At 36.3% G+C, this 129,901-nt stretch overlaps 8 protein-coding genes, 1 long non-coding RNA gene and 1 pseudogene across 9 annotated transcripts; 4 read left to right on the forward strand and 6 right to left on the reverse strand.

Annotated features, from left to right (window-relative positions):
- Nucleotides 1-15,459: 15,459 nt before the first annotated feature.
- Nucleotides 15,460-17,511, reverse strand: LOC124645445 (cilia- and flagella-associated protein 157-like). Its single transcript, XM_047185253.1, has one exon. It carries the CDS (start codon nucleotides 17,509-17,511, stop codon nucleotides 15,583-15,585), a length of 1,929 nt encoding a protein of 642 aa, XP_047041209.1. The 3' UTR covers nucleotides 15,460-15,582.
- A 7,433-nt stretch (nucleotides 17,512-24,944) lies between these two features.
- Nucleotides 24,945-38,829, reverse strand: LOC124644893 (probable citrate synthase 2, mitochondrial). Its single transcript, XM_047184554.1, has 9 exons — nucleotides 38,672-38,829; nucleotides 30,809-30,970; nucleotides 30,026-30,255; nucleotides 29,703-29,859; nucleotides 29,429-29,628; nucleotides 27,689-27,821; nucleotides 26,643-26,788; nucleotides 26,332-26,494; nucleotides 24,945-26,248 (listed from the first exon to the last, which is right to left on the reverse strand). The coding sequence occupies exons 1-9, from the start codon at nucleotides 38,714-38,716 to the stop codon at nucleotides 26,087-26,089; spliced, it is 1,398 nt and encodes a 465-aa protein (XP_047040510.1). The 5' UTR covers nucleotides 38,717-38,829; the 3' UTR covers nucleotides 24,945-26,086.
- Nucleotides 38,830-40,116: 1,287 nt separating this feature from the next.
- Nucleotides 40,117-44,667, forward strand: LOC124644936 (putative serine protease K12H4.7). Its single transcript, XM_047184628.1, has 9 exons — nucleotides 40,117-40,578; nucleotides 40,813-41,000; nucleotides 41,236-41,471; nucleotides 41,601-41,736; nucleotides 41,902-42,049; nucleotides 42,130-42,289; nucleotides 42,438-42,570; nucleotides 42,668-42,837; nucleotides 43,003-44,667. Exons 1-9 carry the CDS (start codon nucleotides 40,375-40,377, stop codon nucleotides 43,113-43,115), a joined length of 1,488 nt encoding a protein of 495 aa, XP_047040584.1. The 5' UTR covers nucleotides 40,117-40,374; the 3' UTR covers nucleotides 43,116-44,667.
- On the reverse strand, nucleotides 44,234-57,911 carry LOC124644937 (proton-coupled folate transporter). Its single transcript, XM_047184629.1, has 9 exons — nucleotides 57,693-57,911; nucleotides 56,278-56,469; nucleotides 55,540-55,714; nucleotides 52,623-52,808; nucleotides 50,311-50,601; nucleotides 46,960-47,114; nucleotides 46,307-46,475; nucleotides 45,025-45,184; nucleotides 44,234-44,772 (listed from the first exon to the last, which is right to left on the reverse strand). Exons 1-9 carry the CDS (start codon nucleotides 57,720-57,722, stop codon nucleotides 44,688-44,690), a joined length of 1,443 nt encoding a protein of 480 aa, XP_047040585.1. The 5' UTR covers nucleotides 57,723-57,911; the 3' UTR covers nucleotides 44,234-44,687.
- Nucleotides 57,912-60,167: 2,256 nt separating this feature from the next.
- LOC124645166 lies at nucleotides 60,168-60,868 on the forward strand. The gene has a single exon (XM_047184929.1). The coding sequence runs from the start codon at nucleotides 60,351-60,353 to the stop codon at nucleotides 60,846-60,848; it is 498 nt and encodes a 165-aa protein (XP_047040885.1). The 5' UTR covers nucleotides 60,168-60,350; the 3' UTR covers nucleotides 60,849-60,868.
- A 1,131-nt stretch (nucleotides 60,869-61,999) lies between these two features.
- Nucleotides 62,000-63,538, reverse strand: LOC124645048. Its single transcript, XR_006986145.1, has 2 exons — nucleotides 62,887-63,538; nucleotides 62,000-62,799 (listed from the first exon to the last, which is right to left on the reverse strand). It is a non-coding gene; the product is annotated as an uncharacterized LOC124645048 (long non-coding RNA).
- A 1,269-nt stretch (nucleotides 63,539-64,807) lies between these two features.
- LOC124645085 lies at nucleotides 64,808-70,500 on the reverse strand (annotated as a pseudogene).
- Nucleotides 70,501-76,747: 6,247 nt separating this feature from the next.
- On the reverse strand, nucleotides 76,748-95,034 carry LOC124644876. The gene is made up of 6 exons (XM_047184518.1): nucleotides 94,785-95,034; nucleotides 91,771-91,920; nucleotides 89,867-91,150; nucleotides 89,544-89,709; nucleotides 88,733-88,931; nucleotides 76,748-86,472 (listed from the first exon to the last, which is right to left on the reverse strand). Exons 1-6 carry the CDS (start codon nucleotides 94,908-94,910, stop codon nucleotides 86,355-86,357), a joined length of 2,043 nt encoding a protein of 680 aa, XP_047040474.1. The 5' UTR covers nucleotides 94,911-95,034; the 3' UTR covers nucleotides 76,748-86,354.
- Nucleotides 95,035-95,681: 647 nt separating this feature from the next.
- LOC124645372 (exosome complex component RRP41-like) lies at nucleotides 95,682-101,642 on the forward strand. Its single transcript, XM_047185175.1, has 7 exons — nucleotides 95,682-95,814; nucleotides 96,631-96,813; nucleotides 97,262-97,334; nucleotides 98,580-98,719; nucleotides 98,991-99,198; nucleotides 99,754-99,848; nucleotides 100,366-101,642. Exons 2-7 carry the CDS (start codon nucleotides 96,631-96,633, stop codon nucleotides 100,417-100,419), a joined length of 753 nt encoding a protein of 250 aa, XP_047041131.1. The 5' UTR covers nucleotides 95,682-95,814; the 3' UTR covers nucleotides 100,420-101,642.
- Nucleotides 101,643-108,622: 6,980 nt separating this feature from the next.
- On the forward strand, nucleotides 108,623-122,215 carry LOC124645211 (mediator of RNA polymerase II transcription subunit 23). Its single transcript, XM_047184993.1, has 18 exons — nucleotides 108,623-108,726; nucleotides 109,035-109,078; nucleotides 109,168-109,412; nucleotides 109,504-109,636; nucleotides 109,755-109,937; nucleotides 110,235-111,007; nucleotides 111,126-111,526; nucleotides 111,759-111,933; nucleotides 112,258-112,427; nucleotides 112,691-112,809; nucleotides 113,387-113,574; nucleotides 114,782-114,962; nucleotides 115,518-115,663; nucleotides 115,788-116,011; nucleotides 116,354-116,593; nucleotides 116,979-117,423; nucleotides 117,558-117,764; nucleotides 120,227-122,215. The coding sequence occupies exons 2-18, from the start codon at nucleotides 109,037-109,039 to the stop codon at nucleotides 120,363-120,365; spliced, it is 4,011 nt and encodes a 1,336-aa protein (XP_047040949.1). The 5' UTR covers nucleotides 108,623-108,726; nucleotides 109,035-109,036; the 3' UTR covers nucleotides 120,366-122,215.
- The last annotated feature ends 7,686 nt before the right edge of the window (nucleotides 122,216-129,901 follow it).

A 129,901-nucleotide genomic window follows, 5' to 3' on the forward strand; every position in this document is an offset into this window, starting at 1 on the left:
TGAGTGAGGTGCACGCAATCAAAAGCCTTGGACAAGTCGCAGAAAATACCGAGCGCATCCTGCGAATCCTCCCAGGCCTCGAATATATTTCTAAGCAATTCCACGCCCGCATCCGTAGTAGAACGACCCTTAGTAAATCCAAATTGTTTTGTGTGCAACAAGTTGTTTCTATTAAAATGGAAAATAGAGAGAAAGATAGTGTTTTGGGTGCATTCAGCCTCTTAATGTATTGTTCCGTTGTATTTCTGCCCGCGGCTTTACTTGCAGGTTTTTACTTATAGGTATATAAACTAACTGGTGTTTTTGTTGAATAAATATATTAGACTAAGGATATTACGTAATTTCATAATCTAACATTGAAGTTAAAACTGGAGTCTGCAGTCATGGTTGGTAGGTATAATGGTTATTTATATTTGACCCATAAAGTTGGTTTATATAATCCCATCCCGCTTTCTGCCTTAATTAAGACCGACAGAGAGCCTAAATCAACTAATTAAACGTAGTGTTCCAACCAAAATTTCAAAACCAAAGCAGGATTATTAAGCTGGCTGTTTCAATACTCTTGTTTCTTCACGAATACCACCTTCTTCCTTTTTTGCCATAGCTAATCTACCGTTAATGAATAATTTATTTGTAAATACCCTTGAGTTGGATCTTGATTTTCCATGGTAATTCTCGAGTGGTTTTGGTGATCTTTGTTCATATAGATCTTGTTTTTCTGTGTACCTTATATTATATTTTACTGCAGTTTTGTTCTAACGAGTAGTTAGACGTTGATTTTGTAAGCAAGAATTCCGATTTCCAGCATTTACTCTCCGCAATTATACTGGCCGGTTTGGTGCTCGTTTTACATTGTTGGCGTCGGCTGGCGCATTCGATATTATCGCAGTTTACTTCCAGGTATTAGCAAATTCACTACCTCCATTATATTTTCATCCGGGGTTTGCTCGATGCCTATGATTTTGATGTTGTGTTTACGAGTGAATTATTCATACATATCTCTGCATTTTTGTTCAAGAACACTCTTACATTTTTCATTGTAATAACACACACTTTTTATTGACACAAAAACTGGTTTCGAATTGACTAACCTTCTTTTAAGATTCCTCTTGTTCAGCATTCTACATGGATTCAAATTTTTAGAGCGAGTTGTCATACCAGTTAAGATGGAATTTAGTTGCTTCTTAAATTCCGAAAGAGAATTGATTTTCTTCAGTGCATGTTTAAGGAGTTTTTCATGTAAGACCGTCTTACATGTCTCCTGACAATCCTCTAACACAGTTCCCGTTCAGGCACTTTCAGAATTAGATTACAGCCTTTCCCTTGTTGTAGTTTATATTGAAAATATGGTTTACAATAGTTTTTGGAAGTGAATATTTCCAGTTAGGCGAATTCACGTCATATTAGGGAAAGTGCTTTTGCTCATTTTAAATTAGTAAATGTTATTTATTGTATCTTGGCTTAATATTGAAATCAGTTTTTTTACTGAATCTCTGATTCTGATTTTATTACATTAATGTTTTCTTTCATTGATAACGCATAATATACTTGCCTAAAATACTATACTTTGTGTTCTGTCTGTTGAATGCCATCTTCGTCATAGTTGAACAACTTTTGGTACCTTAGCCTTTACATTACTTGCGAAGTATGTACCAACAGATGGCGTTGCTTGAGCTTTATAAATAAATTTTCTGGAGATCAACAACACCATAATTTATTACTAGCTTCCGCCCGCGGCTTCACCTGCTTGGTGTGTTGATAAAAAGTAGCCTATATATTATGTCAATCCAGGGTATAACTTATCTACATACCAAATATCAAACAAATCGGTCCAGCCGCTTAGGCGTGAATAACAAACATACATCCATACATTCTCACAAACTTTCACGTTTATAATATTAGTAGGATATTACTTTTCTAGTGCCATAGTAGGACACAGGCCTCTTCTGCCACTGAGAACGCATGAGCATCAATGATCTTAGATGCTTGCTCAGCGCGGATTGACGATTTCAGATATTTTTCTTCACCTTAACGCAGTCGTTGGTGTCCAACATACTGGGGGTCTACTCTAATTCAACGAAAAACGAAGTTTCGTACGAAATTTCGCGAACCTCTTACCACGGTTCTATTTCGTCCCGAAATTTCGTACGAATGGTACGAACGAAGATTGTTTGACGTTTATTGTCTACAACCCTATTCTAATTCGAAATGTTACGAACGAATATTTGAGTTTGACAGACGCATAGACATAATATAAGTAAACAGGACAGCGCACTTATACCCAAAAAACGAGCCGAGTGAAATAGTTAGTACGGAGGCGAGGCCGTCTGTCCCTTTCTAAGGGTGACCATAAGATTAAGCTATGTGAGACAAATCCGAATTTGTTTAGATTATTTAACACAGATGGGTATTGAAGTTTTAACTTACGCAGTTTGTTACCTTAAGATACTAATATAGGCTTTTAATAATTAGCGGGAACTAGCAGTATAAAAGCAGGAAGATTCGAAGTGAAGACTGATTTTTTTTGTACTTTTGCTTCACATATAGACTGCTGAGCCATTTATGTCGCCTTTCTTAATTTTTTGGGAAGCTAGCTGTACAGCTAGAACAGTTTTAGAATCCATCACCCATATTTTGACTCATTACAAGAATTCATGGGCACCCTAGTTGTTTGATTTACGAAAATGTTATTATTAGCTAACCTGTGGAACGATATATTGCAACCACCATAGGATTCACTTTTACAAGTATAAACGCAACACTTTTTCACCATTTTAATAGTTTAAATTGATTTAATACAAAAACATATAAACAAAATTTTAAATGCTGATTACGCGCCAAGAATGTTCAGGGCAGGGTTACCGCTAGAAAATAAAAAAAGCAAAATAAAATTTTATGTTGTTTATGTTTTAAGAATAAATACGAATAAATTAATGCGATTGTTATTAATTTGTTAACTTACAATTGTTACAATAAGATAAACATATAAGTGATTCAATTGTTTTTTTGGAGAGACAAAACTGTTGATCACAACATATTTTTATGCTGGCAAGGTGTTAGAAAGAGACAAATGGCCTCCTTTCTAACTATCCCTCTCGGCTCGGATTTGCCTCTGTGTATTATGCAAGCAATTTAGTACCTTATTGCGTTGGAATAGAGTTAATTTTCGTAAATATATATTTTGAGAGTGCGCAATCTTGTTTAGTATATTACATCTATGGACAGACGAAACTTCGGAATTTTAAACTCAAATTCAACCGGCGCCGCTTGCGCAATCAATCTATACTAATATTATAAAGCTGAAGAGTTTGTTTGAACGCGCTAATCTCAGGAACTACTGGTCCGATTTAAAAAATTCTTTCAGTGTTAGATAGCCCATTTACCTAGGAAGGCTATAGGCTACTTTTTATCCGGGTTCGTGCAGAGGTTTCCACGGGATGCGGGTGAAACCGCTGGCAGAAGCTATTTAATAAAAAATATAAACCCGACGTTGAGTTTGTAGGAAATTACCGACTCAATCGGCAATTATTCGAGGAGTTGTGCCAGGAATTAGTACCTTTATAACCTCCAAAGGCAAGGCGTCATGGAATTGAGCCTACAATTAAGGTGATGATTTTTTTTATTACTATATGTTTCAATTAAAATGAGCATATCAATCTTCATAATCCTCGTCTTTTTCACATCCTTACAGCCTTGAATTTTTATACCCGAGGTTGTATATTTTTGTACCAAGGGTCAGTGGGACAAAACTTGACGGGCCCTTGGCACAACAGACTGTTTCTCGTTGTTTGAAAGAAGTCACAACTGCCCTAAATGCACTCCATATAGTAAGGAAGTACATCAAATTCCCGCAAAATATAAATGAAAGGAATCTTTTTAAGCGACAGTATGTACCATATCCAACATGATTATTTTATTATGTGTTTAGAATGAATGCTATATTATCATTAATATTGCAGATTTTATGACAAATATGGGCTTCCTGGTGTGTTTGGGTGCATTGATTGCACGCATATTGCAATTGTTAGACCTTCTGAGCATGAGGAACAATATTTTAATCGAAAACATTTTCATTCTCTTAACACCCAGGTGTAAGTATAATAACTAAACATTCATGATTTAATTGAGGCATTGACTGTTGTTTATATTATGATTCGATCCAGTGCCGGTTTTAACTCTACCAGCGCCCTGGGCGAGATTTCTACGGCGCCCTCCAACTGCAATTCAAACCCATACGAAAAACGGAGATATAATACATACGAATCCAATCATATACATATACGAAGTTTGTGTCGACTCTGGGTGTTTTTTAGCCATCACCAAATTGTATTAAACTGAAACCATTTTTTAATGAACCAAAGTTACAGTACTCTAGCTGGTACATAAAGTTTTGTTAGTAGTAAAAATCAGATATCTTACTACTAGGTATAGATTTGGCCATAAAAGAGTTATAAGGTAACGGTAGGTAAAATTGAGCCCTTAAGTTTCTGCTTTTTTTTAAACTCATTATTTCTTTCATGGCAATTAAAACGAACGAAGCTCCTTCAATTGTTCACAAAATAATAATTATTTATCACTCTCATAATTGAAAGGGATTAAACTCCCTAAAAAATGAGTATCCTTAATACTTATGAAAATAATGGCATATCACTAAATTACAAAAACCCAAATACTTATTTTAAAACTGAAACAGTAAAAAAATATTTGTACGCAACGAACATGCAAATTATTTTTCTACCCTCGGTAGTAGAATGAATATCGTTATAATTATATATCGAATATCGAAATAATAAGTAGATATATTATGTAATCGGCATTAGAGATTCAGGCTATAAGTTGTAATCGCCTCGGTAGGTTTAAAATTTTGAGAAAAATCTTTGTTGTGCGCTCGGTCAGGTTGAAAAGATCGCTTTTGATGATATTTGGAAATGATAGTTAACTTTGGAGAAGGGTAGGATACTGGCATTCTTTGTATCGAAATTTGAGAAAAATAATGTTTAAATTCAAATTCAATGAAATAATCGATCGAATGTGATAATCGCCTAAGAGCAACAAATTAATCAGTTAGGTAGGGTATTTTTTTATTTTCTCCAGTAGAACATCTGTTGGATAATCGAAAGATTTACAGGAATGAATTTTATTCAGTGCGTAAACTTTGTCGTATAAGGTGATTCTCACACTGCCCCGCATGATGCAGCGTAGCGCGTGGATGCGTGTTCTCCCGTTGTTTGTAAGTATCTCCGTTTGTATGGAAAACACGCACAGTCCAACACACTGAAAATGCATCCAGGCGCGTTCATGCGGATCACGCGCATACACTTGGAGAAACATGCACCCCCGCGCATAGGTGCGGGGCGAGACGCAAGGTATGGCACACCGAATCCCGCAGTGCCACGCGTGATTTTGAATGGGCGCGACGTGTGTGTTTGAAAATGGATCTCGATGAGAGCCGCCGTGCGTGAATCTACAAAACGCACCTACGCGCGTGAGTGCGCAAAAAACCCGCACGATGATGCAGATCTGCACTCTCGCAGGAACGCGCGTAGGTGCGTCGACACGCAAGATGCAGCTTGATGCGGGGCAGTGTGAAGATCACCGTAGGCAGGTTAATCGTGCAAGCGACATCTATTAGCCAAAATCGTTTTAATCAAGACAGTGACATCTAGAACTAAAATGAAGACATATTTTTACGAGCGCTGTCTGTCGGAGAATTGCTGATTTATTTGCAAAAGCGACATCTTTCAGCTAGTAGGCACATTAGTAGTATAAGCGACATCTATTATCCAAGGGGCGTATCATTGGCTACAGCGACACCTAGTAGTGAATAGTCGTTTTATTTGTTACCACGACATCTATAGGCGAACAGGTAAACTAATTTTCTATACTAACCGCTGCCGGCGGTTCCGCCTGTATTTTTATCTTTTTTTTAATATTTAAATAACTTGTATTAATAATGAATAGTCTTATGGTTTCCTTATATGTTCACCAAATTTCATCATTTGTCAATCCGATCGCAAAAATAAGAATGTTTTAAAAAAAAACTTATTTTTTATTTATTTATTTTTTCTCGATATGTTTGCATGTAACTCTGTTCGGTTGCAACAAATTTGCATGGCGTGAGCCTGATTATGGCGATTTATAATTTAATTTAAGAACATCTTGTATACTTACCCATATTCTGCAAATAAAGAATTTGAATTTGAATTTAAACATTATTTTTCTCAAATTTCGATACAAAGAATGCCAGTATCCTACCTTTCTCCAAAGTTAACTATCATTTCCAAATATCATCAAAAGCGATCTTTTCAACCTGACCGAGCGCACAAGATTAAACCTACCGAGGCGATTACAACTTATAGCCTGAATCGGCTGAATCTCTAATGCCGATTACATAATATATCTACTTATTATTTCGATATTCGATATATAATTATAACGATATTCATTCTACTACCGAGGGTAGCTAGAGTACTGTAACTTTGGTTCATTAAAAAATGGTTTCAGTTTAATACAATTTGGTGATGGCTAAAAAACACCCAGAGTCGACACAAACTTCGTATATATGATTGGATTCGTATGTATTATATCTCCGTTTTTCGTATGGGTTTGAATTGCAGTTGGAGGGCGCCGTAGAAATCTCGCCCAGGGCGCTGGTAGAGTTAAAACCGGCACTGGATCGAATCATAATATAAACAACAGTCAATGCCTCAATTAAATCATGAATGTTTAGTTATTATACTTACACCTGGGTGTTAAGAGAATGAAAATGTTTTCGATTAAAATATTGTTCCTTATGCTCAGAAGGTCTAACAATTGCAATATGCGTGCAATCAATGCACCCAATCACACCAGGAAGCCCATATTTGTCATAAAATCTGCAATATTAATGTTAATATAGCATTCATTCTAAACACATAATAAAATAATCATGTTGGATATGGTATATACTGTCGCTTAAAAAGATTCCTTTCATTTATATTTTGCGGGAATTTGATGTACTTCCTTACTATATGGGGTGCATTTAGGGCAGTTGTGACTTCTTTCAAACAACGAGAAACAGTCTGTTGTGCCAAGGGCCCGTCTAAGTTTTGTCCCACTGACCCTTCCTGATGACTGATTATCACACTGCCCCGCATGATGCAGCGTAGCGCGTGGATGCGTTTTTTTTCCGTTGCTTGTAAATATCTCCGTTTGTATGGAAAACACGCATAGTCCAACACACTGAAAATGCATGCACGCGCGTGGAAACGGAGATATTTACAAGCAACGGAAAAAAACGCATCCACGCGCTATCACGCACGCGCGGATCACGCGCATACACGCGGAGAAACATGCACCCCCGCGCGTAGGTGCGGGGCGAGACGCAAAGTATGGCACACCGAATCCCGCAGTGACGCGCGTGATTTTGAATGGGCGTGACGTGTATATTTGAAAATGGAACTCTATGAGAGCCGCTGTGCGTGAATTTACAAAACGCACCTACGCGCGTGAGTGCGCAAAAAACCCGCACGATAATGCAGATCTGCACTCCCACAGGAACGCGCGTAGGTGCGTCGACACGCAAGATGCAGCGTGATGCGGGGCAGTATGAAGATCACCTTATATGGCGGAGTTTTTGTCTGTCTTGCTCCTAAAAGTGAGTGATAAATTAGAGCCCGTCTTGTTTTTAATTCTCATACTTCTAATCTATTACATTTACCATAAAAATGTTTGTCACTCCAGTAAATACCTGTAATGCCATGTAGCTTTCCCCTCGTACTATCGTACAAGCCCTTGCTAAAATGCTCAATAGACTCAACAAAAATCAATATCAAACGCAAACTATTTAAAACTTCGCGCGCTGAATTCTCATCAAAACACAAAATGAATCTTCCTAACCGAACCTATTCCACGCCACCCACACAGTGACAACACACACGCGCGCATTTGTATCAATTGTATCATCTACATATAGCTATCTCGCTTACTCGCGCCGGCTTTCACCGGGCTTTCAAATACTATCTCCATCACTTTCGCACCTATAGTGATGTGCCGTATACGAGTTGGCGGCTGCGTGAGTCTACAAATCGCTCAGTATGGCAAATTATATAAAGCCGTGCATGCGTATGACGTTGGTGCGAGTCGTGAGCTTGTCAACGCTGCAGTGTTGTCGTTTAAGGCGACGAATTGGTAAACAATAATTCCATAACCGGTCATCTAAAGGGCCAAGAGGGGACGGAGCGTCTGAGCGGGGCGAGGATTACAATACGCGCGCTAGCTTATAACTAAAAGTCGTAAGCGACAAAATGGTTTTGAAATTTTATTATTTAGAAATGATAATTTGATAAAAATTCCTTTCACAATTTTAAAGAGTTTGTATATGTCGCAGGGATATGATAAAAACGGGGATTTGATCAATTCCCTAAGGGATTTGATTAAATCACGGAGGATGTTAAAATAACAACACGATTTTATCTTTTCTCTAAACAAATCTAGTGAATTGAACAAATCCCTAAATTGGTCGGACGAGGATTTGATCAATTCCCTAAGGGATTTGATCAAATCCTCGTTTTTATCATATCCCTGCGACATATATACTCAACTACTAAAAAAGTTAAGAGGCTTAAATTGGTCCCGTTTGCCCATAATATGTGAATCTTTTTTTAAAAAGAGGTATGTTTGATATATGTTTCTCTGTTATAAAAGTTACCTAATCATGTTTTGAAGTCTAACAAAATAAGGTTTATATCATGAACTTTCAGGTAACCAAGTTGTATTTAGATCCGTTTTGCATTTAGGTGAGAAAAATTGAGATCCTTGGCGCCAACGTTTCCAATTCGTCCTCAACTCTATTTTATATTTATTTGTGTGAGATCTGACAGATTCATTAGATTGTTTTTAGTCAAACAACCTATTAAATTAAAGTCTATTCAATATCGTAAAAATAAAAAAAATGCGATATCATTCTGGCTAGATTTTCAAAATTCGTAAATGACAACACTGCAATCTGGTTAAGTTTTTGAGCGCGATTCACTTCACTTTAGTTAGTTTCATTTGTTTGAGTGGGAAAAGTTGTTTGTGTTTACAATTTTTTGTGTATATTCTTAGATTTTCTCAGTGAAGTAGTTGTTTTAGTGTCTTACAATGGAGGCAACACGGGCTGTGCCGCTGCGCGGGACCGTCGGGGTGAGGGTCGCGGGAGTCGCGGTAGTAGCGGGCGCGTTAGCTGCGCGGCGCGAGATGTATGGCTTTCAAAAACCCCGCGCTACATTTATTTATTTATTTAATAAGTAGTACAGACAGTGACAGACTACAGGTTAAGACAATCAAGAAAAACAACAGTTAGCATACAGTACATAAATCTGAAGTCCAATTATTCCTGTACATAACATTCATTCTATTGTATTATAAATTTGAACTAGTCATGATTGTAGAAGTTTAAGCACTTTTTGGGGATTTTATTGTGATAATTGGGTATCTGACTTCTTACTAACCACACATAAAAAACAGTCAACATCTATCATAGCCTAGCAATTATAGTCAAGTCCAAATCAAACCATGAAATCTTATAAGAATTGTAAGTACGTTGTACGATCATTGGTTATTTTGCAAAGTCATTGATGTCCTTAAACTTTGCTCGCACGAGTAGGTACTTCACAGGGATATAAAATACATTTAACCTAAGAACTTCCTTTAACTAAAAGACAGTCCTATTTATATGTAATGTAGAATGTAGATATCATGGACTAGGAGTATTTGACAACGTAATAAACTAAGATTGGGATATTTTTTTATGAGGTAGGGAAACATATCACGAATATTGTACTTACTAGAAATATATTAATGCACCTATTTACTGAAACCACACAGAATTTCATAGGTTATAGGTTGATCATTTCGTATAAGTAAATATTATGTGTATTTTCAAAAAAAAAAATATTTAAGTTTATTTTAGAGTTTAGTTGCTGATGTGCAATATTTAGTGTTAAGTTAAGATATTTAATTGGTTTGTAACTTTAAATTATCAATCGAATTAAAAGACTTTATGTTGGAGATCGTAGTTTTATTTAATTATATCTATACATAACGACACACTCTTAGGCTTAAATATAAATAACAATCGATATCTTAAAGGACAATGGGCACAAATATATGGGACCTGGTATACCCCACCAATAGGAATGTCATATATACCATTGGATAGGTCTTTTTATGTAGAACAATATTTACTATGACAGCTTTGTTGAAATGTTTGTCCGTTCTGAGATATAGATCAAAAACTGTGCAAAAGTTAGAACTAAATAATCTATTGATAACTCAAGTTTTTAAAGGAAAATCTAAGTACTACCAAGTGTAAGTCTTGTAAGTGCTACCTGCTGTGCCCGTTAGGGTCCATAATTGTTACTATTAGGTATGTAGCATTTCAACCTTTTATAACGGACAAACAATAGAACAAAGCTGTCATTGTAAATATTGTTCCAATTAAAAAGACCTATCCAACGATATATATGACTTTGCTATTGGTGCGGTTTCTCATTACGCCCAAAATTCAGTTGATACAATAAAAGGTTGAAATGCTACATAATAGTAACAATTATGGACCCTAACGGGCACAGCAGGTAGCACTTACAAGACTTACACTTGGTAGTACTTAGATTTTCCTTTAAAAACTTGAGTTATCAATAGATTACTTAGTTCTAACTTTTGCACAGTTTTTGATCTATATCTCAGAACGGACAAACATTTCAGCAAAGCTGTCATAGTAAATGTTGTTCTACATAAAAAGGCCTATCCAATGATATATATGACATTGCTATTGGTGGGGTATACCAATCTGCCCATTGTCCTTTCAACTCACTTACAGCTATCACAACGACAAATTCAATATAACATTAAATAACGTGCAAGTGCATTTAAAATGCAACATTGTAAAAAAAATGGACAAGATTATCATAGCATTCATTCTATGAAACGAACATTATATCAAACGAAATGCTCACTATTTTCTAGATATTTTTTTAAAACAGACGTAGCTGTGAAGGCGTAGTGAGTGATAGCTAAATAATGTGAAGAAGGGTAATAGTATATTGTATTCATTCTATCGAAAGACTAGAAAAGAAAATGTTTACAAACCAAGCTTATTTTTACAGTCAGATTGACCCATTTTGATGAAATTTGGCGTAGTGGTTAGTAGTAGTTAACATTGTGGAGAATTTATTCTATAGTAATTCGAAAAAAAAATTACAATACAAACTTACTTTTGCGATTGACCGATTGTAATGAAAGGCGTCGTGGTAGATAATTGTGGAGAAGGGGAAGGTAAGGACATTGATTCTATCGGAATTAAAAAATATATATGCATAAATACAGGCGGAACCGCGGCCAGCAACTAGTGTAGAAAATTAGTTCACCTGCTCGCCAATAGAGGGCGTTGTATTAATAAATAAGTCTATTCACTAATAGATGGCGCTATCGGGAATCATTCGTCCTTTAGCCGATAGATGTCGCTTTAACACATAAACCAGAAGCTCGCCAATAGAGGGCGTTGTATTAATAAATAAGTCTATTCCCTAATAGATGGCGCTACCGGGAATCATTCGTACTTTAGCCGATAGATGTCGCTTTAATACATAAATCAGCCGCTCGCCAATAGAGGGCGTTATAACAAATAAGTCTATTCACTAATAGATGGCGCTACCGGGAATCGTACGTCCTTTAGCCCATAGATGTCGCTTTAACACATAAATCAGCTGCTCGCCAATAGAGGGCGCTGTATTAATAAATAAGTCTATTCACTAATAGATGGCGCTACCGGGAATTATTCCTCCTTTACCCGATAGATGTCGCTTTAATACATAAATCAGCTGCTTGCCAATAGAGGGCGTTGTATTAATAAATAAGTCTATTCACTAATAGATGGCTCTAACGGGAATCATTCGTCCTTTAGCCGATAGATGTCGCTTTAATACATAAATCAGCCGCTTGCCAATAGAGGGCGTTGTAACAAATAAGTCTATTCACTAATAGATGGCGCTACCGGGCATCGTTCGTCCTTTAGCCGATAGATGTCGCTTTAACACATAAATCAGCTGCTCGCCAATAGAGGGCGTTGTATTAATAAATAAGTCTATTCACTAATAGATGGCGCTACCGGGAATTATTCCTCCTTTACCCGATAGATGTCGCTTTAATACATAAATCAGCTGCTCGCCAATAGAGGGCGTTGTATTAATAAATAAGTCTATTCACTAATAGATGGCGCTACCGGCAATTATTCCTCCTTTGGCCGATAGATGTCGCTTTAATACATAAATCAGCCGCTCGCCAATAGAGGGCGTTGTCACAAATAAGTCTATTCACTAATAGATGGCGCTACCGGGAAGCATTCGTCCTTTAGCCGATAGATGTCGCTTTAATACATTTATTTTACAGTTATTGTGTTACCTAATGGGAGAAAAGAATGTCGGACACGACGAGCCCGGCTTGTAGTATGTTAGGGTGGTAGCCCGTAAAGAGTGGGGTTCACTAGCGCTGCCCGATGGACTTGTCGTTCTGAGTTCTGTGCAATTAAAACATACCTGTTTGTAGGTATTTATCTTACCTACTTATATTATCTTACTTACATTATAAATGTGAAAGTTTGTGAGAATGTATGGATGTATGTTTGTTATTCAATCACGCAAAAACGGCTGGACCGATTTGATTGAAATTTGGTATGTAGATAGGTGATACCCTGGATTAACATATAGGCTGCTTTTTATTAACACACCACGCAGGCGAAGCCGCTGGCGGAAGCTAGTATTATATAAATATGTAGTTAGTATGAATACGTCGTTGTGGCCTATTAGGTAAGGAAGAAAGAAAGAAAGAAACATTTATTTGCCAGAATATGGGTACAAATCAGTTGTTAGGTGTAGTTATCAGTTCTAACCATACTCTGCCATGATCAGGCGTACAAATTTTTATTGTTAACTCTAACAAGGTATATAACTATACTCGCTGCTTATACAATTACCTATTATATCACAGTTTTATCGTTAAATATTCTTTCACACTATAATAAAATTTTTCTATAACTAAAATAAATATTTTCCTTTTAAATAGGTTTAGACTATTAACTTCCTAGAACCAAACTCGCGAGTATGATTGTGTGGGTTCTATTCCAGGCCAGGCAAGTTTTGCAAGTTTTCTAAGTTTGTATTATGTACTTTCTAAGTTTATCTTTGACACCATTTACTGTACTTCGGACGGCACGTTAAACTGTATGACCCGGGGCCCGATTCTCCTAATTTTACTTAAGCAACTTACGATTCACGTTCGACTGCGATCCAATCCCGACTCGATTACGATTGAAACGTATGTGGCATTCCGCTATTTTTTCTTTGAAATAAACGTTTTTTTCTTTTTCTGTCATTCAATAATGAATCATTTTGTCTGCAAATGATTAACTATTGCAATATGATTGTAGAGCAAACTACCGTATATACCAAAATCACCAAAATAGCAGACCAATCGCAAACCAATCGAATGTCGTTGGAATACAATTGGTCTTATATAAGTAGCAGAATGCCCGATATGGTTAAAACTGCTATAGCGATCATATTGCGATTCGATTTCTATTCGATTTTGACATTATTAACTTAGGAGAATCGGGCCCCCGGCTATCAGTGAACATCTTCGGCACCTGTTACGGGGGTAGTCAGACAGAAGCCAGAAAACTGACCACCAGTGTTACCGATAAGTTCTGGGTACTGGTCTGCCCGGGTAACTGGGTTTGGGAAGACAGATAGGGCAGTCGCTCCTTGTAAACCTCGGGCACTCAGCTACATCCAGTGAGACTGGTAGCCGACCCCAACATAGTTGGGAAAATGCTCGGGAGATGATGAGTTAGTATGGTATATGTTTGCATTTGCCACTGTATTATCATCATCAATGGCCACAGAGCATCTAGGTCAAATGATTGTGCAGTGAACACTTTATTTTGTGGCTGAATAAACCAATAGCTGCGCGACATTTCTTGCCGCATTTGTCGCAGGTGAAGCATTATTAACCGACTTCCCGAAAAGGAGGAGGTTCTCAATTCGTCAGGGTCTTTTTAATCGAGGGCAACTTTCGAAAATTTTAGGCAGAAATAGGGTAACAACTTGACACCAATGCGTATGTTTGATAACACTATGCAATGGTGAAGGTTTGGAGCTGGGGCCCGATTCTCCTAAGTTAATAATGTCAAAATCGAGTAGAAATCGAATCGCAATAGCAGTTTTAACCATATCGGGCATTCTGCTACTAATAAAAGACCAATCGCATTCGATTGACATTTGATTGGTGTGCGATTGGTCTGCTATTTTGGTGATTTTGGTCCATACGGTAGTTTGCTGTACAATCATTTTGCAATCGTAAATCATTTGTAGACAAAATGATTCATTATTGAATGACAGAAAAGGATAAAAACGTTTATTTCAAAGAAAAAATAGCGGAATGCCACATACCCTTCAATCGTAATCGAGTCGGGATCGGATCTCAGTCGAATCGAGTCGAACGTGAATCGTATGACGCTTAAGTTTAATGTTTTAATGTTGAATTAGGTGTATTGTGTAATTTGTGAATGTTTAAAATGTGACTGTGTATATGGATTTTTGTATATGAGTCTATGTTACTCGAAATAAATAAATTATTATTATTAAGTAAAATTAGGAGAATCACGGCCCTGATGATGGAGACCAGAGAAGGTCGAAGGAACTCGACAGCTGAATATGTAAACTACCTCGTGTTTGGGCTTATATTATTCATCTTGATGAGAACTTTCCACTTATGCGGATAGTGACAGCTATGCTTGTCACTGAAAAGCTAAAAATAAAAACTTTTTACAAAAAATGATTTTTCGTCAAAAGTTTTTTATTTATACGAAGTCTTTTCTGCTTAATGCTGTCGAGCATTGTAGTCTTTGAGCCAGGCTTCGTCATATTTTTTGGGAGGGAGGAGACTCCACAGTGCCACCACTGCGAAGCCGCGATGGATACAACAGAGCACACACTCGAGATGTGCCCATCGTGGACTGAACCCCGCCACACCCTGGTGGCAGTAGTCGGGGACGACCTCTCGCTCCCCAGCGTGATTGCTGCCACCGCCTGCATCACAAGGATCACCCCCTGTGCTCCGGCCGTTATAAGGACCCCTCCCCACTGGGGGGAGGTATGAGGGGCCTGCCGTTAGGCGGGCAGTCGCCGGTGGGGGACTGGATGCCATAGATTCCCAGACCCCCTCCACTCAGGCGAGGTCGGAGTGCCGCTGGGCCTTTTTAGTGGGTACACCGGGAACGTCTTTACCGGGGAGTCCCACGTACCCCTCTCCCGTCCCCAGACGGGAAGGGGATGCGTAATAGCATTTTTAGCCATTTTAGTATTGCTGAACTTATAACTGAGTTCATTAAACATTTTAGTGATGTTGAGTAACTCGTATACCAGGAGTGATGTTGTTGAAAGTATAACAGGCATCACATACGAAACAAAAAAAGGAAAATAAGAATAAAATATAATGCATACTAAGCAAAATTAAAATAAACATTTTAAAAAATTATAAGCGAATAAAAAAGGTAAGAAAAACCTACAACATATCATCTCTTTGCTCATCTTTGGCTCTTTCAGACACTATGTCTGATAACTCTCTACTGACATCTTCCTCTTTTTGACCATCACTATAACCATCAACTCCATGAATGTCCTTATCATTAGCGTCATTATTGTCTTCATCAACATTATCATCTTGATTATACTCATCATTATCTACTTTTTCTTTTTCTTGCTCTGGTTCTTGTACGTCAATATCCTTCACATCAATATCTTTTATGATATCCTCGCCCGATTGATGTTTTACCTGAGTTTGAGACTTGGTTTGCAAATTATCTACAGACATCTGAGATAGCGCAAAAGGGATTTGGGAAGCCATTAAATCTTTCATTAGAGATTTTTGCATTTCAGCTTTACTCGTGGCTAATATTGTTTCAATATCATCCTCGATAATCTTTTCTTCGTCTTCAATTTCTTCGGATTGCACGGAAGCTACAAAAGACTCAATACTGTGCTTAACAAAAGATTCATTATTAAAAGTTGGAGGTAACACTTTTAAACTGGGCACTGTATTGATACTGCTTTGTACAGTAGAGCGGGATAGTGACTCATTAGAAGGGCTTCTAGCCTCACTCCGACTGACGTGGTCTCTCGAATTACGCGCCGCAGATTTAGTGACCGTTGCTACGACTGGAGTCTTCGGTACAATACCAAGATCACCTTTATCATACATTGTATTAAATGAACTTATTGTGCATACAGACTCTTTGTCTTCTATATTACGGAATTGTAATACAATCTCAAGTAATTGTGATAGCATAACTTGTTTATTGATATCTTCCTTTGAACCATGAGTTGATGCCCATTTATCCATTTTTGATGCAGCTTGAATAGCACATGTCGCTTCTTTAAGGATTGTTTTCAGTTTATCACGTTCATTGGATACTTTAGCCATTTCCACCACCGTTTTGTTTTGATCACTTATCCGAGCGTGCAAGTTCTGTTCCAATACACGTACTTGAAAACGAAAGTTATCATTTTCTTTAGTTAGTCGCTTTATTCTTTCGTGTAATAATTCGTAGTCGTAAACTCTTCTTTCACGTAAGGCTTTTTCTTTTTTTATTGATTCAAATTCAGCTGTAAGGCGCTCTATTACTTTCAGTTGTAAAATACTTCTATTAATAGCTGTGTCTCTTTCTTCTTTTGCCAACTCCTGCGCAACCAGTGCCTCTCTCATTTTCTCTTTTAAAATCTCATTTTGCTCAGCCAATCTTTCTTGAGTAGATAACATATTTTCCATCTCATTGTTCATTGCTATATTTTCCCTAATGACTCTGTGTGTAGATGCTGCAACCCTCAATTGTGTTACATCTTGGAAATCAAGAGCAAGTTGCAGAAGCTTAGATTCCATTTCCTTCTTAAGGTTATCCTTACTAATAACGAATTTCTTTTCATTGTCATATAACAGGCGTTTATATTTCATTTCTTGGTCTTTAAATTCTACTTCTTGGGTTTCAAATTTTTCCATCAAATCTTCCCTTATGGCTCTAAACTCTTCCAACATATTTAGTTTGCCTGTCAATAATTTATTATGCGATGTCAGCTCTGCTTTCATAAAAATAAACTCCTTTTCCAATCGATGAGTTGTTTCGTTGAATTGTGCGTTTTCGATTTCTCTGATTTCTTCCAACCCTTTGGCTCTTTCCTTCAGCTCACTGTTTTCATCGGTTTTCACAGCAAGCATGCGTTTAAGGTAAGTAATAACATCAGCTCTGTCTTCGTCCAATTTTTTGTATGCTCTCTGTAATTCTTCAATACGTATTTCATATTCTTCCGCAGCAGATCTAATATTAGCTAATTTTCGGTTACAATCTGCTAACTCAAGTTCCATAAGCTTTCTTTCCACTTCGTTAAACACTCCTCTATTCTCGTCATCTTTTTTTCCTTTACCCTTTTTAGGTGCCATCTTTATTTAAAATACAACGTATAAAATAAAATAATTATAAAAAAGAGAAACAATAGGTTAGGTGAATATTGTGAATGAATAATAAGTAGGTAATATTGGTTGCTATGGCATCAGTTGTCTGTAGTTGGTAATCGATGTCACAACGTGGTCACAACCTTATTGTAAAAAAAACTACATACAGTCTGACCGTAGATTTAAGGTCATGGTACATTATACCGGCACCGCAACAGCACCGCTCCACACCAGCATTTAACTTATCATTCAATTTAGAGCAATAAATCGTGTAGGTATAGTATAATATATTTCATAAAGTCAGCAGTATAAAGGGCAGTCAGCGCGCTTGCCGCTACCACGTAACTCGACTCGCAGCCCGCGTGCTGCAAGCGAGCGGACCTTATGCGTACACCGCGCCGACTCCGAGTCGGCAGCGAAGAAAGTCCTAGGCGTGTTCAATCATAACTGTCTTAAAACAACACCTTGCGGACAACGAGTAGTTAGCGCGCTGGCAGCTAGCCGTAGTCTAAATTCGAGGCGACGCCGTCCTGCAGCTGTGCTATTGCGGTGCCGGTATAGTGTGCCATGACCTTTATAATGTATTAAACAATATAGGTATAAAAACTTTTTATAAAAAAAATAAAACCGACTTCTGTTATAAAAATACTAAAATGCAACTAAAAACTTTGAAGTGCATCGGTCTAGAAATCGGCGTCTAGCTAGAGCAGTGGTTCTTAACCGGTGGTCCGCGGACCACTGGTGGTCCCTGGAGGCATTCCAAGTGGTCCGCGAAGCTTAGCTTCACGACGTTGCTATACGTTATCTAACTTTATTTTTATTGACTTACAATTGCGAGGGGGGGTTTTCGCATGGACGCATATCGGGTGTGTCGTACCTAGTTCCATTCATGAAAATGTATGTTTGGGCTACATTTTACGTAATTTTGGTTTTGGATCTTAAATAAAAAATAATTAAAATTTCGCGCTCGCTTCGCTCGCGTATTCAGAAACTATATTATGGCCCTTATTTTTGCATTTGTCAACAAAAAACGTTAAGTAAGTTTGGGCTAAATTTTACGTAATTTTTGTTTTAAGTCCGATAACTGAGCTGAAATTTTACTGACATACTACTGATCTATATAACTAATTATTGACATAACATTCAGTTCATATATCCAATCCAGTGGCCAAATAATACCGCGCGCATCAAGACCGTGCTCGTGAAGAACTGAATATCATCATAACTTGTTAAATACTTACAGGATGCTAATGAAACTTAACATACATTTGAAGGCAGTTACAAGCTTTAAAATAACGTTTAAAGTATGTCTTTAGACTTCTTATTGAGAGTGCTGGGACCAATTGAAATGTTTTTCCATTTAATGAAATAATCTTTAAGATATGCATTATTTTGGTTTTATTATTGCCGAATAAATTTAAACTAATTCCTAGGAAGTCATGTACAAAATATGATAAGAATCCGCTTAACCATTTCAAAGATCTAGCAAAACCAAAAACGTTACCCCAGCAAAATCTCGAATAACTTCGCAACCAATGAAAGAACAAATACAAAATATGGCACAACATTTACTTTATCTAGACAACTAATTTTATAGGTAATATTTATTTAAATATTCCCATTAGAAAGAAAAAGGTCTGGCTGGCGTAACGTTACACCAGCAGGAAATTTTTGTGAAATAACTAAAAAACTATAAGGGCAACAAATTTAAAAATGTGCGCAACAATTACAGAAGCCGCACAACTAATTATATTATCTGTAAGATTCAAATGACCATTTTCGACAACATCTGGCCTGGGTAACGTACACTGTCCAGTTGGTGAATCTCAAGTACTTTATCTTGAATTCGGGTAAAATGCTGTTGGAATATACGCATTATGTAAGTAGGTATATACCTACCTATACGTACCTACAAATATCCAAGTTTATCTACCTACTTCAATCGTACATTCTTTAGTTCGAAATATAACAGTCGTCAAGGATACGTCTTTTCTTTGTTTCACCTTGCACCCATATCCAATAAATAAATGCTAAAATGAGTCCAGTTGGCGAAATGATAAATGTACAAATTTTGAGTTTCCACAACTGGACACAATCGTGATGAGTCTAATGTGGCGAGATGACGAATAACCCACAAAAAATCACTACTTACGGTTGGGTTCTATAACGGTTGCTACGCCGACAGTCAATTCTGTATCTTCGGTGCTGGCTGTCAAGTGTAATGTTGGTCCTCGTGGTTCCCTGCAAAAGATTGTACCTACCTACTATTAACTCCAAGTAACATCCCTTTAGAAACTGATCTTTTTTACAAGTTTTTATCTGAACTTACAAAAAAAATCGCGCTCGCTCCGCTCGCGTTATACTACATACTTGTCCTTCTTTTTTGATGACATACAGGGGCCCGATTCTCCTAATTTTACTCACGTTCAACTCGATTCGACTGAGATCCGATCCCGACTCGATTTCGATTGAAGCGTATGCGGCATTCCGCTATTTTTTCTTTGAAATAAACGTTTTTATCCTTTTCTGTAATTCAATTATGAATCATTTTGTCTGCAAATGATTTACGATTGCAAAATGATTGTACAGCAAACTACCAGGGGCCCGATTCTCCTAAGTTAATATTGTCAAAATCGAATAGAAATCGAATAAGATCGCAATAGCAGTTTTAACCTTATCGGGCATTCTGCTACTAATAAAAGACCAATCGTATTCGATTGACATTTGATTGGTGTGCGATTGGTCTGCTATTTTGGTGATTTTGGTATATACGGTAGTTTGCTGTACAATCATTTTGCAATCGTTAATCATTTGCAGACAAAATTATTCATTATTGAATGACAGAAAAGGATAAAAACGTTTATTTCAAAGAAAAAATAGCGGAATGCCACATACGCTTCAATCGTAATCGAGTCGGGATTGGATATCAGTCGAATCGAGTCGAACGTGAATCGTATGACGCTTAAGTAAAATTAGGAGAATCGGGCCCCAGGTTCACGATACGGCCCTGGTGACAGACGGACAGCAAAGCCTCACTAATTGAGAGTACTAGTTCATCGGGAGTAGTATTTTTCCGTTTGAGTACGGAACCCTTAAAAAGTGATTTAGCAGTAAAAATGAAAAAATTGCATAACAATTTAGTCTGGGCTTTTTCTTACCAAAGCCAAATTGCTCAATATTGTGGTCAACTTGTGGTGGACACTCCATACGCAGCATGATCTTTGTCGGACAAGTTGACCACAATATTGAAAGTAACTTTATTAAACATATTTCAAAAAATTAAACTTATATGGACGATGTCATTGTGACGTCATATCGACAATTCCAGGAGTCAAGCATTCAAAAACGCAGCAGCGCCAAACTTTGCGGATTAGAAAAGTTTGTCGGACTCATCGTAAGAAAGGCACTCACAAAATCTATCAAAATTGCCCCACGTCCTATAACAATGTCACGTATCTCAAAAAAAAGATAAAAATGTTTAAAAAAATATGGCATACTCTCTAATTCATTTTTTTACACCTTCATACGAAAAAAATGCTTAAAAAAATTGTTCAGGCGCTGTTATGAAAACGTCGTTCATAGAACTATTAATGGACTATTTTATTAAATTGTTTTTTTGTTTGATAGAGTATACCTCACAGGTGGTCCCATAATCATCAGGTCAGGATCTGATGATGGAAACCCTGAGAAATTCAGGGCAACTTTTGAAAGTTGTAGGCATGCGCAGAATAAAAACTTGACTATAAGGTGTATGTCTTATAACAATATGCAACAGTGAAGATTTGGAGCTGACCTGATGGTGGAAACAAAAGAAGGTCGAGGGAACTCGACAACTGAATATGTGAACTACCTCATGTTTGGGCTTATATTATTTGTATTGAATAGACCTTTGCAACAGTGAAGGTTTGGAGCTGATCCGATGATGGAGACCAGAGAAGGGCGAGGGAACTCGACAACTGAATATGTGAACTACCTCGTATTTGGGCTTATATTATTCGTATTGATGAGAACTTTCCACTTATGCGGATAGTGACAACTGTACTTGTCACTGAAAAGCCAAAAATAAAAGAAAAAAAACTTTTTACAATAAAATAAAACAGACTCCCAAAAAAAACTATTCTTAGGAGCATCGGCCTAGAAGTCGGTGGGGATATAAACTTAGGTACATCCATTAGACACCGACTTCTGAGGTATAGTTTACATATTTTGTTGTCGAGTCCCCCCGACCTTCTCTGGTCTTCGTCATCGGATCAGCTCCAAACCTTCACTGTTGCAAAGGTGTATTCAATACAAATAATACAAGCCCAAACACAAGGTAGTTCACATATTCAGTTGTCGAGTTCCCTCGACCTTCTTTCGTCTCCATCATCAGGTTAGCTCCGAATCTTCACTGTCAAAGTCAAAGTCAAAGTCAAATCATTTATTTCATTTAGGCTTTCACAAGCACTTATGAACGTCAAAAAATATAAATAAAGTTGATTCTAGTTGCCCATTCCAAAAGTAGCTTCCTATGGAGAAGAACGGGCAAGAAACTCCATGGTTACTCTTTTTAAAAATAATAGGTATTACAGCTTGCATGTATTGATACATACTATAGTAACATGCGAAGATCATGTAGAATCACAATAGACAAAGAATATGAGAATAAATAATAAAAAAAAGATTAAAATGCTACATGGTGTTCACATTTACAAATCAGTTTATATTTTTGTACAAAGTTACAAACAAACAATCAAAAGAATAACACAATCTTACTAGCGGGTGTAATTTTAAATTCGCTAAAATTTGATACTGTCAGTGCGTCCTATGGAGCAGGACCAGCATGTTTCCAAGCATTTTTATCTTGAATATAATCTTCTAATTTATAATATGCGTTTTTACAAAGTGTGGCTTTTATATGAGCTTTAAACCGCATGTCATTTAGTTCTAGAATGTTGTCTGGTATTTTATTATAACATTTGACACAATATCCCATGAAAGATGTATGTACTTTAGATAGTCTAAACTGCGGGATAGCTATTTTATTTTTATTTCGAGTGTTATAATTATGTCTATCACATATTTTATCAAACAAATGTAGGTTTTTCCTAACATACATGATATTTTCATATATAAATTGGCAAGGCAAGGTCATAATATTAATGTTTTTAAACAGTTCCCTAAGAGATTCACGACCACGTAAGTTGTACATAGCTCTGACAGCTCGCTTTTGCAAGATAAATATGCATTCAATGTCAGCAGCTCGTCCCCACAGCAGAATGCCGTACGACATGATGCTGTGGAAGTAACTAAAATATACCAGTCTAGCTGTTTCTACGTCCGCTAGCTGCCTCATCTTTCTAATAGCATAGGCGGCCGAGCTAAGACGACCCGCAAGAGATGTTATGTGGGGTCCCCATTGTAGTTTTTTGTCAAGAGTGATTCCCAGGAAAACTGTCTGATTTATAAATTCTAGTTTTTGACTGTTGAGTATTATGTCACATTCACTACTTTTTACATTTGGCAATGAAAATCGAATGCATTTCGTTTTTTTTTCATTAAGAGCCAAGTTATTTGCGTTGAACCAATTTTGGACCTGGATAATGGACACTGTTGCATAGTGTTATAAGACATACATCTTATAGTCAAGTTTTTATCCTGCGCATGCCTACAACTTTCAAAAGTTGCCCTGAATTTCTCAGGGTTTCCATCATCAGATACCGACCTGATGATTATGGGACCACCTGTGAGATATACCCTATCAAACAAAAAAATAATTTAATAAAATAGTCCATTCATAGTTCTACGAACGATGTTTTCATAACAGCGCCTGAAAAATTTTTAAAGCATTTTTTTCGTATGAAGATGTAAAAAAAATGAATTAGAGAGTATGCCATATTTTTTTTAACATTTTTATCTTTTTTTTTGAGATACGTCACATTGTTATAGGACGTGGGGCAATTTTGTATGGATTGTGATCCGTCTTCTTTGTATTAAAATTTAACATACTCATAACGTTATTTACAAGTAATATATGTAACGTTATTTACAAGGACCGTACTCACATTCATTAAATTAAGCAATTAATGCGAACCCGTTTTCAGAAAAAACCTGGTAAATTTAATAAACGATAGCATACATACAATGCTTGATTAGTTTCGCACATCGGTCACAATAATTTGCCGAAGCGAAGCCCTAAGCTTACCTGGCCGAGGAGATTGTTTATTGTTTGACGTTAATGAATGAGACGGTGTAGAAGATTGTGGATTTTTAACAGACTTTTTGACGACAGCGTGTTAACATTAATTGTACAACACCAAAACTCAAGCGTCGACGCCATTGCTTACCTTGCACCAGTAAATCCCTCGGGACGCGCATAACAGCTAGTAGAGAATAATCGATTTTTTTAACTACAAGGAAAAACGCCTTAAAGGAAATCTTCATATTTTAATAGCAACGCAGCAAAATACTTTTTTACAAAATTCAACACATTACACTGTTATCTTTTCTTATAAAACACTTGTTATATGTCATCATATTACCTATTCATAGTAACACACCATTTGGTCCTTAAAATAAGCATGTGCCTTAAAGAGCCCGAGGTCATTACACATTGCAGATAACCCCCAACAATTAAATAATACCTATTTTTACGGAGAAGAAAAATTACTCTACAGATGTGGATGACTTCTGTAAGAGAAATCTTTTCAGTTCTGTTCAGATCAAATAATACGGAAGTTGTCAATTAATACTGTAACGGTTACCGTACCTCCACTGAAAACGGAATGTATCTAGACAAAAATGCCAAACACTGAAGTCGTATTAAAACTGTCAGAAATTTAATTCTTTCGCACATTTTGTATGATATCTCAACTCGGTGGCGTACGCGTTGCCCGGGCGCGTGACCACTCGCCTTGCTGTCTTAAAACACTGTCCGTCCTGTGACTGACAGTAACAGATCAGGAATAGAAGAAGGGTTAAGATCCCAGAGAAAGACACCCGAGGAACGCGTTCGCCTGATGTGGGGTCAGCCTTAAGCACTGTTTTGGAGAATATGTCTGATAGCACTAAATATGTCTGAAAAATCAAATGTTCAAATGTTCATTGCAGGCACAGTCAACAGTGAAAAATGTTTAACAGTTTTGCTCCTCCACTCATCTAGAACTTCGTCTTGAATCTTGAAAATCGAATTAATCTCTGATCAGTAGACCCACCACAGACCCAGTGCCGCTCTTGTTAACTGTAGGATAAAAAAAATGTATCCAATTTTACTCTCAACATAAAAATAAAAGTTATCAAAAAATTTCTTTAGACAAATAGTCATAATTGCCTTGTTATTAACTTTATGAAGGAAATGGGATTTGGAATGGAATTTACTTTATTTAGGAAATCGGACTGGGAGCAGTGTATTGAATAGATAAACAAATGAAAACGCAGTTCAATACTACACCATACCAGTTTATTTTAGTATTGTCAAATATTGGATCGTTCGTGTATACGTCGCATTATCAGCACTAGACAGTAAAGGTTCATAATGCGTGGAACGCGTATTGTTACTATTTAACATTGTTTGTTCAATTTATTACAACTAATTGCGACAACAATACTTTTAGAGCCGTTTGCGAGGTGTTGATGCGACTGATTGCTACATTATGTCTACATATTAGTTAATATTGCTTGTTTGCTTAGGCTGTGTATATCAATTAATTATTACCCCCCTTAAAGCATCTACATTACACACGTAAATACTTTGGTAAGTTGATAAAATTACAGTAAAACTAAAAGAATTGCTATAGAATGAAGAATAAAAGACTTAACTGCAGCACGAAACAATAGTTTACTCAGTACTTCCCTTAGAACCAGCAATTAACACACACCTAGTCCCTAGAATACCAACCATAAGTTCCAAAAAACCGTTCATAATTGACCTACCAATGAACTAAGTACAATAAACAATACTGAGTTAGCTGCAAATTTTGAAGTAATAATGCAAATGATTTATAAATATTACGATAAAATGAATATCGCATTTGAACTAAGAAAACAGTATGCACAGCATACTGCATATTCGTTATGAAAGTTTCTAAGTAAAATGACCTAAGTGACCAACTATCATTTTCTATTTACTTCTTGTTTCGGCAGCTACGTGGAATTATCAGTTGAGTCACACCACCACAAAGTCAATTTGTCAAATCCATTGTCCAATATACAAATAATTACAAATGTTAATCAAGTACTAAAAATACAGTAAAAATATGAAACAATATTTTCATCACAGAAATAAGTACACATTGGTATAATAATATAAATTATAATATTCTCAACAATAATTATAATAATAAAAACAACGCAAATAAAAATGCATCAATTACGCTTAATTCTACGATGACAATAAATAAGTTTAAGAATATTAATAATTTTGAAAGACTGTTTGGTACAAACTTTAAAATATCACTAAATTGACTATTGGTGTAATGTGTGAATCAAACCGTTGGTAGTTACGTTCAGGGATACAATGTTTACTACCTGAAGCACGTATTACAATCTAGCCTGAACGAATTAACTTATGTTGTTCGTGTTAGGGTTACTTGCCCAGCTGTTTGATCAGCAGTTCAGTGCTGAGGGACTTAGGTCGCTCGATGGGTAGGCCGAGAGCACGAGACCAGATCAGTTGAGCGAGCACTCCGAGAGCACGCGACACGCCGAACATCACAGTGTAGTAGTTCATCTCCTTCAATCCGTAGTACTGAAAAAAAGTAGTGTAAAAAGTAGTGTCAGGCTCAACGTCATTCAAAATATCAAACTAATTAATAAATGAGTAAATAATACCTGTAGAAGGACTCCAGAGTGAGAGTCTACGTTGGGCCACGGGTTCTTGACCTTGCCAAGCTCAGTTAGGATCGGGGGCACAACTTTGTAGACAGCGGCAACCAGTTTGAACAGAGGGTCGTTAGGCAAATGTTTCAAGGCGAACTCGCGCTGGCATGTGTACCTTTAACAACAATATTAGTTAAAAAAGTGTCTAAAACACAACGCCAATTAGGCCGAGGCAGCTTTTACAGAAGTGAACATTTTATTTTAGTTAGTTATCATTGGTTTCAATTTTGTTTAACGATTGCTAATCTGGTAGGTATCCTTACCTGGGGTCAGTCTTCCTGAGGACAGCGTGTCCGTAACCGGGAACAACCTGTCCGGACTTGAGGGTCTTCCAGATGAACTCCTTCAGGCCGTCCTCGGTGAAGTTGTCACCGACTTGCTTACGAAGCTTCTCCAACCAGATCAGCACCTGCGTTCATTATACGTAAGGATTAATTGCAACATTGTTTTGTTTGTTTGTAACTAAAAATTCCGAAACTACTGAACCTATTCGATTTTATTTCACTGTTGGATATAAGCCATATCCCTAAGTGACATAGGTTATATTTTGTCCGGGTACAGGTGGAACTTCCTTTATAACTATTTTTTTATAAAGAACACCATAATTCAAAAGGTTTTATCTATACTAATTTTGTAGAGACAAAACGTATTTGTATCCAAACATCTTTTTCTGGGAGAAAGCTACATTGTCCCAGAATGCTTTAGCTTTGCTTTACATTATATTTTGTTGCAAAAACATGATCAATCTGCAAAAATGTGGACAAAACAACCAGCTAATAGAAACACTGTAGTCGTCTCAACACTACCTTATTGGATGGTTTAATGAGTACTTATGGAGTAGGTTTTATATGTTTATGAGGATTTTGTATTTATGGCATTTGTTTTTTTCTTATGACCAATGAAACAAACAGATAGTACCTCTGACCACCGAATTGCCAGTTACGTTTATTAACAGAATACGAAGTAAGTAATTATTCTGTTGGTAATCGATGAATCAGCTCATCATCCTCTGCCTAGCCTTAGCAGAGTTTTACTAGGAGCTATTGCCTATCTGACCTCCTCAACCCAGAAACCCGGGCAACCTGTCAGGCTTTCTGTCCTGTCTGGCTTCTGACTACCCTTAACGACTGTCGAAGATGTTCTAATGGTAACCGGAATCCACCAGTTTATCTTGCCTCTCAAACAAGGAAGAACTCGTCATGACAATATGGTCAACCACCCTCTAACCGATTGCGCTATGCTTTGATTAACCTTATGATCGATGGATCGGCGCGGCTTTTCTCTGTGTATTAGATTGAAAGAGACATACCTCCTGATTGGCGAGACCATGGAGTGGTCCAGCCAGACCATTGAGGCCGGCGGCGAACGAGAGGTAAGGGTCACTCAGGGCAGAGCCTACCAAGTGTGTGGTATGGGCCGACACGTTGCCACCTTCGTGGTCACTGCACAAAGAAAAATAAATTTGAATAAAGATATTTCAAATACCTATGCTATAATTGTAATAAGAATAATACATGTTTAAATTACACCACCGATATTATTCTCGCATTACAAACGACGAATTTTAAATTTTATGTAGCTCAAGAAAGAATCAAGAATAGAATTGAAGACCGAACGATAATTTTCATAAGACCAGAACATCACAAATTGGTCACACAAAATTAATGTAAATTGCATGCTTTAATAATAAAAATAAGCAACAAACACTCAGGATAGTTATTTGCATATTTGTGTTAGCTGTATTTAGTTACTTTACTTTTCGCTTTGTTTTTTTGCTAACGCTCTTCACGCATGTTTTAATGTCCGTTTTTGATTCGAGTCTGTGAGGTTTCAGTAGAAACGTCAAGTGGTGCGAATAAGCGGGTTAAGACCACTTAACGCAGCCACGTGACCACTACAGGTTCACAATAGAGTTAAAACCGTGCTTTAGTGTCACATGTTATAAGGCACTTAAGATAACAAGGATATCGCGAAGTTACAATGTAAACTTCAATGTGGGCAGATAACACAAATTGAAGCAAAAGCAATTACTTTTGGGCACAAAACCATGATGGATTCCCCGACACGTCAATACTAGCGCAGCATAATTGAATATATTTGTAGAAACAATACAGTTATGAGGTAATGTCGCTAGGCTAAAGATATGACGACCAAGCGTCAAGGCCGTAAACATAAAGAGACATAATCTCGCTGAGCTACAGGTTATAAACCAACACGGTATTAACATTTAACACCACTTTGTAAATCTAGATAACTGATAAACAGTTTATGTTCATTTTTTTACTGGATAAGATATATCTTTCCATATAATAAATAACGTTTGACTACATGTAAGTTTCTGTTTGAATTTTTCAGTACTAACATACATAGTGCAAAAAATCACATCTATCTTGACGCTCTTTTTAGACAGTAATACAGTCCTGGCTTACACCTTAGTAGTGCCGATTTATCTTCATTACATAATATCGTGATGCGCTCGCCCCTAGTGAAGCGATAACTGGCATGCGCAAAAATTCGCAACGGGCAGTTAATGTAAAAACACTCTTATATTAATAACATTCGCCGCATCGCTTAGATAGACCACATAAAACATACACTTACAAGACCAGTTGTAAACTTAGAAATTCTAGTTTATAAAACAACAAACAGGAAATTTTACTGAGAAATATTTTTAGTTGTGAAGGTAAATGATGGGAATCTCTCGTGGCCAAGACGTTAGTTGCACAATCGAGTACACGTAATAAGTCATTACAATGTCACAACGTCACAAACACGTTACTGGGTAACATCAAAAGCAATAGCACATTACATATACACATGCAAATCATCGTTCGGTATTCATTCATATACGTATTAAGCATTTTTACTTGAAATTATTGTATTGTTCAATGACGAAAGATTATTAAGAACATTAATAGACCGTCGAAAATGTTTCTAATTAAACAAGTGGACTATATTTTATTTTAACGTTGGATTTGTAATTGACTTCAGAAAAGACAGAAGTTGCACCACCTACTGGCGTTAATAAGTTGGTTACAACAATGCTTACCTGTGGATGGTGAGGTAGAGACGCATCAGCTCTGTGAACTGAGGGTCTTCGAATCCGAGCATGGTGCAGTAGTTGGCGGACCAATCCCTGTTGTCATCGATGGCGCCGATGCCTTTGCCGTCACGGTAGGTGTTGCGGTAGATGGTGGCAGCGATCACGGGCAGCTTCGCGATCAAGTTCATCGAGTCTTCATATACATACTGCGATGAAAATATACGATAAATAATAGTGTTAATGTAGCTTAATAAAATAATTTTGTTGTGCGATTACCCACCTCCCAGTACTTGGACTTGTGCACACCCTCTGAGTAGGCCTTGGCGAACGAGGATTCGCTGTTGAGGGCGGTGACGGCGGCCGAGAACTGTGACATCGGGTGAAGCTTGCTCGGCATGTTATTCAGCATGGTAACAACGTGCGCTGGCAGCTCAGCCCTGATAATTTCATTTCAATTCTTGTATATAAAAAGTTACAAACAAGTACAAGTATAAAAAAGACTGGGCTGTTAAAATTACACGTCGGACAGAATGTAGGAATATAAAAAATATATGAAGATTCTGATAAATGAATCAAATTGGCATATAATAGAATTTGACTGACCTTTGTGCCCATTCTTTGGACAGAGCCTTTGCTTGAGCCTCGGTGGGGACGTCTCCGGTCACGAGAAGCCAGAAAAGACCTTCAGGCAGTGGTTCAGAGCCACCCTTGGCCTTGGGCAGAGCTTGCTGGCATTCAGGGATAGACATGCCGCGGAATCGAATACCCTCATCAGGGTCTAAGACGGATGTCTCCCACACCAAGCCCTTGATGCCACGCATACCACCATACATCTGGAAAAAACACAGTAAATTTATTGTAAGGACGTTTCATTGAAACTTATGCTATAAATTATTGACGTCGACCTCGTTACACGTTACGATCACTTGATCACAAGTGCAGACGACCCATAAGATTGATACGACGTGTAGTTATCAATCAATAATAATATTTAAATCAAATACTTATGACCTTCTTAATTTTCCTTCATTTAGAAACATTTCAGTTCAATGCAAAATAAAAAGATATGAATACGATATTGAATAATGTTCCTTTGTAATGCAGTTCACTGACCGCTTGCTTCGTCACACTGCTACCTTGTTCGACAAAGCCAATATAAGGACCTATTACTTAGAAACTATACTTAATACCGCACAGCCTAATTATGCGTAGGTATAATCTTGGTATGATATTAGTGCAGCTTGAAGCCACTGCCAGTGAGCAATTCTGCACAAATATGGCGACACTTCCATTGATACACGGCATGTGCAGGAAATAAGTACAACATTGTTTCCATAATTACTTATCGTATCACCAACAAACTTTGAACAGTATATATTGACTTACCATATCAACAGTGACCTCTCCAACTTTGGTGCCGCCATGTTTCTTACGGAACTCCCGGATCTTCTCCTGCTCTTTGGGGATTTTTTCCTGGAGAACGCTTTTGAGGTTGGTTGACTCCGCGCTCAACCCCCTCAGCAGAATCGATGCTGTCGGGCATACTTTCTGTATCGGACAAAACAAAAAAATCAGTCATGAGTTATACGGCAACAATCAATTTTATATGCAATTTAATGTGCATACATTAGCAACAGCACAGGTTTGAGGCAAACTTTGTACTCTATATTTAGATGTCGTCGACTTTAAAAGGTAGATGTCCTCATCAAAGAACAAATTGGAAAATATATGTATTGTTTACAAGTTTAATGTAAGTCGTTTCAAGGCCATCGTCAGCATTTTAATATCATTAACCTCTATTAGAAGTCACGTTACTAATAAATGTGACTTTTTGTGTATTTAGGGAATAAACTAGATAGTTAGAATTAGTCACACTAGTTCTCTTTTGATACTCAATAAATACCTTGTTCCATACTTAAAACTATAATCGATTTAATTTGATTATGTATCAAATACAAATACAATAATATTATTTTTGCTGTAATAAAAAAAAATTGAAAGAAAGCATTACTACGTGCATCGATATTAAACTTTCTAAAATGTTTTATGCTTCCATCGATCTATAGCATTACTTTAATGTAAACGCAATGTACAATAAAATTGCATTTTTTGGCACCAAGTCGGCGGTCATATTTTTATTTTCCGAACAAATTACAAAAGGAACAACGTGTCAATCTCTTAGAGTTTAGAGGAAGTGTACATAAATAATTTGATGAGATCAATCATAGCGGTGGCAATTCAATCAATAACATTGACATATATTCTAGCGATAGACAAGAACATCCATACAAATAATTTACCCGCTATGTCGTCTGTTGACATTTCGTTGACGTATTGTGACATGTAGTCATCCTCATTGATGTTAATTGCAGAAGTGTCGCTCGTATTTTGCCTACATTTTTCATTACTCAAAAAGTTTATATCTAAGTGAATTCAAAATCATGTAATATATCAAAAAGTTTATTTATATCTAATTGAATGCAAAATCATGTAATATATTAAAACCAGGAACTTATTTTTAGGGTTTTTAATATTAATTACGATGTTTTTTTTTCTTAAGAGGGCTATCACAAAGAAGATGGATCAAAATTGCCCCACGTCCTATAACAATGTGACGTATCTCAAAAAAAAGATAAAAATGTTTAAAAAAATATAGCATACTCTCTAATTCTTTTTTTTTACACCTTCATACGAAAAAAAGGCTTTAAAAATTGTTCAGGCGCTGTTATGAAAACATCGTTAATAGGACTATTTATTTGTTATATTATATATTTATATTTATTAAATTATTTATTTGTTTGATAGGGTATACCTCACAGGTGGTCCCATAATCATCAGGTCAGGATCTGATGATGGAAACCCTGTGAAATCCAGGACAACTTTTTAAAGTTGCAGGCATGCGCAGGATAAAAACGTGACTATAAGGTGTATGTCTTATAACAATATGCAACAGTGAAGGTTTGGAGCTGACCTGATGATGGAGACGAACGAAGGTTGAGGGAACTCGACAACTGAATACGTAAACTGCCTCGTGTTTGGGCTTATATTATTTGTATTGAATAGAACTTTGCAACAGTGAAGGTTTACATCTGACTTGATGATGGAGACCAGAGAAAGTCGAGGGAACTCGACAACTGAATATGTGAACTACCTCGTGTTTGGGCTTATATTATTCGTATTAATGAGAACTTTCCACTTATGCGGATAGTGACAACTGTGCTTGTCACTGAAAAGCCAAAAATAAAAAAAAAACTTTTTACAATAAAATAAAACCGACTCCCAAAAACACTGAAAAGCAAAAAAAAACTATTCTTTGGAGCATCGGCTTAGGTACATCCATTAGACACCGACTCTTGAGGTAGTTCACATATTCAGTTGTCGAGTTCCCTCGACTTTCTCTGGTCTCCATCATTTCATCGGATCAGCTCCAAACCTTCACTGTTGCAAAGGTTTATTCAATACAAATAATATAAGATAAGCCCAATCACGAGGTAGTTTACATATTCAGTTGTCGAGTTCCCTGGACCTTCTTTCGTCTCCATCATCAGGTCAGCTCCAAATCTTCACTGTTACATAGTGTTATAAGACATACACCTTATAGTCACGTTTTTATCCTGCGTATGGCTGCAACTTTAAAAAGTTGCCCTGGATTTCTCAGGGTTTCCATCATCAGATCCTGACCTGATGATTATGGGACCACCTGTGAGGTATACCCTATCAAACAAATAAATAATTTAATAAAATAGTCCATAAATAGTCCTATTAACGATGTTTTCATAACAGCCCTTGAACAATTTTTAAAGCATTTTTTTCGTATGAAGGTGTAAAAAAAAAGAATTAGAGAGTATGCTATATTTTTTTAAACATTTTTATCTTTTTTTTGAGATACGTCACATTGTTATAGGACGTGGGGCAATTTTGTATGGACTGTGATCCGTCTTCTTTTCGCGAATTTAATTATTTTTTCTTGAAAGTAAGAACATACCATGACAAAGTGAAGTCTGTTTTCATTGATATTTTACCTACTGCTAGTTTTATGGCACATCTGTTTCTGCACGATTTTCTTAATCCATAATTCAAGATGGCGGGCGGGAACAAATTAATGCATATTTGTAAAATTGAATTGTAAATGAAAAGTATGATATACAAGCGTTGTAATAGCATGAACAGCGTGTAATTTTACTAACTTGACTCTCGAATAGTTTATATGTGTAAGTTTATACCTTGATATGTATTTTCTATTTTATAATTGTAGTTTCATAGACATCCATCTGACGCAGGTGTCAAAATCGCTCTGATTTGCCATTTTGGGCACTGCATAGTCTGCAGTGCAGTTCAGTGTGGTAAGCTTTTTGTTCGGAACGTTCTATCTAGTACGTAGTACATATATATCGATGATCAATAAGAACGCCTTTAGGTCAGCGACCAGTGGACCAGTGTTTAACCTAATTGACATAAATCACATTAACGTCTACGAAACCCTTCATACTTCCAGCAACATCTGATCAAGATGTAGCTGATGATCATTTTCAATTGTTACTTCTTGAATGTGATAGACTGATATGTATTGCAATATGCTTAATTATAATTTCATATCCAATTATGAGCATCATTAAACCCATGCGATGTTCCTGTGGTAACAACTCATCAAAATCCCATTTGTGGCAAAACTCATCACACTTAGGAAAGAAAGGAATGCTGTTAATGAATGCTTTATAGTGTCTAGGTAGGTAGCATCAGTTTCAACGCGAATAAGACACCAGAATGCGGGTATCCCCATTGTCACGCTTGTAATCTACTGCAAACGAGGACATGGCGCATGCTCAGTGAGGTCAATGGAAATAAGGCCGAACAATTACGTAAACAAAAGTCAGTAGCTAAGTTCTACATTTTCCTCAAAGAAACTAACAATTCCTGCTGGTCGGTGGAATATAAGGAAAATTTTACCATTTATGCCGAAACCGAGGCCAGCCCCGTTACATTTCAATTATCTGTTTTACAGTTTGGTCACGGACAGAAATATCTCGTGTAGGAGGTGTAAAACCCCACTAAACTCCTCGAGAAAGCATTAAGCTTCAGCATTGCGGCACGTAGTGGCCATGAATTGGTCATAAGACATGGTTATGATTAAGATTTTCACGGAATCATGGGGTATATTTTTTTATTTTATCATTTCATACCATACTCATTCAGTACCATATATTAAATTTATTCTGAAATTCAATCATCTGAAACGATAAGCAGTTCTGAACAAACAGGCGGAGAATCTATTTTCGATACCGGTAATGCACGCATCGCCTTAGAATAGATCAGTCCGGGCTACATAGCTGTTCAGGAATACGGAACAATCCTACAGAGATCTCACATGAGAGGAGGACGCAAAAGGACGCATGTTATAAACAGGGTTACGTGGATATACCTTGATATTTTTAATTCTATTATAATAATGTAGGTTTTTTAATATTAATAAACGTATATAATAGTACTTTCATGCTTTGAGGAATATTGAGCGCAAAACGCAAAATACACGACGCGACATTCAGTCGTGTCGCGCATTGATTCATGGAAAAACGTGCGAACATGTATAAAAATTTTCCACACTACTTACTTCATGGCCAAAGATATAATAAACTTGTCGGTATTAATAATCCAGTGTTTGTTTGCTTTCAATGATTTCGTTCGATGTAATTAAGTATTTATATGCTCAACAATGTTAGGAACACAAAACCAATTTGTATCAATTGGCCATTCTAGACATGAGCCCACCTTGCACGTATCTGTGAAGTTTCTTTTCAAGGTAGTTGTATTTAGAGACACCTGTTTCATTTATTTTAAAGTCATGACTTGTTTAAGTGTTATTTAATATGTAGCCTACTTGCAAAATAAATATTGTTTATCGTTATGCATACAATCGCAACTGATAAGACATTTATTAAGTTAACCACGTACCAAAATACGAGAACGTTGTCGCAGCTATCAAGTTTCGGGTTTCGTTTAAGAAAAGTGTTATACGACCACCCAACACAAGTCATAATGATGAGCGATCATATTTATAATTGATGATTTATTAAGAAAAGCAAGGTTTCTGATATCAGAATATTGCGTAGAAACATGCAAACTTGTTAATGAATGATAAAAGAGTCACAAGTGGTTGCGGCTTCTAGGAAGTTTACGATTGGTTAATGATTCCCTTGCAACGATAGTATGACGTATTAAAGATTCTACATTTAGATAACTAGCGAAGACCGTAAGTGTTATTAATGTATTTTGTTGTCTGAAGTTTTGTGAATACCATTTTTTTTTTGCGATAAAATAAACTTTAACGTATTTTTTTTTTTTTAATTTATGTGCAGAATATAGAATATAATATAATAGGCTGCCGAGGTCGAAAACGAGAAAAAAATGGGTCTTGCGGACATTGTTCCGGCCACTGAAACTAGTTTTTAAAATCAGGTTTTTTAAAAGATTGCGAAACATGTGGCACCCACGCTATTAAAATTGAATATCGAATCATTTTTTACGAATTCAATATCTATTAGGCAGTGGCTGATATCATGGCATAGTAGTTTTTTAAACTATTTTGGCTAGCATATAGAATTTCGATAAATTAAAAACTGGTAAGTATTAGAATAAAAATTGTGTGAAATAACTATTTCTATTTAACCTCATTTAAAAATAGGATATACATAAATGCCAGGCATTTAACTAAGATTATAATTTCGAAACGATCGTCGACAAAACAGTTTCTTTACCCAAAAAAAACTTATGATTATATTTATTCGATGCGGATATTATATTTATTCATCGAATTAGCTATGATGTTCATGTAACATGATTCAGCATGAGTCAATGAGTGAGCCTGCGTTGCTAATCCAACAAATTACATAATATGATCAACAGGCTCAGCCCTTAATTAAGTTCCACATGTTATAGATCATCGATTCACAACATAAGGTCAAGCGGCCGTAGTTATCTCAATATTTTGCTTCCGTGTTTTCCTATAATGAAGATGTATAATTTATTTATCTTACTAATAATCTATGTAAACAGATATACTTAAATCACGTATATTTATGCCCAAAAATTCGGCAGTGCTCGCAAGTGAATACATATTTTCTCCGATGAAGGGAAGATGTTCATAGTCCTTAGAAAAATACATGCAGATGTTAAAATGGAAACTAAAAATTTTTCAGTTGAAAACAAACAACGATTGTTGAGACCTAATTCACATTTTTAAATGTTTAGATTGTTTTATCATAGTATTTGCTGCCCTTATCGTGGTATTGCAGATGATAACCAACTCTAGGCGTTATTTTATTTACCATTGGGTAACCACGAATTCGTTAACAGTATTTTTATTCGCGCTATTCGCAGCTATCGTTTTCGTTATACTACTAGAAGCCATAGCTGAACGCAACCTTGGACGTGTACGTCATCGTAACCAACGTTCTTGGCGAGTACCTACGTTTTTTAGATGTGCCATACTTCCATGTGTTTTTGTTACGATAATTTCCAAATTAAAGCTCAAAAACAGTATTTAAACATATGTATGATGATGTCTGAACAGTGTTTTCCAACATGCGCCTATATTAATCGTGAGCATTTGGGCGTGTGCCCGATGCGAGCGCTGGTTGACCTGCGTGGTTATCTTTAGAGTTGGGGCATAGCAGAGGACACGCATCGTGAATGTCATTACGAGGATTTCTGTTACATAGTTTACTGATAACGCTATCACGTCACAGCGCCATCAGTAAACTGAGGCATTTATACTGAAACCAGGAAGTGTTAAGCATTCGAGTAATCAAGCCAAATTGTCCAAGCACCTTGTTATGTAAATGTTGCTCGTGTAGAACAATAGGCATGTCACCTGACGCTAATATCAACTGCTTCTCCCGGTTATGTCATGAACATACGAACGATGATATTATACATCGTGCGAGTTTGGCGTGTGGCGGATGTGCTCAGTGAATGAGCGGCTCGTGATAACGCTCGCGTTAAAATTCGCGTATGAAGTAATGTAATGTTAGTGGGTCCACGTGACAGAAATGGCGCGGAGACGCCGCTGCACAGCGAGTGACATCGGTTATCACGCCAACAAGCGCCACCGAGCGTGACACTGACATAGATTGACCAAGGCCATTGCCACTGCCACATACTTTAAGCAAATCTCACATGACTACAATTTTCCATAACAGATCAATCTTTAAGGTTGAGACATTTAATCCAATACTGGAAACTGTTGTTGTCTCTGTGATAAGATTAAGATAAGCAGCAGGATATGAAATTTCAAAGTACAACAATTATGTAACTATATTATGCTAACAGGTGATAATTTTCTGATCAAATAATATTTTTTTCAGGTTATGAATATAAAAGATTAGTAAAATAACATAATTTTGAATTTGAACAATGTAGAGAATTTGTTTTATTAATAATATTTTGCTTCCTGATTCAGTTTTATAAAATTATCCTGTGTCTGGTTAGCAACCATCTAGATAAATCTTAAAATTATTGACTTTGGGAACACATAATTTACATTTAATTTAGATTGGTCAACAAACATGCCTATGTGAAAGAATTCACACAAGGTGTGAATTTTATAGAAGTAAAACATGAACAAAAGTATTGTAGGTACTTACACTGAAAATGATAAGTAACACCCAATGTGCATCAAATCAACATGGCTGTTGAACAGAATGCTACTCATCTATTTTATAAAGAACTGATCCTCTAATAACCAATTTTAATGCCATCAGTAGATGGCAGGAACTAGTCAGTAAAATTATTGTAAAGATGCATCTTTAAAATACCATAAAATTAACCACATAAGTAAAGGTAAACGAAAGCTTGTTGCTACGGAATTAATAACATGTGGTCAAATAACATATCAACTACACATAGCGTAGGTAAATCCGAACAACCATGCATGAATATTTTATTGTTAAATACATGACTGGGATTTCCCGCTGCAAACCTGCGTGCCCTTTACAAGTACACCGGTCGTATAAATGAAATGATGAATGAAGTTAAACTCTGATAGTTCCAAATACAATATTTCGTAAACTACAGACAATCTGAATGCAACTCATATGCAATTATTCCCAAAATACTTTTTATTCACATTACATAACTTCAAACCCAAAATGTGGTCAAGAAGGTTATAAAAAGGTACACAAAAAACATCATGCATAATAATTCGGTTTTGCTACTGAAATGAAGGAAACGCAAATAATGGTAATAAGTATTTACCTGCAACTCCGCTAATCTAGTTGATGTAATCCTGAAAAGAGCCATTTTCAAACCCACCGAGCGCTTGCTACCACAGACAACTACACCTTGCTCGCGATCGATCGCATTCGCAAGTGGATGGAATGTTGGATTGGCTGACTTGGCTATCTACCTGCTCTCTGCTCCTGTTATAGTTTGTGACGTTTGTGACAACTTGCTGTCAAATATTTAGTAAGAAAAGTGATGTTCCTTTAGTAATATTCTTTCGTTGTAAAACTATTATTTTACTCAGGGTATTTATTTTTATAATCTATTTCTACAATGTACACACTATACATATATACAAACTTAAACTACTTATTATTTTACTATTGTAAGGTAGTCCCTAGACCGCCCTGGGGCTGCGGCATTGTTCGAAAGAGTTACCGCGGCCCGGGTATATACATAAAGGGCTTCAGAATTATCATGCTGCGCACAGTGCACTTATCAAAATGTGGCTGCTTATTTATGTTTTTATCGTTATATTTATTACTAAAAAATTATACCTTCGTCATTATTTTTATTAATTATTACGATAAATTACTTGACTTATATAAATTATATGATGAAAAAAATATCAATAACAAGAAAAAAATGGACGGACAAATAAATGAAAAGATATATTGTATCCTATCCTTGTTGTCGTGGAATTATATATGTAGTTAATACAAATTCAAACAAATTGAGTAATATTACAAGAAAAATATAACGGTTAATTTATTTATATATTTTAAATAGAACGGCCATGGCCAATTGCATTACGGGGTTCCATACGCACGCACTAGACTCAAGGTTGCTCCGGACCAAAGCCCCAAAAACGAACTTGATTACGTGGGGGTTGTAGAAAAGCCAGAGCCAAGGCGCCTGAAAGTCTCCTTAGCCGTAGATGTGATGTGGTCATGAAAATGAATGAATGAAATATAATTGATCGTCTATGCTGCGTATCCGAGTCATCTCACAGATAGATCCTATAGAAAGTTAATATTGAAGATTGAAGACTACGCAATGATTCTATGCGACTATTGCACATTTTTTTGCAATATTGTGTACTTTACTGTGTGTGTGTGTGTGTGTACAATATTTCGCAATAATTTTCAGTAACTTTCCTGTTTGCTATGTATGCATTTTTTATATGCACTGTATTTCGGGGTCACGTGCGTATACCCTATTAGGCGGTTTCTAGACGTACAATAACATTTAGCCATCTTACAAAAAATTTAGGTCACTAAAAATCATTGCACCATCTTTGATAATAACTATACACGGTAGATTTTGCACAATTTTGTAATATTCTGTAATTTAATTGATCGTTTCAGAGGATTTTTATATTTATAAGTTTGTTACCTCCTGTCAAAGTGTCAACTCCTGTGATAACCTGTGGCAACGTTAGATTTGTCATCAGGCAACACTTCAACCTGTGCACAGATTATAAATTATTATGATGTTTTGTTTTTATTTCTGAATTTTAATTTTATTTTGTCCCTGTCGGTCTGCTGTCGGTGGCCGGTGGACATAGAATCGTGACCCTATAGGTCATCTTATCAGTGCGGTCATTGCACAGAATAATCAATAGTATCCTATTGTCTCATCAGACCAGTCAAGCAACCAGCATTGCCTGTTCATTACATGCTGTGATTTTTCTTCATCCTAGCTACTTTCGAGAGTGTGTCTAGTACGCCGCTAGGATGCAGTTACATTTTTCAATTACATGCATGATATTAATTATAAGCAATGTGGCCTGTGGAAGCAAACATTTTCGCATTGGTAGAAGCAAAGGAGGCAATCTAGGGGGACCAGGGGGCTACGGTGGCGAACAACTACCTCCAGCTCAGTGGTTCATACAAAAGTTGGATCATTCTAGCCCGTCAGATTTAAGAACCTGGAAGCAGGTGAGTTATCCTAACCAAGTTGAAAATCGGCAATCTTTTCGGATATTTTTGAGTTTCAGCAAGATTATGAGAACAGGTTATTGTTTAATTCATTTAATTAGAACCCATTTTCTTCATTAGAATCCAAAGGGTAATGTTCCTCTGCAATTTTAGCTTACTACTATCCATCCCTTTTTATAAAATGGAGTGTTCTTCATCATGAAAGTTAATGTGCAATATTTTTTTATATTTCAGCGCTACTTTGTAAATGATAGTTTCTATGACTTCAACAACCAGGGGCCTGTATTTCTTATGATTGGTGGTGAAGGACCAGCTGATGCTAGATGGATGGTCAAAGGGGCTTGGATTGATTATGCGAAAAAATTTAATGCTCTTTGTATCAATCTAGAACATCGGTATTATGGAGAGAGTCATCCAACAGAGTAAGTTTGTGCATAGTGGCATAGGCTTTGATTCTTTAATAATTTATGAATCTATATCATATTGGCCTTACTACAAAAACTTAAACGCCTGTTTTACACTTGTCTAAAAAAATTGTGGCTGCAAAATGAACCATATGTCAATGTCATAATTTGACATTTTTTTAGACAAGGCTTAAACTGATGTTTAAAAGTTTTTGTGGTAAGACGGTAAATGTTTTCCTTTTTTTATTTACAGAGATATAAGCATCAAAAACCTTCAGTACCTGTCATCTTACCAAGCTCTTGCAGACCTGGCAAATTTCATCAATGCTATGAACAACAAATATAGACTAAGGAATGATGTCCGCTGGATAGCGTTTGGCGGCTCCTACCCTGGTTCATTAGCAGCATGGCTACGACTTAAGTATCCACATCTGGTATATGCTGCAGTGTCTTCTAGTGGTCCATTATTGGCAAAAGTTAACTTCATGGGTAAATAGTTCTTCTCTAAATTCATGTTATACTTGAAATATATAGTATGCTCACATGTTTTAATAATTACATTTTATGTGATGTATAAATGTAAGGAACTATACTGATATTGAACTGTTTACATTTTAGAGTACTATGAGGTGGTTGTTGATGCACTGCGAGAAAAAACTGGTGGTGAAGATTGTGTCAATGAACTCAAAATGGCACATAATCAAATAACAACTATGATGAAAACTCATCCTAGTGTTGTGGAGAAGGAATTCAGGTAACAGCTGTTTCAACAATAAGTTAGTACAATGTAGTACCTTCTTGTGTTAAAACTTTTCAATATTTTACACTGTTAGCATAATGTTAAATTGTTTCAATCTAGCAGATGACATGCTCACTCTATTTTGAAGAGTGTTATGAAAATTTCAATTGTTTGTTACAGGGTTTGCAAATCTTTTGAAAGTGCTTCAGCAAATGATATCAAGAATTTCTACAACTCCATCGCAGATGACTTTGCTGATTTAGTCCAGTATAATGAGGACAACAGGATTAGTGCAGATACTAAATACAGAAATTTAACTATCAACACTGTAAGTTTCTTGAAGTTTAACAGTTTGAACAAGTAATAGACATTAATGTGTATTTAGTCAATGGTAATTCTTTACATTAGGTGTGCAACATGTTAACGTCTCCTGGGTCTGAACCAGCATACAAGAAGCTTGCAGCCTTCAACTCTATTATATTGGACAAAAGCAATCAAACCTGTTTGGACTACAGCTATGATAACATGATCAAAGAATTGAGGAACATGTCTTGGGGCTCAGAAGGAGGTTTGTATAAAAGTTATAACAAGCAAATAAACTAAATATTATAGAATATATCTGCAGACATTTCCATAGATTTTTTTTTAAATATTAACTCGTTACTTATTGTAAAAGTGGGTCATTAAAAATAATTTGTGTTATTTTTCGATTGCAGCTCGTCAATGGATGTATCAGACATGCACTGAATTTGGATTCTATCAGACTTCTTCTGGGGAAATTGAAGTATTTGGAAATGATTTCACACTCGATTTCTTTATCCAACAATGTGAAGATATTTTCGGAAGAAAGTAAGTAAAGGACCTGGATAACGATGTATGGAATAGAAAGAACAGAAATAACGAGTTAGAAACTTCTAATACAAATAACATTTTTGATAACTTTTAGGTATAATGCAGATTTTGTTGCTGCATCTGCTGATTGGACAAATAGCAACTATGGAGCCCTTGACATCTCGGTGTCTAGAGTAGTATTTGTTCATGGCTCCGTTGATCCTTGGCATGCACTAGGAATCACAGAGACACTAGACAATGGTGCACCAGCTATTTATATAAAAGGTAAGTTTTTTAGAAATTTTGCATAATACAACAAGCAAGAAATTTTAGTTTAATAAGTTATGATATACCTTCATTTTCTGTGTAAAATATATTTCAATATTGTTAATGTTTCGTGATCTATATATTTCATAAAATAATATATTACCACTTTATTTTGTTTTCCAGGAACTGCCCACTGTGCAAACATGTACCCACCAAGTGAGAATGATTCAAGCAATCTGATTGAAGCTCGAGTTGAGATTGAGCAGTACCTAGCTGGTTGGATAGGACAGCCTTAACATGCATTTTACGTTCCTAAGCTGAACAGAATATCAGTGCATCTCTCAAACAAAGATATGCAATCTTTAAAAAAACATTTACTGCTTAAAATATTTACTGAAGTTTTACTGTCTTTTACCATAATGAGGGCTGATTAAATTGTTATAGTTAAGCTGTTAGTAGTAGAGAATGCATTGAAACTATTTCTTGTATGCAAATATCTTCCAGTAGATTTTTATATCCCGTTTTATGTCCAACTGTTAGATGATTAGGGAATAGATAGAGGCTAGCAATCTAGGGCCATGATTTTATGCTCAATTATGTTTAGGAAATGTTAATAAGACTATAAGGAACTAAACAGTTTTTATATAATTATTGTTAATTGTAATGATTGCGATTTGTACATTATTCTGATGTATTTTTACTGAGATTTAATTTCCTTAAATATGCGAAAAAGACCATATCACTCATTTTGTTTTTATGGTATTTATAAAAAAAAATCTGGTATAATCTATTTCCAACATGACCAACTAGGAACCAGATTTTGTATCAAAAGTGTGTATGTTATTGTTATGTGTTCATCGTGATAAAAATGGGGCATTTCATTTAATTACATTCCATTTCGTTAGTTACACAATTAGATTTTTTGACCCTAAATCACGGTTGGCATTGATAATTACCGTAATGATATCCTAATTCTATGAACCTTAAGGTACTAATTGGTGCTTACATCTGTTTAGAATGTATAGTGGCTTAAAAGATTTAGCTTCCGATATGGCATTTATATTTTAAATTAATGATAGATTTGATAATATGGCCCTTTCAAATTCAAATAAAAATAGGTCAAAGCCAAAGAATTTCGTAATACGTGCTAGATCAATATAATCCATATTGTGATGTGCTTTGTGATCAGTTTGAATGCATTTGAATAGTTTTAGAACGTTTAATCTAAAATCTCAGTAGTCTGAGTAGTAAGTAGGTGTTATGTAAACTCACCAGTGTTCTTTGTTGATATATGGAATCAAGATTACTACATGTGTAATAATTACCTTAGGAGGAATTTAGGATGTAGTTGTTCCTAATTGTAGTATATTATTAAAACTTGAATAAATAAAATATTCTAAATTGAAACAAAGACTTCCATAAGCAGTGATTTTTATTTCTATCAAATATATAATTATCTAGGCTTATATTCTAAAAAAATGCAGGAAAATAATTCATGTTGCTTTTACACTGTCCATTAGATGGAACATAATATCGTTAAAATATATTCTTACTATCTATATGTATAGTATCATTACATCTTTTAACTATCACAAAGTGACATACAATGTATAATATCACGACCGTCATTGGATATTTTATATTCTTTTAGAATCTAACATTAGATAACAAATTGTTAGTCTTTTGTTATATTGTCAGTCTGACTGTAATTAAAGTGTTATCTACTTTATAAATGGAATATATTTCAAGATTTTATTATATAGCAGTTCCTCAGTAGTGATTTTCTTTATAAATACATTAAAATATATTTAGCTCATTAATTAAAATATACTCTATACTAAAAAAAAACAACTTGTTTTATTTTAACGCTATGATGATGTTGATATTGTTATTTCTTCTTCCTTTTCGTACAGAGGCTCCAATGGCCTGCCTCTCAACATAATTTCCATGGTACTGAAAAAAAGGACAATGCATCAGTGACTTAAAACTTCTTTATAAAATAAATGTTCATTATTGTTCATTCATTCAATTGTCATTTTAGTAATCCATTTTAGTTTCGTCTCAAATAAAGCATAAATTGATGAGACTTTACTTCCATGTATTTTTGTATTTTTTTCTGTTTAAATACCTATTATATTATCAACTCTCACATATATCTGCGTTCGACGGGTTATACAGTAGATTAATAATAACAAACATACTTACAATATCAAAGTGAAAACCACAACTTGGGTAGATATTGTGAGGTAGAATATAGAATTGACGAATTCAGTGTCGAGCGTTGCTTTGTATAGCTGAGAATAAATTATGGACGCAAACATTGCTACGGCGTTTTCCATTACGGATAAGAATGCGTAAGCCACACCTGGAACAAATACGAGAATGACTTTCAGGTAGAAAAATATATAGGTAGTTTGAGATTTTCTGCAATCTGTACTGATCTGATCTAACTTATTGTTGATATCAAAAGAACATTGCTAAAGAAAGTTATTCAAGTTCCGATGTCCATGTACAATGCCTGCAATACATGACATAAAAGTATTATTTATTATAAATGTATGTCTCTTCTAGACCTCGGGACTACAGAGTCCCGGATTTTTGGGAGGCGAACGTGGGGCCGAAGCCAACACGCTGAAGCCCTTTTGAGACAACTTTAATGAAATGGTGACACAAAACCGACGATTATCCCTGTATACACTATAGAAATGTACCCAAGGACAATCCCCGGTTCTGTGCTAAACTATTGCTAACTATGGATGAAAACTACTTGGGCTATTGTGATGGGATGCTAATGGACTAGGAATGGGGAAACTACGGGAACTATGGCACCTGCCGATAACAATGTAATAAATACACGTAAAAATGGCAGATGGAGACTCGCCACCTCACTTACTGGGCCCCCGGGAATCAGTCGCTAAATCGCAACAAGAGGGCAACAGGTACATGAGCGGCTGAAGGGTGAGGATACCTCGGCGGACTTTAAACGCAGATCACGCGCTCCCTGTGGGTCCAGCATCACCGGCCCACTCGCCACTTACCACGAGGCACCTACCCTCCGAGCGGGCTGCTAACCCTACTCTAGCGACTCTACTCTGACCGGCTGATGAAGGCAAGCCAAGAGGCGGGAGACCTATCCCCCGTCATGCTTCACTCCGGTAGGCCGGAGATGGGGGACAGTATACTCTCCCTGGAGCACTCGGATATATAGCCCCGCGGGGTCGCTACTCCCCGTCATCCGCCTCAGATACCCTGCGGGGCTTATTTATTACATTATTAGTTTTCGAGTCTGAAAAAAAATATTCTTTCTTTATTTTTCAGGTTGTTACTGTTGCTTGTTAAAAATTACCTCAGAGATGGTTTAAAACATAATTGTATACGTTAAACAACGCTTTCAGATTCTTGTCACAGGTTCATGCATTTGCTGTTAAAGTAATCACGTATGTCTGGATATTTAAACGGTTTTATTAGAAGCAAAATGTCTACGAACCTCTTTCGGATGCAGGCAAGACTTTGGACGTCATGGAACGTATAAGTGGTGCTACACAAGGACCTAGAGCTGCAAAGGTGGCTCCCAAGTACCACAGATTGTCTGTCTTAGCGTGAGCATAAACTAGGTGCCCACAGATATGGGCTGTGGCACCCAACATCACTATCAGCTGAAATTAAATAAAATTTTAAATTAAAACAGAGAAAATGTCGGTAATATTGATAGCATCTTAGTAAAGTTTTAAACGAGTAGCAAAGTATGCGTATAAAATAATTTTAAGGATTATCATTAGTTTTACAGTAAACCGTTATAATGCTCAGCTTTCGGAGACACGTTACAAATAATTCCTTCTAAAATACCATAGAAGTATACGTCTCGCCAAACTTTTTGTCGTCACAGAAAATTGCGTGAGTCGCTGCGCCGAAACCAATTTATAGGTATCTGCAGGTGACTGAGGAGCGGGAGGGGTAGCTTTGCGAGAACTCTACTTGGACAAGATCCATTTGTCCATACATGTGCAAGATAATGCATCCATGTTGCCAGAAATTAGATTTTTCAACAGAAATTAAAGATACAGCACAGAGAAAGGAGGACAAAAGAACCGCAAAAAATACTTTAGTAAAATAATTGATATTAGATAATTATTTACTAACTGTATCTCTCCATTGCAAGACTTTAGTCATTAGTGGTATACCAAATAGCATAGCTATGACATACATAGTGCTCAGATATGTCCTGAAGTTGCTGAAAGATGTCGTGTCCCATTTGAATACCTTTATCGTATACAAATACATCACTGAACGTTCGTCTGTAATAAATAAAATGCGACTGATTAGAGAACAAGTTGTGTTATTAATATGCACAAATAATATAGGTAAGTATACAGGACCGTGTGTTCGATTAGGACCGCCATTCCTAATTAGTCTCAACTATTGATTACATTAGTTAAAGACCGGCAATTTTACGGCGTACGTCAAATTGAACATTTTAAGTACTTGAGAATTGGCATTATGTCGTACCAAATTAAATGGTGGCTCAGAACTTAGTCGCTGCGCAGAAACTATTTTTAGGTGCGGGCGACAGAGGTATGATATTGAGCATACATGGGGTTAGAACTTGGTTGCGAGCCGACATCACAGATTGCTATAATAGTTACTTGCGGTCATTAGGTTTGGTAAGAAGTATGCCAGTCATGTCAAATTCAAATTTCAAATTCGAATTCAAAATCTTTATTGCGAAGTGGTATAAAAGGATCTTATAGCTAGGTACGTACTTAGGACTTAGTTGCCCGTTAAGGCATTGCAATTTATTAACATACTAGCTTTCGCCCGCGGTTTCACCCGCGTCTCATAGCCGGATGGTGACAAAAACTATCCTAAAACCTTCTCCCGGTTCTAAGTTACCTTCCCTCTAATTTTCAGCCAAATCGGTCAAGCCGTTTTCATATTATGTCGTGACAACGGAAAGCGGGTTTCATTTTTATATATATAGATAGATATATATAAATTAACATTAGGTTCCTATGTTACTACTTATAAATAAAACTAATTACTATTACAGAACTAAATTTAGTGAGATCATACTATATATGTATATGTTGTGGACCAAGTGATAAATTGGGCAGTATACATAATGCCCGGTCATTATGAAAAATGCCCAATATGAGAGCGCAATTTGATAATAATTATTCAAATAATCAAATTGACCGGGCACTATACATATTGCCCGTGACCTTTTGGGCAAAGTAATACAAACATATTTAATTTCAATTTTTTTATTGTTACTTAAAATAAACTAAATATTAAACCACTTAAATAATCAGTCTCATGATTTGGATTAATTATGAAGGACTTCTGCCTTTTTTCATCAAATGACCCCCCGCTGTGGGTTAGCAGCGGTGAGGGTGTCAGTCAGACTCTTACTGACTGACCGTCGTGTTCTGTCGTAGGCCTTTTATGTACTAGGGCCGCGGTCTTTCGAACAATCCCTCAGCCCCGGCAGACCTTGGCCCTGATGGGCCCCGCTGGGGTTGTTGACATCTCTTTGAGGAGCGCGTGGAACAACGCGCGCCACCGACACGGGTCTGTTGCCTAAAAATAGACATGAGCGAGCCACCCGAACTCACCGCCCACAGACCCACGCCTACGGTGGCCGGGAGTCATCTCGCGACACCCGGCGCCCGTGGTCTACCTGGTCCAGCGCGGCGGCCGGGATGAGAGGTGCGAACTCTCTGACGTTCCGCCGCCTCCTTCTCGAGCATGACTGCTTCGCAGAAGGAGGCGACGGCATCCCATTCCCTCTCGCCCCGGACCATGGCCTGAACCAGGGCCGGACGCGAGAGGTCGCCGCCGCCTAAAGTCTCGACTAGGACCCGGCGGTGCTCTTCCCACGCAGGGCACTCCTGGACTGTGTAGTCTACCGTGTCCTCGGGGCTGTCCGCACAGTGTTGACTCTTGAGGACTTCTGCCTTAAAAATCCTCTATTTTTTGCATATAAATGTTAAGGAAAGTCATATTAAAAATATAACATAAAATAAAATTAAGAATGGCTGTCTGTGATTGGTCAAAGCGTGTCACGCCATGCGTACTTCCCTCCCCGCCCTCGCACCGCGTAATATATAGCTTTACTATCAAATTGCCCAACTGTCATGTAGCAATATAATAATGCCTGTGCAATGTGATAAATAATGAAGTTAAGATAGTTATTAATCACTTGGCCCGATAAAGCTAGACATGATTCATAATGCTCGGGCATTATTTATAATGCCCGAATTAATCACATGGTCCATAACATATATATATCTTTATTTCTAGTCTTATAATCTAGTTGAACATATCATATTATTTATATCACATTCATTTCTCATTATATTATTATTTTTCTTCGAGAAACTCTTTTACAGAGTAATAGGCTTTTTGAATGAGAAAATCTTTGAGTTTCCTTTTAAATATGGTAACAGATTTTAGGCTCTTCATTTCTGTGGGAACTTTATTGTATATTTTAATACTCATACAAAAAATACTGTTACCGTATACTGCAGTGCGGTGTGTCTTATTGGATAATGTATTATGAAGTCTACTACTTTTTAATGTGACATATGAACTGATGTTAGATTTTACTAAAATGGAGGCCTCGTAAGTATATGTAGAGAGAAAGAAGTGTTAATAATTTAAGGTTTATGAAATAGGGTTTACACCAAACCGACTCCGGTTTGGTGTATTCCACAGATTGATCTGATACACCTTTTCTGTGCCTTGAAAGCAGTCTCTCTATCAGTAGAGTATCCCCAATAAAGTACACCATAAGCTAGAGTGGATCCTACATATGCACTACTACTACTACTAGCACTTAGCAGTGCTGTTTGGTTTGAGACTTTTTTGAGCATATAGAGGGCATATGAAAATTGGCTCAATTTGTTACAGACGTTATTTATGTGTGTTTTCCACGACATATTCGAATCTATGTGTATGCCTAAAAATTTTGTGCTGGTGACCTCATATATGTATAGCTTCATTATTATATTTAGTAGAAAGTGGCATTTCTTTTGTTTTTATTTTTGAATTTCATGTAATGGGTTTTAGAAAGATTTATTTTCAGATTATTGATTGTTAAGCCAATTTATTAATTTAGATAGGGATTCATTTATTTCTGATTCGTGATTTTTATTTTTATTATTTGTGAATAGAGCCGTGCTGTCTGGCTTCAACATCACTAGAAAACCGGCAACCCCCTTGCAACATTCTTGGAAAAACGCTCTCCTTTTTATTGCTACTCAAAAGCCATCGCTTGCTATATATATATATATACTAATAAAAATCAATCAAGTTTTTATCACTATATAGCTGCCAGCTGCGAAGTTTATATTACACACATTTTACGAGCTATCCAAACGTGATTCTTCCACAACGATACACTCTCATTTATTTTCTCATTAATTATATAGTACCTAACCAGTCTATAAGGTATTTTCTAGGCCTGAAATAAACAAACGCTTGTGTACGTACCTCTCTGAAAAGTATAGAACGCCATTGATATTAAAAGGAACCATAGAAACAGCCTTCTATTGTTAGGTCTCTTCTGCGATAATATAGTTATAGTCTGCACGATATTCTTGACATCGAAGAAGTCTGTCAGAGGGTTCTTGACTCCCGCTTCCTTCAGAGACTTTTGTTCGGGCCTCGTCTGCCACTTGAGGAAGATCACAGTGTACAATGTGGCTAAGAACATGAGGACCGTATTGATCGCAAACATGATTGTGAAGGATCGGTCGACCACCTTGTTCCATAGTAAGTTACCTGGAAAATAAACATGTTTACTTTTTTCATGGATATTTAGATCTTCTTTTGTTCGATTAGTTTTGAACATCGATCTCCGTTCAGAGGTAAGACATTACCAGGGAGACAGCCAGCAATAAACGATAAGAAACTAACATCATCATAGAAAAGGTCTATGTAGAGGTTTCCAAAACATACTTTAAATTATGGGTCATCATCATCATCCTCCGAGCCTTTTCCCAACTATATTGGGGTCGGCTTCCAGTCTAACAGGATTCAGTTGACTACCAGTGCTTTACAAGAAGCGACTGCCTATCTGACCTCCACAACCCAGTTACCCGGGCAACCCGATACCCTTGGTTAGACTGGTGTCAGACTTACTGGCTTCTGACTACCCGTAACGACTGCCAACGATGTTCAATGACAGTCGGGACCTACAGTTTAACATGCCGACCGAAACACAGTCATTTGTGTCTAAGATATACTTAGAAAGTTACGATAATATATACTTAGAAAGTACTTTAAATTATGGGTGTATAAAAAATATGGGTGTTTAAAGTTAGAAGATAGTAAATGACTTGTATTATACCAAAATAACCTATATACCTATAGTCAAAAATAAGACTGGTGACGTGGGTGATAAGAATAATTACAGACCAATATCTCTGGCCACAGTCATATCAAAAGTGTTTGACAGTGTGCTTAACGCTCAACTTAGCAGTCATATACGTGTTCACGATAACCAATTCGGTTTCAGTTCTGGATTATCCACTGACAGCGCTATATTGAGTGTGAAGCATACTGTGAAGTACTACACGGATCGTCACACTCCAGTTTACGCATGTTTTCTTGACTTGAGCAAAGCTTTTGACCTGGTTTCATACGACATCTTATGGAGGAAGATGGAAGAGGTAAGTGTTCCATCAGAGATGATAAATACATTAAAATATTGGTATGGAAACCAGGTTAATAAGGTGAAATGGGCTGGTGCCCTATCTAGGCCGTATGGGTTGGAATGCGGGGAAGGGAGACAGGGTTATGCTCCCCTACGCTTTTCAACCTGTACGTCAATGAGCTCATTGGCACGCTTAGCAGCATACGTGTCGGATGCCTTATTGATGGAGTGTGCTGTAATAACATTAGCTACACTGACGACATGGTGCTGCTGAGCGCGTCAATCTGCGGGCTAAGAACACTCGTAGCCACTTGCGAGCAATTTGCCAGACTACATGGTCTAGCATATAATGTTAAGAAGAGTGTAGTCATGGTGTTTGGGGCTCGTGGTAAATATCCAGAAGCTGTACCTTCAGTGAAATTGAGTGGTATACCTCTAGCTAGGGTAAACCAAGTCAAATATCTAGGACATGTATTGACCACTGGCCTCAAAGATGATGACGACATTGATAGGGAGCGGAGGGCGCTGTGTGTGAGAGCAAACATGATTGCCCGCAGATTCAGACGTGCCTCTAAACAGGTCAAGAGCACTATATTTACTGCTTACTGCACGTCCTTTTACACCTGCAGTCTGTGGGTTAATTACACTCAAAAATCATACAGCGCCCTGCGAGTCCAATATAATAATGCATTCAGGATATTGATGGGGTTGCCCCAGTACTGCAGCGCATCGGGGATGTTTGCTGACGCTCACGTAGAATGTTTCTACACAGTGATGCGGAAACGGTGTGCTTCCCTGGTCCGTAGGTTGCGGGCAGCGCCAACAGTATCCTGTCGATGATCGCAAGTAGGCTCGATTGTGTGTATGTAAATCACTGCTGTAGAGTTTCAGCGGGGCCTGTCACCTTGCAGCAGTGACGTCTAGAAAAAGTTTGTTTTGTGTAGTACTAACATAGTTTATAAGTATAATAATTGTTACTAACACTATGAGTCCTGTTTGTTTCGTTTTGTTTGTCCATATATGTATATAAATATTGTGTATTTGTGGATTTGTGTAGTACTAACATAGTTTATAATTGTTACTAACACTAGGAGTCATGTTGCTCGAAATAAATGTTTAAATAAAATAAAATAAAATTATACCTTACCTATAGCTACTCCGGAGGGCATTGTACTTAAGTAAACTACATCTAAAATGCCGACTCTTAATGTTCTGTTTTTCAGTGACGAAACATCAGCTATGTAGGCGAAACAACCGGCGAATATCGCCAAGTCAGCACCGGTTAGGGCACTTGGAAATGCTGCAGTGTAAATCACGTACTCTACAGGCCATGCTGAAAATATATAAAATTCATGTCAGTTATTACGTACGTGTAAAGCTTACCTATGGTATTCATCATCCTCCGAGCCTTTTCCCAATCATGTTGGGGTCGGCTTCCAGTCTAACCGGATTCAGCTGAGTACCAGTGCTTTACAAGAAGCGACTGCCTATCTGACCTCCTCAACCCAGTTACCCGGGCAACCCGATACCCCTTGGTTAGACTGGTGTCAGACTTACTGGCTTCTGACTACCCGTAACGACTGCCAAGGATGTTCAATGACAGCCGGGACCTTATTAATAAAGCTTACCTATGGTATTGTATAATATATTATGAATGAATAGGTAATAAGTACTTTAAATCAAGGGAACGGGAGAGCGCACGGAGATGGACGCATGGATGAAGTATCAAATACTCAAGATAGGTTCCAATTGGTCATAGGCAGGGGCTTTTAGAAGTTAATTTCCATTAATTACACATAGTCTATAATCTTTGTCATCACAGTCCTTCCAGCAGTGGACGTTTTTATTCGCAAAGGCCTCCCTCAGGCTAGGGGTATTTGTACATATATAAATTGCATTGAACACAATTCTTAAATGATTAAATGACTAGGTTAGAAATCTGAGGTCTGTGACAATGTCTGGGACCATTTGGGAAATATAACAAAAAATAATTGTTCAAATTGTAGGTACTAATAATAATAAATAAATAAAAAGGTAATCAGCGTAATTATTTTGATGTTATATGTGAGTTTTAGGTGCCTATGTGTGTGTAAGTGCAATCATCATATTTTGCATTGTAAGTATACCTAATACCTGCTTGTAGAAATATTTGCACACGCAGCACACGCGTATTTGTTACCATAAATCTACAAAGACCTTGAATCAAACTCTTATAGCAATCGCTATGATAGACGTAATCATATCTTCGTGCATTTGGTCATTGAATCCGAGTGCTATACGAAATATCTACTACTATATTATATTGACAGCTCATGTCGTCATCTTTGCTGATAAATGTGACACCAACTATAGTAGTTTTGTTGCGTCATGTTAAGAAACAACACCGCGTTTATTATTTATTATTGAACTTTAATCAAACGTTACACGGTCGCTTTTCCTTCCTATTTTTTAACTAACTGTGCACTCGATATCTAGATAATACATAACTCATTGATTATGTAAGGAATTTTCTTCTTGTTTTTCTCGTTGCTCCATTACGTATTTCATAATTATATAAACCATGAGGAGAAACTTGTATTGTGTACAATTAAATGTACAAGGTATCTCTCAGAGAAACTATGAATCGCTCGCGTGTATTATCTCATGGGCAGTCACTTGCCAGAATTTCGACCTCAGAATGAAGAGGTTTTTTTTAAAAAAAAGCTTAGGGATCTATCTTGCTATTTGTAATACGCGCTAATCTTTTAAAATATGCCTCCTGCTGCGAGACAAAGTACAGCTAGCATCTCAAGGCGATCGCTATCAGATATTTTATTTTTAATTAAAGAAACATCTTATTATGATGAGGTGGACATGGGCAAAATTCTCAGAAAAATCATGTCCGAAACCCATGGAATTAACAATGATATCCCTACTAATATTATAAATGCCAAAGTAACTCTGTCTGTGACAGACAGACAGAGTTACGCTTCAAGTCTAAACCATTGAACTGATTTTAATTAAATTTGGTACAGAGATAGAGTTGACCTTGAGAAAGAAAATAGGATAGTTTTTATCCCCGATTTTTTAAGAATTCTTGAAGAATTGGAAACGCGATATAACCGAACTCTACGCGGGCGAAGCCGCGGGCGGAAGCTAGTTAGAAATAAACAGAAACGTTTTGTTGAAATTTTTATTTTATTTTACGACAGCGTCAAAACAAACTATTATTCAAACCTGTAAGTTATCGAACCGGAACTACCAATGATTACCACTAAATTACTAGCTATTTACAAAATAAAATACGTACCGTTGATATAACTGATAATAATGCAACTTTCTAACGGTAGAAAATGTGAGTGAATTCGTTTTTCAATTTTCTAGTTTATTGTTCGTGAATATAACATTTCTCTTTACAATATTAGCTTAGAGCTGATGCAAAGATTGTTTTTTATGAAAATAAAAATCATTTACATCAACATTATTTAAAATGATGGATCAGTTCCATCCACTCCATTCCTAACTTAATTAAATAAATAGGCATATCAAAAATAATAGATGAAAATAAAACAAAAATGATAGATACCATGTAGAATGTAGGTCATTGAGCATATCAGTCAGCAAAACAATCAGTTATCCCTCTCATTCGTAAATGCCAATAAATTGGTAGAGGTAGTACTGAACCTGAAAACTTCTTAATAAAATGAAGTTTTAATAATTTTAAATGAATATATACTATTTACGCCCCGAGGGAAGTACTTCTCGCACATGGATAAAAAGAAGCCTATAATTTATTCTATACAAGATACCAAGTTTAAGCAAAATCTATACAGCAATTCTATCCATACATAAACCTTCGCGTTTATAATATTAACAGCATAAAAATAGATGCAACTCTGAGATTATTTTAATTTACAGAAGTGAAGGTACAGGTATCTTAATGTTACAACGATAAAAGAACAAACAGATTATAGTAGTAAAAATATTATCACATACATATACATATATGTAATGAGATCTTTGTTATTACAACATACATGATTAACAAAAATATTAAATTGATTAAGGAAAAGTGGTATTCTTACCTTTCGTAGTATTTATGGTAATCATTGCTGAGAAAAATAATTTCCCAAGAAGGCCTCCTAACAGAATTATCTTTCGACCTCGTTTGTCGCTATATGAACCTATGAAGAAAGCTAAAAGCAATGGCACAACATGGCTGGCAACACCGTTCCATTGGTGGAACGTTGATACTGTTAGCTGAAAAGAAAATAGTTATTATATAAGCACTATACTTTTATTAATAATCAGTGTGAAATTAGAAACACAGAATAATTCGGAAGGAAAGGACCAAATTGTATAGTAATGGTGATAGTTACTACAGAAGATAGATTTAATCCTGTGTGTTGAGTATGTGTCCAGCATTCAGGAAACACACAATTTCATGAAGTCAGAGTCAATAACATTTATTGAAAGTTGGCAATTTACATTAGTACTTTTTCCGCTCAATATTTACAAAGAGCAGCACCCCCTAACATTACCCCCTTTCACCACTTTTAAGTGTTGTGTTAATATATGTAATAATAATTAATAGTAGTTCTTCTCTGGTCATGTCTGACTGTCCCATCGGGCTATGAGAGTGTAGGAATATGTTCACCTGTATCTTTGCAAATGCTTCTATATATAGTATATGTATAGTATAGTATAATAATATGTCCTGCACAGTTGGCTAACTTCCTTACATGAGAACAGGCGCTTTGGCCGATAATAGGCTAGGAGGACATCAATAGTAGTTATTCTTAGTGTTATATAACGAAGTTTACCTGAACTTCTTTATTAACATCATCATAACTGCTAATGTTGTGGCATATTTCTGGACTGTAGCCATGGTTAACGGTGCAGGCTTGATACACATAAAATGTTTGTTCTATAACATTTGTGATCATATATGCCATCATATATAGGAACATTGGAGGCTCCACTGTTATGTATTTGTACCATGGCTGTTTCTGCCCCTAAAATAAAAAAAAACACAGGTTAAAATATGTGATGAAAATATTAGTTTGTAGTTTTGCAAAAGTTGTTGTTATTTATGTTTATGCCATATATTTCCTGTTATAAAAAAATATGTTTATATGTCTGCATGTCTATATTTCATAAAATCTTTTTTATTTCATTATAAAATTAAAATAAATTGTGATTTGCATTCTAATGTGGTCTATTAAATTTCCACTTATTCGCTGTAACTACTTTACCAGCTACCTTGAGTGTAAATACAACAATGTAAACTTTAATTTTACCATACTTTCAGCAGAGATAAGTGATAATTACCATTTATTTACCTACTTTATGACTAAAATCTTTAAGAGGTGTAATGTAAACAACTGAGGATACTTTATCTAAAGATAAAATGTGAAATAGACATTATGTTGTAATAAGCAATTAATGACTAACAATATGTTTAGAACTATGATCCTGTAAAAGTATTTTATTAAATAAAAAATGATGTGATTTAAATTAATAACAGATTATGCAATATTGATAAATGGAAATGATTATATTTATTGAAGTTGTTTTTTTTTTTAAATAAAATATTGATGTGTTGACATAAAACTTATATTTAACAAACACATAAATATTTTAACTAGAAAAGGCTGGTATTTCCTATCAGACTATCTTGAGAAGAAACCGTGAAACAATCTCATTGACCAATGATGAAAATTAATCATTGATAGCCTTGATACTGTCAATAATTTGCCCAAGAGGTCACCAGTTAACACGATAAGTAAACAACAAGTTACGTTTACATGAAATAACATAAAATATTTATAAACCATATTTATTTTTTCATTTAAAATAATCCGTAACCATTTTTTGATGACAGACATTCAATTTTGACAACAAATTCGCACGCTCTAATGTATTGGTTAAGTTAACAATTCGCAGATAGCCGTAATTATAAGTACACGAGTACGTAATATTTGTAACTTTAAACATGAAACAGCCACTCATTTGTTTTAAAATAAATCATAAACACTACAGTGATTTCTGTAAACACGCGGAAATTATGCGATGAAAAGCGGCAATTACTGCGAATTTGAATTTGGAAAAGTTTTTGAATAGTTACGTTGATTAGGTGCAACGATACATAACACGCTTAGCTGAAAAACTTGGCGATCCGAAAAATAACATCAGTATAAACTTTTATAATGTTGATAAAAATTACAATAATACTAACCATAGAAATGTCTTCCATCGCAGGTATCATTTCAATAAAATTAAAATATTACGCGTGCTTTTTATGTCACATTACATTTATTCACTTATTTCTTGCGTGTAGCTCCTTTTACATAAGACCACTGGACGGACGGCACTACACGACTCAACGAACGACTCTACTTTTCGTACACCACATTATCTTACCGCCAAGCCAAACTACAGTCAAAATCTGTCAAAACTCTTGAGATATTCCACAGATAAGAATCAAATTTTGCCATGCCACAGACTTTCTAACTACAACACAATGCCTTTATATAAAACGTTCCACGAAATAAAACTTTGATTTGTAAAGACCCGGCGCCACCCGGCGCGATAACAGTCTCCATAAAATGAACAGAGTGTTTCACAATTTCCCAGAAAATTTACATGCTATGAATGCGATGACTGGTTGCGGGAAATTCAAATACATTTTATTTTTGTTTCTTTGGCTACGTTTGCATCTTGTTTGAGGCGTGATCTTATCATTCTGGGTAATAATTATACCTCAAAGTAATATTTGATGGTTCTTTTTTCTTCTTTCTGCCCTGTTTTTAATTTATTCGGTATCGGCGCAATATGTATTCCTATTCCATTTCTTTCCGTCAGCCGTCTTACTTACACTCCCTTTTTATTAATCGCGCCTTTCAGACAGTTTGTCAATTTTTTCTCTCGCCTGCCTCTTTCTCTCCATCCAGCCACGTTCACACTTAACAGATTTCTTGTGGGATGTGTTTCATCTCTTGTCATAACATAACACACCACTCTCCGATTCTTTCTAAAATAGGTACTCATTCCTCACCTTATCCATCCTAACTACCCCACACATCTGTCTGAACATTCTCATCTCTGCTACATGCACTCATTTCTCACCCCTCTCCTTTTCGAATGCCCAGGGCCCCGATTCTCCTAAGTTAATAATGTCAAAATCGAATAGAAATCGAATCGCAATATGATCGTAATAGCAGTTTTAACCATATCGGGCATTCTGCTACTAATAAAAGACCAATCGTATTCGATTGACATTTGATTGGTGTGCGATTGGTCTGCTATTTTGATGATTTTGGTCTATACGGTAGTTTGCTGTACAATCATTTTGCAATCGTAAATCATTTGCAGACAAAATGATTCATTATTGAATGACAGAAAAGGATAAAAAGGCTTATTTCAAAGAAAAAATAGCGGAATGCCACATACGCTTCAATCGTAATCGAGTCGGGATTGGATCTCAGTCGAATCGAGTCGAACGTCAATCGAAGGTCGCTTAAGTAAAATTAGGAGAATCGGGCCCCTGAACTCTTTCCACTCATATTCCGAACTCGCCGCGCCGCGTCGCTGCGCTGCCATTCTGGTGTGACTCGGGCCTATAGACAGGTACTTTATAGTTATCGGCACGGATATTGAGCCCTGGGGCCCGATTCTCCTAAGTTAATAATGTCAAAATCGAATAGAAATCGAATCGGAATATGATCGCAATAGCAGTTTTAACCATATCGGGCATTCTGCTACTAATAAAAGACCAATCGTATCCGATTGACATTTGATTGGTGTGCGATTGGTCTGCTATTTTGGTGATTTTGGTCTATACGGTAGTTTGCTGTACAATCATTTTGCAATCGCAAATCATTTGCAGACAAAATGATTCATTATTGAATGACAGAAAAGGATAAAAACGTTTATTTCAAAGAAAAAATAGCGGAATGCCACATACGATTCAAACGTAATCGAGTCGGGATTGGATCTCAGTCGAATCGAGTCGAACGTGAATCGAATGTTGCTTAAGTAAAATTAGGAGAATCGAGCCCCAGACCTTCACCTGCGCAGAAGCGATTTATTGGTTTATTGCCTTAAGGCGCGTACGCACGTACGAACTCGAACATAGCGAACACAAACACCAGACCCGAACATTTGGTTCGTACGTATGGACGGCATATTCGAACACGAACGCAAACATAGTTCGAGTCGAGTTCGCGAACAACAGTCGTGAACTCTATCTTAGTAGCCATGACAGCGCCGTTGGAAGTGGTCGATTGTGAAGTTATTAAAGCGCTTCGAACACCGTCCATACAGAACACACTACAAGGATCGCCGCGAACATGTTTGACGAACAGAGTGTTCGGTGTTCGATAGTGGTACGCACGTGCGAACCAAGTTGTTGCATATCATGTAACGCAACAAATTTGTTCGTACGTGCGTACGCGGCTTTATGTGTACAGTGCGCAAAGCGATCCCCACTCTTCCGCCGAGAGCTCAATATCCGTACCGATAACTATACAAGCAAAGAAACTACCAACAAAAGATTTTTAAATAAACTTAAAACTTACAACCAGTCTAATTAATAAGGTCTGATAAGAAATTGTTGCTTAAGTATATAGATATTGATAGAATTTACCACAGAGTACCTTGAATTAACAATGGCAATGTCAACCTATGACTTGCTTGCCACTGCCACATTACAACGATAATATTTAAATTATTGCAGTGTCGCAGAATCATTTGAATATCCTCAAACGGAACCTCTGCATATAGATAGCTTACGCATTAGTAAAGGCAAAGGCCCCCATGACATAAGATCATTAATTTGTTCCACTATGTATTTCATAGAATTTAATCAAGAAAGTGAAAATTACTTCAACAAACAATGGTGCAAACCGTATTGAACCGTTATTGCCTTTCGTCGAAATCATGTTGTTTCTGTATCACGCTGAAAGTTGGGACAATCCTGATAGCTATAGCAGGGCTACTGCCGAGTGTGTCGCTGCTGCTGGCGTATGGTGCAGGAGATGGACTGCTTGTGATGTACGGAGTGGATGTTCTGATAGCAAATATTATCCTCCATTTATACGCAATCTTAGGCATCCTACTGTGCGGAGTCAACATAATACTCCTTATTGCAGCAATAACTTATAACGAGAAGTTGATACTGCTTTACTTATGGTTCGCCTGGGTGTACTTCGTAGTGGATTTCGGAAGTGTACTGGTAATAAGTATTTCTGCTATATCGAAAAAGTTCTTTTGGTTCGGCATGACGTTATTTTTTGTAGATTTAGTGTACTGGATTTCGTTGTACCTGTACGTGTTTCCAGTTGTAAATGGTTTTAGAAAAAATATACACACTATAGTGATCTATTTGACTTAAAATAAAAGTTACCAGAAAGAGAAGTCTTTTTCATCTACCTATTGTAAGTAGTGACAAAGCTAAGAGGCTGAATGCACCCAAAACACAGAGAGATACCAGTTGACGCGACGTTCGTAACGTTCGTAACATAGGTATATTTAAATTAATAGCTTTAAAATGAGTTGAGTAGGTAATAAAAAATAACCAAGTTCTGTATTTACATATGGACTCGTTAATGTTACAAATTTTATCAATGTACAAATATTTTTGTTGGAAGATCATTTAAGAGGGAAGTTTAATTTTTTTTTTGTATCGAGAAAACTTTTCGAAAACGCGTTTGAAATGAACAGGGTTCTCACAAATATGTTCAAGATTAATATATATTTTTTTCACCGTCAAACTGTATAGATTTGGCCAAAAACTTGTTTGAGACAAGCCAATTTCGGCATTCAGGTCACATGGAATTATTGGTGGGGATGCGTGATGGTGTATCCCGCTCGTAGGGATTTAAATAAAATAATCATAAAGTTCTATTTTATATTTAATTACTTATTTTAATGCAAACATCAGTCAATTTGTGTTGTGAGTCAACGTGATGAGATCAAATTAAATAAATACATATTAAGTACAGTTCTCGTCAACGTAAATGGCTGTCCGCTACTAAATTCCGAAAATAGGCGCATACGCGCATGAGATCTAGGTCCTTCCTTCACCGCAGACAAAATGTTTGACGAGAACTGTACATACAGGAATGAATTTTATCCAGTGCGCAAACTTTGACAACTTATATTTAAATAAGTTTTATAGATACGTATATTTTTATTTTGTCGTGTTTTAATGCAATAAAGAAAAGTTGTTGATATCGAAAGATGTTTATTTTGTAATCGATTGTACGGTCACAGTCGTCATAGTAGGCACGGCGGCATGCGGCATCGCGAAAGCGGTTTAAGTGCTTATTACATTTGACTAAATTCAGTCGTCTAAATAGGTATGTCTAATTAGGTTTCTAAATGATTTAATGAAACATACCTTCCTAAATGCGATTACATTTGACTGAATTTAGTGACTGAATCATTTAGATGACTGAATTTAGTCAAGTGTAATAAGCCCTTTACTGACGCGAGCGCTGCTCCAAGCGCGTAAGAATAGTTGGTATCCTAGTCCGGGAGGCAGCGGCTTTTTAAACAAGTCATTTTATGCCGGCTGATGTTAATATAGAAAACAGAATGCATGTGGCTTATGACGAAATCGATCGTCAGCTGGTCCAGTTGCGGTGGATGCGAGATTGGGAAGCTGCGGAATACGTTAAAAAATAAAAATCTGAAAAGTATTTTATACCACATGAAATTTTTTTCACGTGTTATTGACATTGATTACAATTAAAAGAAAGTAGTCAGCTGCACAACTGAGGGTGGATTATGCGTCAGCTGAGCGTGCGAACTAGCCAAAAATAAAATAAAATAAAATTATTTTATGCCGATTGAATTTTTTTTACATGATTTTAGACATTTACAGAAACTTGATATTGATAATCAGCTGCATATTTAGTGGGGGAAAACACGTCAGCTAGAGCAGGAATGTATGACTGCGCGCATATATCTCTATGACTCGCGGAATTTTCAATGCTCCGACTGACGCCTTTTTCCCCAACGGACAATCAGCTGACGAATATTTTCTTGTATCTATATATTAACACTATAATATTTATACATTCCATGTCGTCTTTTAACAATTTACCCAAGATTCATAGGAGTGAAGCGGTAACAACATTAATATGATTTCTACTAGTTTGTAATATTCGGATTAATTGAAACGTAATTTTATTCGATTATTTTTATTAAAATTAACATAAAAATCTTAATATAAATCAAAGAAATATTTTTTTATGCATCATCTTCCTTTGCATCACTGTCGTCATCACAATTATCGATGCTTATGTCACACACTCCGTCGTTCTCGGTTTCGTCGTCCTCTGTAAAAATATCAATCAATTAATTAACAAAATCATGTAAGTAAATATTATTTGCCAGAAATCAAAAGAAGATATTTTTTTTCATACCATGTGGGTTCATGTCGAGATTAGTGATGCTAGTGATGGATGGCGGCAATTGATCACCCGTAAACCATTTAAAATAATATTTTTCTTCAGATTCTTCCCATCCATACTCAGTTGGCAACAGGTCAGTTGGCATGGCACGGTGAGCATGGCTCCAAAGGTGGGCGATATATGCCGTTCGAAGAAAATGTTGTTGCAGTTCAGCTTTACAGGGCGGGAACAACGAACCATCGATTCTTTTTTTCAAATTCAATGGATTGCAGTCATCGTTATTGCCATATGATTTGGTGAACGTCATCACACGAGCAACATTGATATCATTGACTCTCGTAAACGCATATAATCTGCATACATATTCTTCCAGTGTTGCAAACAATTGCTCCAGATTACAATTCGGTAAATTAGAAACACAGCTGTCCCTTTTGATGAAAGGGACGCAGGAACGCAGGTAAAAAATTCCTCTGTACGGAAGACAATAAGCTGTAAGTTAAATCTTGGGTAAATTGTTAAAAGACGACATGGAATGTATAAATATTATAGTGTTAATATATAGATACAAGAAAATATTCGTCAGCTGATTGTCCGTTGGGGAAAAAGGCGTCAGTCGGAGCATTGAAAATTCCGCGAGTCATAGAGATATATGCGCGCAGTCATACATTCCTGCTCTAGCTGACATGTTTTCCCCCACTAAATATGCAGCTGATTATCAATATCAAGTTTCTGTAAATGTCTAAAATCATGTAAAAAAAATTCAATCGGCATAAAATAATTTTATTTTATTTTATTTTTGGCTAGTTCGCACGCTCAGCTGACGCATAATCCACCCTTAGTCGTGCAGCTGACTACTTTCTTTTAATTGTAATCAATGTCAATAACACGTGAAAAAAATTTCATGTGGAATAAAATACTTTTTAGATTTTTTTTTTTTGATGTGTTCTATGGGGTCTCATAGCAAACGCCCCCGCTGGTGCGTCAGCTGACCTTCACTTTCGTTATTAGAAAGAGCTTCTTCACTAGTATTGTGAAGTAAAGATCGGCATAAAAACACTAACCAAAATAGCCGCTGCCTCCCGGACTATCCATATTTTGCCGATTTTAGAGCGGACAAAAGAATGAAAAATTTTTTTTTTCTGATGATGCAGATATGTTCTATTAATGATTCTGGACCGCCAGTTTTTTTTGTGCACTGCTTAAAATTCATTCCTACATAACAAAAAAACCTTTTAACATAAAAAAAAAACTTTTTACAAAAAAATAAAACCGACTCCCAAAAACACTGAAAAGCAAAAAAAAGACTATTCTTAGGTGCATTGGCCTAGAAGTCAGTGTCTAATGGATGTAACTAAGTTTATTTAGCCACCGACTTCTGGGCCGAAGCACCTAAGAATTGATTTTTTTTTGCTTTTCAGTGTTTTTGGGAGTCGGTTTTATTTTTTTGTAAAAAGTTTTTTATTTTTAGCATTTCAGTGACAACCATAGTTGTCACTATCTGCAAAAGTGAAAAGTTATCATCAATACGAACAAGATAAGCCCAAACACGAGGTAGGTTACATATTCAATTGTCGAGTTCCCTCGACCTTCGCTGGTCTCCATCATCAAGTCAGCTTCAAACCTTCACTGTTGCAAAGGTCTCGTCAATACAAACAAAATAAGCCCAAACAAGAGGTAGTTTACACATTCATTGTTCAAGTTCTCTCGACCTTCTCTGGTCTTCATCATCAGGTCAGCTCCAAACCTTCACCATTGCACAGTGTTATCAGACATACGCCTTAGTGTCAAGTTTTTACCCTACGTATGCCTACAATTTTCGAAAGTTGCCCTCGATTTCTCAAGGTTTCCATCATCAGATCCTGACCTGGTGACTATGGGACCACCTGGGAGGTAAACCCTATCAAACAAAAAAAAAACTTGCAAATCGGTCCAGGCGTCTCCGAGTAATCGGTGAACATACATAAAAGAAAAAGGTCCCGACGAATTGAGAACCTCCTCCTTTTTGGGAAGTCGGTTAAAAATAAAACTGACTTCCGAAAACGCTGAAATACAAAAACCTCCAGAAGTTAGTCCTCTTTACATCGAAGTCGGTATGATTTTCTAAATTAAATGTTGTTCACATACAAAAAAAATAAGCCCAAATGCATGGTAGCTGGTGCACACCGTCGAAGACAAAGTTTTTAACATTTACATGTATTGCAATGGAGGTGTTCTCGATTAGGTATCTACTTCGGATCATGGTGACAATGTCAATCTGGTAACCTGTTCCTCTTATCCATCGCTCTTATCACCAGGAAAAATTGTTTCAGGCAGGTAAAAATGAGGAATTAAGAAGAGGATTTTTTGGGAAGTTGGTTGAAAAGCTTTTTAGCAAAAGTCTTCGAATGCACCTGTAGAATTAGGATCATAGGTGGTTATGTGGTTGTGTTCGGGTCACCTACCTCGTCCTACATACATTAATTGGAGACCGCGTGTGCCTTGTCGAATTAAAATTCAGCGTACTGTAGGTATTATAGGTTTATATATAATCATACCATGGCGTGAAGTTTTTAGTTTGAATGAAGGCGGGCTAAAATAACTAGAGGAAGACCATGCGATAAATGGATTGTGGGAAAGTGGGGATAAAGAACGAAAAAAATTCCTAACAATCGAGCAATATGTCATACGATTAAGCTTATTTTGTAATTATTCTAGTGACTTCTATCTTAATGGACTTAGCTCTTGACTAGACAGAATATTAGAGCGATTTCAAACTAGCAGATTATCTGCTCGGTCAGCTAGCGACTACAACTGACAAAAGTAGTGCTCTGAGGGAGTATAGGGAATATGTTCGTGTACATTGTGGATTGACAGGTTTATACGCGCTTAAATACTTACTAGTTTGAAACCACTTGTTTGACATAGGTATATTCGCAAATGTGACCTGGCTTGATTGTAGCTTTTACAGAAAGATTTAGCTAATTGTAGTTGAACCTCAAATCGCGTCAACTGGGATCAGCAAGAGCCTAAATTCTTTCAACGGTGAGGAACAGCAAGAAGGTATCGTGATAATTTACACTAGCGTAGCGAACTATTGAATATTTACATGAAGTCCTAATATACCCACTACTTCAACATAGACTGGAAACTTGGAAAGGTTCTTGCCAAACTTTATGACGCCTTGTAAACACCAGTTTTTGGTACGTCATGACTCAACAGCCATCCGCGTAGATACCATTGCTCGGAAGTTAGTTGCGAGCCACCATTTAGTTTAGCAAGAACCATGGAACTATAGTTCATTCATAGTAAGTATCCACCAATTCACTTCAGTCACTAGCATTCGCGCATACATTCAGTTATTAATTTCTAATATTTACAACAAAACTATCTAAAAAATCACATTGAAGTATACATGAGTATTCGAGAGAGAACAGAACTTATATCATCTAGAGATGAAGAAGGGAATAGCAGGTATTCCAGAGTTTTCCTGTTAGCTGCACAGCAGATGCTTGGTAGCAGCAGCATCAGTTTGCCGAAACGCGCGGAGTCTTTTGCAGCGCAGTGCTTTTGTAAGAACGACAAGAACTGGTCCTGCAGCATTTCGGTATGCGATGTGGATTCCTCCGCCGACTCTGCACCAAACAAAACAATATCAAAATAACAAATACTTACATACCTACTGATCATTTTTCAACAATGTTGGTGGCTTTATCCAGTCAAACCGGTGCAGTTGAGGACTTATGTTTGACACTGAGCGACTGCCTATCTGACCACACCATTATATCATAACAACTGCATATTACTTAAATATTCCTTCTCACGACTGGTTAAGATAAAATCTATATAAGTACCTAGAGACATCATTGGACAGGAAATCTGTTTACCCTTGGTCGCCACGCTAGCGCGCAAGTTTAACAGCCAGTTTCTTCATCAAAAGTAAAAGTCAAAGTAATGTCTAAATTAAAAGTAACGGTCAAATTCGTTTTTTCAAGCCTAAAGTAACAGCAAAACTAATATAAAAAACGAATTTGACCGTTACTTTTACTTTAGACATTACTTTGACTTTTACTTTGGCTTTTACGTAGAAATCTTGACACAAGTCTGCTAGGTACTTATATACCTCTAAACTTTCATAGTATACATTCAAAAACATTCTCAGTATGTAACTGTGTAAGTACTTTACCTGTGCGAAATAACAACGTGGATTTTATCCAATCATACTCCGACCTGTCTAGTCTATTTCGAGATAATCTTTCCAAGAGATATGTTAACTTCTTGAGTTCTTCCTTGATATACGGTCGTTTCGAAACTGCCGACGAGACTTCGTTATCTAGAAATAAGAAAGTCATGAACAAAACATACCTACTACTTAAAAACTGAGTCATGGTCTAAGTCTAAGTACTCGAACGAATTGATATGTTATCGTACCTTCTTCGAAATAAAATAGATATTCTGCTGCTGTGAGAATGAATAACTCCTTCCATTTGCTTCTCAGTAGGTTCGTTTGTTCGGATGGTTTCAAGTGAACAAACGACCCAACTCCGTGTAACCATTTTATACTGGACACCAATATTTTTGCAGCCGGGCCACACATCTCTTCATCAAGCTTCCACGTATCGTAACAATACTTTTTGAATTTTGTTGTCATTTCTGTAATGCCGTCCAAACATCCTTTGTTGCTATCAACTACTTGTATGGTCCTATGACGGTCATTCAAGTAGTCGACGAATGTGTAAGGCTTATAGTCTAAAGTTTGGCCACGTTTGTCTGAAATCTTTGAAACGATATGTGCTGGTGGTTCAAAGTTGGTAGGAGACAGAGGTGGCGGTTTTCTTGAATCTGTGAACAAATATTTAAACATAAACCGTAAACGTGGAATGATAATATTCTCTAAGAGAATACGATTTATTGAGTACGAATTATACGAATTATAGAGCATACAAATCACAATCGCAATAGGTACGCATAGTCGCTTGTTCAGCTGCAGTAAATTCGCAAGGCTAGGCAAAATCCGAAATCAACAACCAAGTAGGTATCATTATTATTATTCGTAAGTATACATATACGTAACAGTAAACACACACCTTCTTTATCGACGGCATCTGTTTGACAATCAACTTTGCATGCTTCTTCAGAGCTAGACACTTCATCTTCTTTAATTTTTTCCGTGGGCTGAGGCTCTGGCTTTTCTATGAAAAAAACAATTCACATAAATAAACCATTAATTTCACAAATAAGTTTTTAATAAATAACAAGGGTATAAAAGTTTTTACTTACTTTCCATAGAATGTGTAGATCCGGATGTGAGGACGGGTGGAAACAAAATGTTGGTCGGAATGTAAGCGGGATGCGGAACAGGATAATGGAGAGATGCCGAAAACAGCGGAATCTTAAATGGATTGAGGGGACTGAGCGTGCCGACATGAGTACTCAGAAGTGGGTTCAACTGCGAAGTGTCGGCGGACATCGTTTCAGGAAGTCTCGATGCGGGGAAATCGTGAAACGACGACCTTTCTAAAAATGAATTGTGTACATTTGCTTCAGGGAGAGTGGAGACGAGTCCATTATAAGCGTGTAGCGGTGGGAAGCTGGACATGGACAGGGGGGCGGGGCTGGGGATAAAAGACTGTTGTCGCGTGAAGTTGTATCCGAGTTTCTGGAGCGCCATGTGATGTTGAGCCGCGACGGACGGACGGGGAGCGCGTTCGTGCTGAACTGCTGCAAGCCCGCAATATTGTTTGAAAATTAACTACTACTACTATGTAAATAGTTACCATGTGGACATCTAAATCGTACCTAAATAGGCAAGTATAACTAAAATCAGCTACCTACTTTTTATTAAGTGTCGCTAAACAATCAAACAGGATACGTAAACATTTGAAATCTGATGACAAAATAATAAGTGATACGCAAACAACTTCACAGCTCCGCTTGAGGGGGTGAGTTATGTAATAATAGAGGAGAGGCAGGGTGCGACCTCGCCAACGATCAGCGTGCCCGCAATCAATTCCATATGTAAATAAATATCTGTGTGAACTGCGGCTGCTGGTGACAGCCTGTCTGTACGAAGCAGTGTTTACTTTATCACCACAGTCTGACTTTTCAAACCCAACCTGTTCACGTCTTCCCTCAAAAAATATTTTGTTTTACTAAAGCTGCAATGTTGATGGTTGTCGTGATACACTTAGCTGCTCTTAGAACTACCGTACCGTATCTCATGCAATATCTAAGTATAGTTTAAAGAAACAATCGACTTTTAGGTAAAGATATTAAGGCACCTCGGCCTTTCAAGTTTTTCTACTTGGAAAACATGGAAAAGTTAACAATCACAAAACATGGCAGAAATTACGATTTATTTTTGGGTTCTAAACCACTCCTAGTTTGTACCTAGGCACCGACTGAACATAATTTAGTTGAGCATTAGAAACACTTGAGCAACTAGGAAACTTTTTTCGCTATTAAAATCTCGACATGATCATATCGCGATTTTATATGAAACTGTTTATATTTGACTTCGTGAGAGCGCAAACCTGCGCCGACACGAAAGGGAATAAAAGGCTCGACTCTCTGGGCCCTGCGTTTTTTCTCACTCACCACTTACTAACACTTGTGTACCGCAAATACTTGAAATGTTTCCTAATGGAAAAGACATGCTGCGAAAGGAGCCACCCTGGATAAATACTTTATTGGTACAAGTGCGCGACCGTGTTCACTATTGATTACCGTTAAATGGCGCTTCTTTTTTACTTTTTCTTGGGAAATGTTGGCGAATAGACTGCATAATCCTAGAATGCTTGTATAATAATAGGTATCATATGAACATTTTGAAAAAAACATGCCTAAATCAATACTGTGGTAAACAGGATAATTAGGGTATTAATACATTACCTACCTACGTAATGTTTGTATTACCTATATACGGGCAGATAGTAAGTAGCAGGTAGTAGAGAGAGTAGAGTTAGTATCTAGAGAGTTAGTTTTGTTATGTACAGATAAAAATTACTAATTGATGTAAAATGCAGAAGGGAAAAACAGCATAAGTGAACTCACCGTCTTTCTTCATATTGACACGAAGACATTTGGAAAACCGACACGCCTGACATTGGTTCCGCCGCGTCACATCCACGACGCACCGACCATTTTCCTTGCATACGTAGTCTAAATTACTAGACATGAGAAATACATAGAAAGTTAGATACATTAGGTATATTGTAATCGTTGAACATGGCAAATTACTCGTGTATTAACTATCCTAATGAAAAGGCAGTACAAAAGAGTACATAATGTTCATCGTTATGTAAAGTTTTATGTATTTATGGGCAATGTTTTGTGCCTTGCTGGCTTAATTCCTTGACTTGTAAAGGCAGGCCACAACAGACTTATTAATCATCCCAAGTTTCCTTGAGAGAGTTTCATGACGACATTGTTACGGGTAGATAACACTATGGTAATACCGTCTTATACTCCGCTTGAAGAATCCTCTGCAGCCATCACACGAGGCTACCCCATAATGTTTTCCAGAGGCTTTGTCCCCGCAGACGCGGCACAACGTCTCGGGCTTCGCCTCCATACTAGTACCTGTGTAATAAAATATTCTGATGAGATTCTGAATACAGCACGGTTACCTGTCAGGTAACATCACCTCCACATAATTATCTTAAGTGGCTGAGACCTATCAAGAAAGTCGGCATCGTTTAAGACATGTCATGTCTTCTATTAATCAATTTACTCATTGAAAAGTAGCTTTCAATTGTATTAAACTTGGGTTTTTGTCATTGTCCAGGAAATTGTGAAGGCTTACTTACCATAAGCATCCCAGCATGTAAAAAGCTGTAATTTTATAAATATCATGCATTTTCTGAAAAACATTTTACGTAGGTACGCTAATTATCAATTCTTGCCTAAACCCTACTGGCACCCGGTGCATTCGTAAGTACCTATGTAGTGACATACATGTGCTTATCTGAATGGCAGAATTTTGAGGGACACGAGACAAAATCAATAAATGACAATGACTAAGAAAAATGCTTAAGTATATAAAAATATCAAATAATTTTATAAATATGCAGAATGTATATCATTTTAAAAATACAATATCGTAATCAAATCATCTGCCAAACCCAATATGCACCCTTATAACGACATTATAAAGTTTGAAAGAATATCGCTACGTCACTGACGGCAGGCATTAATAATCGATTGATTATTCAAATAGGAAGGCCGGCGGAGCGACATCATACGGTAAAATATAAAAAATAGCTCTTCGGTTGTCAGCTCAGATAAATGGTATTTTGATAGAAGTTTTATCAAATCACCCATCACCGTATCGCGTACGTAGAGCTAATGTATCGCGTGACACTTGCTGTTTGGTATTATGCTGGGTGTCCACCAATACTTATGTATTCCCTAATCTATTTTTGTGTGTTTGACAGTCGATTGTTTTATCAAGATTTAAATGAGTACCTACTTCAGCTCTGCTATTGAACTGGCACCTATCTCATACCCGGGTGCGGTAGTGTTCCAAAGTATCTATATAGTACATACCCAGGACCTACAAGTTAAAGAACAAAGTCAACAGCTTTATTTTTGTATTTTCCATAACTTTAGATTTCATCACTAGATAATTATTTTGTGATAGTTCAAATGTTCCCTGTGACTGCTGACTGCCAGGGGCATATGTCGGTTCTCAGGGCGCGGGCGGGGCGTCGTCATTCTTTATGGGGGACCGACTTATTACTATATCGTTAGCCGTTATGTCTTTGTGCATCTATGATCAATCTATAAGAAATGGAAACAGACTTTATGATAAAAACATCAACTATTTATCAATGATGCATTTTTGGAAAACATTGCGGAGGTGGCGACGGCAGCTTGGTCTTGTGCTAACCTATACAGGGCCAAGCTGTCGTCTGTCATCGCCTTCTAGATTCATGCCACCTTGTCAAAATGATCTAAGTGAATCTCGTGCCACATGTACCTACTTTATGATTCCCCACTCTATTATCCGTAAAACCCACTTGACCGTTATAGTTTTCCTCCTTCGTCACTTTATGGATATTATTATGGTAATTCCAAATATTTTTTTGAATACAAAGTGAAACATTTATTTGTTCATAAACAACTTACAACCTCCGTTTTTCCCTAAATCGATCTATTTAAGTAAATATTGCTTCAATAAGGAACATCCACCTAATTACTTAGGCTTAGACATTATAGCATAAATATTTGTCGAATTTCATCGTTTGAGAACTGCAAACGTAGTCCATTACCCGTAGGATTCCGCACCTACACTTACTTTTGAAGGGTGAGGTGTTCGTTCTGAGATTGCGAAGCTGCGACGGTTTCAAAAGAAATCTCAGGAGGAAAAAATAATTATCCATAAAGAAGAATTCAACTGTAATGACATCTGAATGTTAGAGTACCTACTCCGTAAATGACTTTCGAAATTATAACTACCACAGGTACCAGTTTAGAGGAGGAGTGTAATGTCACAGCCGTAATTACGAACTAAACTCAGTCATCAATTTGTAAGTTATGTGTATAGTATCGGTAAAACAGTGACATGTTTTTGTAATTGTGGCGTGACGTGTACAGGTCACAATTACACCGTATGTGCGGCGAAAATGACGGGGGTTTCGGTTCAATAATTATCCATGAATGGTAAACGCTACATGTTTTGATTGTAGACCTCCCCTCCGTAATTGCTATTCAAGTGGTTAACTTTTGGCTTTCGACTTTTGTAAGCAATACTGTACAGGTAGGTAGGTAGATATATTTAGTAGATCTTGGTTTGTACAAGATATAAAGCAAGAACATATCTAACACGCAATGTAAAACACATTAACTTAAAATTTCCTTTTGAGATGGGATCGAACAAACGCTTGAGGGAAATCCGTATACCTACGTATAAACGGTGTTAAAATTTATTCTGTACTACCATAATACCTGCCTCTAAATAGGTACTAATTAAATAAGCGAGTTCCTAATTAAAGCCACCGATTACCAAATTAACAAATCAAACCATAGCGCACATATTGGCCGAATTTTGATATGGTGTAATTATCCGCACCCCACGTTAATTTGTACAGACTGATATCGTGTCAGGGTCTCTCGACATTTGCACCTATTTCCTGACACTTCACTGCATGGGAGAGACCTGATCAATTATTATCATCATTTCGCTAATGTTGTGGTCAAAGGTCTCTTGTCTTAAGTATTACTTAATTCTTTAAATGTATGACTTACGGCCAGTTTCTTCATCAAAAGTTAAAGTTAAAGTAGTGTCTAAAGTAAAAGTAACGGTCAAATTCGTTTTTTTCAAGGCTAGTGTCAGCAAAACTAATAGAAAAATTGAATTTGACCGTTACTTTTACTTTAGACATTACTTTGACTTTTACTTTAGCTTAAACTTTTGATGAAGAAACTGGCTGTAAATTGGATTTGTGAATTCTGACTTCTTAAATCCATTTTCCTCACAATTTTAGAATCGAGTCCCTAATGTAAAGCCATCTTTAAACGAAGGTAGAAAACAACTTCTTTGAGAACATTTCGAAGAATAAGAATCCAATCCATGATCATAAAAATGGGAGAAAAGTTGGAAGGTGAAGAAGGGCAGATATATGTATGTTGTATTTGGAAGGTTTTTTCAGTAAATACATTTTGTATATACCTATATTAAATAAATAGATAAGTACCTAAATAAATAGTTTGCTTGTACGCATATGTATAAGGTTGGAATAATTCAGCAGTTATGGTTATTTAAAGAATAGAGAAGGGTGGGCGTTTTGGGGTTTGTCAAAAAGGGCTGTCTTGCAGCCAAGTTTGAATAAATATTTTTTTATTTTGATTTTGATAGAAAAAGGTAAGTAATGTAGCGGTACGGCCAAGATGACTGTAAAGATCTGAAGATTCGTGGTCAATGCAGAGGCAATAACATGCTACCATATCAAAGCAGTCATAGTTCTCTCCACCGTAGACCATGTTGAATGTCCAATGCTATTACGTGAATGTTCTATTGTGGAACGAGTTCATTAATTAATCAGGTTGTATTATTTATTATCCATGCACGTTTGCGCCAAGCGCTGTCCGGTCGTAACGATCGATTCTTATTACAAAAGCCTTATTACAGCAACACTCAAATATCAATTTCTTTCGAAGTTTGCATTGCATTGCACTTGGGGATTAGGGTGCGTCCCAAAATGGCGCAATTCCAAAAGCAAGGTAGGACAAGAAGGTTCCGCGAAAATTTGGTCTAACCGACTGATAACGTAAATGTTGTCGTTAAAATAACGAATTAATTGTCTGTTTGTATTAAATTAGGTTTACAAAAATACTATCAAATAAAATTCCTAAGCATTTTAAAAAATACTGATTAAGTATAAAGTCGGGAAATAAAGGGGAAAATAGATCTTAGCTTATTGAAGAACGTACCTAGCTACTCTTAGTTTGATACCCACGTAATAACATTGTTTGATCATTTTTTCTTGCAGTGAAAATTAAAAATCGTGAATATTTAATCGAATTATTTAAGTGAAGCCAAGAAGAGATTCCTCAGTTGACTTACTTTTCCATGTCTGAGTAAATTTTAATATTTTTTGCTTTCCCCTTAACTTAAAAATCAGCATATGCGGTGTTTCTTGAATTTGATCACAGATAAATATAATATGACAAATATAACATACCTACGTACCCAATTTTACGAAGTATTTTTCATCTAATTCAAAACGACAAATCTAAAATCTAAAAATCTAATTCAAACAGATTTTGCTGTATGATTCTATTTGAAAATTCATAAATTTTTGGCCATGCCGAAAATCCGCTACTACATAACTATAAAAACCAGCCAAGTGCGAATCGGACTCGTGCACGATGGTTTTAATATCAAATCTACTACCCAATTTTTTTATTATTCTAGTTTTTAGTCGTGAAGTCGATTGTTGCCTCCTTAACTTGTGGTTATATAGAGGTTGTCAACTGAAACTTAACGGTCAAACTTTCACGGTTCAAGAGATACAGCCTGACAAAAGATGAACAGCGAAGCTTATAAAGGCTTCATTTTACGGAATTCCTGTTGAAAATCCTTGAAACGACAAGTTCTTTTTTAGCCAACTCAATCTCTGCTTACACGAAAGGAAGGACTTATGCATGCTGCAACTGCATTAACTTTTAGGTCAACGAATTGAAACACATAAAAACAATCGCTGTGTACCTAGGTATGTAAGTAACAAGCTCTACTCAAAATAATCCTGAAACATTCAAGTGTTTCTTAAATGTTTATGAAAGCGTGCCCACATAGATGATAATCATATGGTGACGCATCCTGGCAAATTCACTCCAGGGTATGAACACAAAAAAATATGAATGAATGCGGGTTTTACTAGGACTTCGTTCTTCTACCTCTATTAGGACGCGATGCTCGCTGAATGCGAAGAAAAATCCCAGACATACCATGCACGTTTTTTTCAGACTAAGTATATTGGAAACTATGAAATAATATTTAGATATTGAAATCTACTTATCAAAGGACACTGGGCAAAACATTTTTTTTATTTGCCTACAGTAAAGTTTCCTAAGTTTAATGCTGCGTGGAGTTGCTTTCTGCCCTAGCTTAGATAATTTTATGGCATAATTAAAGCGCCTATATGTAAAAAAACAATGTAAAAGTTATAGGTAGGTAATTATATCATTACAAATCTAGGTTTGATTAAGAAAAGTTAAACATTCGCCGGCAAGAAGTAATAATCAGGGAAAGTAAAAATTATCTACTGTAATCGATTGGAGCAATGAAAGGTAGTACTCACGTTTCTGATGTCTTCAGTCCCATAGATAATGCTCAACTATCAGACAGCGCCAAATGGTTATGTCCTCGGTTATAAAATTGTTCACCCCGGGGTGGTAATAAAGTAGTGGGCGGATTGTGTATGTGGGCGGAGCGACCTTTTATCCCTTGGCTGCCGAGCCGACGATTGGTTTATGTTTAGGGGGCGTGACACTTTGCTCCTTATCCTGTTCATTATTAATGCTGAATAGTACTTGAACAGGTGCGGTAACCTCACTGTCTTCGTATATCAATTATGCTTTTGATATTTGAATTGACTCGGCGATTTTTAATAGTCTCTTCATTTCACCTGTGAATTAGATTGGAGATATTAAACAGTGAATAATGGCCATGTGTAGCTTTAAAATCAGGTACCTACAACGAAGACCCCAAGATGAACTACGAAGAGCATCAGTCATATCTGTCTGACGAAGGAGCCAAACTGGTATCTAGGTTCCTAGGAACCTAGAAAAGTCTCTATTTTTTTAGAGCATTGCTATCTTCAAGTCTTTAATACCAAGTCATTAACTAAGAAATTAATATTTTATTGGTTTATCAAGACACGGCAGAAAGTACTTACCTAATATTTATAGACACGGCATATTTTCAGTAAGTACCGTTACAGCGCAAGCCGACGGGGAAGTAGTTTCAGAGCTAATTAGGTGTTTAGTCATAAAACTGACGTGCTTCCAGATCATTACTTGGACGTGTATCTTATAAAACCAGATTGTGGGACATAGTCCCGGATTTTTGCAAGGCGAGTACGTTGGGCCGAGCAAAGTCAACTCTCTAAAGCCCTTTTGAGATTAGTGACAAATAAACTTGCCATTTTCTCATTAAATCATAGAAATGTACCCAGGGACCAATAAAAGTCTCGATCTATTAATAAAAATGAAAATTATGATGTGTGAATTGTCTTGTAAAAATGTTAATTAATGAAATTGTTCAAGAAGACAACGACTGAAATGTATGGTATCCGGGTACCTATGCCATAAAAATGTAGATAATTATTATATTTATGATCTGAGGGTTTAAGGCCTTTAGGCGAATAATGTTATCTATAAATAAAACGATGAATTTCAATCGGAACCTATTTATTTGTTTGTCCCATTTTTATAAAACAGAATGAACTAACTTAACTTATATATCAGTTGTTACACAAAAGTGCATTACATGCGTTACATTAACTGTAATATATAATTTTATATAACAAATACTGAGTTAATTCAACGTTAGTAAATAAGTACTGATTGAACAATAAGCTAAACATTATTAAAACACTTTATGCTTTGGAAATAACTCTAAAGATCTAAAATTAAGAAACGTATAATGTGTGTTTAACGTCACTAGTCGGTACGCAAAAAGTGGTATCGCAAGTTAGCATATTATTAAGTTAAATCACAGTTGAATTATGTATTTTACTTTTACCCTTACTGTTGTTGTATATAGTTTGATGTATGAGTAAAATTAAACCGCCCATTAAACACTAGAACATCTGACTTATTAAACATTATGATGTTAACACACATTAACGATGACTAACATAAATAAGTGGAATCTCAATAAACTGTGATCAAATCATAACATAAAGGAAATTATTACAAAACAGGTTATGTACAGGCATGATGATTCATCATCGAATAAATTAGTAGGTATATGCTTAACGATTCCGTAGAACAGTATAGTATAGGATTATTACATTAGGACTTTAGTAAGGTGTTATACCCTAAAACCGAGCACAGTATTATTCTAAGATGGAAGCGTGATCATTAGATCTGCGTGTATGTCAATGTGGGTACAGTAGGCAGGGCTACATTCAATCAAGCGTGAATATACATTGATTATATATAATTATATATTTTGTAAATATACTTCGTGTACGCAGTGATTATGATAATATCCCAACCAAACTTAACATAATGTTTCAAACAGGTTGAGCTAATTAGGTGTGACGACTTCGTGTTGAAATATGGGTTAGTCAAAAGAAGATAAACAAGTAGGTTTGTTATAAGAAAACGCATTAAACTGTTAGTTATGTTCTAAGTAGTTCTGCAAAACTTAAAGACAGTGTAATATTTTATCAGAATATTTACTTCAAATATGCTTATATTATAGCTGTAGTAAGTAATCCCAACACAAAAGCATACCCATATATGATTTATCAAACAAACTTGTAACACCTCTCTTTTTGAGTCGGGGTTAAAACAAGGATTTATTCACTGAAAAGCGTCAGTTGTGTAGTTTGACCCATGTGACTGTCAAGTATATGTATAAGTAGCAGTTTTAAAATCAATTTCATCATCATTTTCATCATCTCAGCCATGGGACGGCCACTGCTGAACATAAGCCTCCCTTAACCAAAATCAATTTGGTTAAATAGAATTTCCCACCAAAAAATATGTAAGTACTCGTAGGATCAGAAAAATGGGGTTTCGGAACCAGAAGTCGCGGTAAAGTCGCTTTGTGCGACTTCCACAGTTTTTTTTAAGTGCAGTTAACAGTAGCTGTAAGTCAGAACAAAGTGCTATCGTCCCTTGAAAACTGATAGCTGTCAACTGCACAAGAACAGTCGTGGCTCTATCTGCTCTGTAATTGATTATTGTCTACATTAGATAGATCTGCAGCACTGTTAATCTGAAACATCTCAACATCGTACTCAGTAGGCTTCCATGGGACAACATGTACACAATTGAGCATTATATATTTTGTAGATTTCTTACATATTTCGCTGTCTCTGTATACAAGGAGATTAACATTACGATTACGATCCACCCAGATTTTCTACATTTTCACTAGAACGTATAAATGAATGAATATATAGCAATTAACTATAAAGAATAAATTACTATTTTAATTCTATATCGTAGTTCACATTACGTAATTAGTTATTTTGAGATAAAAAATGTGTTTGTAAAATGTAAACTGCCGCGACTATAGGCTTTGTTATTTTTTCCGCCCTCACGGATGGTAGGATGGAGTGGGGGATCAAGAACAGCAGAGTATACATATTTTTAATAGTCCCTAAATAGTCTAGAACATTTCATATTTCAAGTAAACAGCGGGCATTTTTGTATTAAGTCACAGCCACGATATTATTTTATCAATAACACTTATTCCTAGTTGAAAATTTGATTATGTTTCAGGTCACATCAATAGTTACTGCCTAACACTGGTGTTATTGCCGTGTGTTGTCAACAATCAAGTAATAATTCTGTTACTTGCTTATAACATTTTAAAAAAATATTATGCTCCGTATATTTACTTGACACAATTAGCGAAGCTACGGTTTACAATACCCAAACACATTTTTCATTCATCATATTTTGTACTTACTTTTTCCATACATTTATTAATTATAGGTACATGACGAATATTACCCATAACTATAGTTTATATAAAGGACAGCTCCAATTATCTTCATATTATAAGTAGTACTTAAAAATATCTACAGCCGATGATAAGGCGAATTCATTAAGTTCAACACCAGTTCTGGTTTCCATATAAGATTAACTTGAAAATCACAGAGATGGGACTATTTCAAAAAGTTAGTACAAAGAAGTTTTTTAATCAGTACTGGAATAAAAACCTAAAAATTAAAAGACAATATCTACGCGGTTATTATTATTTCTGTTTACAAATTGCTTTCAAAAACACATTATGTAGATGCCTAACTCGGGAAAACTGACACAATATTTGTTAACTGAATCGACAGGTAAGTATTAAATAATATCATTTCAACCTTAAAGCATACCTAATAAAAATAAACCTACGGGTGCATCTATAACTATGTAAACTACTGAAGAAAATGTACAACGTAGATGTAAGTCAAATCATTCATTATTTGGTAATTGTGTGCATGAGGATGATTTCTACATTGTTTGTTGCAATGTTTTACCTTCCAAGAGTACATAGGTAAGTACATTTAGTCCTCAGAATTTAAGTTGCGATATAGCCGTAGTTTTGCTGTATTAAGCTTTTACAGATTAGACATACCACTGCCATAAAATTGTACCGGTTAATTGTATTTTAGATACGTAGCATGTTTTTGACACAATTCCTATCACCTGCACCTCTTCATGTAGGCGATACTTCTATAGATAAACGTGAATTATGGAAACTTTTTGGTTTAAATCTTACGAAAATAGCTATTTAATCAATCGATTCCCGACGCGACACGCGTGGGGAGAGCCAAAGGGGCAAGCAGATCGATAGTGTTGGGCAACTTCACGGCCATTCGATTTTAGAAGCTAAAAATTCATCATATTCAATTACGTATGTAGACTTAAAAAAAACACTAATAAGACGAAATCACCAATTAAATCAGATAGTCATTCCTTTTTACCTCAACAGAGATTGTCACACCGTCGTGAATAAGTAACGTTTGAGTCATTGTCATCAAATCAGGTTCTTGGAATGTGATAGTGGAAAAACGATTTGAATTTATTTATATAAATAAAACATTAATTATATAAAATTATCCTGAAGTATAGTTCATCAAGTCAGTGGCAATTATCTGACATGCGGAAATGTAATAATGTAAAAACGTGTCACATCTAAATAAGTAAATCGATACGTATGTTTGCGGAGTGAAATATGTTGTGCTTAGGCGTAATAATGTTGAGACTTTCAGTCAGACGGAAGAATTATCATCATGCTTTATAATAGTCCAGGGATTACAACACTATTCAGTCGTTGCGTCGTTAACACGCTGTAATTAATAGTAAGTAGTACATTGTCAGTTCTAAGAATAACATTACAACTGCATCCTAAGAGCACACTTACGCCTATGATAAAACTATCTAATTTACGTTTGGTTAATGAAATGCCACCCGACACTTATACTACATACTGTTGCGCAAAGTTGCAACGACCATATTAATTTGTCATAGGAATATTGTTAGATAAGATAGATTTGATACATTTAGGTAGTATCATATGAAGTCGATCTTGGTTACTATGAATTTCGATATAAAGTGGCGTATGCCCAAGTGCCAGAAACACAAACCATTTATCGAACGCTTGCCTATGAACATTTTTAATATTTCTCAACGAGAAGGTTTTGTAAATAAATATATTTAGGTTAGGTGTTTACTTCTGCTTATATACATTTTGTGATGCACTCAGGTTTATTTTTTTTCATCATTTTATTTTCGATATCTACCAATTAAAATGTTATTGTGTTATGTAATAATCAATCATGAACTATGTATATAGTCTTATATAAATCACATATGGACATTATATTATTATATTAGTTCAGCTTATAACACGGCTACGTGAATAAAATAAACATGCAGGCATGCACAGCGCTCTCGATCATGATATGAACGTTACAAATGAGCTCTTGGCTCGTAAGCAGTCATTGATTATATTGCTCACATAAGTACAACACACAAATGGGTTTCCATTTGCGTGCACTATTAATTATAGGTACGTATACCTTAAAACTACGAGTTACATATTCCACGATTTTCAAAGCACGTATATAATACCTACCTATGTAAATAGTTTCCATTACATTGTACGAAAGCGATCATTAGCAACTCCAAAATTATTCATCTCTATTTTAGTTGGTTTGTACTAGCATGTCTGACACATTATGACTTTAAAGACCTATTTTTGCTTTATCTTTATTACGGCTACCTACATATTCCCACAATAGCAAAATAAGTATTTCAATAATTCGTATCACTTACAACTGTGATTGTTGCATCGTTTATTATTATATAAGTTCCTACTCGTTTTAGACACAGCCAGTCAGCCACTACATTAATATTAGGTATATATTTCAAAATTAATTTACACAAGAACATTAATTTATTACAGCATTAAGATTATCAGCTACATCAAATTTATACAAGTTTATTAGAATTATTTTCTATAATAAATTCACAGTCAGTTTTCTATCAGGGCGAACCACGAGCGTGGCGTGACAATGGACACAGAACAATGGAGACCTCATTTCCCATCGCCTTGAACTATGGAAATTCTGCAGTACCCTTCGTGACCGCAAAGATTCGGCTCTTTTGCATATTTTTCGTATGTCGAACAAAAAATATTAAATGAATAATGTGTTTTTGACATAAGCATAAACGTGATATATTAAAATTATCATGACTGTTCAAATATCCTATTCTCATAGAAAATGCTTAGTTGCTTACACCACCCAGATAAGGACCTAATGATGTTTTAGTTTAGAATGAGTCTTGTAAAATTCTATGCAAAGGTGAAATAGTCCTCAAGTATCGCGGAACAAACATAGTAACAGTTGGCCCACGTCTTATGGAACTCCCTGGATATTTAATCATGTAAATGTATATTCTATAGTAAGTAGCTACAACTATAGACATTATACAGATAACTATAGAACTACATCTAACACTAATTTTAGAATATTATTTTTAAGAATAATTCATACAAGTCAGTGTGTAGGTGTAAGCTAACTTGTAAAAAAACTTCTGTGTTTATTATGCTACACTGGCAAGAGTTCTATTTGTACTTCTGCGTTTTAGGTCCATGTCATATTACATTATGAGAATGCTGCGACCGATGACATTTGAGCAGAAATTAGTATTTATATTCTTTGATTAGCATAATGCCAAGCTATATAGAGGCAGTAGAAAGGAGCACTCCAATCATCTAACATCATTCTATGGACAAATAATAGATTTCAAAAATACTTCATTGTTTTATATTTGTTTCTTCTCCGAGCTATTTAATGTCCTAAATTATAAGTGATGTTGCAGCCCCAGTCTCCGTCATAAGTGTAATATGGCAGCAGGGCTTCAAATTGATAGGTGTAATGTAACCAAATTCGTGAAAAAATACACTCCGTGTTTTAGGTTTACAGTAAAATGATTGAACATGGTTACAGAAAATCCAACCCCAGCTACAGGCGACTAGAAAACAGTGGTCGATGCACACATATCGACGTCAAACAAAAACTGTTTTATTGCGCAGAGTACAATTGCGAACAGTTTAGCCATAGTAAACGTTACGTTGATATACACAATAGACGTCGGAAAATATAAATCTATAATTTTACACTGCGATAGAATGTTCGGGAAGGATTGCTCGAGCCAAACCCAGCACCACTTCGTGTATTTTTGTAACATAATGATAATAATTGTATTATTGTAACACACAGTCGGATAATATAGCTTATATTATCTCTCGATTTATTTTGTGTCATTTTGGTAATTGCCTCGAAAGCAACGGACAACCTTATATTATATATATTATTTATATGCCATAGCCATATCGTGTACATAGTCATATTAATTGATTTTAATGTTTCTAAAGCAGTTAACAGACAATAAAAATGAAAAGACAGGTATAAGTGTAATATGCAAACTAAACTAAATTTTTACCAATATTTTCAATAATGAATTTTGAATCGATAGGCAGGTATTGGTTGGGGCAGTTTCGTGTGTCGCGACAATCAACTTATTTAAGTTAGTATCAATAATGCAATCCGACGTAATTTAGAATATTTATAGGCCAGTTTTTCACCAAGTAATAGACAATAATACACACGAGTACTTGGTATATTACTAGTTGCTAAGTTGAATATTTTATTGGTTACGATTCAGAATAGTACATTCTACTAATTCTAATGCAACAGAAAACGAATACGCAATTATTTTTAATTCATATAATAATGCAGGCATACAGTATTTACGTTACAAGTTACAATTAAATGAGTTAGTAATACTTTTAACAATTAGTTTGTGATATGTTTATTTATTTGTAATACCTTAATTTAAATCTTAGAATATTAATTGTCACGGTGGTATAAAAAGGCATACAAGTTTATATTATTTGACGGCGATCACCTGATTTAACAAAAGTATATTCACGACCAAACATATGGATACGCACGATTGAATACAGACATTTAAGTATAATTTATAGATTTTTGTATAAATTAATCAATGTAATCGCAATCGCAAGTGTAATCAGTACGTGTCTGACTAGATGTAGATTCTGCCGGACTCCAGGGGCTCAGTTCATAATGCCACAGATTAAATATACAGAACAGCCAGTCCATTTAAATTAAATACGCCCATAATCAACCGTCAACACACATGATCTATAAGTCAGGATAAACACGATATTGTAATGTTACAAGAAATCCATCAATGCACAATATTCATAAACATCTTTGGTGATATAAACACATTTTAAATAATAACTAAACTATAAAATTAATGCTTAATTCCAATTTTTACACACAATTTATACAGGATTATTGTATTTATAACATAATAAGTTTTTAAAATTCATTTTAATTAATATTATTTACACAATTAACTACTTAAAAATAAATAAGTAAAATAAAACTTTAAGATGGTTAAACCAAAAAAGATATGTTAATTAAAAGATCCTAAATAATTCATAATTAAGTTATGTGCATGCAACTCTTTTGTATTCTCTCAAGGCGCATTAATGTAATTTAGATTTGATTTCATTTAACCGAGAAATCGAATGATTTCTAATTACGAAAGTTCAAAACGTAAAATTTTAATCTTCGTACAAGTTTAAAATAATGATAATCAGGCAAGAATTATGATTTCAATACATAATGGTGTGTTTATATCAAATTGAGAATTTGACAAAAAGGGTACAAATGGCAAAATACATTTGTGTCAAAACAAAAATAGTAAAGGGAGTGTTTATATCAAATTGAGAATTTGACGAAAAGGGTATAATACTCTTCAATTATTCAAAAGTAGTTACGGAATCCATATAAATGTAAGGACACAGATACATAATTGTGTTTAGTAGTAATTTACAAAGTTTTTTAGTACAATATTTTTGTATAGTTTCTGTCTAAAGCCTGAGAAATAACCGCAACAGCCAAAGCTTCAAAGAATGAAACGATTGCCTATAATAATAGGTATATACTTGTAATAAGCTGTTAAATAAGAATGTTCACTAATATTGGATTTGTGTTTAGCCATTTTCGTGTACCTACTCCTCTTTTATTGAGTTGATTTAGCTTTAGAATTGTACAATAAAGGTCTCTGTTTTCTTTTATATACCTTCGTCCATATTTTAATCACCTAGGCTAGATTTTAAATTTATTCGGATAATACTTTAGAATAACTGTAATAACAAGCGACATTATATTGCTTTTTACTTCGCAGTCGTGATAACTCTGTCCCATATAAAAATAAAGAACAGTAATATTTTTACAGTTTTATAATAATTATTGTAAAAGGCAGAGGCACTTATATCTTTGATTAAAAGAGATAAATCTACAGATTTTCATGTATGCTGAATTATTACTGACGGGCAATATTAAAAGGAAGCTAATTTATTGCCGTGACAAAAAGGCAATACATGAGCGAATTGTCAAATGTGCTGACACTGCCGTGCTGGTCATTTTTATTATATTTGTATTCGCTAGTGCCACAATTACTACAATTTATCCGAAAAAATACTCTCTCTATCTATAGGTTTATCAAATGGCCTCTTTAAACAACCTTGATGATACGTTTTTTTTTCACACACTATATGCAACCAAACTGATGAACAACATACTTGCTGATGGCTTGAATTCAATTAACAGCGCTCGTTCGTTAATATACACTTGATAATATAAACCATTAGATAGGTTTTACCCTTGTCAAGAAAAAGTTCAGGTTTCGTTCGAAGTTCAACGATACCTTAAAAAAAGAATTTTCGGTAAAACACTTCCCAAATCGTCGGATGAGCTTTGAGGCTTTAAAAGGTAAATTGGGACGGGACCACGCCCCTGTCATATGATAGCAGTTGCATTTGCACGTTACAGTGGTTTGTTTAAACCCAGTCAGACATTTTAAGCAGAAACTGTTTTATTTACATAGTTTGTTTATCACAAGCAATCCTAGTTCAGGCGGTCGCAAATACTGAAACATCTAACCAAGTGAATGAAAGAATGTGCAACTGACTTTACAATTGTTTCTCTTTGATACTATCTGTACATATTTCATCTTACTATCGATTTAAAACTATTTATCAATACGCCTTATATCTCTTAGATCTCTCATGTAATTTAGATTCTTCGTAAGTATATCTCGCAAGTCATATCGTAATTCGATAGTTCTGGGCATCACCTTGCCAGGGCTGATTGAGATTACGACGAAACATTGACCGAATATTCAATATGATGTGAAATAATAAGAGTGGTGTGTCTAGACAAAAGTCGATCTCTAAACTTGCCGGATTATTATCGCCACATAGGAACTTTTCGAACACTGACCGTATACATAAAGGACAGTATTGCCTAAAAAATAATAATTTAATACAGTGTCAATTTCAAATTAGTTTTATAGCATCAGTAAAAAAACATTAAAAGGAGTAACTTGGAATACTATCCACATTTGTCAACCAAATCATGTAGAATATAGCAAATCGAAATGCACGAATCAAAGTTCCTTATAATAAATTGCAAATCTCACGTCCATTACATAATGTCATATAGTTCATATTCACTGATCTTTGTATAACGACACTTCATTACGAGGATTAAATTAAATATGATTGTAAAATAATAAAAATAAACAAAAAAAGAAAATAAAATAAATAAGATCATTATAGAAATTCATAAATTATTCAATGAGGTACCTTGATGATGAAATCATGATTATATTCACGCGTTTTTACGAGGACTCTGTACGAATAGTGGTTAGATTTTCGTTCACATGTCAGCGAGTAGTTCCGAGTAGTAGTGGGTAGCACTCAGGTAGTCTACGAGGCGCCGAGGCAGAGGTAAATCACTAATGAGGTCACGACGCACGTACTTTAATATCACAAACCTGGAAGTAGAACAAATATATTTATTGTAACCAATTAACACAGATTTGAGGTTAACATAATATCACTGATATAAATAAATAGTTTTTATTTTAAAGTGAAATAGCCACCTTTGAAATATTATACCTATCCAATACTTCATATTTTAACTGTCGCCAGAGGAAGGTAAATCAATTTTCATAATAAAAACCTAAATCTATATCTTTGCTAAAACCATCAACAAAAAGGCCATTTTCTAAGGATCGTAATTTGTCTTGTTAACAACGTTTATGTAATAATATTAGGCCATGCTGTAGAAGTCATTGTAAACCTTTATACAGACTGTATCTACATAAACAATAGGAACAATGTTTATTTTCCTCAACAGGTTGATATGTAAACAACGGTAGCACGTAATGTTTAATTTGGGTCAGATCGATCAATTTCATCGCCCGGAAAATGTATATCCATTGACATATATTCTAGCGATAGACAAGAACATCCATACAAATAATTTACCCGCTTATGTCGTCTGTTGACATCTCGATGACGTATTGTGACATGTAGTCATCCTCATTGATGTTAATTGCAGAAACGTCGCTCGTATTTTGCCTACATTTTTCATTACTCAAAAAGTTTATATCTAAGTGAATTCAAAATCATGTAATATATCAAAAAGTTTATTTATATCTAATTGAATGCAAAATCATGTAATATATTAAAACCAGGAACTTATTTTTAGGGTTTTTAATATTAATTACGATGTTTTTTTTTCTTAAGAGGGCTATCACAAATTTTCGCGAATTTAATTATTTTTTCTTGAAAGTAAGAACATACCATGACAAAGTGAAGTCTGTTTTCATTGATATTTTACCTACTGCCAGTTTTATGGCACATCTGTTTCTGCACGATTTTCTTAATCCATAATTTAAGATGAGACGGGCGGGAACAAATTAATGCATATTTGTAAAATTGAATTATAAATGAAAAGTATGATATACAAGCGTTGTAATAGCATGAACAGCGTGTAATTTTACTAACTTGACTCTCGAATTAGTTTATATGTGTAAGTTTATACCTTGATATGTATTTTCTATTTTATAATTGTCGTTTCATAGACATCCATCTGACGCAGGTGTCAAAATCGCTCTGATTTGCCATTTTGGGCACTGCATAGTCTGCACTGCAGTTCAGTGTGGTAAGCTTTTTGTTCGGAACGTTCTATCTAGTACGTAGTACATATATATCGATGTGTATATCCCACCAAAAACATTAAATGTAAAAAAAAGCCAATCCTCTACGCAATTCCTCCACCGTAAAAAGTTTTGAGATCGCATAGAAGCCAAGTCCTGTTCTACTTTATTTGTAATAATAAATCAATATTTTGTGACTATATCAATAGTTTTGTTGACATTACAATAATACTGTCTTGGCCATGAGCACAAGTTAAAAGTCGTTCCTTGTAATAATGTGTAAATACCATTGAATTGATAAATTCTATATGGACATGATTTTACGATTGGACTGATTATGGACTGATTGGAATTTGAGATCACCATGGACTAAACATGCGCCATAGTACATGTGCAGTTCATTGATGTTGGATGATACTGAAATGCTACATACCTAATAGTAACAATTATGGACCCTAACGGGCACAGCAGGTAGCACTTACAAGACTTACACTTGGTAGTACTTAGATTTTCCTTTAAAAACTTGAGTTATCAATAGATTATTTAGTTCTAACTTTTGCACAGTTTTTGATCTATATCTCGGAACGGACAAACATTTCAACAAAGCTGTCATAGTAAATATTGTTCTACATAAAAAGACCTATCCAATGGTATATGTGACATTCCTATTGGTGGGGTATACCAGGTCCCATATATTTGTGCCCATTGTCCTTTGAAGGTTCTAAGTTTGCTAGAAGTACCTTAGACTTTTGATGATCGGTCAGTGAGTGAGTCAGTGACAAAATGGTGTAACTTTGATCGTTCATAACTCGTAAACTATTTATTCAAATATCTTGTAATTTTGAGACTGAGCTTGTTCTAATACTTGCTCTTGGTCGTCGAAAACCTAAACTCCTAGCTTTGTTCACATGGAAGATACAGGGGGCTGAAATAGCCGCGAAACGCTTCGAGAAAAGATGGTAACGGCCGTGCCCGCTTTGCTCGAGTCTTGGCTGGGGCACTGCCGTGCCCTCAGATTGAACTATTTATATAATCGAAGTTAAACCACCAGCTACACCAATATAGTAACTAAAATGTATTTATAGCTAACCTGCACATATGCTGGAGACTTTGTACGCGTTTGAACCTTGAAACTGGATACAAGAGCTGCACTCTCACTGGCCCAAGCACCGGTCGTAGATTTAAGAAGAACAAATACCGGCCGCTTCGAGACGTCTCAACCGCATTCTCTATGAATTCTACTATAGTCTGCGCTTTAAACATGGTGCAGCCACCAAAACAGAAATTACCTGAAATGAATACAAACTCACTTTAGAAATTATTGTAGCCTAGGCAGTGTTTTATATTTACGCTTTTTGGGGAACAGTATAGTCATTTATATTGATTAATAGGATCGTTATATTAATAGAATGTAAGATATAAATTTAGCATACAACTAACGACTGTTTCCCTAGTGAACACACCCTGTGTTTCGTCGTAAGATGTAAATTTGTTTTAGGTATGTGTGTTACGTACGTAATTTATGGAACATTTTGTGAAAAATTTTCTCTACTATAGACCCAGTAATGATTCAGAACTAAGAATATTAGGTATTGTCGTTAGTAGGTGGCCTTTGAATGAGTTTCCAGTTATCACCAGTTGACGTAGAATATTAAACTTCTGTTAATACGTAAGTTGCCTTAATAACAGAATAAAGATTGATCCTCGGACAATTCTATCTATGCTGTTCAAGTACAAGAAGAGTAAGTTTTTCAATAAAAAATCTCTGTTTAGTAGTCAACTAGTCATATAAAGATATTCTCATTGTCTTTTGTGGAAAGTCGTAGAAATTTTGCATACTCGATACAATGAGTTATTTTATTATCCATAGAAATAGTTAAAGAAATGACAGTTATTCTTACCCTGATCATGTTCAATCCTTACATGTCTAAGACCATTGAGCTTAAATGTTAGAGTGAAAATATAATGGTCATCACTGCTATCACGCACTATGAATGAACCATCAGGTTCATTCGAAAGAATCTTTTCAGCAGCTTCCACCGATATCGGACCCCAATACCAGCCATACTGAAACAGAAAACGTGTATTAGTGGACTGACTACAATAGGTATAGTTTGTGTCTCACATATTACTACTCAATTTTGAAGACGTGTAATTTGAAATGAATAGTTAAGAATATGTTATTTGAGCAATAAACTACTGTAAATGTGTAAGGATGACTCACATCTTTAACTTTTTGTATAGAGGTAGCGAAATCCATGACGGTATCTTCTTCGTTGCCGGGGCGGCGCGGTCCCTGGCGCGCGAGCGGCGGCGCCGGCAGCGGCGGCAGCGCGCGGCGCACGGCCGCTGGCGGGGACTCCTCCTTGCCGTCACACAGCTTCTCCACGTCCGCGCTCTCCGGCACAGGCTGACGACGCCAACGAAACAAATTACAAAAGCTTTGCTTCAAATTAATCGACAATATCCTCACAGGCGACATCTTAGCCTTCTGGCTCTGATTAGTAATACTTTTCTTAACCGCTTTGTCGTTCTTCTCCAACTCCATCATATCTTTCGGAATATTCTCTTTATGCTTCTTGTTTTTAACATTCATTCCGAAAGAATTCTTATTTGCTTTTCTGTGGTTATTATTGGTTTCCACAGTTCTAGTGATTTCGTTACTTTCTTTCAAAAATACAGTGGAACTGGCATCTTTAGCAATATGTTTTGCATGAATCCCAACATTACTTACTATGGGATTATTTTTTTTATTAATAGTAGCTCTACATTCTGAATCACTTGAACTAGAATAAAGTGTGTGCAAATATTTCCTCATTTCACGTAAGGTTAAATGTAAAGAATCAGTATCAGAATCGCCGGTAGCTTTCTTACAAGATGAACTAGGCAAGCTATGTCTTTTAGTCTTCACTTCCTTGTGTCTGTTGTTTTCCTTTGCTTTATGATTTTTATCAATAACAGGGATATTAGACACCGTGGCCTGAGTTACAGTCTTGCCACGCTTTTTGTTGTTCCTAGGTGGTTTCTTTCCTTTATTCCTTATGTTGCTCTGACTAGGCCGTACCATATCAATGGGCACTGCATAAATATCGCTATCGAAGGGAACATTATACATATCCGTTATATCAGAGGGTTTAGAAGAGAGCGTGTCGTGTGAAATAGCCTGGGTGATGAAACTCGAATCATCAGCTTGGAACTGAGTAACAAGCGAGTTGTGACTGCTGGACAACCTCGACGATAGAGAGTTTCTCGAAGAAGGCCGATTGACTCGACAGGGGCTCAAGTGAAGAAGCCTTGGGCTCGCGAACCTATGATTCAAACATTGACGACGTTCGTATAGAGATTCAGGCTTAAGTTTTCTTGGATACATCGGAGAAATATGTCTCGTCGTGATTGCTACATCCACGTTAGATGTTCTGACTTTGTCTGCAACATCATAGGTGAAAACAACGGTCGGAGGCACGTATGCAGCCGCACATTTTTCTACGCTTTCCGAAGCGGGACTATCCTGTAACATAAAAATTGTTTAGATTATAATAACAATTTATAAAATAAAAAATAATATTCGCTCATAAAGATCACTCAGTTCAAAAAAGAATATCATGATGACAATTGGTGAATGACTAATATTATGTTTGCGACTTGTACAAATTCCAATAAATCGAATGATCCAGCCAGGTGATATGAACGTAGCAGGTAGGCAAAGTGTAATAATGGTGCTACTGCCGCAGAGTTTGCTTATAAACTCAGGATGGCAAGCGTAGTTTCAAGTTATAGAGAAGCAATTGACTCAATTTCTTGCAATAATAAAATATTCCTTCTATCCGTTGTGAATTAAGTAATACCTATATAACATTTTTAAACCAGTAGAAGGGGGAAACTGTCAAATAACGGAACAAGGTCGCATGCACCAATGTATGCACACCACTATTAGATAGAGTGCAACAGAGATAGCCAGATGTCTCCATCATAACAGCTGCTCTATTTATTTATTATTTATTTTGATGCAGTTTTCAGTACAATGTTCATTGTATTGAATGCATTATTGAGTATATTATAATGCGTAAATATTTAGTCATCGGTAAACTCTCCGCGATTGTGTTGTACTAACATACAGTAACCACATACCTGAAATTCTGGAGGTGGCTCAATAGTCGTAACGATAACTTTGCCAGGTCCTTTCTTTACAGTATTAAAAAAATCGCCACACATGCGTTCCGATGTCTCTGTTGATTCACAAAGCGACAGTGATTTTTCATCGAAGTCACTTTCTTGTAGCTAGAAAAAGACAAAAATTATTACTGGGGTATAAAATATAACATCATTCAGCAATAAGGAAAAATGTACCATTATGAAACCCATTTCAAGGTTTTTCAGTTTGTGAAAGAACTTAATTTATCGCACAGTCAACTTATAAATAGATATATCAATAACCTTCGCCGTGCTTTGAGTTTGCAAGCAATAAAAATATCTCTATAATGTGGTTGCAATCGCTTTGTAATTCAATTGTTTTGTTTACACGTACAGATGATCAAGTTGCAATTTTATCGCTATAGCAGCTACTGAAGCGCCCGTGACCGTAAGCACTCTTAAAAGGTAAGGATATCTCTATCCGTTACTGGAATTCAAGAACGCAAATGACAATTTTCGCAAGTGGATCCTATATATCAGATTGAGGTTTAGTCACCAATTCTCACACTCCATCAAGATTCCCTTTCGTTCTGCCAAAAGCGAGCGAGGTCATTGCTATCTGTAGCTACGTATATCTTTCGCACTAGAATCTAGAACACGTTAACGTTTCATTTTACAGGCGCAGAGGACGATCGATTAAGTGAGTTAATCGAACTTGCTTCATAACATAATTGCTTTATGTACCTACATCAAAGACAATATAATGAAATACTGCATTCGTTTGATGTGACTAAACAGGGAACTATCGGTACGAGCCATTTGACCTATCGAACGAAAGCGTTATTATTAAATAGAAATGTCTGGCTTGTGTCAAGGGATTCTGAAATGAATTATTATCGTATGTATGCATGTATGGTTCAAATAAATTCAAAATATTTTGCTCAACTAATCTTAGCAAAGATAGTGGTAATGACTATGAAAGATTCGTACTGAAAAGTGCTAACACATCAGCTTATGAATTTTTCACAGAATAATTCAAATTAAATATATTTTTTGATTGTTTGTTAACAATACCCTCTTGTATCCTACTTATGACTGTTTGCATAATGTAAATTTTAATAATAATTTCTTATTTTTTGTTTTTTGTAAATAACCCCAGATATGGGAACACTTTTAGGTGTCTATACATAGAAAATAAGCTCAGTAAGCATTGTCTTCCAGTCTACTGTGGATTTAGTTGGCTAGGTATAGAGTCCACAAGACAATATTTTTGTCACAAAGAGCATCAAAGAGCCTATACATGTTCAATCTAGCCACAGTAAACAAAAGCCACAGTAACGAAAGAAAACAAAAGTTTAAAAGGATTCAGTTATTCTGTACATAATTATAGCTCTTGTTAAAGAACAATGTCAGGTTTCGGCCCACCCAATCAACTTTTAAAACTAAATTCTCACGGACACAAAGTTATTTACTACAACAATTTAAATATAAAATACTAACTTCTTATAAAATATTTAATTGTTATCTAGAACTATTAAAAAAAAAATATATTTTGTTTATTGAGTTCAGGTTTTTCGTTTTAATAATTTGGAATAATTTGGTTTAGAGAAGTTCAATGCAAAAGTGGAAAACATAGAAAAGCTTCTGACATTAAACTACACAAATAACTGTAAGAATTTTCACTGTACATGAAATATTTTTATTGAGCCTAAGTTACTATGGACGTCTGACATTGTTCTTTGCTATTGGTGACTTCATGTAAATCAACATGTAGGGACACTACACACTATGTTTGGTGGCTGTTTTCACATGGACAAGTTATTTGATGGGGTCTATGTAGCTATGAGGCACTATAAATAGATTTGTTATTAAATTTTGATGACATTATAAATGTATTTTTAATTTTGGTGAAATAGCGCATGTCAATGAAAAATGAGTGTTTATAACATCTGGTATACAGCATTATTGTTAATTTTCAAGACAGTTATTCTTAAGGACAGAAATGCCTTATGTATATTGTATAGAATAGTTTGTAGGATATTTGTAAATATACACTTGGGAGCTTCTGAGACTGTGGGAAACAACAGTAATTCGTGTTAGGTAAAATGTTACATATGTGTGGTTTACCTAATCTGTGATATTACAGAGTGAAGACCTGAACTTCAATAATAAATGTTATGGGCTTTATGTTAGTTTTTTAGGTATTTTTGCAACATTCTGCATACCTACCTAATTTTCACGTAGAATCAGGTTGAGCCGAATGCTATCTTTGTTGATACAATTGACCACATTATCACCCCCAGAATGCCAGTTACATCTCTTGACAGACTGGACCTATGTTAGTAATAAGGAATCACCGGAACGTATGTGTGCACCAGCACCAAATTGAATAATTGGTAACAAAATTATCTAGATCTGCTAAAAATTTTACTGAAAATTTAAAAGTCTTATGCAAGGCAGATGGACCAGAATCAGATCAATGAACTTGACTTACTCCATATTTTACTCTAGTACTGAACATATCGAAATGACCTTAAATAAAGAAATATTTCATGATTTTATGCTCTTGAGGAAAACAACAAGGAAAATATTGTCATTCTAACAAAACATTAACCAAAGTACAAATAAGCAAATAATTCGCAAAAGAAACACGAAATAACGAAAATTAAAGGTTGTTGTCTATTATGACCAAGGCTTATTTTGAATTTCCATCATAATGTTGTGAAAGCAAGCAATATTTGTGTACTTTATATATGAGCAAAGTAATTTTTTAAATAACTTTGTAAAAGCGTTATGTTGACAAGAAATAAATACAAGGCTCGCAGATAAATGTATAACATTTTGTTTACAAAAAGTTATTCTATTTCTATGAACATCGCAACAGAATACATAATTTACATTATATAAACATATGAAGCAATCGATGTACTATGTACTGAGAATTTAACAGACTATAATTAAGATTCAACTAAAATATCGTATGCTGCTAAGATTTCTAATGATTAGCTCACCTCGGATGCGACGTGATGCCATCCACTGGCAGAATCACTAGAAAAAGAACCACTTGTAATTATAAGACCACTATCTTCGCTGATAGGAGGCGCCTCAGAGTGTGTTGAAAAAGGCGGTGACTCCATAACCCAAATGTTGATTTGGGTTATAACATGAACAAAAAATGGACGTAAAATTCAGTATTTTCATAAAAAATTAAGAAAATACTATAATACATTGCATTGCAGTCTGGTTGCTTTACTTTTTTTAATTATTCTCTATCTGCACATTTTTTTTCGATTTTGGGTACCAGCTTTTTAAGCCATCGCCATCAAACTACAGCATAGGTAATTTAAGGCGGCCCCCAGACATGCAATAATATTGTGCAATAATTTTGGTAGTTAAAAATCATTGTGCAATCTTCAATATTAACTTTACATGGTCAATAAATTTACACAATACGTAATTGATCGCCTTATATTGAATACTACATAGATCTCTCGACATTGAACCAAAAAGAGCTCCGTCTCTTTTTGGACGTAGTGCCAAAAATATGATAAAATACCAAGGAAAGCGTTGCTGAAGAAGGATAAGGACAACAACTGAATGACTCCACCATCATGTGGGATACTTGATATTAAAAGAAAACATTCCGGCCGTTTTAAATTTATAATTACTATTATTATGTGCTACTTCTCATTCGAAAATTATGACGTTAACTTAACCAACTGATTTCTATGAAATTCGGGTACTTTCACTGATTTGATGTCATATTTTTTAAACATAATTATATAAATAAATCATGGAAAGACAACACAAAAAAACACAACGAAAGAAGAAACACAAAGAAAGACAACGCAAAGCACAACACTATAAAACCGGAAGTTGGATATCTTCTATAAAAAATAAGAAGACCATAGAGGACAAGACCAGCCTGCGCGGAACGGAACTGCGTAATTATATCGATCGATCAACTATCAAGTACGCGCCAATCCACCGCGCCGCCGCCCTCCGTAATATATAAATAAAAAAAATCCGGTGAACACAAAGGTATGTAAATAAATAAGTTACATTTGGATATATTTTTTGCGCTTTCACTTACGAACTCTAAAATTCTGTTATATTATTTCATCTTATTCATAAGTTTTAAAATCTTCTGTGCTTTTGTATTTATTTTATTGATTCACTTATTTACTTAATTTTTTTACACAATGCACAACAAGTGCATTCTCTATCAATCTACCACAGGGTGGTGGTCTATTATATATGGTAGGTAGGTGCAACTCTGTTTGAATGGTTGTTCCTTTGTTATTCCCTGTGGCGTAACTATAATCCCGTTTTTTAATAATAAGCTTGACAGGGTTTACCCGGTTCGGCTACTTTGCTGGACTGAATAGCTAGATAAACGACCCTCAAAATAATTTTTTTTTTAGACAGTTGTACTCCCTATTCCTTCACTCTCATAGCCAAGCCCATCCGTAAGGACTGAAGAAAGAATCAGGTGCAGGAATTCCATTCGCGTGTTCTCTGTTGCACGGGCTTATCAAGCACTGACTTTCAGACTCCGGGCTGCTTTGGGAAAGTTTCTTAAACCCACCAAGCTATTTCCACAGCAGTCGCAGAATGCGACAACTAGACCAACGAGGCATCAAGTGTCCGCAGACACCTTTGGTGACAGACAGGAACTACGTACGGAACCCTACACTGTGCATGATACCAGACATGCTCTTGACCATCTGTTTTTTTTTTATTACGAAACGTACGGTCCCCACCTTCACATTGCTATTTTTATAAATATTTAACTTATTTTGGTCATCTTTATGCGTTTATTTTTATCTTTTTACGTTAACACATCCTATTCTGCAGATGGCACTGTCATTAGTTCACACTGAATTGGTATCCATGCAAGGCCTTCGCGTCGATGGGCGCAGGCCTCACGAGCTCGCCGTAGTAAGGTGCAAGCTCGGTGCCAGCTCCAAACCTGATGGGAGCGTGTACTTGGAACAAGGATGTACCAAGGTTTTGGTTGCTGTTTATGGGCCCCACCAAGTATGTTGAACCAAGAAATAAGTACCTTCCTGGTTTTTTTACTTCACTTACTAAACAGCTTCAAATAACATTGTCTAAAATCTCAAATAACATATCTGTATTAAACTTAGATTGGCTGTGCCAGTAGCAGGAAAACCATTGACCACTTTGTAACCACTCGTACTGTCTCATCAAGTTATTTTTCTTACAATGCAGAACAACAGAGTTACTACTACACTTATTAAAACTATCCTAGGTTGCCTTCAAACTATCGGGAGAGAGCCATGCTTCCACTGCAATACATAACAACAAGGTTACCGAAAGAGCACAGTAACGGCTGTTGCATGGTTAATTTGAAGGTGCCCTTAAAATTTATTGTTTAAAGCCAGTATAGATGTAAAAAATAAGAATTGTGGTCAATGTCCCTTCATAGCTCTTCATAGGTTGAATCTGCCTAAACCTGTTTCAGGCATCCAAAACAAAAATGCTACCAAATGCTGTAGCACTCAATTGCAAAATCAGCATTGCTAGATTTGCAACAGGTGAATACAATTATGCCATACAATGCAATGTTTTAAAATCAAGTCTAGAGTAGAACCCTAATTATTGTATATGTTTATCTTATAATTATTATACTGTCTTTGAATAGCAATATATTATTGCTGCTAAAAGCAACAGTGTTGCTGATGTAGTAGTCTAATTGATCAAACATTTCTAATTATAAAAATATTTTTATTTATTATTTTGTTCTTGCCCAGTTCCCGAGTCAAATTGATACTCACAATAACTGTAGTACAAACCATTCACACGCTTAATCCTTTAAAAAAAAACTTGCTTTTTACCTTAAAATCATAAAAAAAAAAACAAACTGGAAAAAATCCTATGGCTTCTGCACATTTTAGTCTTCATTCATGAACAGGACTATTGGATTCAGTTGAAATAGTTTTCTACATTGACAGTGATGCAGACAAGATTGGGGTGGGGTATTTGGTTAATAAAAAGATCTATAATGATTTGATCAATCAGGCTGAAACCAATTGATTGGAAAACTGGTTGCTTTTATAGTAACTTTTCCCATGGTAATGGCTGTCAGACTGTGCATCATTGTGAGAAATGTGTGTGCAACAGTTGGTATCGCTTTTACTGTCTATTTTGTTCAATATTTTCTGTGAATGATGAAAAACTTAAAAATATAGTTTGGAGGCATTGCATGTTGATGCCATTTTAATAATGGGCTAAATGAGTGTAGATCCAACAAAATTGAAAACAATCATTTTTAAGTACTTAATTACAGGCAGCTGAATGCGCGTACCCAAAAGGAAGATTTTGGTAGAAAATAATTAAACAATATTTTAAATTACTTACATACAATTATCAAAATCATGCATGAAATATACTTATGTTGAAACTACACCTATTCCTTATAAGTGTCCTTCATGTTTTTCTATATTTTTTCTATATTGTTCGTATTCAGCAGGTACATCTTAGGGCTCGTGCTTTTTTCATTAATCTTCTAACAATGAGGATCAAATGTGCTGGTATGCATATTCTAAAGCTGTTAATATCAGGATTTTTTCAAAGAAAACCATCTTTTGTTCTAAGTTGTCATGCGAAAGTGAGTGTATGCTCAATATCAAAATTGTAGACCAATTGATGCTGCAGCTTCTTTCAAAACCATTGTTTGCATGATATCGTTATCTACTTACCTACTTTTCAATTTATTTGAGTGTCTTACAAATATATCCTCAAAAGTGGTCCAACATCACCTATTTGTCAAACTCTTTCAGCCATGAGGAAAAGTGATCCGGCAGATGAGCGAAAAGTTCTGGAAAATATGTCAATGAATTTGAAGCAGGCTCTCTTGGCTACCCTCAAATCAGAGCTCTATCCTCGCTCACAGATAGATGTGTATGTTGAAGTGTTACAGGTAAGCAGCTTCCTTTAATGCTATACTGGCTCTCTGTGCCCGACATGAGGCTTTTCAACAGTCAAAAATGCAATCGTGTGTGGGATAAAGTTGAGTAGTGTAGTGTAGGGGTTTTTTCCAAAATTGAACATACCTAATCTTTTTTTTACGCACGCATATTTTATTCCTGAAAGGGAAGAGATAAGCATGATTTATATTGAAGTATTCAGTCATATTCATAGAAATCAGACACTTTAATGAAAATATAATAGTCTGGTAATGTCTTGTGTAGGATGACGGCAATGCATTCTGTGCGAGTGTAAACGCGGCCTGTCTCGCGCTCATTGACGCCGGGATTCCCATGAGAGAGTACGTGACTGCGTGCTCCGCTTCCATAGCGATCACAGATGACCAGAAGCAACATCTTCTGGTGGACGTCAACAAAGGCGAGGAAGCTGCAGGCTGCGCTGTGTTGACTGTGGCCTGCTTGCCTGATACGGGTAAACCTTCAACCTTTACTACTTACCTATACAAAATCAAAAGTCATTTATTCAAAGTAGGCTGAAAATCAGCACTTTTCGAACGTCAAATTTACAAAAGACAGCCCCCAAAACGCCCGCCCTTCACCACTTCCTATGTGTTTTTGCTGGGAAGAAGAAGTGGTGGAACAAACTCCCCAGCAACATAATTCTGTCTGTATAGTTTGAAGAACCGTATACAAATATACTATCAATTTAATGTTTTTTTTTACATCTTAACAATGGAAAAGAGGGACTAATAGTTTATCATGTACTAGCTATGCGCGGATCTGTAGATTATCAATGCTAAGCAGTGCGAGTTCTGTTATAATTTTCGCCAAACTAAATGGCGGCTCGCGACTAACTTCCGAGTAGTACTGTAGGTACCTACTAGTCGCGTATATGAACAACATACCCATTCGCAGTTACTTAGGGCGGATCTTACGCGGCAACTCGCGCAACTTTTGAACGGTCGTAAAGTTTGGCGAAAAGATTACTAAAAATAACTGTTGTTTAACTATTATTTTCTTATTACAGGAAAAATCGCTGTTCTGGATTTGACTCACAGAGTCCACATGGATCATTTTGAAAAGGTGTTAAACACGGCTATACAAGGATGCAAAGATATTAAGGTACAATTATTAATTATCCAAAACTAAGTAACTAGTAACTGGGGCCCGATTCTGCTAAGTTAATAATGTCAAAATTGAAATTGAATCGCAATAGCAGTTTTTTAGCGGGCATTCTGCTACTTATATAAGACCAATCGTATTCCAATGACATTTGATTGGTTTGCGATTGGTCTGCCTTTGGTCTATAAGGTCGTTTGCTCTACATTCATATTGCAATCATAGGTAAATAATTTGCGGACAACATGATTCATTATTGAATCACAGAAAAGGATAAAACCCTACTTTTATCTAAAGAAAAAATAGCGGAATGCCATGACAACCGCTTCAATCATAATTGAGTCGTGATTGGATCTCAGTCGGATGTGAATCGTATGTCGTATCGCTTAAGTAAAATTAGTAGAATCGCGCCCCTGGATTCACCTATTTGTAATTTTCGGAATTTCATGATTTACTACTGTAAAACTACTATTACTAACTACTATATATTATGTAATAAAAAATTTACATTATTTTTCAGATTGTGTTGGACAAAGCTCTGCGGCAGTATTTAGCCGAGACCTGGCCTCATTAAACTACACACGACTATGATCTTGTTTCTTGTGTTAATCGTTATTTTTTTTTTTAATGATTGTTTGCTGAAGATTAGTATGTTTGCGTGGCATTCATGATTTGACCAGCTTTTATTTAGCTTCTACTTTTTGTAAGATGTATTTTTTCTTGCGTTTAGTAAGGTATGTATTCTATCAATGTAAAATTAAGCGGGTATTACAGGGGTCTCTAGTCTATATTTTTTGAAAAAAGTATTTGACTGCCAAAGTCTATTCTGAGATATTAAAAATATTCACGAAGTGAATTAGTTCTTTATAGGGCAAGGTTTATTAAGTATTTAGAAATAAAATGTTTTCGAATTTGGCTGACTGATCGTAATAAATTTTGCGCGAAGCGCTGTAGGTTACTTCATTTATAAAAGAAAATTAAGCTTGCGAGAGGTAAGAATGAATACACCTATGTGTGTGTGTTTGTTACTCTTTCACGATAAAAGTACTGGATAAAATTTAATGAAGCTTGGCAGTAATATAGCTTAAATATCAGTTTAAAATCTAGGCTACTATACATATATGTTAGGGAAGTCATTCCCTAAAACGTCATACTAACCAAGTCAAAAAGATCTAAAAAAGCGTAATCGAGACTTTCCAGGTACAGGCAGTTATACTTGCTCATATTAGATGCTGGAAAAATTATGGTGTACCTACTCTACGCTGGTGCGTATTTTATTTTGTGAACGAAGTGATCGGTCTAATTTAGCCTTCAGTAGGTACATTTTACCATTTCTCTCGTCATTTATTTTATATGACTATGTTAGATTTACATATTTTTTGGGTATGTTTGTCTTAAGTACTTATGCGGTCAGTGACCAATTAATTAATGTAATAGTGTTAGAAATTGCTAATTTTGGTTAGTATTAAGAACTCAGATTTTTGTGTGTAGCATTAAATCTGGTCCAATAGTATGTAAAACATTAACTTACATTCAATAAACATTCATTAATATTAGCCATTTTCAAAAAAGTTATATAACTATCTTGAATATTTACTCAGGACAACATGTTCCGCTCCATTGTTGTTGATAAAATGCATTTAGGACTCTTTGATTATACCTACCACTTGTAATAACTATTGTTATAACTTGAAAAAAATATGACCATTGTATTGATAATAATCTTAGTTAAGTACTTATACTCAAGATTTGATGTCTGAATCTCCAATTTGATGAAATAAATAATACTGTCGTATATTCTGTTTTTTTTTTTGTTTACGGTTCCAATATTTATAAATAGTGATTTATAGGTGCTGAAGAAGGAAGGTAAAAACAGTACTTACATGCCCTTAAGAATAATGGGCAATTTTTTATAGTCCCTGTCCTGATAACCATTAAATTTCTAATGACTGTTAGCTTATTGCTTATACTCTACAGTCACTGAAATTAAACGGTTTATTTCAAGAATGTACCGGAAATATTACAAGTGAACACAGACAGTTTAAATCAGGCATCTAAGGCCCATAGAAAATACTATAGGTATAGATAGTTCAACTCAGATTTGCGCGCGGCCCTATGTTGCGTCGCGTCGGCTTGTAAATATACAACTTTCATTCGTGTGACAGTGACGTCGTCCGAGCATGACGTGTTCTCATCGCTTTTTGTTATGGGTACAGTCGTTTACGAAAATGTCTAGTTCTTCACGGAGAAAATGTTTTAAGGAGTCAGGTAGCGTTTCAAAAAAATGAAACAACATTCAAAGCTTTTTATTATTACATTTTACAGTTTATCATTATTTTCTCATACGGCTTTTCAAATTGACATTGACAGTATCTAAGATGAATTAAATACTCCTTACATATTTTCTAGCTCGGGGTACGCGGACAATAAATAAATGTGTGGACTAAGAATGTAAAAGACCTATAATTTAGTATAATAATGGAAACAAAATGTGTGGGGAATTTTAAAAAATTATATTGCTTCGCATAATGTCGACCAAAATAAGACGGAAATAATGAAACTCATAAATGAACGTTTAAGTCAAATTGATGAAGGGATGTTGGGTAATACTTGTCGACATGTACAAAAGAAAAAAGAAGAATACTATAGACATTTTGACATGGAGTCAGAATTTATAATTAACATTGGTGAAAGTAGCGAATCCGAAAATTCATCATTTGATTTTTCAAGTAGCGATACAGAATCATTATAAATAAATAAACTAAATTACGTAATAACTGTACTTTAAACAGCCGTATACAACCCCTAAATAACTGTATTTGTACCCGACTGTACCTCTTGTCACGCACACAAAGTCACTGTATATGTACAAGGGTTACCCACACATAGGGCCGCGCGCACGACTGAGTTGAACTTACTATACCTACATAAAACATTATATCATACTAATACATATTTTATATAAACAGCTTAAAACTAATGCACACGAAGTGTCGGCCTCGTGTTACGCTGCGAGGTGTCGCGTAGCCTGCCTCGAAACCTCCGATAGACACCCTTCGGCCTAAACTCTTCGTAAACCTAAACGTGATGAGTTGGAACTCGCACCATGAACGAATTAAAGTTCGTATTGTGGCGCAACTCCGACTTCTATCACCACCAAGGACACCATCAAGGACTTCAAAAATCATCAAATGAACCCTCCCGCTGTGGGTTAGCAGCGGCAGCGGTGAGGGAGTGTCAGACTGGATGGGCCTCGCTGGAGAAATTGCTGGCGTTACTGCAAACTCCGTTGAAGTCCCCGTTGAAACCCCGTGACCCTCAATGTAGGTGAAAAAGGCAAACTTACCTGGGAAACAGGGAAGTGGACAGGAAGGCAGTCTGCCGACGACGGGACACTCGAGATGCCGGCCGGCCAGCGGGACACTTTCTCTGCACTTGCTTCGTATTGTCTTTTCACGAGTCCGGGTGATCGAGGCACTAACAGACAGCACTTCTAGCGAGGCTTTTATGGGGTTTTCTTATTTTTATCGCGCGACGAGCCGCGGGCGATACCAATTTTTTGACTTTCCCAAAGAGAAGTGAAAACAAAAGCGAAACCCGTCATGGCAGGAAGAATAAAAAAGATAGAAATGAGGATATGACCATGAAGTCTGAACATTTCCCCCCACTTGAAAGCCACATGGGTTTCACGGATAAGTCGAACGCAACGAAAGCTATGCTCGAAAAATATACGTTAAACTAAAACTTAACTTCTAAGAATGAGCAATACGACATGAAGTACTGAAATCGATATTGCTCAAGTTATATCTAGTAGAATATCTAATTAATTGCCAAAGAGCAGAGCTTGACGACAGGTTGTCGAAGCGTCTTGCCATTAGCAGCTCGGAGAGTAAAAACTCTAACGACATTATGGGCACCTAGGTGCAGTTGTTCTATACAAGCCAATCTCCAGAGCAAAGGTGGAAGATTTGATTCGTTGACGATGACTAAATCGTTAACTTTTAAATTAGGCGCGGTTTGAAACAATTTGTTCTTTTGTTGAAGTGTGTGAAGATAATCACGTTGCCAAGCTCGCCAAAAGACGATTTTATGATAGGCTAAGCCATCGTATATAGCCGATTTATTCTTGCCAAGTGCATTTACGATCTCTTTGAGACATTTATTCGCGCCTAAGAAATTCTTACGACAAGCGGTTAGAACATAATAGCACATACCGCGATGAAAAACAAATCCGATTATCCAGAATTTACGTTGAATCAACGATCGCAATGTTCTAGGACCGCGGTGAAGATTCTTTAAATGAAAATATTCAACTATCGTTCGAGATAGTGAACTTAGTTTAGGTAAAATAAGAGGGTGTGACGTAGATGTGAGTAAGTTAGTCTCATCAATGCGTCCCCCCACTCGCAACAAACCTTCCTCATCTATAAACGGTGAAAGTTTTTGAATAGACTTGGAACATTGTTGCTTATCATGCACTTGATTAAATTCTGTTGTCAGATGTTGACTTTGAATATACTTCACCAAATTCCTCAATGACTTATTAAGTTCAGTGATAGAAAGAGGAAAAGTGTCCCAATTTCGTTTGGGACGTTTAAAATTCGATATAATACGAAACCACCACGCTAAGGTTCCGTGAAGTTTTATAAAATTGAAATGTCTAGAAATTAAAGTTGCAATTACATCTTGAACTTGACGAGAATGTAAATTTTCCGTGATAACGATTTCACGATTAGCTACATACATTTTTAGTAAATGAAGAGCATTATTAATCCAATAGAGCGTAGTACTGCTATCAGAACAAGCACGAAAAGCTTGAATAGGAATTTTAACCTTAAACAGATCATACATGTGCACACGCGCTAGAAGCACCGCAGCGCTTAGCTCGAGCCTATTCACTGTAGACGGCTTTAAAGGAACCACTCTAGACTTTCCTATCAATAGATGCGTTACAGTAGAATTCGTACATGTAACTGCGCATAAATAAACGCAGCATCCATATCCTTTTGACGAACCGTCGCAAAATCCTACTATATGGATATCAATAAGATCTGGAGGAATTACTAGCCGCGGTAAGATTATACTTTTCAAACTTGATGAATCCGCGGCAGGAAGATGCCATTGTTTGGCTGAATGTTGAGAAATAGCATCATCCCAAGATAAATAAGGCGAACTAGTTACTTCATAAGCAACTACGTTGAGTTCATATTCTACGAGAGCTTCGGTAGGACTGTCTCGCCATAAAATATGTTGATAGCACCTTTCTTCAGGCCTTATCAGAATCTGCCTGTAAACATCAGCAGTAAAAACAGTTTTATGAGGACGAAACTTGGTAACTAAATCGTTTTGAAGTTTAGGTCCTACATGAACAATATTAGTCAACGAGTGATTATTTGTAGTCCGACTACTGGCGTCGAAGACTACACGCAGTCGTGTCGTAGTATTTCCTGGACGCACGACGCAGAGATGCGGAATAAGGTACGGACCAGTAGATAAAGTATCAATAGGCTGCATATGTCCCAAGTCTTTGTACTGCTCCATGGAATCCTGATATTCCGTTTTTAACTCAGGTTGAATACGTAAACGTTTCTCTAGGTTGAGAAATCGATTTAAAGCGTGGCGATAAGAATCACCAAGGGAAGGGGCATCATCCTTTAACATCAAAGGAACTATATACCTATCTCCCGGAGTACAATATGTACCGGATTTTTGTTCGCAAACTTCGTGAACTTCGTCTTCAGGACCGGAAATTCTACATTTCGACGGCTCTTCAGACTCCCAGAACCGTTGAACGGTATCGTCGAACGCACTGGATGACGCGACGAGTGACGTAACGGATTGATCTGGTGTCAGAGTTGACGTGTTATGAAGAAACTGACCTGTTATCACCCAGCCGAATACACTCGATAACGCGCAAGGTAATCCGGGACCGGGAGTGTAACGAGAGCCAGTATATATCTGGTCAAAACACTCAACTCCTAATAAAAGATCGATCGGACCCGATTTATAAAAATCGCAGTCGGCGAGATCTAAGTGTGCGAAATGATCCTTGACGTACATCGGCAGCGATGACGAAGGCATCATTCCCGCAATCTTTGGTAAAACTACCAAAGAGATGTCAAACTGTGGTGACTCACTCAACCGAGGTATTATCGAACCAACAGTGTGACCCTTGATATTAACGAAATTTTGACCAAGCCCAGACACGGTTAAGTTGCATTTTCTAATCCGCAAACCTAATCTGCGTGCGCACTCATTTGTGATCAACGAATCCATCGACCCGCTGTCGATGAGCGCACGAGCATACTGCATAGAACCATCTGAGTGACGCAAGCGCACTACAGCAGTACCTAAGATCTTTGTACTCTTGAACGGTTCAGTTGTTGTAGATGAGCAGGTAAGCGTGGTGCTTGAACCCGCTCTCACAGTCACCTTTGAATCACCCGCCTGTGTTTCTTTACTTTGACGTTCGATATGCAGCAGTGTATTATGTCTCTCGTTACAAATATAGCAAGACAACTTTGATTTGCAGTTAACATTATCGTGACCAGGACGCAAACAGTTAGTACACAGACGCAAATCTTTAACTAATGTTCTGCGTTGATCAACCGACATTGAATGCATCTTTCCGCAACGGTACACAGAATGACTTTCATTGCAACAAACGCATATTATCTGGTCTGACTTGGTATTATTTGAGGTAGGTTGCTTAATATTTAAAGAAATTAATGACGTTCGATTCGGACGATCATGATTTTCGACCTTATTAATCCGAACGTTAGATTTATTAAAATTAGAAGAGCAAGCTAACGCGGGTGGCTGACTTACTTCCAGAACTTTTATATAATTTTGTAAATAAGCCAGAAAGTTATTGAACGTAGGAAGTTCGTCCTTATTCTCTAACTCGAACCTTCGCCTAGTGTCAAAGTCAAGAGGTCGAGACGCAATGTAAAATAAAATAAATTCACTTAAATCGTTAATATTTAGAGCACGAAGAGCATTGACACTTTCATACAGTGTATTGGTTAACTCGGATAGATTCGATAACGATGGTTTTTGAATTGGGGATAATTTAAGTAATTTCTCTAAATAAGTTGTCGCGAGAATGCGCTTGCTGTCGAACCTATCGATGAGCGCGTTATATACGACAGTGTAATTCGCTGATGTAATAGGAACGCCTTTCGTAAGTGACAACGCACTGCCGGACAAGCATGGAATTAGATAATGAAATTTTTCTATATCGGATAACGAGGCGTTATTATGCACTAATGGCTCGTAGCTATCTTTAAACGTCTGCCAGTTTTCAATCTGACCATCGAATTTTGGAATTTGCAACTTAGGTAGCTTTACAGCAGCAATCGATGATTGTGTACCAGATGCTACTGCCAATGGCGCACACGTACTAGAGTCAAGCGAATCGGCAAACTCAACGGCCGCGTAATACAACTCGTCAAATGACAACAAAACGAGATCATCAATTACGAACTTCGGATTAATTTTTAATTGTATTTTATTAATTTCTTTACAGACTTCAACATAAGTATCGCGAATTTTTTCTATTGACTTATATCTGGCCTTAAAAGTAGATAATTTAGCTTTACTTTCTTGGCAACTTTTAACTAAGTCGTAAATAATTTGCATGTTTTTGAACGCATACTCGCGTTCTTTAATCAACGATTTCAATTCTACTTCCATCTTGCTCAGAGACTACTGAATGAATAAAGAAAAAGTTAACTGATTGGTTTATAGTTAAAATAAAATCCTTCGAGCACAACTGTCACTACGAACTACTTATAAGAGATCAACGGCGAATGCAGCAACAATACTCTTAGGTATAAGAAGTTTTGCGAGTGGAACAGATCGAAAACTCGATAGGAAATATTAATTTGAGAAAATATTACTAAGAAATATTAGTATTTACGAGATTTTGTGAGGAAATTCGTTCCTCACAGGAGGCACCAAAAGAAGAATGGATGGGCCTCGCTGGAGAAATTGCTGGCGTTACTGCAAACTCCGTTGAAGTCCCCGTTGAAACCCCGTGACCCTCAATGTAGGTGAAAAAGGCAAACTTACCTGGGAAACAGGGAAGTGGACAGGAAGGCAGTCTGCCGACGACGGGACACTCGAGATGCCGGCCGGCCAGCGGGACACTTTCTCTGCACTTGCTTCGTATTGTCTTTTCACGAGTCCGGGTGATCGAGGCACTAACAGACAGCACTTCTAGCGAGGCTTTTATGGGTTTTTCTTATTTTTATCGCGCGACGAGCCGCGGGCGATACCAATTTTTTGACTTTCCCAAAGAGAAGTGAAAACAAAAGCGAAACCCGTCATGGCAGGAAGAATAAAAAAGATAGAAATGAGGATATGACCATGAAGTCTGAACACAGACTCTTACGCATATAATATATCTATGCATTTTTTATTTTCAATTTCTGGAAAATCTTAAGTGGCCCTTGATTTCGAGTATCGTCGATATCGATAAAATTTCTGTTCGGCACATTCCTGGCTGCGCTTGACAGTTAGTAAAGGCCGCCCGGTATGCGGTTTGAAATAGAATGAAAATGGACATGTTGATAAAAACTTTGTCGTCTTGTTTCTTATAATACGAGTTTTCATTTGTGAAACCAGAATGATGCGGCATCTGATTCTTGCTAAAATATTGTCTATTGATGCAATGATTGGTGCTCATTAATCTCAGGTGTCAGTCAACTGTCAGTTTTATTTGACATATAAAATGTCAGCCAGCCCATCCAAATCCAGCCAGCCATTTGTTTGAGGCCATTTCGTTGTGTTGTCCATTTTACATTACAGAAGACTTCATTGTTTTTGTGTATTACTGTGATGCTTTGTAGTTAATAAAGTTGTTTTAAAGTTTATCGAGGTGCGTTTAAAACTTCTCTTTGATCTGCAAAATCTTCAGAAGTATTATTAAATTGAAAATTTTAAAATTATATAGTATTCCTTACTTGTATGATCAAATATTATACGTATTTGAAGATGAATTTTAGTTTTAACACGCATACCCATATTCCCTAATTGCTTTTTTAAAACTGTCCTGACAGTTGCATTTTTTATATAGCATCTTAAGGACCTTTTGATAACTTGATAAGTGAACTTTTAGAATACCTTATAATTCTTAAGTTTGTTTATGAGCCTCCTTGGTATTAATAATATCGTAAATAATTACAGAGATGGGTGACTCTCAAGTAGCAAATATAGTCAGCGAGATTTTGGTGAGTTATTTATTACTTAAACAAAACATAAAATTTTTTTAAACTAGCATATGGGAAGATTTACTAAAAATCTTATTTTCTGTTGCTAGCGAGTTGAGGCGGTTGAGGAAGCCTTTAGTTGCTTCCTGGTACATAAGCCGGAAGAGGAAAATGAAACGTTAGCAATGTACCAGAAGAGGCTATGTGGCGTGATGACAAACCTGAGCGCAGAGCTACAGGAGTCTGCATTGCGCCAGTACTTGACGCCGGCTGCAGTTCTCACCAACAGATACAAAATGAAACAACTGCTCGGTCTTCTAGAGACACTGGTCAATACTAATGTTATTCAAGCAAGGTAATTAATATCCCAAGAATGTCATTATCAAATATTGCAATTGGGAAGTAAAGTAGTTGAGTTATCCTCAATTTATATATTGTTCTTGCAGAATGTTATGTGATTGCATTTTGACCAATGAAAAACTAGTCTACAAAAATGCAGATTTTTGGATTGAAAGCTTCAATTTGATCAGAAGAATTATTGGTGGTGTTGATTACAAAGGCGTCCGGGAAATAATGAAGGTAAGTACTCATTTTATTGCTTCTATATCTTTGACTTGGCATTCATATTCAAATTTAACTTTTTCTTTAATTACTATTTTTACTTTTTGTGCTGCTTTTAACAACAATGTTATTACAGGGTTGCAGAGAAAAAGCACATACCTTACCAGTTAGGTTAAATTCCAGTACAATGCCTCAGTTGAAAGCATTGTACAATGTTATAGAATATATCTTCGATCGGAATGCTTCTTTGCTGCCAGCATACTTTATTGTTACCGAGATTCAGAAGGATTATCCTGGGAATAACCACTGGCCTCACTGGGTAAGTTACAATATTTCTTGCTGGTGTAATCTTACTACTGCGAGGAAGCCTGGCGCTCACCACAATTGTGCCAAATGATATTGTTCCTCTGTACAAAACAAATAAAAATATGCACACTGCGAAGTAAATTGCGTTTTAAAAAACACTGGTGATTTTGCATTTATATTTAATTTGTGCTACTTGAGGCGAAAGCAAGATCCGCACATGTCTTCTTGTACTGCATACTCACTTTACGCAAACACTGTTGATATAAGCTAGAATAATAAAATTGTAACAAATATCTTACTTTGTTTTCAGCAATTAGCTAAACTTCTGTCAAGTTTTGTGGAAAGTTTCAAACCTTGTGCTCAAATGGTGTCTATAATTGGACATTCACAAATGTTGCCAGTTGTTGAGTTTTCCGGCTATGCTGATCATCTAGTTAACCCATGGCGTCTAGACCCCACAACATTAAAATTTTCACTGAAGGGTAATTTGCCATATGATGAAGAGCTTCTAAAACCGCAAATAGCATTATTGAGACATGTCTTACAACAGCCTTATTCCAGAGACATGATGTGTTCAATGCTGGGCTTGCAAAAGCAACATAAACAGCGCTGCATAGCACTAGAGGACCAATTAGTCGAACTCATGATACTTCCCATGGAAAAGAGTGAGCAAGAGAATGAAGATGATGAAATGTCTTCATCACATTGGTGCTGGCTTCACTTATCGTCGCAGGTCATATACTTGATCCTCATTGGTTTCGCGTCATTCCCCAACATAGTGATGGGGCTCCATAACAAGTTGATTGGTCATGACATGAAGAAAGGGCGTGACCATCTTATGTGGGTGTTACTCCAGTTTATATCTGGAAGTATTCAAAGAAATCCGTCTTCCAACTTTCTGCCAATAATCAAACTCTATGAACTTTTGTATCCTGAAAAAGAACCATTGCCCGTGCCAGACTGCACCAAGGCCCACAGCACACATCAGATGGCTGTAGTATGTATTTGGATGCACTTGCTGAAAAAAGCTGAAACTGAACACAAGACGATGACCATGCCGCAAAATTTAAAAGTACAGTATGAGTATGTGTTGTTTATTCTTTTAGAGTAATAGTAGACAATTTCTTTTGCCCAGCAAACTTTTTTCTGTTTTTTTTTTTCTCTGTATGAATTGAATAATAATAAACCAATTTAATCTCAGGTTTCTTCAACATCTGATGACTTCAAATAATACACCTACATTGATGGGCTCTGACTATCGCATAGCACTGCTATGTAATGCTTATTCAACCAACCAAGAATACTTCGCCAGGCCGATGGGAGTGATTATTGAGACACTATTTGGGAACCAGAAACCCATGCCTAATGGGAATCCAACCACTCCTTTGCCTAATGTACCCTTGTCGATGTGTATTTTGGACAGCCTGACATTACATTGTAAGATGTCATTGATACACTCGATAGTGACTCATGTGGCCAAGTTAGCCCAAAACAAAAGCAACATGCCAGGCAATAACATGATGGCGCCGGCCTTAGTTGAGACTTACAGCCGGTTATTAGTCTATACGGAAATAGAGTCTATGGGCATTAAAGGATTTATACGTAAGTAATGTTATTTGAATATAAGCTGCATATGAAAACGAAATATCTACCGTCTTACCACAAAAACTTTTTAACGTCAGTTTAAGACTTGTCTAAAAAAAATGACAAATTATGACGTTGACATAAGGTTCATTTTGGAGACACATTTTTTTTAGACAAGTGTAAAACAGTTGTTAAAGTTTTTGTATTAAGGCCAATTATGTTTATTAATTACGTACATTGTCTATTTTAGATCAGTTGCTGCCGAATGTATTCAAATCTCACGCTTGGGGTATATTGCATAACTTACTGGACATGTTTTCGTATCGCATTCATCATGTGCAACCACATTATAGAGTGACACTTCTGTCTAACATACACTCTCTGGCTGCTTACCCGCAAGCCAATCAGACGCAGTTGCAGTTATGGTAAGCATATTTCAATCTACATAAACTCGTTGAAAATACCACAATGTAAATCCACCTACATAGTTTTAAATTCTGTATTAAAGTTTGCCTGAGATTGTTCTGTTCTTTTGACATCACTTTCCTGTATGTTCAATATTATAAAGGTGAAAAGTTTAATCAGTTGACCGTACACATCTCAAGAACTACGTCTTATTCAATAGATTTCTGTTTAATCGATAAAGCCTATTTATGTATCGCCGTCCGAAAACAGTAATTGTATGTATAATCTAAATTGCTGTTTTTTAGGTAGTCTAAAATTTACAAGTTAATTAAATAAAATTCCAGTTTTGAAAGCACAGCGTTGCGTCTGATAACGAGCTTGGGTAGCTCCGGTGTTCAGCTGCAAATGTCCAGAGTGGTCTCGGAGCCGAAGTCTCTCGTGTCTTCCGAGAGTGAGGAACTGAACCGAGTGCTCGTGCTCACTCTGGCGCGAGGCATCTACATGACTGGCGCAGGTATGTACATTGATGATCATCACATCACACCTTTATATCACATCTGATGACACTATCATATTACATGACATCACACGCTGTCACATCACATCGTACTATTACATTACGCTTATATTATAATTACTGTGAAAATTGGTGGTGGCAACTATAACTAAGATAAAGGTTACCTTTTATGGCCAAGTTTCCCAGCAAAAATCTTATTCAACATATTATACTGAGTATTACTGAGCTTCAAAAATAAAATATGTACTGTTTACTAACAGGCAGCGACGGAGCGGCAGTCAAGGAACTCCTGACCACTATAATGACGAACACACCACACATGTGGTCACAACACACGCTTCAATGCTTCCCGCCGATGCTCGTTGAGTTTTTCGCTCAGGTAAGTTGTAACATTAATAATTTTAAACTGGTTAATTAACGTAGAGCGTGTTAAAAAAAAGGCAAAAATACCGACCAAACGTGAATCAGACTCGCAGCGAGCTAAAATGCGAGTGTTCCAAGGATGAGGAACGTTACCTGTAACTCGACCTTCATAATCCTTCTTTAGAACTCGCCCATGTTTTACCGAACTTTTAACAGATGTCTAAAGGATCCCGAATGCCTCGGTATAGTTCGGCCATTCAGAGAATGCGTTCCTGACACGTCGCGATTGAACTGACGACGTAACTACATTCATTGATTATTGATATAATAATGTTGTTTTAATGCTCCTCAATTGTTAAAACGGTAAACAACCAGCAAAAATATTTTTATCGTAACTGCAACGCCATTGCAAAGTTACGTCGTCAGTTCAATCGCGACGTGTCAGGAACGCATTCTCTGAATGGCCGAACTATAGTTCTAGTAACTGATTATGCCTACCGTAAGTTACTTGACCTACAAGAAGGCGCCTGATCTACCTGCCTTGAGGCATCTCTGCTCTTTCCCTACTTTGTGTTAAAAGCGTACTGTTTCAGAACCCAGCCCCGAAAGAGAACAAGCAAGTGCTAAAGAAGTCGGTGGAGGAGGAGTACCGCAAGTGGACGTCGATGGCTAATGACAACGATATCATTTCGCACTTCTCAGTGCCCGGCACGCCGCTCTTCCTCTGTCTACTGTGGAAGATGATATTCGAGACCAACAGGATCAACCCCGTTGCTTTCAAGTGAGTGTATGTCCACGGTTTTTTTTTTATTACCTGCTTTTAGTTCTGTTTGTGTGCCTTTTCAGGGTATGTTGTCTAACTCAACAGAATGCTCCGTTTGGTCGATATTTGCCAAGTTTTTTATCGGTCACGGTATTATGACGTTTAAATAGTACCTACTGATCTACTAGAGCACGAAAAAAACTCTATTCTAAACAAACCGATTCGTTAAGAATTAGATACGCCGTTTCGCAATGCACGACTAACTACATTTAATTAAGAATTGCATTCGAAAATGGTGTAGCAGACTACGTGGAATAAGTATATTATAATTGGAATTCAACAACGGTTTGTACTTGGGTATATCCTTCACAGTTTAATATGCAGTACGTATGAAAACACTTGTCTACTTTTAAACAATATTTAGGTGTGACGTATTTTAAATGATTGCTACGCGAATGTTTGTACCCGACTATCGGTATTAAAAATCATAATAGCTTGCGAAAATACCACAAAGGAACAAAAATAGCAATACTTACGGGATCTGTCGAGCTGAGATTCAGTTTCAGCTCTTTTTTATTACGTGTATTATTATGAAATTATACAGAGTTCCAAGTCTTTATTTTAATATTTGATCAGTAGGTACCTTATCCTGCCTTACCTTTTCGCCTGTATAGGAACATCGAAATTCAATACTTTGTTAATGTAAACTTCTTTATCAAAATAAAGTTTATATTTTCCTTTATGCCTATAATAGTAGCCTTTACTATTATTTTCTGCTTAGCGAAATAATATTGAATTATGTATCAAACGTTAGTTTACAAACGTGGTCGCGTTTCGATTCTGCAGGTAAAACGATAGAAGACTTGTAGCAAAGCCACGTGATCCAAAACAGATCGACTCAGCTAAAAAATTTTAACGTGTAATGTATTTGTGTTATTTTATTATCATATTTCCCAAATTAATTTCCATGATTTCTGTCGCACTGAAAGCATTATTCTGTACTTTTATATTATTAACTTATCCACTTTTTGCCTACATAAAGCTCGATCTAGATGCGTATAGGCCACAAATGGGTCGATGACACAACTGTCTTAGCATACTATCTGCTGAAACTTACGCTATTCAATCGTCACAACATCATTGAACAACCAAAAATCTGTTTATTACAAAAGTAAAAACATGTTATTAATCTATGTGCTCAATGAATATTGTTGAATTTCTTCAGAATTTTAGAGCGCATCGGTGCCCGAGCGTTGTCGGCACATTTACGCAAGTTCTGCGACTACCTCGTGTTCGAAGTGACGAACCCGGCGGGCGGGCCGCACATCAACAAGTGTGTGGACGCGATCAACGATATCATATGGAAATACAACATCGTCACCATCGATAGGCTCGTCTTGTGTTTAGTAAGTTTCATACACTATATTTATACTTTTCTGTCGGTGCAAACCCGGTCACACTTAATATTGCAATGTCGTTTCCACGTGGGAGGTCGTCTCGATCCTTTTGTTTAAAGCGCATGGTGTGCAATCACTGTTTAATTTTTCAGAGAAGAGGGGACAATATCTTAATCTTAAATCCTACTAATATTATAAACGCGAAAGTTTGTATGTATGGATGTATGGATGTTTGTTACTCTTTCACGCAAAAACTACTGAATGGATTTTAATGAAACTTTACAATAATATAGCTTATACATCAGAATAACACATAGGCTACAATTTGTAAACATATTGTTCGAAATACTAAACCTGCGCAGACGAAGTCGCGGGCACCAGCTAGTATTATATAAAAAAAAGTACAACTCATGACTTTTATCCATAAGTGCTTGCGCTCGCCCGAAAAATATTGCTATAGGTAGTAACTGTAAACTTCTACCTTGTTCAGCTATCGAATTTCAAGTTTAAAATTTCTACACGCAGTCTGATAAAAATATTTCACATGTATAATTTTCACTTCAGGTACTACGCCCCAACCCCGACGGTAATGAAGGTCAAGTCTGCCTCTACATTATTCAATTGTTACTGTTAAAAGGTTCAGAATTGAGAAATAGGGCACAAGACTTCGTAAAGGAAAACTCACCGGAGCATTGGAAACAAAATAATTGGTAACTACTTATTGTCCTGGGTTAAATATTATGTACAATTGTACCTTCTCCTTCTCTTTTTAGCAGTTTTTTATAATTTACTGGTTGAATGGCTCCCAATTCACTTTATAAATACTTATTTTAGGTACGACAAACATCTAGCATTTCACAGAAAGTACCCAGAGAAGTTTGCTCCCGAAGAAGCGGGCACTGCTTACGGCGGTCCCATACCTGTGTACTTGAGTAACGTGTGCCTCAGATTCCTGCCCGTTCTAGATATAGTAGTACATAGGCATCTGGAGATACCTTCCGTTTGCAAGAATTTGGAACAACTCTTGGAACATCTAGGATATTTGTACAAGTTTCATGGTGAGTTCTTTTGTACTTACACTAGATGTTCTAAAGTATTTCATAGAACGTAGAGATTATTTGTATTATAAATGTAATTTAAATACTTTTATTCTATTTAAATACTGGTATTCTACTCTATAAAATCTTTATATAAATAGAGAAGTATTAAAGTCCAGAAATGAGTAAATAGGCTGATAACTGTGAAAATCTAATTCTTTAGAAAAATTATGTTTCCAAACTCTGGCCAGCCAAGTTTCAACTTCGAAATTTACAAAAGACAGACCCCAAACTGCCTCCCTTCACCACTTCCAATGTATATTTGCTAGCTACCCCTATAAATGTTGTGCTTGTGTTACACAGATCGGCCAGTTACATTCTTATACAATACTCTGCACTACTACGAGTCGAAGCTTCGAGATAAACCGCTGTTGAAGAGGAAGCTCGTGAATGCCGTGTTGGGCTCTCTGAAGGACGTCCGTCCGGCGGGCTGGGCCACCACCGAGACCTTCCAGACGTTCCTAGCTAAGAGTGAAGTCGACGCCACTGCTTGGACCCCGGACCTTAACTATTATCTCACTTTGGTCAATCGGATGGTTGATAGTATCCTTTTTAACAAACCAAAATTTGGAACTACACAACGAATTTACATGTAAATTTGCAATAATGTAGCTTGTATAAACTACATTTTTATCCAGATGCTTGGAGTAGTTCCATCGCGACGCGATAGCTAGTTTACAAACGTGTGTATGTGACAGTTACACCTACTTACTATTTTTCAAATGTTATTGTTAAAAAAATTTTTACAAAATATCCCGTCACGTATTTTACTGATCTCATTTAAACTGTCTTAACAGAGCCGTATATTCTTTTTGTATAGATATTTATTCAATAACGGCTAATAGTTTTCTAAAATACTTAATATGACATCCATAAATATGAATTTAATTCAAAAGTTATCTTATAATATTCCTTAACACTTGAACAGCTATGACCGGCAGCTCCCATTTCCCTAACACAGACTGGCGCTTCAACGAGTACCCGAATCCTTCTGCGCATGCGTTATACGTGACCTGCGTCGAACTGATGTCTCTGCCTCTCGCGCCCAACTTCGTAGGCAATGCACTCTTAGATGTAGTTACCAAAGGCTTCGTCGTCATACCAGCTACGAAAATACAGCTTTGGATCAATGCCATCGGACTCATAATGGCAGCTTTACCTGACCCATATTGGACGGTTATCCACGACCGCATACTAGAACTTATGACGAACAACGAAATGACGGAATGGCCCTATCCGCATACACCCTTTCAGTTGTTCAACCTCACTATCACAAATGATGCCTTGTTGGAGAACAAATATAGTTTAACTTTGGCTTTGGCTCACGCGATTTGGTATCATGCGGGCGCGGGACAAATTATGCAAATTCCTGTGTAAGTATACAAGTATTTACATATAAACGTATCTGCAACTTAATATTATTACTTTTTTATGTTTTTATTAAACATAAAAATTCTGAAAGCGATGTCCAATTGCCTATTGATATTTGTATTTTTTGTATTTTCAGATTCGTCAAAGAAAAGTTATCAGTGGAGATTCACTCCGAGGTTCAGTTGTTGTACCTCTGCCACTTGGTGGGGCCGTTCCTGCAACGATTCAACTCGGACTTGTCGAGAGCGGTGATGGACATCACTATAACATTGTACGAACTGTTGGCGCATATCGACAAGTCTCAGCAGCACCTACAGTACATTGACCCGATATGTGACTTGCTGTATCCTTTTTAAACCGACATAAATTATGATTATTTTTATGACAATGAGCTCATATACTTTGATGGTTGAACAAAACGCTCTTACTGTCTGTACAATCTTCGTTAGCATATTCATATTCCGAAAATTAAAATATACGTTTATTAGTAACTGTTTTTACTAAGTCCAAGCAATACAATATTAACTTACTCACCGACACCGACATAGTCCCCAGGCCGGCGAACAATTTTTTTTTGATACATATACATTTAAGACTTTGTGAGTGAGTCCGACAAACTTTTCGAATGCGCAAATTTTGGTGCCGCTGCGTTTTTTAATGCTTGACTCCTGAAATTGTCGATATGACGTCACTATGGCTCTTCGTACATACACGTTTCATTTTTGGAGATTCGTTTAATAAAGTTAACTAGAGAATGGTGGTCAACTTGTCCGATAAAGATCGTGCTGCGTTTGGAGTGTCCACCATCCTGAAAATGTCGGTATGACGTCACTACGACTCTTCGTGCATATACGTTTCATTTTTGGAGGTTTGTTTAGTAAAGTTAACTAGAAAATTGTGGTCAACTTGTCCGATAAAGATCATGCTGCGTTTGGAGTATCCACCATCCGAAACATGTCGATATGACGTCACTGTGTCTCCCCATACATACATGTCGGACAAATACAACAATGATAGATAATACTATTCTTATTGCAAATATCGACTTGTCCGACAAATGTAGTGAGTCAAATAGTCAGTTCGACAAGAAAATGAGAAAAAAATATTACAATTGGAAGAAGTTTATTCTTTTTGACAATTTCTGACTTAAATATTCACGTGCATTATTTAAGTATATTAAATTGGCATACTACTTAGCAATTTTAATTACTATTTTAGAAAAAGTAGCCTGACTAAGACGTATTGTTGATGGTTTATATTATGTTAAGGAATAATATCCCACATCTATTAATGAACTATATATCAATCAAAAGGTCTTTTTAAGTGCAACATTTTGTCTCAACATACCACTTATCAATTCTTAGTATTTTAGAAGATATAGCCCAAAGAAGGCGTATTATCGATAGGTTTTACTATGTTAGGGAATAATGTCCCATCTCTAGGTATGAACCATATGTCAATCGAAAGATCTTTTTAAGCGCTATATTCCGTCTTAACATACCACTTACCGATTCTTAGTATTTTGGAAGACATAACTGACCTAAGGCATATTATTGATACTTTACATTGTGTTAAGGAATAACATCTCACTTGAAGTTATGAGCCATATTTCAATCAAAAGATCTTTTTAAGCGCAAGGTTGTATTAGCATAACTCCGACAAATTGTTAGTACTTTAAAAGCTAGAGCTTTTCTAAGAATATATTATCGGTAGGTTCTGTCAAGCTAATCCATTACTTCTTTAGTAACAAATTATATATTACTTGAAAAACCTTTCCAAATGAAACATTTCGTGTTAACATACTTCCGACAAATTGTTAGTAGTTTAGAAGCTAGAGCTTATTTAAAATTATAATTATTGATAGATGTTTTCAATTAAATAAATCCCATCTTTAGTAATGAGTTATACATCATTCAAAAGACGTTTTTAAATGCAAAATTTCATATTAAAAAAACTTCGGCGAATTGTTAGTATTTCAGAAGCTAGAGCTTATATAAGATTATTTTATCGATAGGTGTTTTCAAGTTAATAAATCCCTCCTGTAGTAATGATACATTTATCATTCGAAACGACTTTCTAAATGCAACATTAACTATTAACATACTTCACACCAATTGTCAGTACTTTATACCAAATCTTAAAATATATCTATATTTTCCGGACGGTGGACACTCCATATGCAGCATGATCTTTGTCGGACAAGCTTACCACAATTTTCTAGTTAACTTTATTAAACAAATCTCAAAAAATGAAACTTGTATGTACGAAGAGTCGTAGTGACGTCATACCGACATTTTCAGGATGGTGGACACTCCAAACGCAGCACGATCTTTATCGGACAAGTTGACCACCATTTTCTAGTTAACTTTATTAAACGAATCTCAAAAAATGAAATAGGTATGTACGAAGAGTCATAGTGACGTCATATCGACATTTTCAGGATGGTGGACACTCCAAACGCAGCACGATCTTTATCGGACAAGTTGACCACCATTCTCTAGTTAACTTTATTAAACGAATCTCAAAAGATGAAACGTGTATGTACGAAGAGCCATAGTGACGTCATATCGACAATTTCAGGAGTCAAGCATTAAAAAACGCAGCGGCACCAAAATTTGCGCATTCGAAAAGTTTGTCGGACTCATCGTAAGGAAGGCACTCACAAAGTCTTAAATGTATATGTATAAAAAAAAAATTTGTTCGCCGGCCTGGGGACTAACAGCAGAAAAGTGAAAATGAGTTGTATTGATGTTAATGCTACAAATTAAATCAAGAACGAGCGATATTCCTTAACCGGCCATTTAGATATCATATAAAATACATGTTCGTGGGCGACACAATGAAGAACGAGGCCGAGGGCGTGATTCGCAAGCTGCGGCCGGCGCTGCAGATGCGGCTGCGGTTCATCACGCACTTGAACGTGGAGCAGATAAACACCGCCTAGCAGAGCGACTACTACAGCTACACGCCTTCCAGCTCAAGCTCCAGCTCGGAATAGGCGCGTAACTGTAGTCACCACAGACTTACCAACCCCACAGAACTTATAAAGTGCACCTATTTTGTGATCGGACTTTCAAGTGACTAGTTGTGGCTCTTTTGGCAAGCGGCTGTCACTAACGAGCTGGCCAGCCTATATAGTATCTTTGAGTCGACTCTTAACGTAAACAATCTTGTTACGAATTTTGTCATATTCGTCATATTGTGTCGAATTTGTCGTTCGTAATTTGACATGAAAAAAATGACATATAATATTATCAACATTGTTTACCTTTTGTTAAGTGTCTTCTCAAACGAAGTATAGTTCAACTACATCACAGAAAACGACGTTAAGAACTAAACTTAATAGCAATAAGTTAAATTCATATAAAACCAGGTATTTTCCTATTGAATATTTTATTGTTATAAATAGGTTGGTGATAATTAATGATGTTGATGTGACCTTAACTGATTTCTGCAATACCTGCTTTAAATGATGTTGAAGACAAAATCAGGTAAATAGACTTGAAAAATAAGCAATCTTATAGCGTAATAAAATACTTATAGAAATACAAATGAATATATAGGAAATATAAATAAGTGGATGTAAGAAAACATGAAATCTTAAAGTTCTTCAATGCAATAAACAATCACACTATTTTGTAAGTTAAATGCGTTAAGATAATTTTAAAACATCGAATATGAGTTAATAAAGTAAATAGAGTATAACATGAAGAGAGATATCCGTAGTAATACGTCACTACTATACATAGTTTACATCTCAATATCTCGTTTAGGGCCGAAACACAATATCCGGGTTGCGGCGCCTCAACGTTGAAATCGACAGCTTTGCGTTGCAGCATTGCTGCATCGTAAAAAACTAGTATATTAGTAGGGTTACCAGTTCTTCGTGATTGTTTTTACCGTGGATAGTCAAAATTCAATTCCAGTTTAAATGCAATCCGATAAATTGTTATATTTGACTTTAAAAAGCTTATCAGTCTACTTTGTAAGATCTTTCGGAGTCAATAAAAAGATAAATAAAGATAAGTATCGCAACATACGTACTGAACATTGTCACCAAGTATGTCGTCAGAACTCTGTATGTTGTGCCGCAGTGCTGTCAACAAAATTCACGTGAACTGGTGGAACGACGAATTTGGTGGAGCGGCGCCGGCGCCGCAAAGCATTTATGTTTCGACCCTTAAGTTGTCATATATTTATGAGTGAAGCTATTTATTTAAATCTGTATATAAAGTCTGAAATCGTGGAAACGCTTAATCATAGCCAGATCAACACTTAATATTTTAAGTTGTATTTCTTCTAATTAGGAGAATGTCAGTACTCGGTATATTATCTAATTAAATCTAATAAGTATTAAATTACAAAACAAAAAATAATATATGAGAAACTATTTTTGGTACATTGTAATACAAATGTAGCACTGAGGTATCATAATTATGTAATGAATTATAAAGGTACTCTTTTATTCTTAACCAAGTGTTTCCCTTGGTTCTACATGTTGCCACATAGTTATCGAACGACTACTGAACTTGAACAGGTTCAGCTGTTGAATTGTGTATGAAGAAAATTCACTCTCGCTATTATAATAATGTTAAGCGTGTCCAAGTTATTTGCAAAAGGCTTATAACAATGGTGGATTTTAGAAACGTATTAAGTTTGATATAATACCTACTATGTCAATCTTTTCTCTGTATGTCTTGACGATCATTATTAATTTATTGTTGACTCTATTTTAACTCAATTGTATAATATTTATTACGTTAGAGTAAACTTTTTAGTAGTAAGTACATATTACCTGGAATTCTTTACTTTATCCTATTTGAATTTGAAGTTTTTATTACGAATGAGCATGATGCCTAAATATTTAAAATCCTATTAGCATTTTCAATCAGAAAAAATATTGGACATGTATTTTTAGTTTCCATTAAAGGTAGGTATTTGGAACCGGTCGGCTCAGCCTTTGCTTGCGTGGTTCAATAGTCAAAGTCAAAGGATGGAAATGCTGACCTCGTTTACCAGCTCCGTGCGTTTATCGCGAGCATATATTGCTATGCTGTGACGATCGAAGCCTTGGATGGGCGCAACGCGAAGTTTGTATTGTTATAAATCTTATAGAACTAGGACGTCTCAACTCCCCATTCCTGAACTTGTTACTTTAGTGTAAAAAAAGTGAAGTAATCTAAAGTAGCTCTCCATCTGCCTGTCGCGCTTTCACGCCAAATCTACTACGTAGATAGTCTTTAGTATCTACCTGAGAAAGGACATAGAACTTTATCCAGGTGTGGGAACTGTGCAATATTTGTTCTATCCAGCCCCGGATCTAGGGGGGGGGCAAGCCGGGGCCTGTGCCCCGGGCGGCAAAATCAGGCGGCTGCCAAATTCGCACTTCACAGACCAATGGATAACGTGTTGTAGGTTCAGAGTAGTAGATAGATGGATAACTCCTCATTTATTTAACTTTGACCACGGAATAAATAATAGCACAAGTACAGCAATTTCATGGCCATATCAACTTGACCGATACCCTGCACCACTGCACGAACATTTATTATTCACGAGGCGAAGTTTTAGCAAACTAAAACTGATTAAAAATTATTTGCGATCATCTATGAGCCAGGAACGCTTATCGCATATATTTATTTTTATTTAAAATCCTACATCACAGATTACTGTAATGGTTAGGTACCTACTAGGGAATGCAATCCCGACTCGAGATTGCAAATTCGGGATCCCGCGGGATTAGAAATATCAATCCCGCGGGATCCCGGAATTTTCGGGATCCCGTCTAATTTAAAAAAAAATTGAATTCAGATGACTGAAAAAGCTGTATGTCTGATAACTGCTTGTTTGTGATAGTGAGGTTAATTAAAATAACATATTACTCGAAAGAAAATAAAAACCTTTATTCTTTAATCTTACCAACTAAATAATAATCAGGTTGTAAGGAAATTAACGTAGGTAAATTAGGTAATCAAAACAATAAGCTTATTTCAAGGGAATTAGTAAAAAGAGTGATTTTGAAAATGACTCCTTAAAAAACAAAGTGTATTAATAGTTTCATCTGCTAAACGGCATCTAATGTCCGTTGCAATGTACCCCGCTGCTGAGAATGCCCTCTCCGACTCAACGCTGGTTGGCAACAGCGTGGCGAAGCAATTATATGCAAACTGCAAAAATCGCCCCCTTGTTCCTCCACACTCAAGCAAATCCATTTCTTTTTTAATGGTAGATTCTAATTTTTCTAAGCTCGTGGACGTATATACAGGTGCAAAAGGACTTGGTTGTGTGTGTGTTGCGTCACTGAACACTGCCGCCCAATCCCGTCAATCTCGAACGGGATCTCGTCATATGATGCGTCGGGATTGATCCCGAAAAATTACACGAGATCTCGCGAGATCGGGATCCCGCGGGATCGGGATTGCATTCCCTAGTACCTACAGCGCCATCTTAACCTATGGTGCAGGGTGTGCGCATGACCCGGGCGCCTTGCTCGGTCTCAGGGGCGCCATGGGACGCCCCACCACCAGGAAATTTCGATGAAATTACATTTCGATACTGACAAGCAAAGTTTCTAAAAAAGTCGCCTTCGCTTTGTTTGATTGATAATTTTGATTATTTTTTACTTTTAACATTCTCCAACTAAGTGAAAAAATTCTTGCTCGCTACGCTCGCGGCTAAATGACAACGCGGCTGTTTTTCTGATTGTTTATTATTTTTATTGACTCGGTCGTCGGTCATTGATTCAGTCTCTAATCACGTTTTCTTTTTATTTGTACATAATTCCCAGTTTAATTTTTGAGTCTTCAAACAAATAATTTAAAAAAATTCGCGCTCGCTACGCTCGCGGCTACTTGTTGCTTTACAATGTCCTTTATCAGGTACTTTTGTGTCGCGGGCTCAAAAAATTTCGCGCTCGCTTCGGTCGCGCAATATTATACATGCATTGCCTCAATGACTTCATAAGTCAAGTCCACACTGCCTTAACTTTTATAAGTCAAATGCAGTAGCGGCGTAAGCGGGGGGCGGAGGGGACGGTCCGCCCCGGGTACCACATCTCGGGGGGTGCCATCTTGGTCGACACATATCTGCATGACCAGGATGGCGCGGGCAGAAGGGACAAGTCACATTCTTATCTGCGAAGCCTAGGTTCACAACCATTTACTGTTTCATTTTATTTATATTCAAATTTTAAACAAAACTACGACAGAGCATGCGCGAGACATCGAGGCGGTCACCCCTCTCAGTCCGACTGTCACCCCTCTCTTATATGTTTGCTTTATCTGATTACTTAAATTAATTCCTCAAAGTTAGAAAAAAAAAAATCCGCTCGCTTCGCTCGCGGTTCCTTCTTAATTTCTATTTTATTCTGCCCTTGCTTTTTGAGTACTCAATCTAACAAAAATTTAAAGCACCGAAGTAGCAAAAACAACTGGCGCTCGCTTCAGTCACGGTTTATTTTTATTTGTGCTTAATTCAGAGTTAAATTACAGTCCTCAAAAGTAACAATTAAAAAAATTCACTTTACAGTGGTTATTTTTAAGTTGTTTAGGCGCTATTTGTAAGCGTAGGTGGAGGACTTTGGTATCCCACATCCAAACTAATTTGCGCAGCTGCCTCACTTTCCGGTGGTTTTTTTTTTCAAACTTGTTTGAGTACTTTTGTGTTCCAAAACTCAAAAATTTCGCGCTCGCTACGCTCGCGGCTTCTTCACTGTACAGTGCTTTTTTTCAAACTTGTTTGGGTACTTTTGTGTTAACAAACTCAAAAATTTCGCACTCGCTATGCTCGCGGATTCATTTACCGTTTTTTTTTTTATTGGGATCTTTTGTGTCCTACATCTCGAACATTTCTGGAGCTCACTGTAGGTTTTTTTTACTACGTGATTATATTCTGTCGTTTTTTTTTTTTTTGTTGAGGTGGGGGATGCTCGATAAGTAGTCCGCCCCGGGTGCCACCCGATGCTACGCCGCCACTGGTCAAATGTAGTAAAAAATATATATTTATGGAGTCCTCAAAAACAAAAAAGTTTGCTTGCTGCTTGTTACAGCGCTTTTTTAAACTAATTAACTTTTTGTGTCCCAAATTAAAAAATTTGCGCGCTCGCTTCGCTCGCGCTGCTTTTTACAATTACATCGTTCTGTCTCGACTTTCATAACTTAGACCGCCAACAGTTTGAGCCTACAATGAATTGGACAAATTTTTTGAAGTCCTTTACCTACCAAATAGTGCACTTCATTCGAACGTTCTTATTTATATTCCTTGTAACTATTCTAAGTACTTCAATACATAGATGGCGCTTGGGTGATGATTGCAACCAGGCGCTACATGAGCTAGAGACGGCCCTGCCTGCCTACATATTGATAGCTAAAATTATATGGATGATAAAGGTGAAAATAAACATAAGTAGGTAGGCGGGGCGGCATTTTGCAGATTTTGCCCCGCCTAAAAAAAATTGAAGATCCGGGGCTGGTTCTATCTAAATGAGCGTCCTAATTAGAATCACTCATTTTTAACCCTGACATCATGCCTATTTATTAATTATGAATTATCGTTTTAACAAGTTTAAAGCTTTGTGTATCAATCTGACTGTTAACAAGTAGATAACTGCAAAAGAGTTAACGTGTTAACCATGTGTATGTAGGTATTAAATTCAACAGACTAAAAACTAGGGAACATACAAAGGCCCAAGCTCACCGACAACAAAACGGCAGTTTTTTTTTTATTTTGAAATTAAACGTAAAAATGCATAATAAATAGTTGTTTTAAGAAAACTGACGTCTTTGTTGTGGGCTAACTTGTGCCTTAAAAGATTAAATCCATCCACCTTTCACCGATGAAACAAATTAAGAGTTGTGATTATGTTATAAGACTTGAAATGTATTTGTATCCAAATTATGCCAAGAAACTTAACGTTAATACGAAGTCTGTCTGCCTGTCTCGCGGATGTTGAGCGAGGACCGATATCCGTGTTTATGACGTATTTATATTACTTTGCATAATTTTGGACACCAACTTGAATACCTAATTGATCAAATTTTTAAGTTTTTATGTAGGTAATAAACTATTTTATTATCAGCATGACAAAAATATTTAATATTGGTTCAAAAAGTTGTCGTATGTTTTATGCCGATTGTTCAAATAGTCTGTCTTCTTCTAGATTCAAACACCTCATTCTAGTCATGCTAGATTTTTTCAACCAAATAAAATAAGAATGAGATGCGACAGTTTTTATTCAATTGTAATGACAGCAAATGAATTGATTATGTAATGTGTATTATTATTAAGTAATGTGTATTAAAATTAACAAAGTTGTAACAATATGGGTTATGATTGCCTGAAATAAATGTATGTATTTTATTTTTATTTTATTATCAAAAGTAAAACAAGGATGAGAGTGATAAGGTCTTGATTTTGGTTATATGTATGTAATTGTATTTTTTTTTTATCAAGAAACTATGTATTATGATATTAAACACTGCCATTGGAATGGTCAATAAGGGTGCGTCTACACGGTGCATGTAGCTGGAGCAAGTTAACATGCGCAAGTGACCCGAATGCACGCAACGACACTATGGGGCGCGAGTCGCGAGTCTAGATCTCCACGTTTTCAAAATGCATATATCCTGCGCATGCGCAAGCTACTTGCGCCGTGTAGACTCACCGTAAGAAATATAATTTAAGTAAATACCTACGTATTTAAATACGTCTAAAAGGTTTTTAAACTGAGTTTGTGTGTAGGTACATAATTCCAGTTATGACTGCATTTTTATGGATTTTTAAATTAGCATGTGTACGTTTGGTTCAGATTTCAAGTAAAAAAAACACATTAAAGGTTTTAATTTGTATGTTTTATTGCTTATGATTGCATCTGACTGAAGCTTAGTAAAGTTGACCCCAAAAGTCGGTGAAAATGTCCAAAGAACTGGGCAAAATGGTGGGCGCATTTAAACCGCTTGTATCCCGCTAATTATAGAGAAATAGAAAATCAATTGTCTGTTTAGTTAGAAGAACAAATTATTTATTCAACAGTTTATGTACTTACACGGTCACACACACTAAATACAGAAAAGAAGAAAAATATAATAGATAGTACAAAGGCACAGCTTATTTCATCAGAAATCTCTTCCAACAGGCCCGTTATGGGAGAGTTAGAATAAAAAGAGATGTAGATAGAGTGTGTAAAAAGAAAAGAAGCTATAACTAAAATAACTGGTATGAAATTGCCGTTTTGTATGAAAAATGTTAACGATTTTTTTTCATCTATTTTTTATTTGTATTAATCAAAGTAATTACCTATGTAATCAATGCATCTTTGCCAACGCAGTGGCAGTTAATTGATACCCTTCTTAAAGAAATCAGCTGGACGGGAGGCAACAATTTCTTTAAAGGCATTTTGTACTGCCTCTCGGGTATTGAATTTTTTTCTAGCCAAAAAGTTATCAAAATTCCGGAAAAAGTAGTAGTCTGTAGGCGCAAGGTCTGGTGGGTAAGGTAAGGTGGATGACGTAGAGCTTCCAACCCCAGGGGCCCGATTCTCCTAATTTTACGTAAGCGACATACGATTCCCATTCGAATACGATTGGTCTTATATTAGTAGCAGAATGCCTGATATGGTTAAAACTGCTATTGCGATTCAATTTCTATTCAATTTTGACAGAAAATAAATGTCCTCGACTGTTCTTTTTGCTTGAAATCGGGTAAAATGCTAAAATGTGTCAGTTGGCAAAAACATACTAGTGATAAAATCTAAGTTTCACTAACTGGACACGAATGAAAATCTTGACGTGGCGAATTGACGACATGATAAATGTACAAAGGAGATGGCCAAAGGACGATGGGCGTTTTGGTACCCTGTCCAACAGTGTTGATTCTAGTACCATTGCGTAGGTCTTGGCAAGGCAAAAAATGTTTACTATGACGACTAGTCCCAAATCCTTGTCCATTTCGCGTGACATCGACTAACAGACTGTGTAATGTTCAAAAATCGTCAACGTAGATGTAGTTCTTTAATCCAACTGTATTGAATAAAAACTGGTAAAGTAACAAAAAAACAGGAATTTGGCCTTCTTAGAATGTTTGCCTGCCGACTGCTTTAAAAAAAGACTGTGCAAACCTTTGCAGTTCATGCAGAACTAGCTTATGTAGGTATTTGATGAAAGTCTTTCAGTATCTACAATCAATTAAAGTTGAAAAGTCAGGAGACGATGTTTACATAGTACATATTACGACTCAATCTTGCTCCTCAAGAGGTGCTGAGATAATGATGAATTTCTTCATAAAAAAAGATGAATAGAAATGTTTTGAACTTTTGTCAAATCAGATGACATTTGTGTTTCCGTAGTACCTATGACTCCATAGACTATTACAGCCTTTAGATTATAATAGAGTGTATCTCAAACAATGTAAGATGTCTATTAACCGAGTTTAAAATTATTACACTGACGACATATGCCTCTTAATGAATTTGCATATATGGATGACATACATGTCGATTCAATTGTTATCTTTACTTGGATCGGACAGCTAATTGAGGCAAGCCCCATAGTCTTTATTATTCTTCACGTAAATACCTTTCTAATGATATATCATAAGTTACTGTTGGAGCGGGTACCAAATCCCATACAAAGTGCCCATTGTCCTTTTCATAGTAAAAAAACCCAGAATCGACAGCAACGAAATGGATACCAATGGGTTCATTATGATAGACCTTTGATGGTGCCAAAAAATCCAGCCTGAAATCCATGGGGTATAGGAGCTATATCATATTTTCACAAAAATAGGTTATGTTGAATTTATGTTGATTTTTAAGATTATTTACATCAAGACACATAAAAAACAAGGTATACTAACATTTTACAAGCCAATAGTAATATCACCATAGTTACAGAGTTTGCCTGGTGATTAAAAGATCTTGATTTTGACCCCTACCCATTGCACTATTGACATGAACCACTCCAGAAATGTTTATACACCGACCTTATCTACTTGAAGAGGTTTCCCAGCTATGCGCAACCTTCATAACTGGCAAAGCTAAATAATAAAAAAAAACTACTATTAGGTACATTCGGCCCAGAAGTCAGTGTTTTTATAGAGTCAGTTTTTTTGGCTCTTTAGTGACAAGTATAGTTGTCACTAGCCGTATTAGTGGAAAGTTCTCGTTAATACGAATAATATAAGCTCAAACACGAGGTAGTGTACATATTCAGTCATCGAGTTCTCTCGATCTTCTCTGCTCTCCATCATCAAGTCATCTTTAAACCTCCACTCTTGTTTAGTGCTAATATAGACATATAGCTGAGTGTGAAGTTTTTATATGCACGCCTACAACTTTCGTAAGTTGCCCTCTATTTCTCAAGGTTTCCATCATCAGATCCTGACCTGATGACTAGGTATGGGAACATCTGGAAAGTTCAGATGTTCCCATATCAAACAAAAAAATAATTATTCAAATCCCAAACGTCTCAAGAACAGCAAAGGCAA

Source organism: Helicoverpa zea, chromosome 31 (assembly GCF_022581195.2).
Source record: "Helicoverpa zea isolate HzStark_Cry1AcR chromosome 31, ilHelZeax1.1, whole genome shotgun sequence".
NCBI lineage: Eukaryota > Metazoa > Arthropoda > Insecta > Lepidoptera > Noctuidae > Helicoverpa > Helicoverpa zea.

What these genes read in the sequence shown, in the direction of transcription:
- LOC124644893 (XM_047184554.1), bottom strand. Translation starts at nt 38,716, where the DNA reads ATGGCTCTTTTCAGGATTACATCAACTAGATTAGCGGAGTTGCAG. An exon ending in ATGGTCTCGCCAATCAGGAG is followed by an intron (nt 26,789 to 27,688) that starts GTATGTCTCTTT and finishes TAATGAACGCAG; the next exon opens with GTGCTGATCTGGTTGGAGAA. An exon ending in CTCAGGAAGACTGACCCCAG is followed by an intron (nt 26,495 to 26,642) that starts GTAAGGATACCT and finishes TTGTTGTTAAAG; the next exon opens with GTACACATGCCAGCGCGAGT.
- LOC124644936 (XM_047184628.1), top strand. Translation starts at nt 40,375, where the DNA reads ATGCAGTTACATTTTTCAATTACATGCATGATATTAATTATAAGCAAT. An exon ending in ATTTAAGAACCTGGAAGCAG is followed by an intron (nt 40,579 to 40,812) that starts GTGAGTTATCCT and finishes TTTATATTTCAG; the next exon opens with CGCTACTTTGTAAATGATAG. An exon ending in GTTGTGGAGAAGGAATTCAG is followed by an intron (nt 41,737 to 41,901) that starts GTAACAGCTGTT and finishes TGTTTGTTACAG; the next exon opens with GGTTTGCAAATCTTTTGAAA.
- LOC124645445 (XM_047185253.1), bottom strand. Translation starts at nt 17,511, where the DNA reads ATGGCACCTAAAAAGGGTAAAGGAAAAAAAGATGACGAGAATAGAGGA.
- LOC124644937 (XM_047184629.1), bottom strand. Translation starts at nt 57,722, where the DNA reads ATGATACCTGCGATGGAAGACATTTCTATG. An exon ending in TACCATAAATACTACGAAAG is followed by an intron (nt 52,809 to 55,539) that starts GTAAGAATACCA and finishes ATATATTTTCAG; the next exon opens with CATGGCCTGTAGAGTACGTG. An exon ending in GTTCTATACTTTTCAGAGAG is followed by an intron (nt 47,115 to 50,310) that starts GTACGTACACAA and finishes TATTTATTACAG; the next exon opens with ACGAACGTTCAGTGATGTAT.
- LOC124644876 (XM_047184518.1), bottom strand. Translation starts at nt 94,910, where the DNA reads ATGGAGTCACCGCCTTTTTCAACACACTCTGAGGCGCCTCCTATCAGC. An exon ending in AGCCACCTCCAGAATTTCAG is followed by an intron (nt 91,151 to 91,770) that starts GTATGTGGTTAC and finishes TTTATGTTACAG; the next exon opens with GATAGTCCCGCTTCGGAAAG. An exon ending in CTATACAAAAAGTTAAAGAT is followed by an intron (nt 89,710 to 89,866) that starts GTGAGTCATCCT and finishes TTTCTGTTTCAG; the next exon opens with TATGGCTGGTATTGGGGTCC.
- LOC124645372 (XM_047185175.1), top strand. Translation starts at nt 96,631, where the DNA reads ATGGCACTGTCATTAGTTCACACTGAATTGGTATCCATGCAAGGCCTT. An exon ending in TGTATGTTGAAGTGTTACAG is followed by an intron (nt 98,720 to 98,990) that starts GTAAGCAGCTTC and finishes TGTCTTGTGTAG; the next exon opens with GATGACGGCAATGCATTCTG. An exon ending in GGCCTGCTTGCCTGATACGG is followed by an intron (nt 99,199 to 99,753) that starts GTAAACCTTCAA and finishes TTCTTATTACAG; the next exon opens with GAAAAATCGCTGTTCTGGAT.
- LOC124645166 (XM_047184929.1), top strand. Translation starts at nt 60,351, where the DNA reads ATGGTGCAAACCGTATTGAACCGTTATTGCCTTTCGTCGAAATCATGT.
- LOC124645211 (XM_047184993.1), top strand. Translation starts at nt 109,037, where the DNA reads ATGGGTGACTCTCAAGTAGCAAATATAGTCAGCGAGATTTTG. An exon ending in ATATTTGTACAAGTTTCATG is followed by an intron (nt 116,012 to 116,353) that starts GTGAGTTCTTTT and finishes TGTGTTACACAG; the next exon opens with ATCGGCCAGTTACATTCTTA. An exon ending in GGTCAATCGGATGGTTGATA is followed by an intron (nt 116,594 to 116,978) that starts GTATCCTTTTTA and finishes ACACTTGAACAG; the next exon opens with CTATGACCGGCAGCTCCCAT.